Below are 144179 nucleotides of genomic sequence, written 5' to 3' on the forward strand. Positions count from 1 at the left end.
AAATTTAAGTCTGACATTTTAAACTTTACTAAAAATAAAATCACTAGTTTATTAAATTAGTTGTCAAATAGCCTGTTACTCTGTGTAGTAAGATGTGCTTCTCATTGTGATGTGACAAAGCTTTATCTAAACTGATGGCATGTGTAACAGATAATGTGATTCTGTCTCACTACCTGAGAAATTTCCCTGCTTGCATTGGTCCATATTCAGGAATTTAGCTTTCTTTTTTTTTTTAAATTTTAACAGTAGAGGCTATAACTGGTAACTTTATTCCATTAGCTTTACTGAAATTGAGAGTGTTCATGGCTTAGAAGTTGAGTGGTATATAAGCCGAATCAAAATAACTTGCAACAACAGATTTGGGGGTGAAAAAGAGGAGGAGAAGCTATTCAGTCTCACTGGCTTCTGCTCCTTAAGTCATTAGTGTTAACAGCATCAGATGACAGTACCCAAATGATTTCTTAAAGTTTGGGATGCTGCTGTCCAAGAAGATACACATAATAGCTTCTCAGGGCAGTAGATAACTGTCAATAAGGCCAGACTGCAAAAATATTCAGAATTAACCAGGTACTGTATCTTAGATGGGGTACCACTGCAGGACACTCACTGGTTTGGTTAAGTTTTAGAGAAGCATCAAGTAACTTTAATGATGCATCATCATTTGTTTTGCAGCATGAAAGGCAGTCTAGAATTTACATAAGCAATTACATCTTGATGTATTTATGAGATGTAATTGTGCTGCTTTTGCCTGGGTAGTAAGTAGATGGCAAAAAAAATGCTCCTAGATCCTTCCTGTAAAATGCTTCAAAGTGAATGATTTTTAATATATTTTCTTTAAACAGGCTGCTTCTATAGAACATATGACAAGCTGTTCATATAGTGTCAGCTGTTCTATTCTTGTTGTTTGGCAATACTGAATAAACCACTAAAATGCAAACTGCTTCTGTGCCAAATGAAAAACTGCTTTTCAGAACTGATGGAGTATGAATGTCCTTAATTGGCTACTAGTCACCAACATGGCATTAATGTAGAATTTTCCAACTTAAACTTTGTCTTTCCCTTGAGGGCAAATTATGAATCGAAGCATTTATTAAGCTCTCAAGTAATTTAAAAAGAAAAAGCAAGCCACTTTTAAATTGACAATTTGTTCAAGTCCTAATAGCAGTTACATTGATATAGAAGTGTAGCTGGAAGATACAAGATTTAAATGTTAAAATGGAGAAGAAATTCTTCCCAGTGCCTTAGTTTGGCAACCCTGATGTAGGCTCTGTCTTCACTAACAATTTTTGAGCCAGGCTCATTAAATAAATCTACAAATTGCTATTTGCAGTGATACAAATTGGCTCTTCTGTCACACAGCATCCTCTAGTTGTTTGTTTATACTGGTGCAAATTTCTGTAGCAGATAAGCTTTTCTGGCTGCTTTTCATAGTAACAATTCATTCTTGACACTGGTGTTTTTTGTTTACTTAGTGAATTTGAGTACCATGTATGAAAAGGACAAGAAGAAAATAGTGGGATATTTTAGCACAGTTGAATGTGGCTGACAGTGTATCTAGTATCTGTCTTTGAATGCTGTTAGTTCAATATCCCTTTGCTGCAGTGGAGCATGGAAAGGAATATTGACCACCAATGACATAAAACAGTTAACTAGAGATTCATTAGGCTGCTCTGACTCACAGTGAAGAAATTTGTAATGACTTTCCCACAATCCTACTGTTAATTAAAAAAAAATTTTTTTTAAAGGCAGAAGTGCAGCCTATGTGATTCTCAAAGCATCTAGAGAATCGCCCTTAAGGGGTGATCAATAACCATTCAGGAGAAAGAACTTTGGGGGCCATGATGACAGACAGCCTTGTACCTTGTACCAGGCATTTCTTAAAAAACAACTTCACGCTGTAGATCGCCATTTAATGTTTGTAGTAGTTTTATGTGACATTTTAATTTTACTTTATGAAACCATTTCATTGTTGAACTGCAGAGAGGGATGCATGCTTTCCTGGCCTGGTGACTGACAGCTGGCGAGCAGATTGATGTGCCATTTCAAATGCTGACATTTACAACAAAGACCTCTTGCTAACCATTTATTAGATCCCAGAAGATAAAACAGGCTTGTGTTCAGTTCGTATATACCATTGATATTATCTACTTCAAGCCTTATCTCTACTGCCTCAAAACTGTAAATTTGGATTAGAAAACTGAATAAACACTGACTTAAGGAAAATAAATGTGGGGGTTTTGCCATCTTCTGTTTCTGTGCCTATATGTAGTGATATTTTCTTCTCTTCGCAGCTGTAAGGACAAGAAGCCTTCAATTTTGTGCATCTAAAATACTGAACGTGCAATAAAGCAGAAACTAGGATCAAAGTAATACAACAAATCTTACACAAGTCAGTCATCTGTTTTTTGCTTGACAGATTATTTCTGGGCTAGTGTCTAAGCAGAATGATTGCAGAGAACATACACCTACAGACACAGGACTAGGAGGGGGAGGCAATTTAATGCTTTGATTTGGAGGCCTTGATTCTTTTTTAAGGGAGGAATGGGATGAAGTAAATAAATGTACTCCTAGATATAGCTTAATATCAGTTAAGAGAAGAAAACTGCTGGTTAGATACATGTCATTATCTTTGTCTTTTTCATCAGCATACTTCTTCACTGACGTGAGAAAGTGAGAAATTTTCAGTATGATTTCCTAAAGAAGAGATACTTACAGAATTGTTCTGCCAGTCCTCTCCAGCAACATTTGATGCTATTTGCAAACAGTAAGCAATGACATCAGTGATCTCAAAGCTGCTGCAATTCTAGAGGTAAGTGGTGGCAGACAAGGAGAGACAGAGCCATGGAAGTGCCTCTGCGGTGGCACGTGGCCTCTCTAGGTGTGATGCTTACACACCTGCCTGCTGGTGGGTCTGAATGCAAGTCCACGTGGCATCTGCTGCATTTCACGCATTGAACCACTGATAACTGGAGGTAGCAGGAGGGTGCTGGGGAAAAGCACCTAACTAGAAGCTCAGGAAGCTGTCAGGAGTTGTGGATGTTACAAAGGGGACAGAGAGAGGCTGTACGCAGGTGGACCTGGGAGAGAACTAAAGGTGATGTAGAGGAGGAGTGCCAGAGACAGAAGAGCACTGACAAGTCTATTGAGGGGTGTAGGTGAATATGGTGGGAGGAACCTGGAGGTCCTGTGTGTAGTGGCTGAGGACTGGGGTAAATCCTCTAGCAGTGGGAGAGCTCTATGGGACAAAGGGGGTGACAGCACTGTAGCATAATTGAGGATTTGGAGAGGAGGTTACAAGCTGGAGAATGCAAAGGATGCAGAATAGAGACCTGTAGGAGACTGGCTTTCATTAGTTCCACTGCTTAAAGAACAGCTCTTCTTGCAAATTTGTTGATTATTTTCAGTTAGCAAATGTTATCTCTGTAATGCCATTTTATATGGAAAATACCATGAAATGTAAATGTAATTTATGTTCTCAACAACCCAATGTCCTCTTTCTTCTGAAATGATGCATCTCATCACAGCTGAAGTGCGCTGTACTGTCAGGTCAGGAGGTCAGTGCTTGTAGTCCACCTCATTTCTTCAATGGGTATAAAGAAGCACATACAGTCTGATCCTTTTCACCAGCTGAGAATAGGGGGCCATGTGTGTAGCCATCTGACCCTCATGCAATGTTTCTATTTTTTATTAAATGCACTAATCCTATCTGATTTCTTTGCTGGATGATGGTTTGCAGTATTGTAATCAGGACTTTCTTTTGATGACATCAAGATAAATCTTAGCTCTGCAGAGTCCCAAGTTTGTTTTTATATTTCCAAGTCTCTGAAATAAACTATATAACCTAAGATCTCTTTAAAAGTACTAAGGCTGGCCAACTGAATTATGTAATTATGCAAAGGTAGTGGCTGCTGTTAGGCTAACTGATTGTGTTTGAATACAGTGATTATGTCTTGTGATTGCAAGGAAGCGTGACTGAGGCCATGTGCAGTCTGCGAAGTATGAGCCAATAAACTGCTTTGGCCAGAAGTGCTATTATCTGAAATATGTAAGAGAAGTGGAAGATGAAGCTATAAAAGAAATAAGATACATAAATGCCGTATTAATCGTAAGTGCTTGGACATATGTTGTCTGTCTAACATAGCACGTTCACAAAGTGCCTGTTGTGACTGGAATTTTACAGGGTCTGTCCCAAGTTGTATTTGTGCAGCACGGTGAATAGCTGCATTTGCAATGAATAAGAAGAATGTAAAAAATGTTTAATAGTGTTTTATTGCAGATTTAGAATGAGAAATGACCTGCAAGCCTGCAGAGTAGTGTTAGACAAAAATATTTTAAATAGTTGTGCCTAGAAAACATAGCTATTCAAATACAATGTGTGCTGTCTACCAGAAGATGGTGCCCTAAAACACACTCAATAATTTCAGTTTTTAAAAGCTGGGATCAATTCCAAATGAGTATTTTTAAAAACCTGTCAGAGCAAGGTGATTTGCAAACATATCACTCAAGTCCAAATACATATTAATATCCAAACTTCATATTCCAAAAAGCTTGCTTATTCTTAAAGTTATCACAATACAGATTAACATGTAGGACATGGACAAGCAAAACAAAGCAATACAAGCAACAATACTGCTACCACTTCAAAGAAAATAAAAACTTCAGTTCCCCTCCCAAAATAAAAACATTCCTCAGCATATTTTTTCTGTTTTTTACAAGTTTTTTTTGTTTATTTGTTATTTAATCAGGCTTAAAATAGATCAGAGGAAGCATAAACATTACATTATTCACCAAGAAACTGATCCGTTTTAAATCTGGAAATCAGAGCAGTAAATCCCTGAGTAATAAGTCTTATTTACCTTGTGGACTTCAAGGTACAATTTCACTGTTTTCTTGATATTGAAGACAAGGAGGGAAATTGCAAAAAATCAGGGAGCATCCAATTCTATAAGCAAGCCTGTGGAGCAGCTTCAAATTGTTAAATTGATGAAGCGAGACAAAGAACTCCCTCCTGCATTGTGTTAGTAAAACCACGTCTGATATAACATATGCTACAAGAAGTCAGTGGGATTTTTGCCGTTGTCTTCAATAGGGGTAAAGTTTCACTGATGAATTCTTACATTTACAGATTCTCTGCTTTGTTGGTAATAAACTGCTTGCAATTCAGGGAGGCAAAATCCCCAGCAGACCATCAGGTCTCACTGCCCGTTGGCTTGCGCAGCATTTCCTTGAAGGCATTGGCAATTAGAAGAAACAGGAGTGCACTGCCTGGGAGGCCCAGCCAGCTGATATTCACAGATCAATAACTCCACCTGGCTTTTTTGCTCCCTTTAGGTCTTAGACAAAGGGGTTTATTTAACAGAAGCAGCTGGCTTTCCTCAATATCTGATTTACTGATATAACTTAAAATCAGGCACAAGGATTACCACACCAGATTAAGAAATGAAGTTCGGCTTTTATAATACTCTATGACAGCTCTTGTGCTCCTAGTTGTGCAAGTGTGAGTCTTTTGGCAAGATATACATTTTAATGCTGGTTGTTAATATTAAGCAAATACATTTTTTAAAAGTGGGGAGAAAAACATCAGGATTGTCAGTCAGTAATTGACCAGTACTTTGGAGTTTCTTGTACATAACAGTAAGGAGAATGATGAAGCTACTGATTACAGAAACAGCAGCTTTCACTCTGCACTTTCTGTTTGCACGGCCCAGCGCATATGGTCCTCTACGAGAAATGCAGCAGTGCTCGAGTGTGCTGTGTACCACTGCAAATGTATTTATTTCACCCATGTGGGCTACATCTGTGGCCATAGTGTGGATAAATGTTATGTTCGCTATGTGTATGACAGAAGCACAATTTACTGGTGAAGAGCAGGTCTGTAGTATTGCCCCTGCAGCAGGGCTGAGACGGGAACACTGTGCAGGCATAGTCCGGCCCAGGGCTGCAACACGCTTGACTGGGCCTGGCTTTGAGGATTTACTGACTGAGCACAAGCTTTCAACAGTAAAAGTGATTTTGATCATTTGATCCACATTGCTTACTAAAAAGAGCTGTTTCCTTAGATTCACGAGATTCTCTTGGTCCCCAGTGTGTTTTTCCCATGAGTTCATACTCAACAAAGCATGTGCTCTAAAGACTCAACCTACCCAGAGGTTTACTGCAGAAACTCGCTACCTGCTGGCAGCAGAGAGAGCACAGAACTGTGCTGCCCCAAAAGGCGGAACAAGGGCAGATTTGTGGCTCAGAGGGACAGAGCTACAGAAGGACAAGCTCTTGCTGTAGCTTATGCTTCTGACTTCACGCAGCATCAGCTCTGCTCAAAGTGCTTCCTTGCATGAGCACAGAGGCACAGCCCTCCAGATATGTCCTACCCACTGACAGATTGCTAGAAAGTAATCTAATGTTGTAAAGTTGGTGGTGTGGGGGGTTTTTTAAATCAAAAACTTAAAATAGAGTAAATCAATTTTTTCTTTACACGTGCTCTGATGGATCAAGTTCCCAGGTTGTCCATGAGCCGCTCCTAGTTTCTCAGGAAGACGACTATAAAAATTGGCAGTAAGTAGTTCAACGCCCATAACAGGATAGATCATCCCAGTACAGGCCCCAGGAACGACTGAAGGAGCTCTGCGCTGATACGCTTGCACCATACCCTACTGTTCCACAAGTACTAAGCTGCAGAAGCACATGGTAGCAGCTTGTTCAGGAGATCAGCAAAATATGTAATGAGAGATGTGAACATAGAGTAGAAAAGAGCACTTGACCTCCAAGACTGGTTGTATTTGCACGCGTGTGTTCACACTGACAGTGTACTACCTCTGCCATGCCTAAGAGACTTGATTTTCTGGTCTTGCTCTGCACATCTACATGGTTTGTTGGATATTTTTTCTTTTTTTTACTTGCCACCCCTGCACACACAAACATGTTGCCAATCAATTGCCCTCCACAGCAGGGAACATTTTTGAGTACACCGTTGCCTTTAATGTTTAATTAGGTATGATAACAGGTTAAAATGTTCTTGGCGGGCAGAGTGCCTACAGCTCAAACTTGCAACCTATTTCTCTCGTCAGAGGGTGCTCAGCACCCAGCAGTGTAAGGACACACCCCAGGTACCTATCATTGGGGTTTTGTAAGCATTTTTGCCATCAACACAAATGACTGCCAGAGATTTGCAGTTTAGCTGTAAAAAAAATCACATGCAGGCTACAGTTTTGTGTTGGAGGGCTCAGGAAGCAGCCATTTCAGGGCTGTTTTCTGACAGCCTTTTTGCGCGTGTACAGATGTAAACGGCAAGCAGTGCTGAGTCTGAATCAACAGATTGCTGAATCAACAGATGAAGCTCTTGCAAAGTTACACTGACAGCAGCGTGCTTTCTTAAACTCGTGTCAATTCATAGATTGCTTTAAGCCACAATATGCTTATCATATGTCTCAGTACTGCCTTTTTGTTGATAAATAACTGCAAATAATTATCAGCCTCCGTGCTGATGCACAGGTCCCTTCAGCAGAGTCACCTGGCCGGTTCAGGGGATTTCGCACAGGTGTGAGTCACTTGCAGCGGCGGGGCTGAGCCCGTAAGCCCCGGCCGCCGCAGCCGCCCCGTTCCCGCGGCGGGACGAGCCCGCGGGTCCCGCCGGAAAGTTCCAGCCGGGGCGCGGGCGGCGGAGGGGAGCGGGAACGCGGCCGCGCAGCGCGGGGCAGGGCGCTGGGTGCGCGGCGCTGGGTGCGCGGGGCAGGGCGCTGGGTGCGCGGGGCAGGGCGCTGGGTGCGCGGGGCCCCCGGCTTCCCGCCCGCGGGGCGCGGTGACAGCCCGGCCGCCTCCCGCTCCGCGGCGAGGAGCGGTACCGCCCGCCCCGCGCAGGGCTGGGCGAGCGCCGGCCCGGGAGGAGAGCGGGCGGTGCAGAAGGGAGCTGCCGGCCCCGCCGCCGAGCAGCGCCGCGGCCGCCCTCTCCCTGACTGACTCGGTGAAAATCATTGTTTGGCTCCGGCATTAACTACATTCCAGCGGGACGCAGCGCCCAGTCTCCTTCCTCGCATTCCTGCCCCACACAAAAGAGTCCCTCCCTCCCTCGCCGCGCCCCGCGCTCCGCTCGCCGCACCGCAGAGCCCCTCCGGGCCGGCCGCCGCCTTCGCCCCCCGCCCGGGGGTGCGGGCCGGGCTGCGGCCCCGCCGCGGGGCGGCCGGCCGGGGGCGGCGGGGGCAGGGAGCCGCCGAGCGCAAATTCCTCCGCGCAGCGCGCCATTGACTGGACCGAGCAACTTATTTAAGGCTGGAAAGTGACACAGGGGTTCCTCGTCTGTGCTCGCCGCGCTCCGCCGGGCGGCCCGGGCACGCCGAGCTGAGCGCCGCGGCGCGGGGATGCCGCCGAGGTGACTGCCGGCTCGCCTGCCGCTGCTGAGGAGCCCGCCGGAGAACCAGCTGCGTCCCGCCGCTGCCCCGCCAGGACCGCGGGAAGGGGCTTTCCTTTGAGGTGGTTTTTTGGGGCTTTTTTTTTGGCCTTTTTTTTTTTCCCGGCTCTTTTTTTTTTTTTTTTTTTTCTCCCTATTGTGGGCTGTGCTTTTGCAGAGGGTTCGCCGTCCCTCCCCCGGCCCGCGCCGCCGGGCTCCGGCCGAGCATGGAGAAGTACGAGGAGGACATGGCACTGAAGGCCACCAAGTTCATGGAGGATCTGTCCCTCTACGAGCCCTGCCTGGAGGGTTCGTACAGCCGGGGCGGCCGACGGGACCTGCCGCTGCACCCCGACCTGGAGGAGACTAAGCGGGTCATCGCCGCCCACATGACGGCGGAGCAGCGGGGCCGGAAGATGAACGGTACCGCCGCGCCGCCGCCCGCCGAAGCCTTCCCCGCCGCCGCCCCCTGCGGCAAAGCCTACCCGCCCGCCGCGCCGGCCGCCCCGCTCCGCGCCGCCAACGGCCGCGCCGCCGCCGAGCCGCCTCCGGCCGCGGGGCCGCCGTGCTGCGAGGAGGGGCTGTGCACCCGCTCCGAGGTGGCGCTGCCCTGCTACAGCGGCTTCGCCGACAAGGGCAAGCGGTACTCGGCCGAGGGCTACCGCTACGCCGCGGGCAGCGCCTACGAGGGCGGCTACGTGGCCAAGGGTGGGGGGCGAGCGCCGGACGGCAAATACGGTGCCGCCAGTCCGCGGGCCAGCCTGGCCGCCTCCTCGCCGGGCCCCGTCGCCGAGCACGGCAAGTTCTCCAGCCCGCGCTCCAGCCTGGGCGGCGCGGCCGCGCTGCCCTACGAGAAGTTCTCCAGCCCCCGCTCCAGCCTGGTGGTGCCCGGCCAGGAGAAGTACGGCAGCCCCCGCGCCAGCCTGGTGCAGTACGACGGCGCCGCCCTCAGCCCCCGCTCCAGCTACGCCAGCACGGCCAGCGACACCAGCAAGCACTCCAGCCCCCGTGCCAGCCTCACCAGCTACGACGGCGGCGGCAGCAAGCCCAGCAGCAACCGCACCAGCGGCATCAGCATGGGCTACGACCAGCGCCACGCCAGCCCCCGCTCCAGCACCGCCAGCCAGTACTCCTGCACCACCAGCCCCCGCTCCAGCTACTCGGACTCCAGGTACGGCCCGCCGGGCAGCGCCGAGCCCGAGGGGGCGGGCGGCGCCGGGCTCGCCCTGGCCAGCCCCCGCTCCAGCCTCTGCGGCCCCGAGGGCCGCGGCGCGGCCGGCGCCGCCGTTGTCAGCCCCCGCTCCAGCATCTCCAGCCAGAGTTCGCGGAGCTCCCGCGGCTCCATGAGCGCCTACCCCGAGCTGCAGCTGCCCTCGCCCCGCTCCTCCCTGCTGGGGCCCGGCCTGCAGGACGACGGCGCCGTGCCCGAGCTGGGGGACGTCTACCACAAGATCCATGCCCAGTCCCCGCCGCGGCACGACCAGCAGCACCCGGCCGCAGCCTCCGAGGCGGCGCCCCCGTACCCCTACAGTCCGACCAAAGGCTCCGCTTCGGCTCCCAAGTTCAAGCTCCCCTACCAGGTGACGCCGAGCCGGGAGAGCGGCCCCAGCCAGGCGGAGAGGCGGCTGGAGGCGCTGACGCTGGAGCTGGAGAAGGAGCTGGAGATGCACATGAAGAAGGAATACTTCGGTGAGTGAGCCGCCGGGTGGAGTGCGGGCGGCCGCGGGGCTGGAGGGGGTGAGCGGCTGAAGGGTGGCAGTGTGCGGGGCCTGCCTGGAGCCGCGGGGGTTTGGCTCTGGAGAAGGCGTGCGTGTGATGCCCAGGGCTGCTCTGGACCAGGTACCTGCTGAAGTCCCATGTTGTCACAAATGCTGTCAGAAGTGCGTGCACCATAGGTCATTCCTGGTGTTTGATCTCTCCCTTACCAGGTTTGTCAGGATGTGGGGTGTTTCCCCTTCCACGTGTGGAGAAGGGAGAATGGGAGGCTTGTGTGAGGTGTTACAGAAGCTCTTCGTGCTGTTGGGGCTTACAGTGAGACTCATTTGCCTCCTTTTATCTTGGGATGTTGAAGCTTCGCTGATATAACCTCCAGCATCCCTGAGGCTGTGGCATTTGCAATCATGCTCCTAGGCCAGCTACGGTAACTTTTATAGATGACGAGTGTGACTGGTGAAGCAATTTTTAGTGCCTTGTTCAAGAAAATCTTTGTGCTAGTTCAGAGTGCCTGTTGGAGCCCGGCATTGTTTCTGCCCTGCGAGGCCTCGCAGGGTCGGCTCAGCATGCACAGCTGGCGAGGATCGGTGTTGTCCGTGGGACGAGAGTGGAGTTTGGTGGGGAGGAGAACCCTCTGTCCTTGCTGAGGCAAAATCAGGCTGTTGGTCATCTCCTGAATTTTTGTTTCTTCTTGATAGAACAAAGTAATTTCTTGAAATGAGTAAATGCATTTTGTAGTCTTGCTAGTTAGGATTAAGCTCCCTTGTCTGTCTTTTCTTGTACTGGGTGGAAAAGGCCAAAACGCCTTTGAAAGATGACCCTTGAGTGTGCAAATGCTGCCCTGTTTCTCCTGTGCTGGGAGCTGCAGGTGAGCCTGGTGACTGCCGGACCTGGGCAGCCCTTGGGAGCAGTTTGTCCCCTGTCTGAACGGGGGATGAGGGCTCTCAGGAGTGTAGGAGCTCTTGGCAGAGGATGAAGAGGCCTGGGAAGATGAGGGGCTGAGGATGAGCCAGCCCTGTCTGTGGCCTTTGAGGGGACAGTTATCTCTGAGCCTTTGTGTGCTGCCTGAGCGTGGGGGAGAGGGGCTCCTTGGCTGTGTGTGATTTCTGACCAACACGAGCGTTGCTGAGGATGGAGGCATGCATTACCTTGGTTGCTAATTTAAATACGAGGATCCAGACGACTCGTGGCACAGCATTAGTGTACTCTGCACAGAAGGGAGGAGTTGCGGGGCTCCTTGCAAGTGTCTGAGAGATGCTTGTAGTGAGACAGACCTGGCTGGATCAGCAGAGGTAGCTGAGCAAGCAGTACTCTGTCCTACCAGGAAAATCTTTCTGTGAACTGCAGCAGCATCGTTTCTACAAGCTCTGGTGCCAGGCAAAGGAAGCTGAATGCAGTGCTTCCTGCCTCCCTGCATCCCGTGTGGGGCTGATAAGCTGGTGATCATCCGCTGCATCTTTTGTGACGTCTGGCACCTGGCATGGTGGTACTCACCCTCACCGGCTGAGTGACTTCAGTAACGATTCACTTCTGAGTATGTGTAGAAGCTGGATGAGAGGGTTCATTAACACACTAACTGCAGGAAATGTTGTCTTCAAAATTTCTGTGGTTATACAGTGAGAGACTGAGAAATAATATGTATTCAGAGTAAGAAACAATTTATAGCTGTACTGAGCCTCTCAGAGGGGTTTCCAGTGGCCAGGGAAGCTGGGTATGCGGTCAGGGACTCCAGGAGAAGCCCTGGGGAATCTGTTGTGTGTTTTTCTTATAAATAAGAATTCACCTCTTGCTAGTGTTACTACTTGCAGGTATATTCTGTAGCAACATGTTGCAGCATGACCTAAACCTTGGCGGAGGCATCCTGTGTAGGATCGGCAGTCAACTTGCACCTTTATGCCTAGAGACTGTATGTACCAGCTGCTCTATAGGTATTTGTTGTAGCAGCACAAAGCAGCACTGCTGTGACTTGCATCCTGGAAGCAGATGAAACCCAGAAAACTGGGGTGCTTTAAAAGAGAAAGTTGATTTCTGTGAGTTGTTGGGGTTTTGATAAATCCTAGTGGGCTTGATCCTGCGCTTCTGGTTCATATTACCCATGAGGGTGAATGCTGAGCTTTGGCGGAGCAAAAATGCATGAGGGGTTGACAGGTATGACTGCGGGCTGATAGGTCAGAGACAAGGGGAGTGAGAACAGAATGAGGAGAAGCTTGCTATTTAGTTTGACTTAGAGTGTTAAACAACATTAATAAAGGGAAGCAAGGAGAAAGGTATTGATTTGCGTAGCAGCTCGCACATGCTACAGCTGAAATCTTTGCTTACACGTTCACTCTCTTAGCGCAGGTGTCTAGCATGCTCCAAAGGCAGTTGTGGGGTGTTCTGTGGTGCTCGTGGAGAACAGAAGTGTTGAACCAGTAGTCTAACAAGGTAGAGGGAACAGAGAAGATGGCTTAATGTTCCTTAATTAGATGAGCTCAATTGTCCAATGAGTAAATGTTTATATCAGGACACTGTTAATTTTACTGTCTTATGTGCCCTCCTTGCTGCCTCACCTCCCCCTCCTCCCTGAAAGAAAAAAAAGAATGAGCAGTGTTATTTTGAAACTGAGATCAAGTGGCCAAGCAGTCCTGTTTGGGGGCAGAACAACGCTACCCTGCCTTCATTCCGTTTGTGGGTCAGCTGGTCTCAGTGTTCCCCTAAGCACACTGGTGCTGGCGGTTGCTGGCTGCTGTCCCACAGCTCACTGCTCTGCTTCAGGAGGAGCCTGCAGCCTGGGGCAGATACAGATGATAAAGGACATGTACAGGGTTGAGCACTGGAGAGGCACTGGGGGAGCCAAGCGGTGTGCAGCCTGGCAGGTCCAGGGCCCTGACAGCCATCTCTGCCCAGGCTGGTATGAACGGTTCTGAGCAGCGCTGTGCTGGGGAGCTTTGCTGCCTCACCCTCTCCTTCCTCCCCTTTCTTCTGGCAGGCTTCAGTGCATCTGTAGAGAGAATGAAAACGCCCTTCCGCAGTTGGTTTAGTCTGACTGAAGACAACAGTGCCGCAAAAGGAGCGCTCTGCATCTGCCCTACCCCCAGCTGCACAGCTGAGGTAGCACCCTGCCACTTCCAAGTGCTCCCGCCAGCACGTTGCAGCCACATGTGTTCACTGATCTTACAGAAAACGAAGCCTGCAGAGAAGGAAGGGGAAAGGAAGGGTTGTTTTGGGTTGGATTGTTGAGCTGCTCCAGTTCATTCCTGTTGATGAGCTGGCTGGAGCTGACCCAAGGGAGAGGTTGCAGACTGAGGGCTCCAGCAGGCTGAGACTGTTCCTTTGGTGGCAGCCTGCAGCTGGATTGGGTAAAGCTGTGAGATTTCATCCCTTGTAGTTGCTTCCTGTGCAACCCCTGCCCAAACTGCTTCATCCTCAACCTTCTGAGACCCCCGTCTGTCCTCTGTCAAAGTATTGACAGTTTAGTAAACGTGCTTGGTTTTGTGGTAGATGCTGAGAAGAGAGGTAGTAAAAAAAAAAAAAAAAGTACTTTAACTAACTCTCATAACTTCTCAGCTGAGCATTTGCATGTGATGAGGTGAATTGTCAAAGCTGTGTTTCAGGGGTGTTTTAAATTGAATGTGCATCCTGAGGTGTTAACAGGACATTTGTGGGTGTTGGAAAGTCATCGGCCCAGGTGCTGGCTTAAATTCTATTTACTTTGCAGAATTCTCCAGTCTGATGTCTCAGTGTTGAAAAAGTTTAAGAAGAAAAATGTATTTTGGCATGCGCATCCAAGTCAAAGCAGTCCTTGTGGGACTGACTGCAAACCTATGGCTTGTTATCTGCCGGGCAGGGAAATGTCATCGTGTTGAACAGTCATGCTGATTCGCTGTTCTTTTTGAACAAGATCTCGCTGTATGTCCTGTGGCTCTGCTGGTTTGTTGTCAGAAGTGGAAGGAGAGTTGACGGAGCGGCGCAGGCAGCAGTCGCGCGTTCCCGGCAGCCCCTGCTGTGCGTCAGCCGCTGCCCAACAAGGGCTGTCTGCTCATCTTGGTCATGGTGGTGGGATCCGGTGCAAGAAGTGACTTAATTGTCTCACCTTCTTGAACTAGAGAGGATGTGGAAAAGGTTCCGTGAGACTAGGGAGGTGAGGGGAGCAGGAGTTGTTCCAGCTTGTGCAAAGTCTAGAGAGAGACAAGCAAGCTGGCAGCCTTGCAGGCTTCCTTTGATGCCCCTGTGCAGTGCCGTGTGTGAAGGTTAGTATACTTTTCCTCATCTCTGCACGTCACATGTCTTCCCCACCCGTTGCTGCCACCTCAATCCTGTAGCTCTCGCATCCGATATGCAGAATACAGCAAGTTCGTACCACGTGCAGTACTGCTCAGTGAGAAACGACCAGTCCTGTCGCAGTGAGTTGTCACCTTTCTTGTCTTCCACAGACACCTTTGTCTGACCCCTCTCCACCCTGAGGAAAACAGCCCCTTTGTTGGTACCCTGTCAGAACTTTACCAAGCGAAACAGGAGTTGATTGGTGTCTCAGAATGACATTCTTACCCTAGCAAGTAGGCTTAACTTTTGAGAGCTCCTGGATCTTTCCAGAAAGCCACACAGTAGTACCAGCTCACAGTTTTTGGGGCTCCACCAAGAAATGCTGCTGATAACATCCTGTTGAAAAGCCTTTGACCTGGTAGGTAGGTGAAGGGAAGAAATAGATCCCTAGGCCCATCTGGGCCCTTTCTGCCCTTTATGTACATAGTCATCCATGAAAATCTGTTTCTTTGCATTGAGAAATCCTGCTGGCATTGCAGGATTGGCTTTTAGGTCCTGCAATGTGCTTGTGAGTTGGGAGTTGTATGCTCATGTTTGTGTGTGCAAGTCGATGTGACAGAAGGGGGTAAATACAAATGAGGTCAAAATTAAGACAGATAATAGTGTTAAGTCCCTTGAAGCTGCATTGCTTAAAGATGAAATTTGAAAATCTGAATTAAATTTAGGTGAGTTTGCAGTTGGCGACCAAAACACCTGAGATATTTGTTGAGGTGTCTTCTGTCTTACGATTTCCTAAAGCTTTCATTGTGAAACATTAGGTCTTTCCTATTTCCATCAAAATAGAGGTAACGGTCAATATATCATGTTGGTTTTGGAAATAAGCAAAGATTCATCGTCTGGGAATTACTTTTGTATTTCTCTTTATCTGGGCCTAATAATCCACTTGGCTTTACGTAGCTGAGATCCTTCAGCTTTTTCAGTCACGGCTGTCCTGTGTGAAAAAGTATTAATTTTCCATGAGCCTTTAATAGGCAAACGTCTAAATAGAAATCAACTTACATGGTGTGGTGTCTTGAAGCATTCAAACAGGCCATGTACTTCAGAGTTTGGTTTTGCTAATCTCCCAATTACAGCTGGAAAATACATTGCTGAAGCCGATTTGAGTGGTCAGGCTTTTTTAGCTGAAATGCAAGAAAGCCCTCAAAAATGGGGTGAGGACAGAGGGAGGTGCTTGTTCACTGGGGAAGGTACGAGAAGAGCTGCAGTGGGAGATGCTGGGGTACGCGTTAGTTCGCAGCATCTGGTTGCTCGCAGCTGCCCCAAGCCTGCCCTGCTCTCACTGATCCCGCACTGAGACCGCAGGCAGCTGTTGCGTAAAGGGGACGGTGAATGGTGCTGCCGCCTGTGCCTGGGTGCGTGAGAGAGAGGAGAGGGGAAGAGAGTGAATGAGGGACTGAATGAGCGGAGAAAATAATGGTAAATAGTGGTAGGGAAACCCTGGAGCTGGAGGCTTGTCCAAAGGCAGGAAGGTGAGGGGAGAGAATGTAGAAAGAATTCAAGACAACAAAGAAAATGCAAAAAATAAGTGTGATAATGCAAGTCAACAAAGCTTAAAAAGTCTTTTAAAAGTTTGTGGGGTTTTTTTGTCTGTGATATGAAATGTCCTACGAAGGATGTGGGAGTGGTCCTAGATGGTTTTTGCAGTCTCTGCTAGCCATGTACGTCTTGCGAGTCTCCCTGAAGTTGGGGAGTGATAAACCATGTCACATGTAATAACAGGAGGAGAGAGATGTAGAAAATGTGTTTATATTTTTTGAAGTACTAGATGCATGCAACATGTACAATTAACATTAAATTGAAATTTGGGCAACTGTAACTTGCACAGAAGCATGTTACAAATGAGGACAACTGCTTTCTTACCTTCAGTTGCAGGAAACTTGACTGTGAACAGGGATATTATTTGATGGAGAATGTGTTTTGCTTGTTTTTGTTGTTTGTGCTTTTACTCTTGTGTTCTCTCTGAATTATTATAAAAGCACTGCATGCAGAGGGGGGATGGTGACTTCCGAAAACCGCCACGTTTTATTAGGGCTACAATAGTTGAGATTTCCAATGCAGAGGTCTGGTTGTATCGTATAGAGTTGGCGTAGACATACGCCCTGCTGTGGTATAGTAACTCCTGGTTTAATTTTTACCCTTTCCTGCCACCCTATGGTTTGGGAAACATACCTGTGTGCGTACCCCTGTGAATGTTGTACCCGGTTGCTTTTGAGCCACAGGATGATGCAGCAATGTGCCAAGAGGGAGGGAAGGGATGAGCCACCCAGCTCCAGGGGTCTGAAGTAAAAGGGATCATTTACATGCAAAATGTGCGCAGAGAGGAAGTTTCTTTTTACCTGTTTCAAAGGGTCTGTATCCTTGTGGAAATGGTATTGGTTTGCAAGGGTTGAGTGGAGCCCTGTGTTGCAGTTTGGTCTGGAGCGTGCTGTGCCGCTGGTGATCGTGGCTGCCGTGTGAAACACTGGGCAATTCATTAGATCTACTTGGTTTTTAGGACTCTGTCACAAGCTCTAAGCCAGGTCTGTATTGCGTTCCTCAAGAAAGAGGCTCTTGAATTCCCAGGAGTAACATCAGCTTTTAAATACATCCTTCTCCCTGTGCCCACCCCCATGCCACACACCCCCCAAAAAACCAAACCACAAGCACACACGCAAAACAACCCACAAAAAACCAACAGTTGGTACACCCTCCTAGGGGGGTCAGGGAGGCATCCTAAGCAAGGTTCAAAGTAAAAAGTTGTGCTCTAGCAGAACTTAACTTGTATTGGCTGCTGTTTACCTAGCCTCTGTGCTTGATCTTCCACAAAGGTTTATGTGTGCAAACTTCCCAGTTTGCTGTTAAGTCACACACTGGAAATTTGTACATGATGGTTTGTGAATTGGAAGTAAATAATTTAATGGATTCTGTGGCTGCTGCATTTTGCAGAGTAGAAATGTGGCTGTTGTGAAGGAACAGGTAACTGTCAAAGTAGCTGTAGTTACAATGTGATTGAAGTCGAAGGTTCTTTGTGGAAAAACTCCTGAAGTTCTATCATTTTTACCATTTAAAATGTATAAATGATACAACTTATTGTGCTCCTTCTGATGGCTTGGTGGCAGCAACAAAGATACAGGTCTAGGCTGAAATCCTTCATATCCATGCTTAATAAATGAAGATGTAAATGTCTCTGTTACAGCCATGTGGATGTTAGATGCTTAGAAAGCCTTCTCAAAACAAGAGAATTTGCCAAATACTAAAATGATTGTAAAATCAAGAAAAAAATCCACCACATTTTTCAGATGTTTGAAAGGGTCGTTCACCAGTGGAAAGAAAATAAAACAGCAGTGATAAGCCGAACAGTTTTACTAGAACGAAAAAGTTTTGCAGAAAGTTACCAAGCTCTGGGCTTGGCCTCCTACCTACATGACATGTCCCAAAAGCCATCACAGGACAGCTCTTCACAGCACGTTGGTTGTTACAGCCTGGGGTTCTCTTCGGCAGCACCTGCAGCCCCACAGCATTGGAGCGTTTGTCCACGACCCAGCTCGGGTGCTGGTGGGGAGTGAAATCCTGCGGTGCCATCCAGCAGCAGCTGCCTGCCAGCTGGGTGCTTGGGCTCGGTCCTTCTCGGGGTGAAGGTGTCGGGATCCCGCGGGTCAAGAGAGGTTCTCCTTCCCCTCTGCTCTGCCCTGGTGAGACCGCGTCTGGAATATTGTGTCCAGTTCTGGGCCTCTCAGCTCCAGAAGGACAGGGAACTGCTGGAGAGAGTCCAGCGCAGGGCCATGAAGATGATGGAGTGGAGCATCTCCTGTGTGAGGAAAGGCTGAGGGAGCTGGGTCCCTTTAGCTTGGAGGAGGCTGAGGGCTGACCTCATTGATGTTTATAAATATGTAAAGGGTGAGTGTCACGAGGATGGAGCCAGGCTCTTCACAGTGACAACCAATGACAGGGCAAGGGGTAATGGGTTCAAGCTGGAACACAAGAGGTTCCACTTAAATCTGAGAAGAAACTTCTTCACAGTGAGGGTGCCAGAGCCTGGCCCAGGCTGCCCAGGGAGGTTGTGGAGTCTCCTTCTCTGCAGACATTCAAACCCGCCTGGACGCCTTCCTGTGTAACCTCATCTGGGTGTTCCTGCTCTGGCAGGGGGATTGGACTGGATGAGCTTTCGAGGTCCCTTCCAATCGCTAACAGTCTGTGATTCTGTGATTCCGCTCTGCTGGGGCAGAGGAGGTGCAGCCCTTCCTATGGGGTCTCAAAGGCCGTGCTGTGTCTCGCAGCCTGACAAACTGGAGCGGTTCTGCTGTCTGCACGAGTTGTGTCCAGAACAATTTCATATTCTGTGACTGGAGAAACTAGATGTCTCTTTGAACATAATGTGATGTTTGGGGTTGGCTGGTTTGTTTGTTTTTTAATGCCCATCCTGGACTGTCTCCTCTATGGCAGGGCTGGGAATATGTGATGTAAAGCAAAACTGTGAAGCAGCAAAAAGGAAGAAATGCAGGAATGTGCATGGTGTCTGTAAGTTTTATTACAAGCTCAAAAAGACTCATTTTGGAGGGCTGAGTTTAACTGCCTGAGAGGTTCAAGTCCTGACAGGACAGAGGTACTTGGGGCTGTGATGTGGCATTGCTTGGAGATGCTCCAGGGGTGCGAGGGCTCCCGCGGCTGGAAGCAGGATTCTTGTTGGCTTATTTGGGATCAGGACCAGTCTTCAGCTCTTAACAAAATTAGCAGATGTGCTGATGATCGACTAATATATGTGAGTGTTTGGCTGGGGTGTTTTTTTTCCTTCTCTCTCCACTGTGCCCATGTGGATGCTCTCTCTAGAAGTAGATTTTTTCCCTTTTTTTCTACACTGGAGCAGATATTTCTCTTGTGTGGTATATGTTATCTCTTTCTATTAACCTCACTGTGTTGTTTACTCTCCCTGTCAGCATAGTTTTGTTTGTTACTGTGTTGTGAGACAGAGGAGCACAAGAAAACATGCAAGCAAGTCGTGTATCTCTTCCAGCTGGAGTATTTCACATTGTCTGAAACTTCATTCCTTGTTTTTTGGAGCAGTTTTACTGAATCTTTAATGTCGCATTCATGCGTTCCAGCAAACTTTTAAGAAAAAGCCTATGACTCATCAAGGAAAAACCCCAGCACCATGGAGCACAAACACTCATTTAATGCTCAGCTGAGAACTACTGTGCATATAGAACATGTAAGGGCTTACAGAGGGGGGCTCAGCTTGGCGTAAGGATTTATTGCTAGTGACACCTATTTCCAAATTTGAGATCCTGGAAAAATTCCTCTCAGCAGGTTTTGCACAAAAACTCGAAGGCAGTTTGGTTTAAGCCTCTGTGGTGCTGGCGTTGTGCCGGTGCATGTGTGCCGCCGACGCGTGTGTGCCGACAAGTGCAGCTCAGCTGTCATGCAGTGTGGCTGGGAGCCCTGACCCTTCCTGCTGCTGAGAGAAGGGGGCAACAGGAGCAGCTACTGCGTGACTTGGAAGAAGGAACGGGTTGGCTTGATGTGGTTGGTGCTGCCCGTCGGGGTTGGGCGGTGTGGGGTCTGCTGATGGGTGCCACGCGCTGCCTGCATGCTGGATGTGTGCTTAGAGTTTTGCTCATGCTGAGTTTTTGTGAGCTGAGGTATCTAACAGAGAACTGAGTTTCTCCAGGTGCCAGGGATGAGGAGTCAAATGACTTTGAAGAGGGATGTGATTGAGTTGGAATAACAACATAAATACTTAAGGCTAGATTTGGGGGGAGGTGGTTAATTCTTGAGTCTTTAATTGCGGACAGCAGCACTGAGATGCGTCTAGCTTGCTATGAGGGTTAATGCATGTATTTGTGAATATTGGGTTAAATGCAGGCTAGGCAGTATGCAAACGTAAAGAATATGAGTACCACATATTGTTATGAAATAGCAGGGAATGGATCAAATGGACAATGAAAAGGCATTTAATAGGTTATGGAAGGCCGTCTCTGGCTAAATACTGTTGCTTTTTTAAAAATTTGGCTGAACAAGGCTCATTTCAGTTCAGAACATTCGTATTTTTTGTGAGAAGTAGATGGCTATTGTGGAAGAACTGTTGGGGACTCTCTGATGTTTTCCTGGCCATCCAAACGTTTATTTAATTGGTGAACTGTTTCACTTGCGACACCGCAGAACTTCTGGAAAGTGAAAACGAGATTTTCTCCCTTTTAATGTGGACACTTGAAAAAAATCAGAAAATTTCAAAGTTAAAGAGAAATGAAAAGCCATTTCTAAATACAGTTTGACAGCTTTGCATATTTAGATGCCCCAGCTCACTTGGATCTTATTTCCTGTGGTCCATGGAGACTCTGTGGCCTCTCCCAGGGAAATACCCTTTTGTTCTGCTGATTGTGGCATAAACCTTTCTGTGTACGCACTGCAGGGAACTGGGATCCCATGAGTACAGCTCCTGGGCTGGAAGTTGGGTGGTTCTGCTGCACTTTGTTCATCTCCTTCAATGCCACCTCTGTGCTGGCAGTCCCAGCCTCTGCAGGGTAAGGCCAGTCCTGAACGCAAGTCCTTGGCTGGGTCAGTGTGGTGTTGAACTTGAAACACAAGGACATGCAACTGTTTGTGTATGTCCCAAATTTAAGTGCTAGTAATTTGAGGTTCGTTTTTGTCGTGGGCTTTGCATGTGCAAAACTGCAGCAGGCATGCAGGGTCTAGTTGATTTGAAACCTTTGTTAGAAAGGGATTTCTAACAAGATGGGGAGAAACATGATTTTTTTTTTTTTTTTTTTACTGTAATAAATCAAGTGCTGACCTGACAGAATTGCCATAGCTGAGTTCTCTGCTGCTGTGGCTTCAATCTGTTTTCCTGGCCCTGCAGATACGACATTGCCTTCAGGAGTCTTAGAGTAGGATTTTGGTTTTGTGTTCTTTGTTCCTTGTATGAAATTACTACTAAATCCATTTGTTTGGGCTGATGTTGGATGATTGGAAAAGAATAATTGGGGGGAATGGTTCTGAGCAAGGGGATAGTGAATAGACTTTGCCAGTTATTCATGGTTTCCTTTCTTCAAAGAAGTGTGCTAACCCAGCCATGTGCTGCTGTCTGCCCTGCCTTTTCTTGTCATTGACATGAAACACAGCAGAATTGGACCTGTGGTCTCTGTGGACTGTCTCACCTGTCACTCTTGTTTCTACCTCTCCATAACTAGCTTAGTTCGTAGAGAGTGTTGAATTTTTTTTAAAAAAAAAGTAGAAGCAAAAGATATTGGAGCCCAACATCAGCTGAGACAGAGCAGCTGTTTATACCAGGTGGTGGAAAGAGCTGTAATTGGTAAAATGTTGGATCTCTTGATGTTTCTTTCTGTGTTGTGGCAGTTTCCATACTGTTAACCTTGAGCATCCGGATTCTCAGGCATAGGTGGGGGAAACAGGTAATTTGTCAGGGGACAAGGCAGAAGTTTTGATGGATGGCTAATAACTGTTGCAGCTCTTTTTTTGCCAAGCAGTTATATGAAAATTCTCTGCAGTTGGTGGGTTGCCCATTTTTAATTAAACCCATGTTTCCCAAATCTAAACACTCAATAGAAAACAGAGCTGCACAACAATCAAGTGTATTAGAGTCCAGGTTTTGAGCTGGTTTGAGAAATAAGCATGTAATTTTCTGAAGTGTAGGTCAGTAGCTGGTCTTCTTAGAAAGTGTGTTGGCTTGTTGTATGTGTTCCTGGGCAGAGCGAGGCCGAGCCTTTCTGGTGCAGCCCTGTGAGGCAGCAGTGGCTCATGGCAAGCGATGCACTTGCTCTGCTGGAGAACCCCTGTGGCTCAGGTGCAGACCTTAGTGGCTTAACTCAGGAGAAAAGAACCTCAAGACACCTCAGAATAAAATCCATATAAGGTATTAACTAATTAAAGTTTTGTTTAGAAAATGGAACACTTATCTGATAAATCCAGACCTCCCTCATTCATGACAGTTCTGGTTAGGTCATGGGGGCATGTTTGACTTGTTGCTGATGGCTTGGAGTCATCTCTAGTTGTTTTTATTACACCACAGAGATCTGGGCGTGAGTAAATTCCACATCTATGTTTTACCCTTGTTGTGTTTCTCTGCCTGAGCTGCCCAGCTCTCTCGGCACCTCCCTGGACATGTTCACCATGGAGCTGTCAGTTATATGGCTGCTTTGTGCTTTGGCTGTAAAAGCAATGTATGGTTTGTCTGGGAACTTGGTATCTTGACAGACACTAATTTCTTTCAAATTGTGATGTGAATAGCAAAGAGCAGGTGGAGTTAATGATGTGAAAGAGGGCTGTAATGTTCTGTGAAGTCTTACTGACCTCTTTCAGCTTGTACAAAGCCAGCTATGGGCACTGAGTTCCCAGGTTGCTCAGCTTGCTTGCAGGAGATGGGTTTGTGGAAGATGAGTGTGAATTCTGGGAAGGGTCCCTGTTGCAGAAGCTGAGATCCCACCATCTCAGGGCCCTGAAGTGTCTGTGTGATGAGACTGGATCCAGAGATGGAACCTGACTTTTCCGTGCATGTGATTTCGGCAGGTTAGGGTAGAGGTTGTGTCCAGAAGTGGAGTTCTGCATCCTCTGCTTTTCCTCTCCTTGTCACCTCCTACCCAGAACAGAAGTCACAGGTATGAAGGCTTAAACCTGGAGCTGCTGTACCGAGCAGAGGAACAGGTCTGGGCATGGGTGATGTGTGTGACACCTGTTGCCTCTGATCTGCAGGTGGTTATAGCGAGCACCCTGATGCTGTGTGTGCTGTGAATGAAATGCTGGCGGCTTTGGGTACTGTTGCCACTTCCTTCCTTTGGCCTTTTTTGCAGCAAAATAGGTATTAATACACAGCACCTATTAATGTTTTTTTTTCCCCGAAATTTCGGCAGCCATCAGCCATTGTCTCAGATGCTGGTTTACAAACAATTAAGAAAAAGCTTGCTGTTTTGCTTGACCTGGAAGGAGAATCTCCCAGTCTTACCTGTGTGTGTTGTTTTTGAGGGAGGCATTCCCATGCAAGGTTGGCGAGAGCGGCTGCGTCAGGAGGTGTTGCCCAGTCTTGGAGAGTGATGCAGGGCTTCCTGGCAGCCGCGCAAGCAACATGTGCAAAGCCAGGCCACTGCCCAGTTCAGAGAGAGGGGAAAAAATCAAATCCACAGCAGGTTTAGGCTTGGAGCTTTGAACGCAGCACAGGGCAGATGCAAGGCAAGGTTTGCCCTTTGCTGTAGTTTCTGGCAGAATGGAGGTGTGGCAATTCAGTCACCAAATCCCACCTTGCCATAGAGCTTCAGAGAGCCCTTGTGCCATGGGCTGGAAGGACTCAGGAGTGCCACACCATGCTTGTGTAGAAAAAAAACCCAACCAACCAAACAAAACCCAACCAACCAAAACCACCACAGAAAATCCCCCTGACCTATTAGGAAAAGGGGAAAAGAGAAGGAGTAGCTTGGGTTAGGCTGAAGCAGCCTTGCATGCTGTGTAGGAACAAACTGATGTTACTCTTCTGGGAAGAGGCTCTCAGCCCATGTTCCACACCTGGGAGGAATTCAGGCCAGTGAAGAACAAGCCCAGAAAGAGGTGATCCCCAGAGGCTGATTTGCATTTATTCACAAAGAAAATACTTTGAAGATGCTCCAAGTGCAGACTTGCAAATCAGCTTCCTGGTGTGCCAAGTGTGTGAAGCTCTGCCCTTCCCTGCGCCTCGGCTCCCCACCTCGCAGGGCTTTGCCTGGCGCCCCTGGGGGGCCAGCAGGAGCAGCCCGGACCCGGCTGGCCACAGCGCTGACCTGGCTCTGGCTGGGCTCCCCGTCTTGCTTGTGTCCATCTAATTTTTATTTCTGCAGCTCATGAAAGGGAAACAAATCAAACCAAAACAAACCACACACACACACAACCAAAACGAACAAAATCAAACACAAACACCCTAGCTCCCAAGATTAAGCCCAAATCTTGGACCCCTTTGTGGGTAGAACTTCCTTTGAAGTTACTGGGTGTAATTATTGCAAGGTCAGAGAAAAGGGTGCATTGAGGGTCTGGGCGAGGCACTTTCTTTTTTCTGACAAAGTACCCCATGAATAATGAGTATTGGCTTAGAGCTTTTTTTTTTTTCCCCGAATAGGTTGGTCCACACAGTGTGCCTGCGTGGGGAATTTCTGACCCCGCTCTGCAGGTGGGACGACCAGCCGAGGGGCTGCTGAAGGCAGCTGTGCCTGGGTTGGAGCAGAGCGGGGGACTCGCGGACCTGCCTGCCCTGTGCACCAGCTGTGCTGTGTGTTGTGATGGGGGGGCATTCAGCGTGGAGCTGAATCCCACCCCGTGGAACGCACAAACGTTAGCTGGCCCTGAAGCCACAGATATCAGGGTAACAAGTGATGTAAGAATTTTTCCCTTTTATATCCAAATGTTGCTTCCTCCAACTCTTCCAGCCCGTGTGGTTGGATGAGGATAATGTGCAGCAGCACTTCCCAATAGTCAAAGTTCTTCTCTTCTGATCTTTTGGGTGGAGATTGTTCCTGTCTTAACTGCTGTCCCCTCTCAATCCACAAATACGAGGCCTGTACAGGCTTGTGCAAAGACCTTGGCTTCTGCAAGGAGGTAGCTGCTCTGGTCCCTCAGGGTTGCTACAAATTTTGGTGTGATATTTAAAAGGAGGGAGGAAGAGGCATGCAGCGGTGGGGAACGGCTCTTCAGAGGGTGGGTCACTCTGGGAGTGCCCGCTGTGACTGAGCAGCTCACCAGCAGGTGCGTTTGGGGAGCTTTAAATTAACATTCCTAACCAACGTGGAAAATGTGAAAGAGAACTTTGATTCCAAAAAGGAGGGGGGGGGCTGCTGAGAGCTCTGGCAACTGTGGCAATATTTGCTTGAATTTTTGAGAAATGTTATTTCACCTTTATTATGAAGCTTATGCCTGTGCATTTGCCCATGTCTCCCCCCCGCCCCCATTTTCTAGGCTTTGCCATATCAAGGCATTGTTTGTTGGTCAAGAACTGCCAGCACCAGGACTGAGCTGGAAGTGGCTGTAAAACCACTTTGGCTTTATTTTGAGCTTTTTCATTTTCAGCACAGGAACAAATTATAGGGGCACTGTGGGGGAATGTTAGGTTGTAAGTTTTATTTTCCTTATATGTGTTTTAAATTGAATTAGGGCTACAACTAAACTACACTGAGATTGATGGGAGTCTTCCTTCCTCAAAGGACAAGAACTACACACCCAGGTGGCAATGGTTTGTAAAAACATCTCCCTAAACAGTAGACATTCCTGTTGTAAAGACAGATCAGCAGTGGGGGCCTGGGTATGCTGGTGGTGCGGGCTCAGTTCTGCACATATCATTTGCTCCTGTAATGCTACTGTTTGGAAAAAAAACCTAGTTACTAGCCAGAAAAAGTATGAATAAGCCTGTGAACAAATTTTTGTTTGAGTTTTTTGGACTGTGCAGCCTGCAGTTTTTCACCGAGGAGCTGACTTAAGAGAACAGAGTCAGTGTTGTCTTGGGATCTAAATTTAGAGTAAGACTGACTCCAAGGTCAAGTGTGGCCATTTCCTAACAAATAACTGCATATTTGTTTTTGTCCTGCAGCTCAAGGCCAGGACACTAACTTTTAAGCCTGGGGTGGGAAAAAGGTGAGGTTATTCTGTTCTGTGCAGGCTGGAGTGTAGATCTGAACAGAGAACAGTCCACATGCTTGATCCTAAATAGAAATTAAATGTTTCAAGCGCTCTTCTGTCAAATTGCTCCAGGATCAGGTCTTTGAGAAATAGTAGCAAGTAGTGCACTGGGCCCTTGTACAGGGGAAGAAGAGGCTGGGGGACACCCAGTATTTCAGGTCTGAGCTGAAGGTCCTTCTGCTGTCAACAGATGCTTGAATGTTACCTGCTTCATCAGGTGAAGGACTGAGATACCTGCCAGGATTTAAACCCAGTACTGTAGAGGAGTGCAGCTTTTTTTCTAGGTAAGATGAAAGTTGCTTGGCTAACTCTTACGTGATATCACAGATCTTTACAGCATGTCCATTGGTTCAAGGAAACGTAAGGAAAAGGATACATGCTCATACTGTGTTTTCCCTGCCAGAGCCATTCCTGTCAGCCTGAGTCATTGGCACCACTGCAAGATAGAAGCTGTGGCTCCCATCAAATCAAAACCAACAGGGAACAACCATTTGTACTGATCATTTAGTTTTTCTTGCTTTGGTTGAAGAGACATCTCTCTCTTTCTGGCTATGGTTGAAGACAACCAGAGAAGACGTTTTGTGACTGGTACTGGTTTGAAACAGAATCTGTTTTAATTGAGGATAAACAATGGTTCCTTCTCTGAAATGAATAAATAGCTCCTCTCCAGAAATGATAAAATCTTTCGTTTCTCAAAGGCACCAGTGGGAGAAGCAAGGGATGTGTAGGCACCCATTCAGTACCAACTCTCTACTTCACTGTTAACCTTACAGAGGCAGCACAGTAGAGATTCTTCATCAATTTAGTAAAAGCCACCCTTATTTCCATGGATATAATTACAGAAGAGGCTGGATTCATCTGGAAACAAAGACTCTAGTAATTAAAAAAAAAAAGGCAAAAATAAACACTACCCCCACAAAAAAAAACCCCAAACCAAAACAAACTAACAAAACCCACCACTAATTTTCTTAGCTAGTTTTCAAAAGAGAAGTTTGGGTTGTGTGGTGTTTGTTTTTTGGTGGTTTTTGTTTGTTTTCAAAGGCAATATTTACAAACTTATTTCTTAGTGGATACAGTGAAAGGAGAGATTCCAAAAAGGCTTTGCTGCAGTTAAGGGAATGGTTTCATTGGGTTGTGCTGCAGTGATTTAGCACGCAAGAAGGATAATACCAACTGACTGATTTACCCGCTGATCCTGAATGTTTTGATTAGAGGTCAGAGTCAGAAATGCATTTGTTCTTATTTGGAAGTTTAAAGAGAATCCACTGGGGAGTTGAGTCTCTAAGTAGGAACTGGATGTGTAAATACTCACAGGTAGCTCTTTACTTACGCATGTCACTTTGTTGTGAATTTAGGGAAAACTTTACTTGAAAACTGAAGTTCAGTCTCTACTAGTACTTACAATAGGGGAGAGCATTCCTGTAGACTGTCCTGACTTAGGATATCGCATATATAAATTCTGTACCTTTCGGACTTAAAGCATGTATAAAGTAGCTAAGAAGAAGAGAAAAGGGGTCCAGGAGAGCTGGTTGGTTTTTCAAGTATTACTGTCTCTAAGCTCGGGAATGGTCCATCCTGACATGCAGGAGGCCTGCATGGATGAGCAAGGAACTCCTAAGGAAGAAATTAAAAGGAAATGTGGGATGCGTAAGAGGTGGAAGCAGGGACAGGTGACCTGGGAGGAATAGAAAAACATTATCTGAGCACGTGTGGTTGGGATCAGGAAGAGCCAAGGCTTGCCTGGAGCTGAATCTGGTGAGAGATATAAAGATTGAGAAGTGCTTCGGCAGATGTGTGAGCAAAGGATGACTAGGAGCAACAAGGCTACTGGGCTGGCCTGTGATGAAAAGCTTGGTGAATAAGGACAGAGCAGTGGATAATGTTGATCTCAGGTTTAGCAGGGCTTTTGATACTGTTGCCCATAACATCCTTCGAGACAAACTGATGAAGTGCAGACTAGATAAGTGGCCTGTGAGATGGACTGAAAACTGGTTGAGCTGCCGAACTCAGAGTTGTGACCAGCAGGACGAGACTAAGTTGGAGGCTGGTCAGCAGTGTGCCCTTGTGGCAGAGAGAGCCAACGGCATCTTGAGCTGGTGCTCAGGCCCAGCCATCTTGGATCATGGGAATGCTGAGGTTGAACGTGTGCTCTGGGTGTCTGCTGGGGAGCTGGGTGCCCACGTGCTCTGTCCGGGCATTGCACACCCCCCAGTTTGTCTGCAAGAGCTGTGTCTAAATGGGACCGCGGGGCCTGGAGGGTTGGGAGTGGGTCATGTCGTCTTCTGGTGTGGGTAGGTCTTAGGTTGCAGAGGCGCTGGCACCCGGTGCCCAGACACAAGGTCCCGCTGCTGTGATCTGAGCCTGTGGGGCAGCTCAGCTCTCATCTGGTCTTCTCAGTAGCAGCGCCTCTGGTGCCCACTTCTCAGGTAGACCTTCTGAAACTTAAAAGGCCACAAACACCTACTGCATAGGTTATAATCAGATGTGAATTATCTTTTATTGCTTTTGTCATGATCCTAATCTGAACCACTGCTTTTAGTAGTAGGGAAAATATTTACCACTGCTGTACATGGGGTTTCCACTGGGCTCTGTAATGAGGGATGAACAGACAGCATGGTTGAGGTGGAAAGGGTTACCTCTCGATCACTCCTCTGTGTTTTGCTGAGTATTTTAATTAAAACCAGATAGAGGAAAATTCTTCACAGTTTCCAGTTTTTAGTGATTTTTACCTGCTGTTGAAAATTGCATCAAGACATAACACTGAAGGGATGATGTAAAGAGGAATGAATGCTCCTTTTAGCTGCTATGAATAGAGGCTTCTCATATCAGTTAAGTGTTGACTTTATAATTATGAGAAGATTACACATTTCTGTTATTTTTCAGCTGGTCTTCTAAGATGTAAATTAACTAACATTTCATCCCTTTGTGTAACCTTTCGAAATGGAGAAGGGAGGTTTGGCTGTTAAATTGCATAAGGTCACATTTATTTGGAGGTGTTTACTGTACTAGCAAAATGTAAAATTACCTTCCTAACCTTTCAGTCTCTTCTATCTGCTCACTCTTTGGTTTTGCAGTTCTTTTCTTTTTGTTGCCTGCAGAAAGATTTTTAATGAATAATTGTCCTGGAGGTGTTTGCTTCACAACTGTACTTTAGATGCGTTTTTCTAAGTGTTGCTAAAAATTCAGCCATGATTTTTGCTGTCTGATGACTGTGTGTGGTGGAACTGAGTTACACACTCAGTGAGTGATGTTCAGGTGATGGGATGCTCGAGGGGGTAGTGGGAACTCAGGAACAGAAGAGCATCTTGCCTCTTGTTCATCACTTCCACTTGAGTCTGGCATCCAGCTCTACAGGTAATAGTCCATGTTCCCAAATTTGGCTTAAAAAGAGAAAGCCTTGCCATCTTGGCTTGGAGATGGTGAGCAGGGTGAATGCGAAGAAGGCACCTAGTGATAGTTCTGGGAGCAGGTCTGCCGTGATGTGTGGTTTTGTCCTGCAGCACTGAGGGCCGGTTGGCAGCTGCTGGCGTCTCTTCTGTGAAGAGAAGACTTGTTGCCAGCACTATCACTCACAGTGATTGTTTTGAAGGATAAATCCTTTCTCCCCTCAAGCAAATAGCGTTCGACATTAGCAATTGACGCCAAAGTGTATTTCACTGTTTGCATCTCAGTGCCAAGTGCTATTGCAGGACACATGTTCTTTAATAGGAGTGGCTTAGCACTTCAGTTAAGTGATTGCAGGTTTCTCTGTAGAGGTTATGGGCCAAGGGTTTGGCTGCAGGTGCAGTGGGCAGGTTGTGAAGAGAGCAGTTGATGCCAAACCTCCATTATGGTTGAGGTTTGCCTTTATTGCCAGGTCCTTTCCGAGATAACTCCCTGATCAGCATCTTCTGGTTTTTTTCCTCTTCAGAGGAGCCAGGTACTTCTACCCCTGGTCCATCCGTAAGAATGTGAAAAGTGGGTAGCAAAAACCCAAGTGCGTTTCTAGGCATGCAGTCTGCTAGCTCTGGATGATGGTTTATCACTAGCTGGCAATCAGTGCATAACTGAGAGCGTAAGCAGAGTCAGCGCATACTTCTTAGTTGAGTGCTATGACCTTGCCTGTTGCACGCTGTTTTCATCTGAAAAAACTAGCTCTACTCTTTTTCTAGTTTTCTGACATTTTATACCTACTTTGCTCCCATTTTGTGTCAAGATGAGTGAGACAGTCAGGGACGAAGCAGAGAAGAGGAATGGTCCCAAGTGTGATATTTGTGGACTTCTGGATCATTCATGGATACTAATTGGATGTGGATCAAGTGCATGTTCACATTTCTGTCATATTCACCAGACATACCACATTACCCTGGAGTTCCCGCCAGCTGCTGCAGAGCAGTGTTACCTGATCCAGAACTGACAACACCTGATCCAGCAAAATGTCAAAGCAGTGCAGACAGATGATACCAACCTAGCAGAAGTCCTGCCAATACGGAGTTAACCATCAGTACTTTACACTATGGGGCATCTTTTTATACGGTACTAAGGGCTGTAAAGCTGGATTTACTCAGTTGTTGGAACATGGCCTCATCTGCTGCAGTGCTGCTGCCCGCCTCAGTGGAAGGGTCGCTACTGATTAAAGGGGGATCTACCCACTCCAGCTGGTCTGAGCAGTGCTGGCTGGACACAGCTGCCTTGGGGAGCAAGTCATTGAAGGAAGAAATGCAGCTCAGGTCCTTTTGTGGTGATGCAAAGCTAAGAGTTATCCCGTAGTCAGATTCTTGCCTGCAACAATTCTTACAAAAGCCTGAAACAGCCACCATTTCTCTGCCTTAGGTCTGCAGCAGAGAGCAGCTGAACGCATGGGACAACCCAGTTCTGTAGAAGCCTCATTTTGCTGTGGAAGTTGGCAGCATGTTGATTTTCTGATTTTTACTTTTTTTTGCTCACCCCTCCCACTCCCCAGGGTTGGACCCATAGGAAGGAATTGAGCCTACATATCTAGCATGTAGTGTTACTGTTTCCCGGAGGTGGAGGAGGCAAAATTAGAATGTCCTGTTTACATGTCATTAGTGCTATATTTGACCAGCTCTCCCAAGGGTTTTCAACTTGCTAGATCAGGACAGGCTTTTCTTACGGTCTTCCTGCCCTGCTGGAGGGAGGAGTGTGGCTGTTTGCACCAGCACTGGGCACCTCCCTGGACTGGGCCTTACAGCTGCAGAGCGGGCTGGGATTGTCACTGTAGTCCAGGCAGGGAAAGTGAGCTTTGCCAGGATAGGTATTAGGTTGGTGCAAAAGTAATTGCAGTTTTGGATTGTGAATTTTAAATAATTATAACTAGGCTCAAATACATCTTTATTAATCAAAATAGGAACCATTACAATCAACACATTTTTGCCAAGTTTGTTTATTTCCGTAGTGTAAAATCCATGCTTTGGGATTTGACGAACTCTTGGAAAGCATTTTCTGCATCCTGCTGGTTGTGGAAGCATTTTCCCTGCAAAAATTTGTCAAGATGCTTGAAGAAGTAAGTGGTAGTTGGTTGGCAAGAGATCAGGTGAATGTGATGGATGAGGCAAGACTTCGTAGCTCAATTCATTCAACTTTGGAAGCGTTGGTTGTGTGACGTGCCGTCAGGTGTTGTCATGAAGAAGAATTGGGCCTTTTCTGTTGACCAATGCCAGCTGCAGGTGTTGCAGTTTTCAGTGCATCTCACTGATTTGCTGAGCAGACTTCTCAGATGGAATGGTTTTGTTGGGATTCAGAAAGCTGGAGTGGATGAGACCAGCAGCAGATCACCAAACAGTGACTGTGACCTTTTTTTGGAGCAATTTTGGCTTTGGGAAGTGTTTTGGAGGTTCTCGGTCCAACCGCTGAGCTGATAGTCACCGGTTGTCATATACAATCCACTTTTCATCGCACGTCAAAATCCGATTAAGAAATGGTTTGTTGTTGTTGTATAGAATAAGAGAAGACAACACTTCAAAATTACTGGTTCTGATTTTCATTCAACTCATGAGGAGCTTTTTCACATTTCTAATTTGCTTCAAATTCTGAATGACCATAGAACGGTCAACGTTGAGTTCTTCGGCAACTTCTTGTGTAGTTGAAAGAGGATCGGCTTCGATGATTGCTCTCAGTTGGTCATTGTCAACTTCCAGTGGCAACCACTACGCTCCTCATCTTCAAGGCTCTCCCCTCCTTTGTGAAACTTCTTGAACCACTGCTGCCCTGTATGTTCATTAGCAGTTCCTGGACCAAATGCATTGCTGATGTTGCGAGTTGTCTGCTGCTATACAACCCATTTTGAACTTGAATAAGAAAATCCCTTGGATTTGCGTTTTGTCTAACATCATTTCCATAGTTTAAAATAAATGTGAAATAAGCAGCAAGTAATAAGTCAGTAGCAAAAAAAGCAAAGTGAGAAAAGCACATTAAAATGATGTATAACATAACCACATTTATTTAATAATGTATTCCAATGGCAAATTTCAACAGTGTGAAAACTGCAATTCCTTTTGCACCAATGAAATACTTTAGAACTAAGATCTTTCCTTACAGGAAGGTATATCCCTCCTCCCCATGTTCTCAAAGCATCCTCGAGTAACCTGATTTGCAGTGACAGGAAAAAAAAAATTATTCGGAGGGTTGAGGTGACAAAGGTTTTTAAGTCATTCCCAGCTTTCCTTAAGCGAAATAGCTTTGTATCCTTTTGAAAATAGCTTGGTATCATGCCTACCTACATGCACGTTTTTGTTTTAGGCAAACCTATTTGTACTTTGGGAAATGATGAAGAACCTCCATGCGGCAGGTGAGAACTAGTGAGCCAGTGTGGGCAGCACCTCTGCGGGGCTGCTGGGGACGTGTGGCACTTGGGTGCTGCTGGTGGAAGGAGCTGCTGAACTGATGGCCAAGCATGGTTACGTCATGCCGTGCCTTTTCCAGACTGTCATGCTCCTTCTGGAAATAGACCGTTATCTAAGAAAATATAAAAGTGCACCTGGAAACTTTTAGACTAGTCTCCCTGTTTAATCATGAGCCCATTTCAAATATGTCAAGGAAGGCAGCTGTAATATATGACCTTTTTCTGCCGTATATTAGAGTGATGACTCATACATGCACTGTCAGGAGAATGTAATGAAAAGTCTCTCCAACTTGATGTCTGTGCAGCTGATGTTGTCAAGTCTGACGTGCTGTGGAGTTTGGGGTATCTGAGCTCCATTGTTTTTGCTTTTAGTATCGCTCGTTACCTCATTGCAGATTTTTCTAAACTGAAGTATTTAAATGGATTCTGTCTTTGCCATGTCATCTCAGAAGGGTTAGCCGTCTTTTTCTCTGAAGACCACAGAGGTGCCAGTGGTTCTCATTTCATATAGAAAAGAGCCAAGATACAGACAAACTAAATGCTTTGCTAAAGAAAAATGAAGTCAAAACTGGGAAAAGAGGCTGGTACAGTATAGTCGTTTGCTGGTTCTGTACAGTGATTGCTGTAATTTATAGAGGAAAATCTGCGATGTGTAGATATACTATTATTAATGTACAGTATTAGCACAAAAGAAAGGCGATGAAAATACAAGCTTTAAATATTTCATTTATTGTTCATTTACTGTAATAAAACTGTCTTGATGTCTATAAACCTGCTACTGGAAACAGCTTAAATAAAACTTGCAGGTCAGAATCTGGACTTGCTATTGTGCCACAGTAAATTTAAAGCAATGGTGTGGACAAGCGTCTCATCCCAGAGCTCAGATGGTCTCCAGCTAAATGAACTTGTAGAAATTAAAGCGCTGGTGGAAATTACAGTATCCATGTTCATTAAAAACCAAATGTGTTTATGTGTGAGTGCATTTGCAACCTTTTTTTTTTTTTTTGAGAAATTTCTATCACCATCTGTGAACTGCCACTTCTGTTGCCCACTCTATTGGGATATTTGGTGTGAAGGTCCACCCTATTCCTAAATCAGTATGAACACACAGCTGGACTGAATGCCCCTGGTGTTCGACACCAGCTTCTCAACAAGAAATTTGCCCAGAAGCATGGGGAAGCTTCGGATGTTGGTGTTAGATCTTTCTAGACTGAAGCTGAGACCTGCAGGAGCATCACTCGTGCTGTGTGAGGCTCGCCTGGTGACCCTGGATGTGGTGGTGTGTTGTCCTCTGCCAATGGTTGTACAAGCTCAAGTTTGTGCTGGCCTTAACCTGTCTTCACTTGATTGCTACTGCCACTGTGCTAGAAGTTTTAGGCTCCTCAAATAGGCTGAATTATACATGTGATCACGCTCATTATGTTCCTGGCAAGACAAGCGTGGTTTGAGCTGAAAGGCCTTGTTGACCCAGTCCCTTTGGGCTGTAGGAGGATGCGTGTCCACAGTGAGACGCTCAGATGTTGAGCGGTGGGGCAGGGAAGGAGCTTTGTAGACACACTTTTCCCTCCAAGTCATTCATTCCCAGTGGTGCTCTCTTTCACACCCACCCCAAGCCGTATGTGTCCCTTTGCTTTGATAATCCCAGTAATCACAAGGTGCAGGGTTTTTCAAAAAGATGGACCCAATTTCAAAGAAACAGATTTCAAATTGGGTCCATCTTTTTGAAACATCCTGTACTTTTAGAACCAGGATTTTCTACTGTCGTCCTTTTGGTCAGTAATTCAGTTGCTAAAGTTATTTGCAAGTCCCCTTGTGCTGTGTTTGTCAACTTGAGCATGAAGCTTGAGCAGTCAGCTGAGTTCCGAATCACAGACAAAGCAACCTAAAGTGGTGCAGACCATAGAGCAGCCACGAGAACTACTCAAGTCTTCCAGTTCATTGCCTCGGTAGCAAAAGATCTTTCTATAAATGCCAAGTGAGAATTATGAATCATCCTGGAGCTGCCATGCACTAAATCAAGCAGCAGAGAAATGAATGAATATTTGTAAACCAAGTGTCAGTGTAACTAAAACACTGTGCAGAACAATAGTCCTGTGATATGCCTTGTGCTGTTGGGAGGCTCCGTGGCAGAGTCGGAGATCCACACAAAGAGAAGTTCCGCAGAGGCACGCTGGCTGCGGCTGGGGCAGGGTGAACTCTGGGCAGATAGTGTCAGTAGTTTCATGGTTCAGAGCAGTAATTTCACATACTGTATGAAGCAATAAGCATTTGCTATGCTAGCTTCAGGCTTTCACTGTGCAACTGGGTGGATCTGCTTTAACAGTAACAAAAGCCTTTTAGTTTCCAGTAGCTGCTAATCAGAGCTGATACTGGCTCCAGTGACATCTCCTACTCCTCAGTGCTGACCTGGAGCTGCCATGGTTTAAGTCACCAGCACAGACGTGCCCTGGGCTCCTATCTGCTAAAGTATGAACTCTGGGAGAGTGATGTTTGAGAGTTGTTTCCACAACCTTCTGTGTTCCCAAATTCTCACCTGTCTCCTCATTTGAAACTCTGACAAGTTTCTGACAGAACAGTGTATGTATTTACTGAAGCAAGTTGGTATATGCTGAGGCCAAACCCTGCTGACCTGCTGGAAGTGCTGATCCCTCAGGCAGGTAAAGCTCAGCACCAGTGTCCTGATCAGCACTGTCATTCCTGGAACTGGTCTCAGTGCCTCCCTTTGTGGCCATGATCTCTCCCAGCAACTCCTACATGAGCCACAGCCTTGTTAAGCAATAAGCACAGTGGAGGTAGTGAAAGGAGCTGGAGTTGGACCCTGGAACTTGCTTCTACAAAGCTTCCACTGAATCTGAACTTCACCAGATTTGTAACCACACATAAACTAATCTCAAACTTTGCTTTTTCTGAGTAAGTTCTACACGCACATCCCTCCTGCTCCAAGCCTATGTGTTGAGTAAAGCCTCATGTAGGAGGTACTGAAGTGATGGAGATCCTTTTAAGGCAGCGGAATCCTATCTTAAGGGCCTAGGTAGTTTATTGGTGGAGTTTTTTTACCTTCTTTGTTTAAGGAGGAAAGCAAGGTTGGGGACAATCTTGGTGAGGCTTAACAATGACAGCAAGAAGCTTCATCATCCACAGCCTGCTTCTTGTCTTGCTTTGCTTAAGCTGTGATTTGTGTTAGGTGCTGTGGCTCATCTTCCTCCAGTTTAACCTACTCCAGCCTCCAGCGTGGTCACCGTGGCGAGTGCACGGGTATTTGCAAGCCAGAGCTGTGTTACTGGATGGGATCAGGTCCCTCCTGGCTGTGGGATGTTGCATTGCCAAGTGTGGATGGGCTCTGGCTTGGGATGGGAGCTTGAAATATTTGCTTGAGCGTTTCTCACTTATTTTAGTCTGTCCTTTTAAACCTTAATTCAAGTTGTGGTGTCTTCTGGTCTTCCTAGGGGGAGAGGGCAGTGCTGGTAGCTTACCCAGACAGCCCCTCCATCGTTCCTATCACAAGACGTCTTAGGCCAGGTCTTCATGCAATTGTTGCATTGCTGCTGAGCATGTCCAGGATATACTTTTTTTTTTTTTATAACTTCTAGAAACCAGACTGTATTTTATGTTGGGTATTCAAGCCTTGGTACATTTGCCAGGCGTCTGCCAGGTGCCAAAGCCCTCCAGCGAGAGCTACCTGTGGTGGTGAGGGCTGGGAGGGTTTCCAGGCTGCCTCCCTCCCCCTGCCCGGCTGTGGGGAGAGGACCTGCCCCGCACCCCGTTGTAGGTGCCTCGTTTCTGCTGTCTGCCTCTGAGAGATGACGTGTGTGTCGGAAGATCCCTCCTCCTGCGGCTGTTGGAGGGGAGGGAGCATTCTTCTTGCCTGAAGTCACCTCTCAGCATCCCAGCTGCCGCAGTCCAGGACGTCTGCACAGTAGCTGCCATCAGCTCGGGCAGGTCCTGCTGCGGCAGTGACAGGGCTGCCTGGGCTCAGGGCAGCTCTCGTGCTTCACTGTTTACCCAGCTTCTCAGCAGAGTATTTTTTTAAAGGTAGTAGCAACACCCTATGTAAAACTAGCCCACGTGGGAATACCTCCCGTGGCCAATGGCACCCGCAGGTGTCTGGAGCAGCCCCTCCACAGCCCTCCTGCTCCTGCAGTGGCATCTATTGCTGCAATTCGATTTCTTGAGCTGATCTAAGGCTTTCCTCCTCCTTTGTTCTTCCTGCTCCATGGCTGTAGGTTTTCCTTTCCCTGCACCTTGCCTAGGCCACAGGTGTGAAAAGGCTTGTTGGGGACTTAAGCAGAGATGATCTTTTCCAGTCCAAGAGAGGAACAGGGGATTTTGTAGTAGCCAAGTGTGATGTTCATCCACCCTTTTCCCAGCACTGCAGCATGAGCAGAACTGCAGAGGCAGGGAGGGAGTAATCTGTGCCATGTGTTAGTTGTTAATTTTAGCTTTACCATAACTCTTGACGACAGGGCTTGGTTGTTTCCTACTGTAGGCAACATGTAGCAGTTATCCTGGAGATACGGTGTGGCTGCAAGACAGTAAAGCTGCAGCTCATCCCTAAGCTGTGCACAGTCGAGGCGTGCAATAGCCAAATTCTCCCTCCGACTCACACAGCTCCTGCGAACTGAAGTTGAGAGGCCGTATGGTACCATTTTTCTTGGCATTTGTACTAAACCCTTGACTTGAGGTTAAGTGAGGATGGCATTAGGCACAGGCTGAGTTCCACATCTATCTGAGAACAAAGCTTGGCCAAAAGGTGGTTATATATGTGCCATTAGATGTACTGCATTTAAACTTTGCCTATTGCTTTTTTTGCAATTCTGAGTACCTGGTGAAGTCTGTATAAGTACTAGCCTATACTGGCATCATCAAAAGAGCATCCTAGAATTTGATGTACAGGTCCCAAACCGCACTTTTTCTAAGGCCTAGGCTGCTACAGGGAACTCTTACAAGTAAATTATAGCAGGCAAAACAAAAATCCTATAGCTTTAATATCTTTTCTAGGTTGTTATTGACACCTTTGCTTGTTATAATGCATTGCTTTCCATCTCCTGCATCTGCAGCAAAAGTCGACTATGTCAGAAAATACCTATCTTATTTTTACCTGGTGCTGATACTGGTATTTTGCTAATGCATGAGTTACTTAGAGAGCATTGTGTTTCTGATGGCTGTGTTGCCGTGCAGTGCTGGAGGCTTGCCTGGTTGCATCCCGAGATGTTCTTCTGACTGACACGGTAAAGCTCGGTGAAGCAGACAGGTGAAAGGTACGGGGAGCACTGACGATGTGCTGTAGCCAACTCCAGCCGGGGAGTCTCTGGGAGCTCCTTCTCTTTCTAGTGTTGTTTTTGTTGATGGTCTTTTGCTGTGGTCCACAGAGTATGTTTGTTCAGTCTCTGATGTTTGGTTAAACACTGCGTGAGGGTGCAAACATCTCTTGACTGCAGCGAAGGAATGCTGTGATGCTGTGTTCTGCTCAGCCAACCTTTATGCAAACTTTGAGTATATGCAACATCTTATAACAGCTAAAGAGAGACACCAGACCTGTAGGAGGGCTGATGACCTGAGTGGAAATAAAACAGCTGATGTGTTAAAGAACTGGAGGCACAGTTGGGTGCTTAGAATAGAGGTGTCAGGAGGGGCAAGGAATCACATAAAGGCTGCAACAGTTGATCTGAAGTCATGTCAAGTGAAGTGTCAGAAATGCGACATGCTTGCTCTGTAACAGAATGTTCTTCATAGGCGGTGTAACAAGCTTTGGAATTAAATTGGAGGGGAAAAAAAAAAAAGTGCTGTAGCTATTATGTCAAGTCTTTCACAAGCTTGCAGTGTGCAGTCTGGGCTGTGGCTGGTGGAAAATCAGACCTGAACAGCCATGTAATCAGTGCTTTTCCTTGGCAGTTATGAGCTCACACTATACTCACACCACAGCTGCATATGTATTTTCCAAAATACACTTTTGAAATTATACATGCACTTTTTTTAGTATGGTAATCATTTCTGTGGTCATTCATTCCTGGAGTTAATTAGTAGTGTCTTAGAGAAAATGAGTTAACAAACTGACAGCTGCTCATAACTAATCACTTGCTGGAGAGGCCAGTGTAAATTTAACATCCACAATAAATCCTTCGTTTGCTTATGATGGTTCAGTGGAGCATTGGCAAAGAAATGAGGCAATAACTTCATTTATCAAAGCAGTTCATGGCTGTAGTAGATTTACGTCTGAGAGCTCATAGACAGAAATGCCAGAGGATTATGGACTCTGGATTTCTGCTCCTCTTTGAGTGATACTAAGTGTAAATAGGAAAAGGTAGATCTCACAGTCATACAGGTTATCAATAGCTGCCAGTCCCCAGTACACATTCAGCATGAAAAGCTGAGCAGGAAGGGTGCAGGTAACTGAAACATCATGGCAAGACCTGATGCTGAAGTAACAGGTGGCTCATTTCTGGCGTGACCCCCTGTTCCCTGCTGGGTGTGCGCCCCCGCTGCCCCAGGGCCGGCGGGACCGGGGTTATTGCGGAGCTTGTGGTGTGTGGTGGGGCAGGGAGCAGGTCTGCGGGTGCTGCGCTGCTGGGAGCAGGTCCCGCGGCTGCTGGCAGACGGGATGCCTTTTCCAATCAGTGTCCACAGTAATCAATAGCCATCTTTGAGCAGCAGTTAACTATTAACTCATGGCAAATAGCAGAACTTTTTTGTAACCTTCGGTTACAAATAAATAAATAGACATAACAGCCTTGGATAAGGCAACAAATATTCTGAAATTCCCATTTCCTATACCAGAGCTGAGCGAGCCTGAGGACCAGCATTTTCTCAATACTTTGTTTGCAATGAACCGATTGAGCTAGCTGGCAGCTAGTTGCTAGCACAGGTTTAGCTTGGGACATTGTTACCTGGTAATATTAAAGTTATAGATCATGTTTCAAGAAGATGGACCCAATTTGAAATCGCTGTATCTCTGCAATTGGGTCAATCTCTTTGAAACACGCTCTAGTTCCTGCTTCACTGGAATGCTGTACTCATGTTTAGGATTTTTTTTCAATCTATTATTAATGGTTTTCTTGTTTTTTAAAATTATTGTTCCATTTTGGAAAATGTGCTCATGGTCCAAAATGGCAACATTGTGCCAGAATGTTGAACTAGTTGAATGAAAGGCTCATCTCTCTTCGTGATTTGAACTGAAGGAGTTAAAAGGTAGAAACACCAAGAAACCCATGATTTATGAAAGGTCTTTCCATATTTGAATATTAATAGCATAGGAAGATTTTTTCCTCAAATATAATATTTTTTTAACTTGACGGAATCCCATTTAAACTGATCACACTACACAGCCCGTGCAGGTGGCTGTATTACTGCTGCACTGAACTGAAACAGTTTGGTTTCAGAAATGATGTTTAAAATGTGTCTTGGATAGCTGGGGATGGGCAGAGGTATTTGTGGGCGTCACGGTGCCGGTGGCTGTTTCCTGGCTGAGAAGCTGGGTGCCGGGGTGCTGCTCTCCTGCCAGGCTTACTCATCTCTGTACATGTACCTGCCAGGGACAAACAGCCCTTCTGTCCCCATGGCGTGGCAGCTTAGGCCAGTTCATATACCGGGAGTGAATAAAAGCAAACCCCATGGAAACCGAACTGAGACACCAAGCGCTTTGTTAGCCTAACTTTGTTCGTTCTGCTATTAAAGTTTCTACTAGTTCATAATACGCTAATTTCCCCCCACAAGCAGTCCGCATTTATATTTTCTGTGTGTTTGTGTGTATAAAATGTTCACAGCACAGTGGGGGAGAATTCGGGATGATTAAAGCTCAGTTTTGTAGTTCTTGAGTTCCTAGACCCTTAAGTATATTAGCAGTTTTGTTGATGCTAATGATTAATGCTAAGCTCGTGCGTGCATTTGTAGAAACAGGGCCTCAAACAGCACATGGAGCACATCAGCTTCATTATAGAGCTGCATGAGGCAAAGATCTCAATTTTTATTTTATGCTGTAGTGTTTTAAAAATTATGCAACCTTGTCTTGAGATGTACCATCCTGCTACAATCTAATAGAGACTAACGGACATCTCAGAAAAACTTAGTCGATGGTCCTGAGCAAGTGACAGAACGGCATAGGTTCTCCAGCATTTAATTTCCTCTTTGTGGGGATATGGAAGCAAAGTGATTCTTGAATTATCCCCCTGCCCTGGTTTGAAAAGAGGGATTGTACATAGATAGGAATAAATGCATAGGCAGAAGACTCTTAAAGCTATAACTACGAGGGAAAAGCTTTTTAAAACCAAAGAAAACAACACCCCAAAAACCCCTGTGTGTGGAGCTTGTTGAAATCATGACCTTTCCTGTGAGGCTGCGTGCCTGGAGCTCACCACTGACTTTGCCAGCGCTACACTGGAGCTTTGTACTTGGGTCTCATGCAGACGTCATGGAGTCATCCCCGGCATCACCAAGAGCTCGCTCGATCAGCGAAGGTGAATTTATCACCCCACTGAAGCAAAACTGCCAGCCACAGTTTTTGCCCTTAGACCATAAGGAAGGTAGACACCTTGCTCTCCTGTTTTGTAAGGTGCCAGGTTATGTTTTTGAGGTTACATACTACTGTTCGTGGAAAGTTAAACAATTATTAAACGTGACCGACAGACCCGTTTTCCTGGTACTGCGTGGCTGTTGACGTTGCATTGCTGGAGAGGGGCAAAGAGAAGTCTTTTGGTTTTGGAATGAGCTGGTGTTTTATTGCCGATTATTGAATGTATTATGGTAGAGCACCTAGTCATGAAAGTCGCACTGAATTACTGGCGGGGCGAATGGAGTTATTTCTAGGGAGTGTGCAGATTTTCTGTCCCCTCTCGCTGCATTTGCCTCCTTTGGATTTCTGTGTTTAGCCGGACTCAGTCTCCATGCATTGAAACACCAGCAGAGGCTTTCTTTCCCCCATCCTTTTATTTTGGGTTAATTTCTGTGCATTTGTTTCACTCAAGTCACCTGTTACTGTTTTGTGTACTTGAATCTATTCAGGGTGAGGAGTTCATCGATTTTGGGCCTGATGGGGGTATCATGAGTCTTGTGACTCAACAGCCTGGAGCTGTTTCTAGGGGCTGCGGAGGATTCTAACTTCCATTCTCTTTCTGCTTTGTAGGTATTTGTATAAAATGTGGAAAAGGTGTCTATGGAGCAAGCCAGGCTTGCCAAGCAATGGGTAACCTCTATCATACCAACTGCTTCACGTGCTGCTCTTGTGGTAAGTCAGATCTACCATAGCCTTACTAAGTGGCTTCTTTTTGTAATATATATTACTTTATCAATCAGTGTACAAAGTGAGGCTTAATCTTGCCTGCTTCCTGAGGCAAAATGCCCATGCAAGACTCCAGCTTCAAAAGTTGTTTTTTATTTGCCATCTGTAAGTGTTCAATGGTGTTTTCTCTAAGCATCATCCCAGAAAAGTAGTATTTGGTTGTTTTAAGGGCTGCATTTACAAAATGGCTTCAACCTGGCTGTTATAAGCACTACATACTTTAAATCACTCGTGTTTATGGAACTGTAATATGTGTTTATCATTTTTACAGAAAAACAATAAAATTTGTGCAGCCAAAACCATATTTTCCCTCACTTTCTGTTTGCAAATGCAACTCAAGCATGTATACTTGTCATTTCTATAGATACCTAATGCTCAAAAATTTTCTGTTATGTTTGAGTGTGATAAGAACAAATAGAAACTGTGTGTTGAAACACCTTAAGCTGTTGCAATATTTTATTTTTTAAAGGAAAACTTGGAGATAAATCACTGTCTCCTCCTTGTTCTCAGGACCTTTTCAGGTTTCTCTTCTAATCCGAACACATCTGAAAGTATTGCATTCTATTCAGGGCTTTGCCACGGGAAACAGGACTTGGAAAATTCAGGGCAACACTTTCAGAAGTGTTTGCTTTAAGTCAAGCATTGTGAAGTTTAGTTGGAAACTTTCTCACTGTCTTGTCAGAAACTGCTGAGAGCTCACAAATTCCCACCAAGTTCAAGGGAAGTATGAGAGCTCAATTTTCAGGAGTCAGGTAATTTTTCTTGATATGCCCACACAATTATTTCCATTCCTAATATATGAAAATATTTGCCTGGATGTTGAAGATCTTGTTGTTATACATTTACACAGCAAAATATTTACTCTGAACAGCACATGCCGAGCACGAATTGTTTATAATAAGGATTAGAAAAAGAGCAAAAGATTATTGGTATAGAACTAAAGACATTGATAATGAAAAGACCATTGTAAAGTTGACTTGTGAAAGAAGTGTTGTCTTTTCTCCTGAGATTTGTCCAGATAAATATTGGTTTAAAGAAACCTAGAACCTGAATGTGGAATTTAGTGACCTTTATAAATGACTCTGGACCATGACCAGGTTCTGGAATAAACTTGTCTCAAACCTTCAGGGATGATTCTTGACTTTGCTCAAGTCTGACAGGGAATGAGTAGCTGTTTTGTTGGCTCATGAAGTGAACAGCATCCTGCTTAACACAGGATTACAAAATGTGATATTGGATAATATCTATCCGCTCATTGCCAACATTAACCTAACCTAATTGCATGGGTGAATTCCAGCTTCCTCTCTGGGGCAGGCGTGGGTTTTTTAAGTAGTCAGGATATGCGTTTGTTACCGCAGGGGTCTGTACACAGGTCACTCTGTTCCTTAGAAGAATGTATAAGGGCCGAGGAGTGTATTTTAACAGCAAAATACAAACACAACGTAATTCTTCAAAAGCACAACAAGCTTTTCTGACTGTCCTGGTGAGGCGTGTGTGGCCAGTGTATATCTACTGTAGGGCAACTTGAGACATGTCTGTTCAGAGCGTAGTTTTTCCCCACCGCACAGTGCCAGCGGAATTTAGTGATTCAGATGGTTTTCCGTGAGTCACGCACATGCACGAGGAAACGGTGCTCCAGGTTGTCTTAGCCCCTCGCTGTACTGCACATGGGCTGCAGGGCCCAGCTATCCCCCACCAGGATGTTTTGCAAGAAGGGCTTGGGTTCCTTCTGTCTGCAACCTCTGATACAATCCCGTTGAAAAGGGAATGTGTGTGGACTTATTTTAGGCATTGAAAAGGTGGATGTGTTGCTGATGTGGCAGGAGTGCCTGAGCGTGGGTAGAAAAACTTGATCAAAGCTTAAGTTCAGCTACATGTGAGCAGAGCTTTTCACCTCCACCCAGCTCCGGAATAGTATCAAAATGAGCATAGCTGAAAAGGGGGTGTTGCATTAATTCTTTGGTTTCTCACTTTATTTGAGACTGAGCAGTCTTTGGGAAAACCAGAGTGATTCAGGACGGGGCCAGTAGATGCAGACCTTGGGAATGGGGTGTGTGAGTTACCTATGGGAACTGCATCCTGGACTGTGCTTCTGAAAAGGCCTTACAGTACATCTCGTACCATCAACCACATGCAAACTTCTCATAGTGCTGCAGTTCATGAACAGGGAGTTCATTTTGCCTTGAGTGTGACATTGGTGGGACCCAGGTGAGAATTCTGCACTCTAGTTTCGGTGCCCACCCCTAAAGAGATGAGGAAAAACTAGACAGGGCCCAGAAGGAGTTACACAGATGATTAAAGGCAGCAGAAAATGGGAGAGCCTAGTGTAATTTGAGTAGCAGAAATGATGGGAGGGGCATGTGGCTGGAGCTCGTAAATACTTTTACTAAAAAACAGCATTAGAAAGTGTTCTCATACTTACTAGAGACAAACACAAGAGAGATCTTTTCTACAGGCTGAAATTACACAATTCAAATAGGAAATCAAAGACAGTTTTTGTACAATGAGGATGATTAACTGCTGGAATGAAATAGCAAGAGAAGTGGCAGATTCTCTATTTTTGTTTTCAAATTAAGACCAAATGTCTCTTTGGAAAGTGTTTTAAGTTGAGCCAAACTTTTAGATTCAATATGTAGGTAACCGGGTGAACCTTTGTTAGGCAAGAGGTCACAACACACAGACTAATGCTCCTTCTGAGCCTTTGACAGGAGAGCAGAGAAGTGTGTTAGTATGCTCTGCCTACAGCGGTTCCTATGCACTAGTTCCTATGTAGACTTTAAAATCTGAGAGGGAGTAGGAGTGCAAGCTTGCCCTTCTTTTTTACTCTTTTTTTTCCAAATAACAAGAATGATCCAAACTCTCCTCCAGCAGTTATCAGTCTTATTTTCAGTATAACAGATCTAGAAAGTAGAAGGCTGTAACCAAAGAATAAAAATTCTGTACCTGAAGACATTTGATTAAGATAAGGGCCCAATACTTAAACAGTTACAATTAAAAAATAAAAGAAATATATATATTTCAAATCCTTGGGAAAAGTTGTGGTTTGGAGACCACTCAGGCTGAAATGTGATAGTGAGTGGAGACAAGTGCAGTTACGCAGAGAAGCGGCAAGAGACCCTCAATAGGAAATTCTGCCTCAGTCGGAGTCCTTTCTTAGGCACTTCTTTGAGTTCAACTTTGGTTTCAGCGCAAAGTGCCATCGGTCAGGGTGCCCTGGTTGAAAAGGGCAAAACGGGCCATCCTGCGCCTTCCAGGGGTGCACAGTGCTTATGCCGGTGCTGTCTTTTTTGAGCCCCACCATTGCACATCACACCATTGCGGGAGAGTTTGTGTTGCTTGTAATTGAGAGGAAAACATAAAATATGCTCACAGATGCAGGCACCTCTGTGAAGTTAATAAACAGGAGACTTTCATCCCCTTTAGATGTTTTGGTAAAATGCTCAGATGGTAAATCTCTTCACTGTATTCCTAGGTTCTGGCAATTTTGGGATAAAACTCAGTAACATGTTGATTCAGAGTTGCACAGGATCTCCTCAAAAAAAGGAAATCTCACCAGTGAGCTGAGGTCAAAAGAAGAATGGAAAGGAAAAGTAAATGACCTAAGAGGCACCTTTCATGTGCTGCATTTCTGCCTCTTAAATGTGTTTAGTGGGCTTTAGTCGAGCCTCGCTCCTGTAACTGAGCAAGTTCAGCATCTCAGAACTTTGTCAGTTAATTTTTGTTATGTCTCTGTGTAAACCCTGATTGCTTTCTGCAAAAAGCCGTGCTCTTCAGTTAGCTTTACTTCATAGGTTAGATAGTTCTCTTCAGGTAATGTAAAAGCTAAAGTGATCTGATTTCCCTGAGATCAAGTAGTTCAATGTAGATCTTTATCCACAATCTCTTAGAGAAAACAACTGAAGCTTGTTAGGATGGTTTTTAAATGTAGATTCAAATCCTCTCTCAGCCTTAACACCAGTGGAACCTCTTTTAGGCCTTGATTCAGCAAAACACTCAGACATGTGCTTCAATATATTATATGACTCATATGTGAGCATGCTTTGCTGAATCTTAAATAACAGAGATGAATTCAAGCAACTACATACACTGTCCCTTCTGTTAAGTGTAAAATTTTAGTTTTGGCAGGAGTTCAGTGGCAGATTTTGCTTGTGGAAGACAAGAGCTGAAAAATGTCTGCCTGAAAAGCTCATAATCTAATTCCTCTTAGTAGTATTTCAGAGCATGTCAGGATTTCTTGAAGAATAGTTGCAATAATGCCAGATCGCTTGTGTGCTCTAAGTGCAGATGATCAGCTGCAGGAATTAATGGACTCTATTTGATACTCATTACAGAAGATAACTTATCAGGTCCCTCCAGTTTGCAGATCATAATGCCACACAGCATCTTTTCAGGCTGAAAATTTTAATCCAGCGGCAATAATTGTAGAAACTGCAGTAAGATAAATCTTTACAGTGAGGAATATCGGTCTGGTATTTGTTACTCTGAGGGTGTAGGAGATGGGCAGGGAATGAACTTTGCAGAGCTAAGGATTTAAATCTCCCTATTGTCAAAGCTGAGACGTATTTCACCATAAAAACCAGGAACACGTTCTGCTCTCTTACATGAAGGCAAATGTTTGAGCATGCCATTCGTCTTTAATTTGCACTTTTGCCACTGGTTTTAAGGCACAGGAAATCACTGCAAGATCAATCAGAAGCCTAAAGCAAACTGTATAATCCCAGAGGTATGCGGCACATTTCTTACCTGGTAGCTATTGATCAGACTGGAGCACTCATGGGGGTTTCATACAGCAGTTTAATTTTAAGGGACAGCTCATAAAGGCATTGCAGTTCAGTTGATTACTGGCACTGCTGCTGCCTCAGCGCTGGCCTTTGTCCAGACTTTACAAGCTCGTTGCTACAAGCCTCTAAGAGAAGGATAAGGATCACAGCGAGGGCTGACAGCACTGCCGTTTTGAAAGGCCCAAGTGGGACAAGTGTAGCAGTAGGTATTGTTACCCTGGAGGTATAAAGAGCAGTTCTGAATTAGCCCGTGCCCTCCAGCTGATGTGCAAGGGGAATTGGTTCATGGTTGTGGATGCAAGCTGCCTTTTCACTCCTATCGGGTCTCAGAGACAACAGGTCCCTTCTGACCGAAGCCGCTCAGTGCTGCTGGATGTAGATGTCTATTAATAGGAGATCACTCATGTCCCGACTTGTAGGGAGAGGTTCCTTGTGACACTGGAAATGGGCTTTTGTGTATTTGCTGCCCCGGGTTGAACCTTTGTTTGCACTTGGTGGTAGTGAGGCACAGAACATCTTAAGGGAGCTGTGTCCCTTCAATGTGTATTTATCAGCAGTTGGTGAGTTTTTAAAATAGCCACATTCCCAGTGGAAGGTTCATTTTCAATTCATATTTGTTATGTCCCCACAGCATATTTATAAGTTTGGCGTGAGTCATTGCATCCAAATTGCACACTGCCAGTACTTGCTCCGTTTCCTTAAATTAAATTCTCTGTGAATGTGATTTTCACGTAGAAGAAAACCAAAATCAGTGTCAAATCTATAAGCCCTACACTGTGTGTCCACCAGTGTTAGAGTTGTTAATCACGGTGGTACAAATACGTGTGTGGATGTCAGTGCCTTCTAACTCTGCAGTGCCTCGTGGCTGGCTTAGGTGACGCCGCTGCAGGTTCGGTATCTGTTCACCTGGCTGCCGTGGCCTCACGTGGCGATTCTGAGCACCCAGCAAGCACAACCAGAACACTGCAGGCAGGGGAGCTAATGAGTACTGCTGCAAGGGAGTGAAAGTCTGCTGGTTTGCTAATGTCCTTGCACACTTTTCCCTGCCATTTTCTAACCACATACTGTTGGACCGGAGCAGACTGGAATTTTGGGATTTTTGGTCTGTAGCCCTGCCAGAGCCGTTGGCTAATACCTGGTGCTCAGGGGAAGACGAGCCAGCGGGTGATTCAGCGCTGTGCATGTGGGAACATTCCTCCCCGACCCCCGTGGCCTGGAGCGTGAGAGCTGCATGCCCTCAGCTTGCATAACCGCAGTTGTTACTCATCCCCGACTCAGACCCCGCATTCGGATTGAATTCACGGCCACCTGAGTGTTTGGTGGTTTCCGGGCCGCAACTGGAGCTGGCGGTGGGTCCTGACGCACTGCGTGTGGGGCAGTTACTTTGAGGTGTGATTCACAGGAAAAGCCAAGCGCTTTGGAGAGGTGAGAGCTTGGTTAGGGAAAAGGACTGAAGGATCTGCTGTACATGCTGTTAAGGCTGCGGTTTGTGTAGACGTGTAACTGAGATAACTTTCTGCGTTGCTGCTGGAGTGCAGAATTCTGCCTGAGTCATCCTGCGTCTTTGGGATAAGTTACAGCCCGTGCTTAGCCCCACGCTTTCCGTTTTAACACCTATCAAGGCAGATAGTTAGAAGTTATTTCAGGTATGTCTGCAACTGCAGTTCCAGACAAACCCATTAATGCAAAATTCACGGAAAGGGAGGTGCTTGCTTTAAAAAGAGGCAGCCAGATGGTAGAGATGACAGCTGGCTTCAGATGCTTTGGGTTCACCTTGCGCAAGACTGAACCATGAATGAGTCTCAGCAAAGGAATGTAATCTTGTCTTCTGGTAATTAAAAGTCAGACTCGGATACCAGCGCCTCTAAGAGCCTAAGTACCTTCAGGTACCAATTGGTTGAAAAATGTTTCCTTTATCTTGATCCATGGTTAGTCTGATAGTATTCCAGGCTTTAGAAAAACAAAAAAGGATGGGATGGGAAAAGGGTAATTGTAAATGTTTGAAATGGGACTGACACAGGGAACTCTCCTTTATTTATAATGAAGTTAGCAGGTTTTTATATTTTAGGAAGTGTTTAGTAGTTTCTCTGCATTGTGCTCTGGTCCAGCAGGGCACTGATCTGTGTATTTGACTTCAGATAAACAGAACAGTCCATGGACTGTGTCCCTTCTACAGACGATACTGGTGGGTGCTATGTCGTTAAAGGTTTTCAGTTCTGTGACTGCTTTAAATTAAGTTCGTTCAACTGTAGCAGAGGACCTGTTTTTTAAGGCCTGGGCCTTACTTCCATGGGGACATCTCAGATGCTTGAAGATGCATGTGCTTAAAGTTTCTCTGATTTTGGGGGGTGGGGGGGTCTTAATACAGAGTACCCATCTTTTCTGAGGGCTGCTATTGCAGCTACTGTTGAGATAATAGGTCTGGAGGCTGACCCCCAGGAAAAGGTAGTTTGAATAGGTAGCCAGCCGACAGAGAAACAGAAAACATTCCATTCCCTATTTCTGATCATCAGAGGGTGTGCAATGACTACTTGGCTGGTGGTTTGTCTCTGTCTCCTTGTTTCCTTGAAAGGTAGTAATTGTGTTCTGCTATTATTTATTCCAGCATAAAATGCATGGCTTTTGATCGTTATTTTAATTGGTGGGGGTTGCCTGGCAACTGATGATGGAAACTTTCCTCTGTGTTGATTGACTGACCATAGATTTATTCCTCTCACAATATTTTTGAATTCATAATGTGGAACCAGTCATTGACAGCACCCGTGACCCTTTCAGGGGTTGGAAAACATATAAAGTACAAAAAATATACTCTAATTATCAAGGTTGCTGCCTCTGTTTTTTATTTGTCTGTAAAAACCAGAGAGAACCTAATCACTTCCTTGCATGGTTTTGTGTGTTTGGAATGCCACCTATTGTTTAGTGTAACAAGATTTGCTAAAATTTCCCCGTTTCCTTATCAGCATCTATTATCTGCAGGTCTTGATTTTCTTAGTCTGAAACCCACATGTCTTGTGTGACTTTTTTTCATCTTTCTCTTCTACTCTTTTTTCCTCCTCTTTCTTGCGTTTCCCGCTGCCCATTTAAAATGTTTTCTTGGAACACATCTCAAGTTTCTCCAAGAGAAAAGATTCCCTTGGGCTGCTGTTGAGTTCATCTCTCAAAGGGGAAGAAATCCAGATAGTCCAGAACAGAGCGCAGGCAAGTCACTGGCGTTATCAACAGATGTTTCTGTTTCCTATTTCCAGGTTCTGTAATTTTTAAGTATTATCTAAAAACAAAGGAAAAAACAGGTGGAAGGAAAAAAGTGAAGAAGAAAATGAGTGAAAGGACATACACATGGTTGGCTTCCAGTAATTTTAATTATCTAAGTTTCTGCTATATGTTGTCCCTAAATATTTTTCAAAGTGCCTAGTCAATGCTCTAGTGACGTCCTTGATCATGTACTTACCTGAAAACCAGACCCCAGAATGCCACAGCTCTCTGAAATAATTTCTAATTTAATATAGTTCATCATCACTTCTTCAGCAATAAATCAGCTCTATCTCCACATGTGCCAGTTTTGTCCTTCATCACTTCAGTGCTCAGTAAATTGGTGCTTTATACCACAACCAACCAATAATTTCTTTTCCGGTGCATATCTCAGTGAGTTCGGTCCTCACACACAAACCTGTCCATGTACACAATCATGTCCATGGTCATGTGTTTAGCCTTCCCTCTAAATTACGTCAACTGGATACTCTCCTAGAATTTGACTGGATCTCCATCTTTGCTTTGTCCTGCCCTTTGGACATGTGGATCTCGCCATTACTGCTCTGGGCTGACCCAGAGTGTGGTCTGTGGGCCACCACTACCTGATTCTTTTCCTGGTGTGCTGGAAGGATTGAGCTTCAGTTTTTGCTCTGATGCATCTTCCGTGAAGAAGAGAAGGCCAGCTTTCCATCTCCCTTGACTTTTTCTTCTTCCTTCTTTCTGCCTATGTTTGCTCTGGCATGTGCCTGCTCTACTACCGAAGAATTCAGACTTTATTGTTATTTCTGTGTGGGCATCTTTTGTTCTTCATTTCAAAGGAGCACAATGGATTTCTTTAGTAAACATCTTAACTGCATGTCAGTACCTTTTTCTCCAGAAAATAGTGAGCTTGCCCCCTTGCCCTTGGCGCTGTTTAAAATTTTGGTATACCCTGGTCATTCCCCGTTTTGACTCGTTATGCATATCTTAGGCTTTTCCTGGCTCCCCGAATTCCCAGGGTCTAAAGGCTCCAGCCTGCTGGCAGGTCATCATCCCCTCACCAAGGAGGCAAGATGGAAACTTCAGTCTGTCCTTCCTCACCAGAAAACCTCCTTTTCCAAACTCCCCGTGTACTTCTACAACTGACAGGTTTTCTGTTCTTATACCTGTTTTCCTGCTGTCTCCAGTCTTGGTCTTCTCGCTGTCCCTTCCCTGGTGAGGCTCTGCAGGGACAGGACCTCTCCTCGCCTTTCCCCGCTTGCCACGCCACTCACCCAGCTCTCGCTCCTGCCCTGCAAGTGCTGCCCAACGAGGACAGGAGCTCTGGGCAGAGGACATGGTGTGAAGTGGAAGTCTGGTTTTGCTGCTTCTTTTACTTTCATCCTCATGCGCTGTCTAATAAAAAGACTCTCTTGCTTTGCACCTCATCTATGCCTCCTACCCAGGCTAGGTTACTAACTCATCCTTAAAAATAATTATTGTTTACTGCCTGTTTCAAGAGAAGGACATCTGTATGGCCTGAAAACTCGTTGATGTGTCACACCAGAAAGCAGCCTGGGGTTTATCTTATAAATTAATTTTACAGATAAAAGGCTTCCACTGTCACTCTTTACCTTAAGGATGCTTTTACTTCTGCAATCCTAGAAGAGCTGTTTCCCATAAAAGTCTTGCCATAAAAGATCTTTTGTTGGTAAAGTTTGTCTTCACATTTATAAAATAAACAGTGGCAGCAGACGTTGACATTCTGTCTTTCAGGCTTTCTTCTGGCAGAGGGTCTTGGCAAATGACAGAGAAAAAAATTCTTAGCTGAGAGGATTGATGGGTTGGTGGTCACGAAGGGGTAAATCGGTCCTGTGAGTTGGAGGAAGGGGTTTTACTCGCTATGGGCTTACTTGTCATCTTGGGTAGATCATTTTGCCTGTCTGGCCTTGCCTATGTGGAGATAATTCTTTTCACTGACCTCACATGTGTGGTACTGTGCTGATATAATTAATATTTTGAAATTGTTTGGAGATCCTGAGGTTGAAGTCCTGGAGAAGCGAGAAGTTGTATAAATTATTAAATAATTATTGTTTTATCACAAATAGACGTGTTTGCTGGAGGAAACACTTGCAGTGTCTGGCAGCCAAGCCATACAGCTGCTGCAGCATGCTACTGAAAATAATTACTTGCTCAAATAATGCATATTTACAGTTTATGGAGGAGCATTTTGAGGATTATGTATCATTAAATAGACTAATGTAAGATTTAAAGAAGCCTGCTTTCCCAGCACCGCTCCCCAGAGCCCTTAGTGCCTGGGCCACGTGAATAACGTTCCCATTCCTCTGTCCAAGCCCAACGTTGTGTTTTTAATTTATTTTAAGTATCCAAGGAATGCTGTCTCCAGTATTCAGAGGGCTCTAAATCGGATGTGAGACACAAATGCACCAGAGAAGCTTATCAGAGAAACAGGCTTGGCATGAAGCCTACATAAACAACCATAAATTTTTTCTCATTTAAATGATGGGACTCGGGAGGATTGGCCGATTATAGCTGTGGTGGGCTGTCCTTAGGCACTAAGGAAAGTGCTTTGCTGACCTCTGGTATTTGACATGAGCTGAATGTTTTGCTTTCTTATGAACTTACTGTTATACAGTGACCAGCTTGATTCTGGTAAATTGACTTCTACAGGTCACTTTCCACAGTTATTTGGCAGCAGTGGATGTTTTCTCTTACCCTGGACTTCTCAGGAAATTTTAGCTTGGTTTTGACCCAGGTAGGGAAGAGCTCTTGCTACCAACCAATCTTCTCTGCCTCTCTCCCTCAAAACACAGCACAGGAAGAAACTTAGTAAATTTGATCTTAGCCAGAAAGCATTTTTTCCCCTTTCAATAAATATCTCATTTCCTGAAAATCCCGCCTTTGACCAGAACTTCTACTGGGACTTTTTAGATTTATCATCACTCATGGCCAAATCCAGTTTCAGTTAGTGTCAAAGTTTTCTTGACTTCATGGGGAGCGGCATGAGCTCCTGGCTGGGCAGCAGGAGCCTCTTCCCTCTGCTGGTATAAAAAGCAGGTAATTTTGCAATATAGCTTTGATTATGAACACTGTTCCAGAAATAGCAAGAAATTGTTTTATGGTTTCACTGAGAAACTCCTAATATTTTACCAGCATGAAACCTATATGTGGGTCTCCTGCATTGCACTGACACAAATAAAAACAGGAAATCTTCATGCTTGCAAACTTGGTCCCACAGTCTTGAATTAGGTACAGTAAATACTTTCTAAAAACAAACCTGAAGCAAAACCCCACCGTGGCCTCCCCGATGGCCGATGTCCAGTCCGTATTCAGTATTCCTCCATTTATAGGATTATTGGCTCCATTTGGCAGTTCACCGGACCAGTATCTGATTGAGCGCAGGCAGCGCACTTTGGCAGCCAGCAGAGATAATGTGATACGCTGGAGTGTTGGTGCGTGTCTGGAAATCGGTGCTGGGCTGCAGAGGATGAAAGCAGCCTGGCTGGGGCTGGTACCCGATACGCAGATGCTCTGTGCTGTCCCTTAAACAATCGCCTTCTCTTGATGATCCACCCTCCCGTGAGAGCTCACCAGCTCTCCTGGCTCAACATTCAAATAAATTATTGAGAAATATTTTCTTGAAGTGGTAGAGAAAGCAGGAGTGTAATAACTTCAGGCGTAGTCCTGTGTTCCTTGCCGGCCCCAAATGTCCAAGCAGGCTCAGGGCATGCAAGGAGTGAGGAGAGGTTCTTTTGGGGAACAGCACTGAGCACTTGCTGAACACTTGGTCCCCTCATTCCTCTTCCCATGGGTGTTTAGTACTTGAGGACAGGTATATGTCCTGCGATTCTGAGCCAGAATAACCTCCCACCATCATTTTGGGGTAGTGGGGGCTCAGGTGCTTCAGCATTTCACCAACAACATTGTTGTTCCTGGGTGATGGAATGACCACCCTGCAAGCTGAAGTGGCACAGCCTCCATGCCGTGTCCCACAAAGCCGAGCGATAGGCAGAGATGTGGGTCAGTATGTTTGCATTTAAGTTTTAGTTTGTGCGTGACATGACTAGAGGGCTATGGAAGCCTGCTGGAGTCAGTACCTGTTGCTTACACTCTCGAAGCATCTTCTGCTGAGTGGTTTTGCCAAACGCTCCTGTCACCTTCTGCAATCTGAGGAGCGCTGCGGCACAGGAGGGTGTAGGGGAGGCTGTCGACAGTTGTGGCCTCTGAGATGGTGTTCAAACCCCAGGGTAAACTCAGTTCTTCGTGAGGTTACTGGAGCCTTGCAAAGTCATTCCCAAAGTCCCCTGTGAGTGCTTGCTGCCTTGTGGTGTTAGGGGCAGGCTCGCAAAAACAGGTTTCAGGTCGCACAGGTACCCTCCCTTTCCTCTGCCCGTTTGTCCCATGGAGTGCAGGTGGCACAGAGCTATCGGGTGCTTGCCGAGGGATTCCCTTGCTCCTTTGTGCGCTGTCCCGCTCCTTTCTGTCTTCACAAGCTCCCTTTACAGATGCAAAAATCCCTGTATTCTTTCCCTTTCCTCTTCAGGGACCCTTATAATAACCTTGTCCTCACCTCCCTATGTGCTGTCTCTGCTTCCAGCCCTGCTCCCTGCTCGCCATGCCTCCTCAGGCTGGCTTCTTCCTCCTCCTCTCCTCCAGCTCCCAACCTGATTTTTCTTGCCTAAAACCGCCAAGCCTTGACTCTTTGTTTGCCACGCTCCTGTGAACTTGCACTGCATTTGGAATAGTAGTAATAAAAGTGAATGATGAGCCAGGCAAGAAACAGGCAAAGAAGTGGAGGAGAGAAACTTTTAAAGTATCTCCTGTAAGAAGAAACAGAATCAGCAGTGGCTGCTGGCTTCTGACAGCACAGCCAGCTCAGCTGGTGTGGGTGCCCGTGTGCATGCAGAATACAGCTGCTCTTTAATTGTACCTGTGCAGAGTGAAAGGCATCTGATTTAATGCATATTGAAAAGCAGGAATGGGTTTAGCAATAATTTTTGATTACTGGCTGCTGTGTCTCTATGGCTGTCTATCAATGTTTTAAAACACAAGTGTGGTATGTCCTAACATTAAATTGGATATAGTCATAGAACCTCAGTCACTTAACTCAACTGGCTCCCTGGGTGCTGTACACTGTCGTTCTTCCAACTGTGTTCTCTGCAAAACTTTTCCTGGAAATAATGCAAGTAACTTGAGTGAGTCAGTAGATTATCGACTTTAGGAACCACAGCAGTGTAAATTCAGACCTATGGAAACAATTTGCTGAATCAGTATTAACAGTCCAGTGTTCTCTCAAGCAGCAGTCTCCAAAGTGGGGTGCACACACCCCAGAGGGTGCTCAAGATGATCCATTAGGGTGAGGGAAGAAAATACTTCAGTAGTAGATTTATCTAATTTATAAATAAATATGCATGTATTGGGGTGCGTGCTCAAACATTTTTACTGATAGGAGAGCACAGTCAAAAAAGTGCAGAAACTGCTGTTCTAGAGGAAGAAAGCCTAAAGAATACATAGCCACCAGGAATTGCTTTGCTGTTTCGACAAGTTATTTGACAAAGGAGAAATGTATATGTCTGGGGAAATGAGGGTGGAAATCATCTACTTAAACTTTTAAGAATGCATGTAGGTGAGAGCCAGACATTGTGTTTTCTGAGACTTGACTTTGAACAGATGTTATTTTTTTATTACCCCCATTAAATTCTAGTAGCAAATCATCCCTGTTGTTACAACTGTTCTTTTTCAGTCTATGCTGCATGAGGTTGGTTCAAGTGAAGTGGCCAGCAGCAAGTATCTCAGAACTACTGTGGTGTTTAGATGATGATGGTGAAGATAATTTGGTGTTACACATAGAGATGGCACAGCATGGATGCTGGCAGATGCAAACGTACAGTACCTGCACATTGAAACCTCAAGGAGGTTCCAGTTAAATATGTGCAAAGGGGAAGGTTGTTCTTTATCAGTGAAGTTCTACAGCTGATTCTGTGCCATTTTGAATGATTAACTTTGGGGTTTACAGCAGCCAATGCACTTGGTGTTTGTGGTTTGCTGTATAGCTGCTTTTTTGTATTTGCTGTATAGCTGCTTTTCCACTTAGCCCAAATGTTGGCTAGTGAACAGGATGTGTGAAAACAGAAAACAAAATCAAAAGAAGGAATAACCAAGTTTGAGATGAGCCTGGCTGAAGGCAGAGCTTTTCGCTGTCTTGGTCACCACTGGCTGCAGTGGCGAGCTGATGCCTCGCGCTGGGTAGGGAAGAGAGGAAGGAAGTGGATTTAGTGGAAAATTGATTGCATCTACTTGGGTTCTTTCCAGCTGAATCCTGAGTTAACTACATTCAGCCTGAACTAATTGTTGGGGAGAATTGGCTGAAATCTCACATACTTCTTAAAAGGAAAGCTAAGCATAAAAGGAACAATATCCTTATTGTACCTGAGTGCAAAAAGGAGTGTACTGTCAGGACTCTTACCTATTCAGCTCTCTCTTGAAAGCTGCTTGTGGTTTTAGTTCTACTGTGACCTAGTGCAGGAAGCTGTGGTCAGTCCACCACAAAACATCAAGGACAGTCCATTTTGGGTGGCTGATTTCTGATTATGTTTCTAATTGGCTGAGCAAGCCCCATTTCATTTCAGTAATTCAGTACGATTACAGTTTTTCAGTTTTATTTTATTTACAGCAAAGTATACTGCTGACACTGGGATGCTGACGCATACAATGCTACTGGGAGGAAGAAAGTAAACCGTTCCTGTGCAAATCCATTCTTGTTTTTCTGAGGCAACGCAGAAGATAGTTGAGGGAAATTGCTCATCTCCCTTGAGGCTCTCTTGCATGTTGCCACAGGATTGGGCTGTGTCCACTCCTTTTGCTGAACACGCTTTTATGAATAAAATATTAGGAGAGAAGGTGATGCTGCAGTTCACTCTGTGCAGAGATGACATTCAGCGGTTGATCTTGCCTTTCCAGCTCTTGATCAGATCTCTGATCATCTGCTTCAGAGCCAGGCTAAGCTATGATTTTTAGTTGAGGCTGTACTTGAATGAAGAAGAGAATAATGACTTGCAAGAAAGAACCTGGCAGCAATGGCGAGGGGTCTGCAGTGCCCTCAGTTCAACAAGTTTATAACTTTTGCTAGTTAAGTTTATCAGGTGAGGTCTCTGGTAGGTTCTTGCCCTGTCCTGAATGATGTCCAGATGGCAGTAGGGACCAAACTTTTCACTTCTTTTTTTTTTTTTTTTTTTTTCCTTCCTCCCTCCTTTCTGTTTTACTGGAATACAGTGACTTCTGGGTGTATTCCCATAGTAGTTATCTCCTGTGTGTATGACAGCCTCGTGAAGGCTGCTCATGAACTTCAGGCAGTATGGAACTCGGTGGCTTGGTCATGTTTCCTGCAGGGAGCTCACCCACAGAGTGTGAACTTTTTGAGTCAGAGGTTATCTGTTCCACCTACACGTGTCCACTTCATGTTGTACAAAGAGGACCTGAGCAGAATCTCAAAAAGCTGCTAGATAAAAATACCTGTTGTTCTGCTGATCTGTATCCTGTTCATTTCCAGGTGCAGTTGAAGACCCAGGTTTCAGGCTTCGGCTTACAAAGCTCTTCCCTAATCTAGTGGTGATGGCTGTAGAGGCTGCTTTGCTCTTTAGGATGCAACAGAAGCTTGAGATCAGCAGAGGTTTAAAACAAGAGGGAGCGCTTCATACAATGCATAATGAAATTGTGGAACTTGCCATAGGGACAGTGTGGAGGCCAAAACTATAAATGATCTCATAGAGGAATTAGACAAATTAAAGAAGGATTGGTCCAGCGAGGCCATTAAACATAATAGTTATGATGCAACCCACGGCGCAGGAAAGCCTTAAGTGCTGGCTGCTGGAAGCTGAGAGGTTATTCTTGGGAACACAGCAGCCTGTGTGAGCTCCGTTTCTAATGCTCTTTCCCATTGAGCTTCCAGTCTTGGCCAGAGCCGGAGACAGGACACGGCCCTAGATGGATCCTTGTTGCCGCCAGTATGGTGGTTCTTACTGGAGCCTGATGAAAACCACCCAGCATGTGGCACGGGCAGCAGCCAGCAAGGCTGCTCGGAAAGGTTTTGTCCTGCGGAGTCAGGGCGACTTGGGCTGGAATAGGCTGCAGTGTGGGGGGGGATTTATTTTGCCATAGAATGGGCCCGGCACTGGGGCCCTGGGGTAGTGTGATAAGACAAGTACTCTTTTAAATCCTGGCTTACAGGCAGCAGCTGGAAAAGTCTAATTCTTTGCTGATAACAAGCAGGGTCTGTGATGGAACCATGAAAGCTTCCCACAGTGGAAGCTACCTTGGGGGAAGAGCTATATCCCCATCCCTCCCAGCTTGCTGAGTGGTGGGGAGGCCTCTCATGGTTTTTACCCAGTGGTCTGTGTTGCTTTGCCATTGTTCTTCACTTTTTTTTGAATTTGAAAACCCAACCCTGAAAAAAAAAATCTTAAGTGCATTTGGAGCTTTATTACTTGTCTCTGTTAGTGTGTCTGCTTGCTAGCTTATTAAGAAAAATATTTTAAGATATATGTTAAAATATAGGCCCAAAATAGCTATTAGATCAATGCAGGCTGTGGTATTTCTGTTTTTAAATACATGCTTGGCTTATGTTTTTACAAACTCCTTTTCAATATAAGTTCTTCTGTTGGAAGTCCATGGAAATAATTTATGCTTTAACCCTGAAATTGATGGGTGGTAGGGGATAGAATAAATACATAAGTGGGAGAGAAAGGAAACATCTGCCAATTTTAACTTTTGCAAATTATATGGAAGCTTGAAAGTATCTGCGAAGTTTGTGACACGGTCTGCACAGGAACAGTTTGCCTGAGTACCAGAGGTCAGAGATCTTCTTGTTCCTGCAGCATTAAGTAACCTTTTGGTTAAATAACCTGACCGAAGAGCAGGAGGAGAGAGAAAGGATGTGAGAATTCCACACTAGAGTAAACATGGCACAGAGATTATGGATACCCTGCCAAGAAAGGTGGGGTTTTCCAGCAAGGTAACAAAAGATATTAGCTATCTGTCTACACAGTCCTGCTGGAGACTGACAGTTTAAGTCATGCAGTTAGGTTGGGGCAGAAATGTTCCCTCCACGTCCTCTCCACCCAGCCTGGGGCTTTCTGGCTTTCGTGCTGGAGAATGATGCAGAGTGGTCAGAGCAAGATACGTTGCCTGTCTCAGTGCAGAAATGCAAGTTTTTTTCGCAGCAAAGGCATACTTTCTGGATAGAAAGATCTTTCCTTCAGTGCAATAGCTGACATGAGGCAAAATCCTAGGGAAGATAATGAAGTTTTTCATTTTGACATCATGGCATGTTAAGGTAAACTGCCAAGGAGAATCGAGAGTTTACTCTGAGCTGCAAGCATGTCAAAATTATAAACTGCCTTGTTTTCATGTTTCTTACCACACATTAGTGAGTGCATAGCAAAGACGGACTTTTTTGCTGGCAAAGATAGTACCTTGGGGCAGGCCTGGAGCTTGTGTAAGTTGTGACGAATTCAGCGGTGCTGTCACGATTCACGGCAGCTGCAAATTAGCTCAGGACAGTGGTGCGTGGCGGGAGGTGTGCGGTGCCAGCACGTCCGTGTGGCAGGGGCCGGCACCCTGCTGGAGACGTGGCCCAGGACAGCGAGCAGTGCAGGGCCTGCACAACAGCCCAGAAATGGACATGATAACTGTATTATACGAGAGTGTGCTTTTGTGAGGCTCCAAGGGAGAGCAACGGTAATCGGGAGGAAGAACAGTTAACGGCCATCTGCCTCTCCAGGACAGGTCAGCCAGAGATGGAGAATGGGAATGAATACTGACTTTGTAGCCATAGTTAATTTGCACTGAAAAGCTCTTTTTCGGTGTACAAATATGAATTAGTATAGGAACTTAAACTATGGAGGAATTTTCAATTTAGATTTTAAAAATAATTTGGTTTAAATTATAATTTAAATTATATTTTAAAAAAATTTGTGCTTTCCCTGCATTGATAGTTTTAAAAAGTAAATCTCCTGGCCTCTTAAGTTTTCATTCATATCTTGCTATGTCTGCCTACCCGATGATAATATTTGATTAGAATTTGTTCACAGACTCTGAATACTCTTTCCTGAAAGAATCTATGTAAAGAGAGAAAACAATACACATCCTGTACTCCACCTTCATAGGCCTCTAGCATACGATGCCACCTTTTGTTTGCAAGAGTTTAAATTTCAAATAAAATCCCAGCATTCTTTTGAAAAAAAGGAAAGGGCCTCTCCCCTGCTTAGATTGTCAAATCCCAGACTAGCCCGGAATTGAATAGGCCAAGTCAGTGACCTCAGGCAGAAAGAATGTTGGTTATTTACGTAGGGCTTCTGCTATTTTAGCAGCAAACCTTTTCTTCTGAAAGGACAATGTATACTGTTTTGTGTTTATGGCCAAGTAAAAAGCTTGTACATTTGAGATTTGCATGGTAATAGCCTCGTAACTCAATATACAGCATCCTCAAAAATAGCAGTGCAAGGCTCTGTTTTGTCTTAGCTGGTGCAGGTCTTTTAGAGGCTTTTACAAAAGTTCTCTGAAAAACCATCCTAAAGATTCAGCTGCTTCTATGTTTGCTTTGGTGGCTTTTTTTTTTCTTTCCCCAGAGGTTTTTTGTGTGTGTGTGTGGTGGGTTTGGGGTTTTTTTGTGTATGTTTTTTTTTGTTTCATTTCGGTGTTGGTTTGGTTTGGTTTGTTTTTTCCCCAAAACCTAAAATTACACTGGATTTCTTTATGAGCCATCACACCAATGCTCAAAATATTTTGATGCATCTCAAGCTAAGCTCTGCCTGCAGCTTGAAACCACGAAAGTGTGTGTGTGTAATTCACAGACGGAGCATTTTTCCTGAAATAATGGAAGATCTTTACAGGCATTCTGGCCTGGTGGATGAGCCTGCAATTCCAAATGGTTTTTAAAGTGTGCCTTTCTCAATAGATCGTAACCATGAGGAGCTATTGTGTGAGTAGAGCACACATTTAGGATCCAATCCTGCATTCCTTAAAGTCAATGGGAGTCTGAGCGTGAAAGGAATGCAGGATTGGGTCCTGAAACAGGGGAGCAAAATTGTGTGCCAGATTGCTTTGAAAAGAAGAATACATCACATCCACAGTAGCCACTTTTTAGTGTTTCAGATTTCAAACGGCTGGAGTCTGTGAAAAGTGGCTTCTGCCAACATGCAGTATCTTCTATTCAAAGGAATTTGGCATTGATTTTTTTTTTTTTTTTTCTATCTTAAAAACCCTGAAAGCCCTAGAAATTCACCCCTCCTTTCACAAAGCCTGAGCAGCTGAGCATTGTGAGGAGGGGACGAGGCAGTGTCGGTGGGGGATGGAGGTTTCTGGGCGCCCAGGGGCTGGGGCTGCAGCACCATCCTCCTCGCCCTCCTCACCCTCCTCCTCCTCGGAGCCCCTTCTGCCACCCAGGCCCTGCGCTGCCCCAGCACCCGCCACAGAGGCTGCAGCTCCAACGCAGGACCCCGTCACGAAGAGGTTGTGCTCGCGTTGCTCGGTGGCTTTGTGCCAGCTCCCTCTAGGAGATGAAGGAGAAAAATTTAATTAACAGTTATTCAGGGACTAAGGCAGCCTCGGTGCTTCCCACTCTCGAGTGGGTGGGAGTGACAGAAACCTCGTGTAAAGAAAATCTCCGCGCAGATTTGCAGCCATAAGTCAGAGGGAGGGATGGAGAACTGCAGGCCCAAACTCACATGTGAGTAACGGAGAAATGGCAACGAAGAAAAAGTATTGCAAGCTTTTGTTTCTTTTGGCGCATCTTTAATTCCTGGCCAGATGAACCTCCGCTACAAGTGAAAGAAAACATCTCCTGGGTGAAACTCTGCATCAGTTTTATTTTGAGATGACTGGGTAGAGGAGGTAGCAGAGGTGGGTTGTTATTACTTAGTATTTTCAATGATTTGTTCCATGTTCATAAAACTTAGTATTTCTCTTGAAGTTTCAGCTCCCGGGATCACCTGGCAACTGAAAGGTTTAGCTTCCACTTTTCAGAAATAGTAGTTGTCCAGCCTGGGGGTTTGCAGAGAACAGATGGGGTTCTGGATGTTTCATTTCCCCTTCAGCTTTTGCATTGCGTTGGTCCCAGTCTCTCCGTCGATAGAACGTGTACTTGGAGAGCACACGGGCACTCTTCAGAGGGCGGCTCGCTCCTCGCACAGTAAGAAAAGCTGCAGCATCCGTGCCAGAGTTCAGGTTAAGGCTGGGGACGGTGGTTCCCATCGTGGTGCCCCGTGCTGCCGTGACGGTGGCCGCAGGCCCTACGGGAGATGGCCTGGGTACCAGCTGCCCCCGCACAGGCTTGGCCATGGGCCACATGGTGGCACGTGGGGTGTACAAGCGTGTTTGGGTGCTGCGTGCATTCGGGAGTGTGGGCAGCCCACGGATGGCCACTGCAGACCGGCTCTGATCAGAGCAGCCCCAGACCTGTGCCAGGGGCTTTTGCAAAACAAAATTACCAGGTTTGGCCTGGTAAAGTTTATGTTTCTGTTGAGCAGCAATGGAGAATGTGGCCGCGGGCGGGCGGCAGGCACTTGGATACGTTTACTCAGCCCAGGCCACCTTGTGTCTGGATCCACTCGTACAGGGCTTTGGGGCGATACATGGCAATTTTCCTTCCTTATTATGGTAGCTGGAAAATACTTGAGCAAATCTTGTTGCATATTAATCCTGCATGTATGTTGGCATGTCGCTTTAGTCTCACTACTTTGAGAGACGGTCACTTGAGGTGCTAACATGAGACTGGTAACGATGCTGGTGTCACATCAGTCACTGCAGAGATGGCGTCTGAAGCAGTTAACAAGCAATTAGGTCCATGTTTAGCATTGCCGTCTAAAACAGGGACAGTTCTGTGGTCATTCAGGCATGAAGAGCCAGGGGCTGCCATGCTCAGAAAGCTGTGCGAGTCGTGGACCAAAGCTTCCCGAGCGCAGAGATTCTCACCGAGTGTCCCGTTCAGCCTTAGAACTGACAATTCATAAAATGAGAAGAGGAAGAAATCCCAGTGAAAGAAGCAACGTGATATGCATTTCTCCCTGTTAAAGAAGGATGCTGCGCATTTGTATTGCTGCTATGAGACAAACCAGGAGCGTGTGGTGCCGCTTCCCAGCAGGAACAGCGTGCGGCCGTGCCAAGGGCTTGAGCAAGCCCCCAAAGCAGGGCAGACAGAGCCATCCCGCCTGGTCCTGCTGTTGCCTGCACCTCTCGCTGCCTGCGCCTCTCGCTGCCTGCGCCTCTCGCTGCCTGCGCCTCTCGCTGCCTGCGCCTCTCTCGCTGCCTGCGCCTCTCGCTGCCTGCGCCTCTCGCTGCCTGCGCCTCTCGCTGCCTGCGCCTCTCGCTGCCTGCGCCTCTCTCGCTGCCTGCGCCTCTCGCTGCCTGCGCCTCTCGCTGCCTGCGCCTCGCTCGCTGCCTGCGCCTCTCGCTGCCTGCGCCTCTCGCTGCCTGCGCCTCTCTCGCTGCCTGCGCCTCTCGCTGCCTGCGCCTCTCGCTGCCTGCGCCTCTCGCTGCCTGCGCCTCTCGCTGCCTGCACCTCTCTCGCTGCCTGCGCCTCTCGCTGCCTGCGCCTCTCGCTGCCTGCGCCTCTCGCTGCCTGCGCCTCTCGCTGCCTGCACCTCTCTCGCTGCCTGCGCCTCTCGCTGCCTGCGCCTCTCGCTGCCTGCGCCTCTCGCTGCCTGCGCCGCTCGCTGCCTGCGCCTCTCGCTGCCTGCGCCTCTCGCTGCCTGCGCCTCTCTCGCTGCCTGCACCTCTCGCTGCCTGCGCCTCTCGCTGCCTGCGCCGCTCGCTGCCTGCGCCTCTCACTGCCTGCGCGGGGGCTCCTGGAGGGCCCGTTCCCCATGGGAGAAGCAGCAGCAGAGCCGAGGTCTGTGCTTGTGTGTGGTCAGACCTACCCAGGCATGTCCCCAGCCAACAGGAATAGCAGGTACTTTAATAATACTCTGTGGGAATAGCTTGGGCTGCGCAGGCTTTTAATTATCTCTGATTTAACGAATTTCTTATCTTTAGCAGTGATACCTACAGCTGAACTGTTCAATTGCACCGCATACGGGGACATTTTAATTACATTTTCTTACTAAAATACAGTCCTGTTGTTGCACACAGCTGTAATTTTAGAAATAACAAGGACATTATTAGTCATCTCACACTTTATTCCGTCTAGCGCTGAAACTTTCCCACATGAAGTTATGAGAAGGGGCACATATATCACGAGATATCACAAGAGAGATCGTGATGGTGAGGAGGTATGCTGGTGTATTTTTCTCAGCGTGCTGGTAGTCTCAGGGACGCGCCAGGCGTTATCTGAGAGGCGAGGCTGGGGCTGCAGCATTCCCATTATGTCAGAGGGGAGCTGTTTGTTTTTAAGTAGCGTCAGACACTGAGACAATGCAGGCTTCTATCATGAACTTGCTTACACTACAATGCTAGTAAATCATGATTATTGCCCAACAGTTGGGTGTTTTTAATCATCAAAGTACTTAAAATATTATAATAATGCTTGGCACTTTTCAACTTCAAAGCACGGTGCAAACAGTAATTAGGTCTAATAGCCATGCTGTGACAGTGAGACACTGCTCTCTCCTGTCTTACAAAGGTGAGGGGGTGGCAGACCCCCGGTGGGGTTGCGTCATCCCATGTGAGACTGGAGAAATGCCACTGAAGGCTGAGACTTGATAAACTCACCTCCCTTTAGGCAGATACCCACTGCCGGCAGGGAGGGCTCTGAAGATGCTTTCCGGGCTAGTGCGGATGGGGCAGGACATTTTCAGTGCTCTTTCGGAGCACCTCCTCAAGACGTAAAGCCCGGTCTGAGTCACATTTTGTTCCATGAGGGCCTGGAGCAGCTTTTGAAACAGCATTGGAAAAAGTTTTGCCCCATCTTGGCTTCCTGGTTGGTGTGCTTTCACCAAGCAGTGAAGTGTTGTGGAGACCGGAGAGAATAATTGTGGACAGCGTGTGTCAACTGTGGGTCATTTTGCCTTTTACAAGTCAAATTTTTTGAGTTGAGTCCTTTTGCTAAAGCAACAGCTCTCCTGTTCCGTCCTTTTAGTTTGCAAAACGTAGGGGAGAAAAACTGTGCAGGAAGTAATTGCTAGACACATTTAAATACCAGAGATTCACACACTGGTTAAATGTGAAAACTGATATTAAAAACCTAGAGCTGATTCTTATTTTATATATCTTTTAAAGTTCCAGAAGCCTGCTTTCTTTTGGATGTTTGTCATGTTGGTTGCAAACACCAGTTGTGATCGTTCCTTGCGATCGGCGCAATTTCTAACTTGCATTTTATTAACTTCTAGAATATCTGCATGAAACTTTGCGCTCTTTGCTGAAGCATTTGTGAGGTCTCTGCCTCCCACCGGAGGTGATGGAACCCCCTTAACCCTGGTGCTTGCTACCCCTCAGATGTGTGAGTGCCAGTCAAGAAATGTAAAAACCACTTGCAACAAGCATCAGTTGTCACTGCGGGCATATAAGCTTTATTTTCTACAGTAAGACAAGGCTCTAAAGAGCACTCAGGGAGAAAAGCGCTTCCCTGTGAAAGCTGGTGTTAGTGCGTGTGGGTGCAGGCTGGGCGGCTTCTGCCCCGTCCCGTGGTCCCCCCGAGTTCCCGGCTGACCTGCTGCTCCTCCGGCCGGGTGTGAAACCGCGTCTGTGCCTCGCTGCTGTTGAAAACTGGTCTGGCAGGGCGGACGTGCCAAGGTGGGTATCCAGCAGGAGGAGGAAAGGAGCACGGTGTTTGTGAAAGCCCGTACTGGTGAACTCTGTGCTAGGCTGCTCATTATAACTTAACTGCTCATTGTTATTATAATGAGCTATCAGCAAGTTGCATCAAGTTTTGTCAGAAACTCTTGACTTTTTTTGTTTCCCTATTATGAAAGCAAATAGTAACCCAGGCTTGGCTATACTCAGTCATTCAAAGAAAAGCCAGGCAGCAGGTTCTGCTGCCAGTGGGCAGGATGATATTACCTTGTCTAGCTGGCCAGGCGCTTGACTCAGCTGGCTGAAGCAGCGTTTGTTTTTTTTTAACTTGTAATCTCTGCCTGATTGACGAGAATAGGTTACAGCTACACAGGACAGGCTGGTGCTGTGCAGGCCCCCGAGTTACTCCAGGACCTCAAGATGCGAAACCGCCTTGTCCAGCACATGGAGCTGGGGGCAGGTACCCGACCTTGAGGTGTTTGAGGTACCAACCTGCATCTCCTTGGGCTTTCTCCCTCCTGGGCTGCAACTGCCCGTACCTTCCTCTTGATTGCAAGTTGCCCAGGCACTTGCAGAGTTTGGTGTTTGACCGTGTTCAATGCTGTCATTAAGCAAACTCTTCTGGAGGGCAAATAGAATGGATGTTCTTGCCTTTATATCTAAAATGCAGTATGTACAAGGCAATATAGTGCAGCCACGGCTGTTTGTATGATAACTTGCTGTTTCTTGTTTATGAGATAATTATTGTATGATCCTTGAATGAAATTCTTCTAAGGTAAAAGGCCTATCTTATTAATTATTGCTAATAATAGTAATTATCATGTGAGCAAGCTGCTTGCCTGCTTTATGAGTTTAGGCAAGTCGGTTCCCTGTTAGGTAACTTGTTTTTTACAGCTGTAAAATGGGGAAAATAGTATTTTTCCTGACTTTGAAAGGCGTTGCTGTGTGAGCGCCATGTAGAACAGAGCTGTTTTTACGCCGTGGCTGTGTGGAAGGGCAGGCCCGCGGTCTGCGCTCGGCGGCGGGGCGTGCAGAGCGCGCCGTGAGCGCGGGCAGGGGCTCACAAGTTGGGCAGTGGCTGAGATGGCAGCTCGCAGCTCTGCTGGGGTGGGGTGAGGTTGTTTCGTGTTGCAGGGCAATCGGCCACCAAACGCATCTGATAAGCATCTTCGAGAGCCAGTCCAAAACATCGGGTTTGCCTCGTTTGCTCTGGGTTGTAGGCTTCCCACTCCTTCCCGGTCTGGGAGAGCTCTGACTCCATGGGCTTCTTCCAGTAATGCTGTGCTAAGGAAACGAAAGGAGTGGGATTAGGGACATTTCTGTCAACCTGAGCACTTCCAGGCTCGGCACACTGGGATACAAAGCAGGCTGTACGGGTCCTTGAGCACCTTCTGCAGTGCCGCGGGAGATGCTGATGCCTCCACAAATTAGGGCGTTCCTTTCCTGCAGAGATCCTTCCAGCGATGGAGTTCAGGATTTGTCCCTAATTATCTCTGCTGCTTCTAACCGTAATGGGGGTGTGCTGAGGGTGATGGCCAGGGCTTCTCCACCTGAAGCAAACACTCCGGCTCTGCACCAGCAGTGTCTGTGTGAGCAAGGTGGAAGTGCTGCATCAGCACGTCCAAGGCAAGTCCCTGTCCTGAGTGCAGCCACTTCATTTCCACCCCATCTAACAACAGGCTGGGTCTGGAAGAGCCAACATGTCCTTTAAAAAGCCATTATGGCTTCTTTCCTTTTCTTCCCACCCTTCCATTTACTCTTCCTTTACCTTTCACTGGAGAGGTTTACAAACAGCTTGGGTAAGCAGGAGGGAAGAGCTAAAGGTGGTTGCTTCTGCAGCAGTCAAGAGAGGCCCCGTGACCCCCTCATTGCCGTCCCAGCCCCGTGCTTTGTTTCGGTGATGTGTAGGATGGACCAGTTTTACCGACGAGTTTACCTCGGAGGAGAGGAGCAGGCTCAGCGTGTTGCCCACAGCACCAGGTCCCCACCAGAGCCACCAGGCGTCTAGAAAGACAAACAAGAGCTGACTCCGCCTACCAGCAGTATGGAGACAGCAGCCTGTGAGATCGACAGCCCAAGAATGTGCACACAAAAGAAGCATTTCCCTCGGCCACGACAGTAAAACCGCCAGACAACCACATGCAGCATGTGATTTCCCAAAAGCATCAGCCCAGACCCCAACTTCTTTGTGCCACACACTTTCCCAGGATCGGATCGCAGTGGCAACGTGTAAAAGGCACTTTCAAGCACTGAAAATTAATCATATTTTCCTCAACTTTGTTTATGGAAACTGTGGAGAGCACTCCTGCCCATCTGTGCTTGGCCAGCTGGCTCAGCCCGCCGGCCCTCAGAGTCAAACCCTCCGCAAAGATCTGCCGTGTTTATGGTGGAGCTGCTACTCTGCCTCGCTGAGAGATGCCCAGGCTTGTTCTGCGGAGTGAAAGCTTTGGCAGTGACCTGGCAGGGGTGGCCTGTTGACCTGTAGATGCAGAGCCTCTTGCCCCCCCTTGCTCTGCGTGGCTGCTAACGCAGCCGGTACGCAGCCCCTCGTAGGCACCGTGCCTCCTGCTTGCCAAGGCTGCAAATGGCTTGCGGGGGCACCCGAACGTTTGGGGGCTTTGGCCGGTGGGACCCTGGCACAGCCTGGGAGTGAGTCAGGATGAGCGTGGTTTCCCTTCTCCCTCTCTGCTTTTACACGGGCAAAATGGTGTTGCTTCCAATGGAGCGGCTCTGGTGTAAGACTGATCTGCCGTATCTGAAAACTGGTTGGGCTCAGTGGTTTCTGAATTCCTGGTTTTAATCCTTTGTGTTGGGACTCTCTGGAGTCTACTGTGCATTTCTTAGCAGTAAAAGGAGCCATCAGTTAACGATGATCACAGGCTCTGTCAGTAGAGTTCCGCAAGCAGTAATGAAATGGCAAATGTTCAAACTTGAAAATGAAATCTCTTGTTTTCAGTGTGATTTTCCTGCCCTTCTGTCCATCATGTGTGCCTTGTACCGCTCCAGTATTGCAGGCAGCTGTGGGGGTAGCTGCTGTAGCATTGATCCGTGTATTAATATTTTTAAACGTGACAGGAACATCTATATGCAGTATCCCTTGCTTGGTCCTTTGGAGACAAACACATCGCAGATGTTGATTGCAGGGGATGTATGCCTGCTGGGATTTCATCTGCTAAGAAAATTTTCCCAATTTGCAAATGAGCGTTTCCCCCCCGAATAATAATTTTGGGGCTTAGATTTCAAATTTTCGGGAACTGGTTTCAGCTGGGTTCCTGCACTTAGAAGTAAATTTTAGTTGATAAGGAATTTGTTAAGGCAGAGCCTAACCCTCACCCGTGTCTCTGGATGGATCCTCCGGAGAGGAGAGGAGCCAGGGGTGGGCCACGCGGACGGGCGCAGCGGGGCGGGCTTCTCACTTTGCATCCCGAGCGACTGGGTTTGGGGACGGAGCACAAAATTCTGACAGTTCCGTATTTTAACAGGGAGAAGACTACGAGGAAAAGCGTTCTACAATGTCAATGGCAAGGTGTACTGTGAAGAAGACTTCCTAGTAAGTAAGATTTCAGGCATTTTCAAATTGTTTTTAAACCAAATTGTTCTTTTATATTGGCTTGTTTGCTTTGAGAAGCCATTTAGTCATTTGGGGCCTCCTGCCAGTGCTGGAATTGGGAAGCATTTACCACTAACTCTCCATACAGGCAGGATCAGGCCCTTGGTTTGAAGTGGTGGCTCTGAAACCAAATACATAACTGTCCATAAGCCGTCACAAAGTGTAAATTATGAGAATAAACACTGGAGCTGCTCAAGCCTGGGACTTGAATCGCAGCCACAAAGCCTCGCCTGCCAAGCTGGAGCTCAAAGTCAAACATCTGGGGAATACCAATCATAACAAGAGGGGAGACGTTTTTGACTGGAGCGCGTCATCGCTGTGCACAATGTTGCTTTGTTGTAGGCTCAGTTTTAATCACTGCTTTGCTCGGAGTGATGTGGAGCCGCATTGTGATTAGCTAAAAACTGTTAGCCACGGAGGAGCAACTAATTTTCTCTCTATGCACCCAGAGCTTTTATAAATGCTTTACTTTAATAGAGACTGAGTCATGAAAAGAAAAATGAAGCTTGTTGCTGAGCCATGTTGTTCCAAAAATAAAATATTTGTGCAGTTAAGGGTAAGGATTGTGCAGTACACAGAGAATTATTTGATAAGTGGCAGACCATTTATAATTAAGATTAAGAGGATGGCGTGCCCGGGAATTGAAATTAGAGAGGAATGATATGTTTTTTAGCTTAGAGGATGATGAATTGGAGAATCAACACGTTGAATTTATACCACCTTTATTTATTGATACACCATTAGTTTAGAAGCTTGAGTCTCCCAGAATGACTTTCCATTTCTAATGAATAGATGGCCATGCTTTTGGCAAAGGAATTATTCAAAGGATATTCCACAACAAAAATGCAACTGGCAGTTCAGAGTGTGCAAATGCGTTTCTCATCAATCTAATCCATAAAAATAATGGAAATTCCTAAAATATAAGCCATATTTACCTTCATGTGTTACACCTTTACTCAGCCTACCACAGCTGGAGCCTGTTGAAAAGAACAAATTGTGTTTTGTGCAGAAAGTAAGTTTCTTGCTATAATTGAGATGTGTTACTGTTTTGCTTGCATTTTGGAGAGAAAAATCATGTTTTCTCCCATGCTTTTTTCGGCTCTTTCTTTCCTGTGTTACCTCAGAAGCACAGGGAGAAAGGAGAAGAGGTGGAATGTGAGGCGGAGGGGCTCAAACCTTTGAGGATTTTATTTTGAACTGTGTTGGAATGTACTTTCCCAACGATCAAAACCTTTCATCCAGACTTTATGACATGATTGTTGTTATTAGCTTGTAATTTCAGCCTAAACACGAGAATTGTAATTGTAAACGTAAAAATCTCAATCTTTTGGAGAACATTCAGTTTTTGGGGAGGGGGAACCTCTTTAGTTCTTAGGCATGTTCTGTACTAGGCTTTCCCAAGAAAACTGAGGTTAAGGACCTGAAAGGAATAAACAAGTTAGGGAACTGTTGGGACATTTCAGGCACAGGTTTAAAAGCCCAAAACTCCCACAAGTGTGTCTAAGCACATTCCTAGAAAGACAGGAGAGAAGCAGATGAATGGACTCACTGCTGCATAAGTCAGCAAAAGAAATCAAATTCTGATGTTGGCCCTCCCAGTGTTAAGCCAGCTGCTTCTCAGAAAGAGGTTTCATCTTCTCTGAGCTTCCCCTGAGCACACATCATTGCAAGAATAATAGGAATTGTCTTGTTTCCCTAGTAAAATAAAGTCTATTTTAGACTTCTGTGGATAGAGAAAGCCTGAAGCTTTTCTCAAAGTCAGAGGAAAAGGCTGCAGAGTAGCAATTTAAAAGGAAGTGATTTTAACTCCTTCATATTCCCAGGTCTTGCTCCTAACCACTTGAAAAACCCAATCCTCTCTAAAAAGAGGTGTTCTCAGTTCGAAGCAGAGCGCCAAATGCTTTTTGTGTATAACTGCGAATTTCAGTCTATACTGTAGCTCCAAATCTCAGTTCAGTTTTTATGTCTGGATTCCCTGCTGACAGTACGGTAGTGGGATGTTAGGGGAGTTAAAGACTGGGGGCAGGGTGTAAAAAAAAAAAAAAAAAAAAAAAAAAAAAAAAAAAAAAATTTTTTTTTTAATTGCTTGAGGGTGAGTGAGGCTGATCTTGCACTCTGTCCTCCGACCACGACCATGCAAGCTTTGCAGGCCGAGAAGAGAGCGCCAGCAGAGCTATAGGAGCTGCTGTGCCTTACAGCAGACTGTGGAGTCCCACAGCCCTGAACCCACAGGTTTCAGGGAGATGTGCCTGCTCCCTCCTGTCCCATTGCAGCTGTGAGCACACACTCCTGCCTTCACCATTCTTGCACTGGCAGACTTGTCTTTTAGGGAAGAATGGATATTATTATTGGTTTCTTCTTATTGTAACTATTATAAATGTTTAACGTCCTATATATGTCAGCATTTTAGTTCTTCCGCAATGCCGCTGTGTTCTGTGTCAGAACGGAGCAGCCTCCAGAGCTGTAGTTGATGGCTCATACCTGTCTCTTTAACTCCCACTCACACAAGACAGATCAGCTCTTTCTCTCTATTAAAGGTGATAACGGATTTCTCTGCAATATTATGGGTGGTCCTTGAAGCCAAGACCTTGCGAAAAGCCATTATTTGGTCCCTATAAATATTGTGTTTTAAGAGCAGGGCTCGCCCTCCTTGGCTGAACCGTCCCTGTGAGGTTCAGCAGAGGGCTGGTCCCGGCTCCGGGATGTGTCGCTTCCACCCCAGGGCAGGTGCACTTCAGCGATTAAATGCTGTGTTGGTCACATTTTTTAAGAGAGCTCAGTTGTCACTTAAAGCATAGCAATTGCCAGAGAGTTTTGGCTACCAAGTTGTTTCAAAAAAATTGGTCTGTGAAAGTGTGACATGAGGAGCTGCTAGCATCAGGCAGTCAAAAACTGGCCCTTTCTTTGAAAAGCGCCTTTGATTTCTGGACAAGAAGTGTTAGAGAAATGTAGATGTTATCATTCATTATGAGCAATTTCCACTGTGCAGCCATAAAGCTATCCAAAGTGCAGAGACACCCATCAAAACCTTTGGCAATAGCCGCAAGGTACATTCTTCTAGCAAATAGTTTTCCCACATGTTTGCTCTTACTGAGGGCACAGATTATCTTTCTCAGAATCAGGCGGCTTATTTTCCTCCTCCTTTCCAGGGAAGAAGTGCTAGAAGTTTTTAGACCCACTCGTGGAATTGTAGGTGGGGAAGGGAGGCCACATGCCGCAGTCGTCCTCGTGAGAATGGGGCTGATCTTCTGTGTGTGGGGCTGGGAATGGATGGGTGAGGGATGGTAAACCCTTACCACCTGGAGGACGTGGCATATGTCTTCCTTCATGCTTAAACCCAAACCATATTGGATAAATGTAATGAATGAATCAGATTAAAAAAAAAAAATCCAGAGTTAACTCCGCTTGTGCCTAAGCATGGCGTAGAGATTGCCTAATCTGTGCAATTTCCAGTCGGAGCACTTCAGTAGCGATAAGGCATGTTACTGAGTGTAAGGAGTAAAAAGAACAAAACCAAACCCCCAGACTTTTCACTGCTTTGCTTCAGCTCCAGCGAAAATCCAGTTATTATTTTTCATGCCACCTTAAGGTACCAAGTCCAGCAATATCCAAGTCTTGCCTCAGCCCTATTAAAATAGTTATTTCATGAAAGGAAATAAAACAAATGACAGTTTAATCCTTCCCTGAAAGCTCTTAGGACACAGATAGCTAACTAGCCATAACAGGGACACTGTTCCTGGTGAAGTGAACAAAAAATAAATGCCTTACTGTATAATAAATAATCCCAGGCAGATGTTCTTGTTCCATTTTGCTGATATATTGCTGCATAATCATGGGTGAAGGAAAAATAGCTCAATAATTTTAATTTGTCTTTCCTTTTCAATGCTTAAATATCATGTAAAGAAATCTAAAAGAAATTACTGTTTTTCTTGGCGAAAAAACCTAAAAATGTCACCAAAGCAGACGAGAATCTTAGATGTATTATCTCTCTTTTGTTTTTCTTTTTTTTCTTTTTGATAGACTTTTTCTCTTGAGGTAATGAATGTTATTGAGTAAGGGTCCAGCAGGGGTTAAGAAATGAGAGAATTTCCCTCCAGGGAAGAGATGAGAGGGAAAATGAACCTCGTGACAGATGTTACTTACATTGCTTAATGCACTACTGGAAGACACTGGGATGCTCTGGAAATAACCTGTTACAGACACCACAAGCTGCAGTGCATAGCATTAAGGTCATCCAAAACTTCCCCTTTTAAAAGTATCTCTTTACCGTCTTATAACTTTGCCAAATTTAATCATTTAGGCTGAACTTCTTCACGCCGGGTTTTTGCCTCTGGCTAACTTCGCTGTCGTTAGTTGTTGAAAGTTTCATCTAAAGCCGTTCATCTACTTCAGTGAGTAAGACTGGAGGAGGAGCTGTCACTTTGCCCATAAATCCTCGAAGAGGCTCCAAAACTTCATTTTGCACATGCCAACCGTACAGAGAGGCTTAGCGCATCGGAAGCCTCCAGGAGGCCTTTGGGTGTCCGGTTGTGCCCTGGCCAGCCCCGAGGGTGCCCAGCTCGCATGGGGTTGGGTGCTGGTGCCGCGGGGGCTCCCTCCCGCGGGGCAGCTGGGGCTGAGGCTGTGGCGGGAGGGCAGGCAGCCCGTGGCCCAGCACGGCGAGCCGCCTCTCCAGCCTTCCTTTGCCTCCATCCAGCCTGCTGGGGTTTCTGATCCTTCTCTCCCCCACACCAGTGACTGGTACCTGCTCAGGACACCACCCTCCCTGCTCCACAACTGGCCAGTGCAACACAAAAGCTGGCTGCAGAGAACACACAGGGCCTTGTCTGGAAACCTCCCAGCGATGTTAAAAATGTGAGAGGATCAGTGTGTGCAGGAGTGGTAGGGAGGTGACAAATGCAAATGATCAGCCTTTGGTGGGGGAAAGGGGTAGGATATCAACAGAGGGCTAGCTGGGTGATCAGTGTTCAGGAGAGCAGGGCTTGCACCTTCATCTGCTGCAGCACCGAGCACAACCAGATCCTTACCCTAATGCGGGCCCCTGGGCATGGCTGCAATGTGGATATTAATATGATCAAGGCTGTTCTTTTCAGTTTGTGTACATGCTGTTTTCCGAGCCTGGCAGTGTGGGAAATGGCCCTTCCCACTTGCTTGGGCCCTAGGAAGATAGTTTTTATTTAGGGTAATGGAAGCTGCTGTCAGCTGGAGTCAGATGTTTAATCTTCCATCTCAGCGAGTATAAATGTTTGGAGATCCCCCTTGGGAGGGGTGAGCACTGGGACTAGAGCATTAGTCAGAGAGCCTGTTGCTGCTAAGCAAGACTCTCTCAGAAAAAAAACAGGCTCAGTTGAAAAGGTAGATGATTAAAGTTGCAGCTTGTGTCCATTTCATATCTAATGAGAATCACAGAGCAAATGGAGTTCTAGGTAACTGTGAGGATGTTGTATTTAGGAGACTTGCTATTAAAACACAAACCCCCATCGGAGAACAGACAGACATTGATGTTTATTGACATGTTTAATAGAGTAATGGAATCAAAGCTTGGAAAGGGATTTGCTGCAATAGTCTGTGAGCATCTTCAAGGTGCTGATGGCTGTAGGTTGGGACAGGAGGTGCTTTCAAGTTCCAGAGACATCAGGAATGCCAAACGTTGCTGTGCTCCCAAATACTGTTACTGAAAACAAAGGCAAACAGATTATAGCACGTTACTGTAATCCGTGCATGAGGGAGTAACGTTCATGTTGTTACTTGTGTGTGTGTGTCTCGCTCTGGCCCTACCCTGCCAAAAAAATTTGAATGCTTTCCTTCCTTAGTTTTTGCTAAGTTTGTGGTATGCCAGTGGTCCTGGTTTTATTTTATAAACGAAATTGACAGTAATGATGATTAATTGGGGTATTCTGAATTGAAGTGTTGCATCAAACCTACAGATGGTCTTAAAATTAAAATTGCAAAATAGTGAAGGATAGGCAAATATCATTTGATCTCTGCACTTCGGACTTCAGTGTGAATCAGCGTGAAGAGTGTGCAGAGCTGGCAGTTTGGGTTCATTTCTCATTGCAACACAGCACTGTAGTGCTGGATCCTGTACCAAGAAGTTACAAGTCCATTGAAGCTGGTGGCAGAAGTCCCATTGACTTCAGAGAGGTCTGGATTTTCTCCCAGGAGTTTACCTCAGGGGACAAATTTTTAGAGTTGGGGCCCATATAAAAATGTTGGCACCAGGGCTGAGAAACTAAGAGTGAATGCTACAAACGGTGCATGACATGGTAAACTGTAGATCTGCTTATGGAGGGAAATCGGTGTTTTGAAACAGGAGACCAACTGGAGTCCAGAAAAATCCCTCAAGTTCGTGAAAGAGCAATACACAGGCAGTACCTGGATCCAGGTGATAATGTAGATAAACGTAATGTGATGAAATGTCAATGTGTGGGTAAGATCTGTATTCACTAAAAGGATGCTCAGAATTTCCTGAATGGGGTTATGGATTGTTAAATGGGTCCCAGGAATCATTCTCTGGGCCATGACAAAATCAACAAGGAAAGCAAAGATGGGGGTTTTTTCTGAGATATACCACTATGGACTAGCTTTTGCAACTATCCTGTACTTTACATTTGCTAGTGGAATGTTTTGAAGAGCGTGTTACAAAGTCCACTTGGTTTCATACCAGATATTTACTCCCCTATTTCCTCTTCAGATGGTGATCCAAAAAGTGAGATTATCCCATTTTTCTTACTATTACATTGAAAAGCAACTTACAATAACTGAAGCACACTTAAAAAAAACTAGAGCTCATTCTAATTATGTGTAACTCATGCCAAACACTTGTAAGCAGACAGCATTAATTTTTTTCTATAAGCGAGTTAGAAAAAAAAAGTGAGGAAATGGTATGTTTCCATTTGTGTAGTAAACGTTGGTATTAGTTGCTGTTATGTTTTGAATTGAAACCTTTCAACAACTGTTTTGAATAAAATCCAGTTGTTGGGTTTTGTTTGTTTTTTTCCAGGAAAATGTATTCTAATGCAGATAGTTTCTTTTGCGGTGTACATAGTAGATGGTAGCAGTTGCAATTAATAACCCATAGCAGGAGTATAGCATTGTGCAATATGAAGTGCTGCACAATGTGAATCAAGTTAATAGATTTTGGGCTGTATGATAGGATGCAGGGTTAAAGTTGTTGCTTCAGGCTTTTTTCTTGATCATTGTCACTGCAAGGCTTCTGCAGGAGTTTGTTTAAGGAAGATCTAGGTAAGAAAGTAATTACTGGCTCTTAATTAATCAGACAGAAAGCAGCTTTGGTGAGTGCTCACCCGCAGCTTTCCGTAGGCTCTCTAGGAAGTAAACGGCTGTTCCCTTTGCAAAGGCTGTGACATGCCTGACTGCTGAGGCAGCGTCAGCTACCAGCTGAATGCCTGGTTTGCGGCAGTTTTGTGCAGGGCCAGACCAACCGTTACCTCTGTGCAGAACACGAAGTCCCTCCATGCCCTACCCATGTCCTTCAAACATGACCCAGTGGAACCGCAGGAGGATAAGCTGCTGCAGTAGAGCCTCCTCACAGGCAGCAGGAGAGGGCGAAGCAACGGGGTCTATGAATGGATTTCAGTGACATGAAGAGTAAAGTTCTGGACTATTTTCCTTTAATTTAATCTCTCCCACCTGCTATGAGGCTCCCGTATCTTTGAGCCTGAGAAGGCCCCGTTTTGTTCAGTTCAGTTTAATCACTGCATTTAAATATGTGTGTAAAAAACCAACAACAACAAAACCCCATCTGCATGAAACCAAATTTGATATTCTCTCCCTCTCTTAATGTGATCCCATGAATTTCTTGCATTGTTGTGTCCCATGTACTAAGGATCTCATGCAGAGAGCAAACAATAAAGCAGCGAGAAGACAGATGCTCTGCTAATGGGAAACCAGGGAGAAGAGAGTCTGTGAGGGATTACAGGCAGCCTGGGGTTGGAATACATTATTAGCATAGCACCCAATTCAGAAATTAGTTTTCAGAATTAAATGCCTGAAGAATTTTGGCAAAAACTCCTGATCATCCCTCTCAAAACCCTGAAAGCATAAAAGAGTAGGAATCTCAAGTCTAGGCTGAGCAATCCTTTTCAGTGACTTTGCAGTGCTGTAACAGCGAATTGTAGTTTTTACGGCTTCATACCATTACCGGGGCAGCGACTGCCACACCTACTGAAATGTAACCCGCTCGATCTGCTTGCACAAACCTTTAGCAGGTTTTGAACATCCTCATCAAAGAAGAAAATGGGCCTGAATGAGATTCCAGCGCCTGTTTCCAGGAGGAGGGTTTTGTTTTGTTGAGTGCATAACAGCAGGGAAGTGCATCAGCCTCTCCTTGGGCACGGTTAGGCATGCGAAGGAGAAGCAGCAACGTGTCTTTTCAAAGAGCTGACATTGCCTAAGGTAGAAACTTTGGGTCTTGAAGCCTTTTTCAGGCATGCTATTTTCTGAATGTTTTTGCTTTTGAAAATCATGATGAGAACATCAAACTTTAAAAGACCCTGGGTAGACAACGAAGACTGGTTACAGTCGGAGAGCAAACAGGAGAAATTGTTTCTCATAGTACTTGGTGGGATTATCCTCCATGCATAATTGTTCATTATATGCTCAAAATTCATTGTTAATTTCTTTGGGATATGTTGCATGTTAGACAGAAGAGTTATAAGCCCCAAGATTATCACAGGAGGACACTAACAGGCCTAAATATTCAAGACAGAAGGGGACTTGTTTTCCTCTTCCATTGAAACGAAGACTCTTGGACAGAATCATTAGAGATTTTTTTTGGTCATTTGATAATCAAAGTATAGTGGACAGCAAACAAAAGTTCAGCCAGCCAAGTCTTCTACTTTATTTTTACTCTTCTAACATATTTAACATATTTCTCAAGGTTTATTTAGTTTCCCAGAGTCTTATTTTACATAAGTATCATTTGGGAGCTTGATTACAAAGTCTTGACGCATGCACATAAAGTGAGATTTTATTATCTGGGAGAGAAGTCAAAGACAAGGTAAATATGGGGAAAAAACAGTTGGGGCCAAACTAAGAAACCAGGAAAAGTAATATATCAGCTCTTCAACATGCTCTTGTTTTCTTTTCATCCTGGTAACTAGCATCTTATTTCTAAGTCACAGAAGTGAGAGTGAAGGGTAACACTTAACTTTCAGCTTTGAATTTCAGAGCTGTTCTTTTCATATCAACTTCTTTCAATGTTTTTATATATGTTTAATGACCATCTCTAATGAATATTTGGGAAAGTTGACAATTACGTTTCTTATTTGTCCTGAGCACAGACTGTCTGTAGACTTCTGAACATTTCTGTCTAGTTTGGTCTGCAGTTACATCATCTTACTGGTCTGCCAACAAAATTTTTTTAAAAAAAAAAAAAAGAAAGAAAAATCGGCACATGTGAAAGCCTTATAGAGGAAGGGTAGAATTGAGCCCAGTACTGCTTACATCACAACTGGAATTGTATGTATAAAATCCCCTGTGTATAGGAAGCACACCTGTGATTTGGCGTCTCCACCAGGGTCTTGCCCATCAGCCCATATTACTTCACTGTTACACCTCAGTACTTTTCACGTCTCCAGATTGTGAGGGAGGGCTGGCATGCACAAAAGCTCTTTTCCCTCTTCCAACTGTGTCAGTAATAAAAGAGGCTACAAGTCTGTAGAGCATAGCCTTGTCTTCTGCTGCAGTTCCCTAGTTCCCAAGCTCTGGGGGACCAGTGCTGCTTCCAGCCAAGAGCCGCGCTGGGAACCCACCATCGGGGAGGCTCTTGGGTGTGCTGAGAGATAATAAAGAGGCCATTCTGCCTTGTCTGCGGTCTGGAGCAAGTCACGACTTCTCTCTCATTGCACGCACAAGATTTGTGACGGTTAATAATAAGTGCTTCAAAGACAGGGTTTGCCGATTTTAATTATTATTTTAAGACTTTGTTTGTAAGCTCTGCTTCTAAAATCGAAAACTTAGCACAACAGCTCTGTTTAAACTCTCCAAGTTAAGAACAAACACCGCAAAGCAGAAGTTGGCAGGTGAGCTATGAAAATGTAGAAAAATTAACTTCTTGTTTACCTTTAAACAGCGGTGTCCACAGTGCTACTGTCGTGTAGGAAACGGTGCTGCTGCAACCTGAGGCTGTTATTCTTTTCCAGTCCAAATAGATTTAAAGCACAAGCAGAACCGAATCCAAACCCCTGATCTCACCAAATCAGGTCTTCAGTTTGTGTGGGATCAATGCTGTGATCAGAAAAGAGAGCAGTGACAAAGGACAGCTCCCCAAGCCCATGAAATACTTTATCACTGCAATTAGGCTTCCTGCCATTTTGCAGCTCTTAATTCAGTAATCCAGTTCTGGATATGTTTGACAAGTAACAATTCTCTTGTTAAAAACAAATCATGGTTTTAATTTAATAGGGTTAGTCATATAAAGAATGGGTTTGTGTCAGCAAAACCTTTCTTTCTGACAAACATTGTAATTTATCACAATCTAGTTAGCAATAAACGACATTAATCTGACCACTATACCATTCTGTTCCTGGGGAATAATTTTTCCTGTTAATCAATAGCTGCGTAAATGCTGCTTTGCATTCCTTATCAAATGACAGCCAGATGGTACTGGTAAATTCATTCCAGCAGGATTTTAGAATTAGCCGGGTTTGTACTGTTGTTAATCCTCTGCTGTCTGCACCACTAGGACCTGCCCACCTGTTTCCAGTAACCCTCGAGTTCGCACCCTTAGGAAATAGTCTAGCCAGATGGTTACTCAGATACAGCGCAGCCAAGAAACATCCCGAGCAGAAGAAGAAAAAGGCAAAAAAAAGCAGTATCTTGCAGATACAGCCAGCTAGGACTGCTGCCTCTGTATTTGTTCCTCAACAGCCTGGTCTCTTCTGATGAAGTTTCAAAGTTTCTTAAGATTGCATGAGCTGTGTTCCTTAGTGTGTTGTAAATTTGGGGCTGTGACAGCTGCTATACCATCACTTATTGACCGCCTGGGCCCGTCAAAGTGTCTGCAAGACCCTGTCCTTCATAATCACTTTGCGGCATAGCAACAATAATTTTGTCTCCAACCTGTTGATCTGAAATAACATGTAATCCCCTCATACTAATAAAAAAAGGAAAACATATAGCAGCTCTAGACTGGGAGCCACTGGCTTTTGAAGTGAGGGGACAGTTAATCCCCACTAAATCAAGGGGGAATGAAGCAAGCGGTAAGCTCTGTTGCACTGAGGATGCATTAGGTGCCTGAGCCAATTAACCTGTGCTCTGGGAGAAGAGTCCAGTTTACACTTATCCTCCCCACTCCTGTCTTTTCTCTTGTGCAACTGAAGTACATTTCAGGTGAGCTTTGCTACAACCTTAATTGCTGCAATGCGCATCACTGTGCAGCACCATACGAATAACGGGCACCCAGTCCCTCTGGCAGAAAGGGTGCACACACAGCACTTGGCTCATGGGACTGCAGTGGGTGAGGGTGAAGTTCGGCCACTGCAAATACCAGTTTCAAAATTGCATGGCTGGAGTTCTTCAGGCAAATGCCTCTTGCCCGTAGGGTAGTTGTTTGGTAGGTCAGTCGTCTGGCCTGATAACCTTGATGTTCTTTGTATATCTCTCAATACAGGGCTAAAGACAGACTTCGGCATGTGAAACAGCGTCCGCTTTGGGGGCGCAAGTACAAAGTTAAGGTGGAAAGCGCTCAGGCAGGGAACACAGAGCTTTGGTCCCAAATGGGCAAAGTAGCTCCTGGCTGCCGTGCCCCCGGCATCGAACCCGAGAGGGCTCTGCCGCCAGCCCTGCCCAGCCTCCCGCATCCCCCGCGGCTGCAGCGTGGGCAGATGGCTGGGGTTTGTACCAGCTTTCTGGGGTACCTTACTGTTACCCACATTGTGCAGGGAGCCCAAGCTCCTGCAACTGGACTTGTAGATTCTTCCCTGGATAAAAAGCTTGGTATCTACAAGGCAGCTAAATCCTCCTTGGGCCTGTCTTCATTTTTCTGGCCTGTATATAGCACTGAGTGAAATGTAGGTCCAAAATCTGAGGTCAGTAAGAGTCTGGTCACTAATTTGAGCAGGAGTTGGGAGGTAAGTCCTGTACTGTTTACTTCCCCAACAGCAACAACCAAAAGAATGAATTCAAGCTAATTCCAGCATATCAAATGCAAACTTGCCAAATAGGCTTCAAAAATAAAAGTCAAATTTAAAATAATACGATTGCATTGGAAATCTCAATTGAAGTCTTGTGGTGGATCAGAAGGCCAAGCTGCTATCTGAGCATGCTGCAAGAGCAGAGAGAAGGCTTTTTTGCGTCACCATCTCCCAAACCTCTCGTATAGTTTGCTATCATATACAGCACAGGCTGGAAAATAACACAGCATTCACTTAAAAGGTATTTCTTCAGTGAGAGGAGTGGCTACTAATAATCCTTTCTTTTCTGTCATTTGAACAGTATTCAGGTTTTCAGCAAACAGCGGACAAGTGCTTTGTTTGTGGACACCTCATAATGGAAATGGTAAGAGACCTAAATTGCTAACCACGGGGTGGCTTGCTCGGCACGCACTTTGGGCAGTGCACCGTGAGATGTTGTGCTTTTTCCCTAGTCAGACTATCATTGCATCTTCACCACTGTCAAGGTAATTTTTGAAACTGAGGCAGTAAATAAACAAAAATACCTTCATGCTCTATTACTATTAAGTATGGTGAAGTGAAGTGGGCTTCTTTTCTTATGAGATCATGGGAGGCTGTTTTTCTACTGCATGTCATTAAAAAATAAATAAATAAATTTAATACTAAGGAGAAATTACAGCCCAGCTTTGTATGGGAACATAGTAAAGGAAAACAGAGGCTGAACTCTGTAGGACAGTAGAATGGCAAGAGTGAATGTTAAGTGAATGGTAGCGGCTGGAGAGGACAGGGACGTTATCAGTAGTCCTGAGGTTTGTTGCCCGCTCTGTGACTTGCATCATTTATCTTCTGCCGCTTGTTCCATGTCAGTTAAAATGCATTATTGCTGCCGGGATTTGTAGGGAGCCGGTAGTCAGAGTTACTTCTATAATAAAAAAATCCAAGGACTACAGGTTGGGCCAGATACTGCTGGTGTCGTTTCAGTGGGCGACAGTAGGAGGAGTTTAGTCTCTTCTTCCTAAGCGGAAATTCCCAAACAAAATTAAGTGGCTTGCACATCATGTAGTATCTATCTATTTTCCTCTTGCTTTAAAATGTACATGAACCTCAGTATGCCTAATAGAAGTAGGTGTTGCGTTGCAACCACGGAGGTTCGGTAGGAGCTGGAACAGAGGCTTCACTAATGAGGATTCTGGCTCGTATCCTGGCACCACTGGTTGGACAAGGATATCGTTTATTTTAGCCCAAGAGCAAATTTCTAGAGTTGTATCATGCCGGGAGGGGGAGGGGCATCCTGACTCGCGTGCTTCGAGCTGGCCCTAATTGCAGAATCCCAGGCAAGAGTCCATCGCGTCTCGGTGGGGCAGCTCAGTCGCTGGAAGCTTGGCAAGTGCTCATCTGCCTTTCTGCCATCAGCAAGTGTGCTCTGACAGAAGGAAGCAGCTCTGGGAGCTCCAGGAATTGAGCAGTCTGCTTTGGCTCGTTGCTCCGTGTCCCTGCCCGGGAGCCCACACAACAAAGGTGCCGGGAGCCGCAGCCCCGCGGGCCGGGGCGCAGCTGAGGCTGTTGGAGGCTGAGGGTGCAGCCGAACAGGGAGCTGCTCCATGCACAGGGCCGGCTGCACAACCACGCCACGCTGACAGCGGGACGGGATCTGTTCTGTAGCAGCGTAGCCAAGGCTGTATCAGGCCTTTCCCTGAACCTCCTAAAATGCGATAGGGAACGTCAGTGTGGGAAAAGCCTGGGCAGGTGGATAGGTCTGTATCCAAACACACGGATGCAGATGGAATTTTAACAGAAATCAATGGGCCCCTATGACTGAGTGATAACCAGTCGGTAGCTGTGGTGCAGTAAGATCCTTAATAAAGGGATAGCTATTTATTTGCTTATTTTGTTATTTTACTTCTTAAGTTTGAGTAATGACTGGTTTGGATTCTGTCTGTCACAGCCCGTTAAGTTTGGTGAGTTAACTCTGTATCCCAGTAACTTGCTGGAGCAGATTTTCCAAGAAGTGTCTCTGAAGTAGTTTTTAATTTCTTCTGGCAGTATTGGCCCTGCAGAGCTAAGACCGATGGGCGTTAGCCTGATTTTCGCAGTTCTCTCTATTTATTGGGAGCCTACTGAAACCCACTGAAATAAGCAAGTTGATTGTTTTAAGAGGACCCTTGCTGACAGATCTGCAGAGTGGTAATTTCATCCTGAAGTGCTTTTCCCACTGTTATTATTAAGAATCAGACGCAGCAGTGTATGAGGGGGATCTCATGTAATCATGCATCCACTTAGTTTGCCGTTTGCCTCTTAAGATCTTACAAGCCCTTGGAAAGTCATACCATCCTGGCTGCTTCCGCTGCGTGGTGTGTAACGAGTGTTTGGATGGAGTCCCCTTCACCGTGGATGTGGAGAACAATATTTACTGTGTCAAAGATTACCATACGTAAGTACGCCAATCCATTGCATGCTTGGAAAAATCATAGTGGTTAAATTATTGATACAGTTATAAGCCTTGTAGCAGATAAAAAGGGTCATTCCTGTTTGCTCAAGTCCCTCAAATGCTGCTCTCATGGGTTGCATTTGTTTTAAAGTTACATTAAAGGTCACATAATGGGCCCAGTGAGGTTGAAAATCAAGTTATGTCAGAGGAGGTACTTCTCTGGTGGCTGTTTCTCCACTTCTTTCAGGACTTTCAATGTTAATTAGACTAATTCTGCAAGCAATGGTAGGTTCTGCTGGCTGTTTCTAAGAGTCGCAGTTCTGGTAGTGCACGACACTGGCGAGTGTAAGTTCGCTTAACCTAAACTGCACAGTAGACATGTAATTAGCAGCTAGTGTTAGAATGACTTAGCCTCACTTGACGAAAAGTTTTGTGGTTTAAGTGATTGCTTTTGTACTCCTTTGTGCTCCTGCTCAAAAGCAACATTAATGTTCTTAGCTCCAGTCAACCAGTAACTGTGAACTCAACCCAATTGGTACCAAGTTGACCGTGTCACAAGAACAGAGTAAATTTTGGCCCAGTGATTGTCGTTAAATGTAGCTGTGGATAATAAGACCAGTTGATACATTTGGGTTAAGTAGATCAGCCCCTCTCCTACTTAGCATTGTTATGTCTTCCTCACATCAGATGATGAGAGTCCCTAAGTTAGGAGCTGCTTTGCAGTCAAAGCAGCAAGTCCCTGGAAGAGTTTGAATGGCTTTATGAGTAACGGAAGGTAGGAGAAAGCACACGTGGGCAGAGGGCTGGATTCATTAGGCTAGAGGTCAGGAAGACCTAAGCAATAAAGCTCTTCTAGATCTCCTCTTTCCTGAATATCATCAAATATTTAGGGGTGTTTCAAATCCTATGGATCTGTATTCTGCTAAAAAACAAGGCATGGCTAGAATAGATCTCTTGGTTTCACTTTTTGAAGAAGTTTTAAATGTGATTTGAATGCTTTCTTCTTGCACCCTAGGGTTTTTGCACCAAAATGCGCTTCCTGTAACCAGCCAATCCTACCAGCACAGGTACGTGTTAACATGCATTGACTCTTTAGAGAAAACAGCTGTTCTAAAAACACATTAGGTGCTTTTCCTCCCTCTTCCAGAATCTATACTATGTCAGATACTATATTAAATACAGTTCGGCAGTAATGTCACTCCCAAACATTCCCAGGGGTTATAATAGTCATGCTACTTATGCAGCATAGTACTTTGTATCTTTGGGGTGCTTTCCAGGTCTTAATTATGCTGTTATAAATCTCATTTAATTGAAAACCCTGACTGGGACTCCAAGAACAACCCAAGAAGTAAAGCCCTGTTTATTTTTAGAATCTCCCATTAGCTCAAGTAGCAATTTTGCTTGTCTGCTGCATTTGCATTTCTGATGTGGATCTGTTAATATGGCCAGACTTGAAAAGACATCTGAGGGTTACCCTGACCCTGTGAGGAGGTCACATAGTCTGTTGTCGTGGGGTGGCAATGAAATGGAAGTGCTTAAAGAGGTGGAAAAGGCAGCAGCAAAGTTGGCTAAAAGGGAAGCCAGGTGAATGACCTGCCTGCAACCACAGCATATCCTGACAGTATAGTTAGCACCAGAAGACTTCTGCATAAAGACATCCCTATTCTGCCTGCCCGCAGTGGTGCTCCCCCATGCTCTGGTGGGTACAGGACCCTCTGAGTTCCCATTGCCGAGGTCACTGACCAGCTCATGTGTAAGCAAGAGCCTCAGCATCTCCCTCCTTTTCCTTTTGGCGTGTGTAAAGAGCCACAGCTTGCATCCTATGAGCCGCTGTGCCCCAGTGAAGCCTGTGGCTAGAGCCTCTCGGCATGCCCACCTGCATCACTGCGCGTTACTCTCTGTCGTTATGATTTCTGTTAAATGGCCAGTTCTCACGTAGTTAAAAGCCTTATGAAGGCTGAGCCAGAACTGCTTGTCCTGGTGATGGAACCTGAGGAGAAAACCCCTAAGTAAATTTCACTGAATTTGCGTCTTACAAAATGACTTTTAACAAAAAAAAAAAAAAAAAGGCAAGCAGTCCTACTGCTGACTCATGATGGTTAGCAGCATAGACTCCACGTTCTTTCCCATGGAGGTTTCTTAGGTTAGTTCAAGTCTAGCAGTGCAGGTACTAACTTGCCCACAGCTTTTCTCAGACATGGTTTACGTCATATCTGATGCTCTAACCACACCTGGAACTGGAAACAATGCAAGGCAACAAATTTAATGAGCGCTGTCTTCAGAGGCTTCAGAATGGATCGGGGAAAGAGTTGGTGAGGTAACAAGCAGGGTATGGTCTGCTGTGACAGGCCTGGGACACAGCCAGGAGTTACACAACTTCACTGCATCCACCCTCACGCTGAGGCTTTGGCCTGTGCACCTCATTACCTGCCAAACTAGTATGTGAATCCCTATGGGGTACATACAGTGACGTGCAAAATCGCTGTGCAGCAGATGGTTTGAGGGGAGTACAAGTCCTGGAAAACTCAGGCAAGGATGTCTACAAGGAAGGGTTACCCAATCACCAGGTTGTAGGTTTTGGCTGGTAATTCATTCAGATCCTGGGTGCCCTTGGAAAATTATTTCATTTCAAGACTAATTTGTCCCTTGAGGATGAAGTTTTGGCTACACTTCCCAGATGACCTCTACAGCTTAACTATGTGAGACACCCACGCTGCTGCTAAACAGCAAAACCAGCCGTGCAGTGCTGTGCGCGGGGGACAAGAGCCTCGGCGGTCACAGAGCTCTGCTCTGCAGAGGAAGAGGGGATCTCGCAGGGAAACGGCTCTCCAAAGTGGTAGGCTGGGCACTGAAAGAAGACAGGGAAAACACCACTCAGCAGCCCGCTCTTACCCTCTCTCTGCTTCCCCAACAGGGCTCCGAGGAGACCATTCGGGTGGTGTCAATGGACAAAGACTACCATGTGGAGTGCTATCACTGCGAGGTAGGCACCGGGCACCATGCCCGCCCCACAGCAAGGCTTTGTCACAGCTTGCAGCCTCTGGCGCCCCAGGGTGCACGGGCTGCTCTCACAGGCCTGGGCAGGTGGGTTCTGCCCCTCGGCTCCTGGAGGGAGGCGCAGGGGCGTGTGCTAGCTGGGCTGCAAGTGCTGCTCCCATCTCCTGTATGAAGTTAAGTTTCTTTTTTCCCCAATGTATTAATTTCAAAAGCTGGGTTCAGTTGTTTGAGTTGAATTTTCTCAATACATCTAGATTGGGAGAGAACTGAGAATAGGGGCTGGTTCTGTTTTTCCTGTTCTCTGGATACAGCTTGTATGGCTCTGATCTGAGGAGACTTAAACTCATATTGCCTGTGCAGGGAAGGACCCTCATTCCAACACGAATGCTTCTCTAGGGCATCTGTGTTTTTTCCATGCTGAATGAATACTGGTTCTTTACTAGAAAAGAGACAGGGATACCACTGACTTTCTGTCACTTTTTTGGGAGTAGTTTCTTTTTGTGCAGAACATTTAAAAGTTTATTGAGACAGATCAAGTTGTGGGATTAGTGCTCTTGCTTTGGAGGGGAGAGCTGAGTTCAGTCCTAGCTCTGCATCTGGGAGCATGAAGCGGAAAAAAAACTCTAATTTGGGATCAACCTAAAACTTCCCTTTTGCTGTACGTTTGGCACGCTGATGTAACATGCAAATGTCCACATAGACCCTAACTGTGCTACCTAACTGTCTTGGCACCAGAGGCAAAAATGCAGCAATACTAGATTCCATGCACTTCTGTACAAAAGAGGTTTTACAAAGAGACTTCCAGTTGAGGGAGAAAATAACAAAATTCAGGGCATCTTGAAATGTATATGAACCTAAATGTAAGAAAGACCCCATGCACTCAGCTGTCTCCTTCCAACAGAGACACCTGATAGTGCATCCTTCTCTATCAATTTTTAAAGAGAAATTGGCACAGGAAATGGCAGCATTTTGGAGAGCTGTACTTCCCTCCTCCTTCTTCCCCCAGCTCCTGCTTTGTGCAGGCTTCACCTAAGATGACAGCTCCCTCCCCTTCTCTCGCAGGCTATTGACTTTATATTAGAATGTCCCAATGGGGGTTTATTTTCAGTTTTGTTTCATTATTCATTTCCCCATTCTCCTTCCAGTTTGAGGCAAATCAAGCTGCCTCCACATCTGCCCAGAACTGCAGACTGCATTTATGTACAGAAATCAGGGGTGAGCCATTTATTAACAGGGGTGGGTTACTGCCTAAAGGTGTCCAATCGAGCTTTCAAACTGTAGGCCCTGGGTCACTGCTGTCTCCAAATCCTGCTAGAACAGTTTGTGTCGGTATTTTGAAGTAATCACGTGGAGATTTTTGCAAAGGCTATAATAATTTATGCAGCCACTTCTGAAATGATGTTAATGTCATCATCGCCTGGTGGCCATGCAAAGTCAGTTGTCAGTTTGGAAATGTTGCTGCTTTTCTGTATCATCTCTTTCTTGTGCAACCACTTCTGCTGAGAAGTTTAACCCAGTTTACAGATGAATAGATCCCCTTTCTAAAACTGAAATGCACAGAGAAGGCAGGCTTTCTCATTGCAGAAGAGGAATACAATTATTGGAGAGGGAAAAAGGTATGAACACTTGGCACATCTGTAGGGTATCTGAAATTGTTAAATTCTAATGAGGAACTGAATTTTAAATCTTACATAAAGGACTATGAAGTTATTACATAGCATACAGTAACAGAAAACTACCTTGGCAGAAACTTTGATTAACGCCTCCCTAAACTAACACTCCACTTTTAAACCTTACTTTAAAACCCATTTTTCATTCTTATTTCAGTGTTGTAAAATTTAAGGATTTTAACTTGAGCTATGAAAGCTGAAAAATTGTACTTTGTGTCCAATTAAAAACTGCATCAGTTTTTAATACTAAAATGACCTATATGCCCAACATATTCATTGTTTTTTTTCCTTTCTCTTAAGTGTGCAGATGTGTACTCAGAACCTCTGGTTTGTCAGAACTGGTCACAGTAACAATTTTTCAGTATTTAACATACTTGAAATATCAAATCCAAGCACAAAACTGCCATGACTTTCAAATGTCATCAAAATTACAATGCTGACAACTGAGAACCAGGATTGTCTCTGTTGCAGTGTACATCACAGTCAGCAGGCAGGATCACTGTTTGTTGCTTTCATTTCTGTTCCTTTACTCTTGTTCACCCTTGTCGTCCCTGTAGTTAAATGCCAAACATACTCCCACTAAAGATGGACCATTGGCCTTGAAGTCTTTAGTTTTTTTATTTCCAGATTAGAGAAAGTTCAGCCCTGCTTCAGAAGAAAGACACGCGTCATCTTCCCCTCTTCCCCACTCCTCATTCTCTACTTATGCTCCCCCATTTCTTGCTTGCTGCCTTGTTGCAGAATTAGCTCCTTCTCTGTTCTAAGCTCTTCCAGGTTGTATGTGTCAGGGTCAGTCCTTGGTCTGTTTTTGTCTGATTTGCATCAACATTTATTAGATGAAGAAGAGACTGGAATGAGAAATAATGGGAGCAAAGCATTGGGTGCTACTATAGGCTGTCCTGTTCGACTTCAGTGATGTCGTTTTGCTCAATATGAGATAGTCAGGGCCCACCTACCAAAACCTTTGGAGGTTGCCATCTGTGGAGGCGTAGGAGGGAGCTCTCAGGGTTATGTAGGATAGATCAACATTGTTATGAGATGACTTACCTGTATGAATCACTAATCTGGGATGTCTGTGTTTCTTCTAGGATTGTGGCTTACAGCTCAATGACGAGGAAGGCCATCGGTGCTATCCGTTGGAGGGCCACTTGCTCTGCCACGGCTGTCATATCAGGCGCCTTAATATTAAACTGCCATCACATCCACCTCCAAGCTATCCAATGCACGTCACAGAACTCTGAGAGACATTTCCATGACCAATAAGCCGTTTGAAAGAGAAGACAGAAATCTAAAATGACTTTCCTGTTCCTTTAAAGATGAGATTCCAGTAATAACAGTCTAAACCAGCTATTTATTTTTTAAATCAGAGGTGAGGGGGTCCTTTTCTGATCTTGTATATATGCATTCTTTTATCTAGATATTTTCACTGAGACACCGTCTACTTGAACAAATAATTCACCACTAAACTGTAACTGTAAATGGCAGCATTTCTAAAAACAATGGTACAAAGGGCTGTTCCTACTCCCAACTCAGTTTCCTTCAGTCTAGATTTTGCCCAGGTAAGGAGTATAGAATTACTTTCCACAAGTTAGCACCTTATCATACTGCAGCAAGCATGATAAGATAAATGCTAGCATTTTAGCTAGTTTTGTTGAATTCTGGTCTTAGAGAATACAGTGTCACATTATTTTAAAACTTAGATTCCCAGAAGTAGTGGATAGGAAGCAAATAAAGTGTTTTTAGCAACAACAGATTTCAGCACGGGTTAAAGCAGCGTCAGGCCAGTTTTCCACACTACAAGGTTCCACAGTCATCCAAAGACTATTTAGCTTGTTAGAGAAGTGTGGCAAGCGTCTCCTATAAAAACCACATTACAGAGGAATATATCCAAAAGATTGGCACATGCAGGGTCACAACAGTTGAAGAAAGTTACAGACCTCTCTAATTGCTTGCTATGTACAAAGGTAGACATGGTATCAAAATGCATTCACATCAACTTGATGATTTGGCACTTAACTAAAGAATTCACCTTTTAAACCTGTTTTTTGTTTAATAGGGTTAGCAGCAGCCCCTTTCTATGCAAAGGTACACTTGTCTTTATACTACTTCTTTTACACAAGACTTCATTTGTTACCAACTGCTTTATGATTGTATGTTGATACATTATTAAAAGAGGAGTGGGACGGTGGCTTTTGGATTATCTTTTCAGCTTTGTGTTCTTTTCTAGATGTACTTTTGAACTGATTATGGTGATTGTCTTCATTGGAAAACAAGTACAGTTTAGCAGAAATAATAATTTAGAGAGTCAGACCATTGAAACATTGGTATTTTATAACAAGTATTAGATGTACATAGAATGTACACACTTTCATATTTTGCATAAGCTTTTACAGTAACCTCAGAGCTCTGGGGAAATATGTGTCTTCCATATAGGAAGTTAGATGAATCTTTTTTATGGTTTGTTTTCTACCATGTGTTGATGATTTACATGCAAATCACACATCTGTATGTTTAAAAAATTCTTGCATTCTCATGAGAATTGATCCAGCCTTCCTGAATTTATATTTTAAATAAATCCATCATTGCTGTCTTTAAGTGTATCCAAAATTACAATGAAATAAAACTCTTCTGCTCCAGAGGAAGTGGAAATACCAGACCAGATTCTCCACATGTATAAACTGGAACATTTCCATGCCAGTTCTCAGCACGTTGAGAATCCATTCTGATCCATTCGGAAATGATCCCATGTTAAATTCAGCACGCGGACTGATGAAATTACTTATTTGGCAACACTATTGCAGTTTAGTTTCTCATGCTCTATTGATTTTTAGAAAGGCCTTTGTGGTGCTCTTGAAAAGTACAAAGAGCATCCAATAGACACTAATTCCAAAGTGGAATAAGTAACTCCCTTAACATAACTTTTTGAAAGTCTGGAATTCCCTTTTTGGGGGAGGAGGGGGGCAGGAAAAATTCTGTGAACTTTTTTTTTTCTGTTAGTAAGGAACAAAAGGTATGTTTCCTGAACTTTTGCCAAACTTCCATTGGCCTAGATTAACCTGTCCTACTGAATGCTCTTTGGCAAGTCAGAAGCTCCTTTAAAAAGTCACTTCCTAATTAATATATATATATCAGTTTATAACTAACATATTTAATGTGATAGTAGCCATGTTTAGAAGGAATTACAGTGCAACTAGTGCCCTGTTCCTACAGTGTGACCGAAGAGGCCTGGCCTGCAAAAGAGAGGCCACTGGGTGCACGCACACTTTCTGCCTTTGCAGACATGACCTCTGTGTCCGCAGGCCCCGGCCCAGCCTCAGCAGGCAGGGGATGCACATGTGCCTCTTGCCCAAACAGCAGACACTAGAAAAGAGGGGAGGGGGAAAAAAAAGTCTTAAATTGGATTGTATGACCAGGTCAATTCCTTAAGGTTATTACAAATATGGAAGATACCAGAGCTTCAGGATAAACTTTTAGCATCAACTGCAATGTAATACTTTTTTATTTAAGGAAGCTGCTTTGGACCACATTTAGCTTTGAGGCATTTTTACTTGCTTATCTTTAAAATATATATTAAGGAAACCAGATTAAGAAAGCAATCATTTAAACACCCAGAGAAGGTTTGGGTCTGTTCCTGTGAGCAACTCACCCCCTACCAGCACTGGCTGTACTGGAAAAATGCTTTGCTTTACCAGTATAGAAGCAAAACCTTCAAAAATCACAGTGGCCCGAGATGGTGGTGACTCTGGGGTTCAGCCCTGTCTCCTGCCAGTGCCTCCCTTAGCACTTTGCCTCCTTCAGTGGCAAGTTTGAGTTTCCACTCCAACATACTTCTCAAGGGGCAGCATGCTATCCAACGTGTACATACCACACCTTTTCTTCTTTTCTGAAAACGATCATACTGTAGAACACAGTAATATTTTAGTTTCATTTCACATATTAATTTATCAGTCTCTTGTAGTTCTACTCAGTTCCAATGTGTTAAATATCATCATGGGAAAAAAATACTGAAAGGTAATATTTCAATAGAGAATTAGCAATTTGTATAAAACCAGAAAGCAGCAGCTGTTATTCCAGTATTTTCTATAGACAGGTGCATTCCATTAGTGTATAATGAAGTACAGCCTTGTTTTGCCAGCATTTAGTACAAAAACTGGAGCTAGAGTAAAATTTGCCAGGTTGTGGGTTTTTTGTTTTTGTTTTCAATCAAAGAGAAAAACAAAAGCAAATCTAAAGCAATGATGTGCTGTACTCTTTAGTGCTAGTGACAGTTTCTGCACTTTTTACCTCCTTTCTGGGGAATCATGTAAATGAGAAAGCTTCTTTTAATGCTTTTCTTAAGGAATATTATTATGTTAAATCAGTTCAACAGAGATGTAAACTTTCTGGATTTCATTTTATGATGTGATTGTTCTTCAGAAGCCTTTGCTGTACTTTCAGAATATTTCTGTAAAACTACAACAACTTGTTCTCATTTGCATCAGGACTACACCTTTCCATTTGGGTAAGGAACCTCACACAGTCCCTACAGCACAAAGCTGGCGCAGGCAATTCAGAGCCCCTCGCACACTGGAGGACACGTTCCAAAGAAAGGACTAAAATGATAATTTGAAAACAAAACAAAAGAACACAGATAATTGAGCTTTCAAAGAGGGTTTGTTTGAGTTGCTTTCCTTTTCCTTTCACTTGTGTGCACGCGTGTGTGTGTGTATATGTTTTGTAAGGTGGAGCTTCAAAAGGAAAACATGGTTAGAGGAGCTCTTTAAGACCAGAAATTCCAGAGTAGTTAAGTAAACCAAAGCTCTAAAGGAGACAAAAGCTGCTTTCTTGTGTTTCAAGAAAAGTTTAAAAGTTTGTGATTCATTCTGTAACTAATGCCGTAACTAGAGTATATAATTTGACTTAAATTAAGTTTTCATTTAAGAAATATTTTCATTTTCTTTAAAAGAATATAGTTTTCTTCCAAGAACTTGGACCAACGTTGATTTTTATTTTGTAGGAAATATATAAATTCCCAGTTTGTATATCATGTAACTAGTTTACATGCTGAAAATATACATTAGTTTAACTATTTTTGTGTATATATCCTTGTAAAACCTTTCAATGTGCTTCTGTCTTTTAGTCTTTAGAATTACTTGTGGTTTTGTGTTTCAGTGTTTGATTCCCTTGATTGTTGAAGAAAAAAAATTGGGAAATGTAGATTTATTTATCTAAAGAAGAAGCTACTTGCTATCATTCTAAGTTATTTAATATTAAAGTCAGAAGTTTCATTTAACCTTAGATGCTATAATCTGCTTTTTTCAATAAAGACATTTTGTAGTTATCTTTGATTTTGTAGTTTGTTGCATATAAGTATTGTATTTTTTTAAATCTAGATGGGCACTACATTTTCAGGAGACCTTTGCATTGCCTACAGAAATGCCTGATATTAATTGATTGCAGCTGCATTCATGAAAGATTTTGGTCCTCCAGTGCAAGTGTTACTAATTAAGGTCTAAAATATGCCTACAGCTAATGTTTTGCAGCTGCACTTAGAAAAGAATTTAGCCACTCTGGCTATTTTTAATTAAGCTTTAACCAGTCTGGCTAGTTCACATGTAGGACAGTCAGTCCTGAGGATCACTTCCTTTTCAAGACTCCCATTATTTTTGGAGTGTTCCAGAAGACAAGTATTTGCCTGGGCTATGAACTTGCAAAGCTTGAAGAACTGGGATCTTGGTTTGGGGAATTTTCTCAATTTTCTTGCTAAGTCACAATAATTCAGAAACCATGACCAGAGCTGACAGGACTGAAAAGATGCTTTTGTATATATTTTACCTTTTTGAAGCTCTTTGCTACTTTCTTGTCTTCAGCTTCACGGCACAGATGGGAGCTTGGTCACATTTACCTTCCGCACACCGTGGTCCTGCAAGAGCAGCTATGTCTGTCAGGCAAAAGGTTCATCAGCGCTGGTATCTTGTCTCCGTGGCCAAAAGTGGATGCCTGCGGAAAGAGTACAAGAACCAGTTTATTCCTGTTTTCTTCATATTTCCTCATATTCAGTGGGTTTCCTTTCCATTAAGCTGGCCAGCCTGCTCTTTCCTCCAGTGACCTGCAGAAGCCAAATACTCACAAGCTGCTACGTTGATGTGGTGCCATCCTCTCCTCCAAAGAGGCCGGCTCTGCAGCTCTGCCAGCCTGGCTTTGCAAAGTACAACTGATTTCACATTTGGAATGCAACTTACTGGTGATGTTCCCACAATGGCTATTTCAGTAATTTTTTCTCTTCTGCACAGTCCGAATGGCAAGAGTTACAAATGCTACAGTTGTTTTAGGGACATGGTCTGCACTTCTGTGCTTTGACACAGATGGACCACACTACTGTAGGGCCTTCACACACATGCTATTTTTCTCACTCCCCTAATTTTTAAAAATTCATTGAAAATGAGCAATTCATGCCCTCCTTGAAGAAAAAAAGGCACAAAGACTGGCCAGTTCAACTCATTTTGAACAGTGCCCCACCATGTGGGTGACACAAGTGTAGTCAAATAAAACCTAGGACATAATGCAGCAAGAATTTATACCAACCCATAACCAGCCTTGTTGAACAAACTGCTTAAAAACATTAACTGCTGCCCCTCGTGGGCCTCCTTGCAGGAAGCACATACTGGGAAATGAACATACATTCACTGCAGGATGGTGTGAGTCAGGAGGCAGCTCCCAGAGGGGAGCACTGCAGGAGTCTCCAGTGTCATAGGGCTCCCTTGACACCGCGGCCGAGTCACAGGGCGGTGTATAACAGGAAGCTGTGGCATGGCATGCGGTTGCTAAATCTGGCATGGAGATTATTCGGGAGGGCTTTGCTAGCCCTGCTCTTCACCTTACCAGCTGTCCCCAAGTCTGCACCCTCCACCTTGCAGCTATTGAACAGAACAAGGATTTTTCCAAGTCATCCCAGGGCTGAACCAGAGACACTTGGCTACTGCTGGGAACCATCAGGAATATGTAAAAAGAGGCTGGTGAGGCTGCCTTCAGCTCACATACCCTTTGTTCGGCTTTTAGACCTCCTAATTCATAGAGTCATAGAGTAAGTGAGGTTGGACAAGACTTCAAGAGGCCATCTGGTGCAACACCACACCACCAACACACACACTGCAAGCAAAGTATATATATTTGTGCGTGTATATATATATATATATATATATATATATATAAAAAGTCTTATATATATATATGTAATACCTTAAATGTTCCCTTGGGTGTGTCATTGGGAAAGCTGCAATTGGAATCTCGCTCCTACCAGTACAGCATTTCTTAATTGGCCCAGTCTGACAGTGACAAAGCTGCTCAGTGTTCACATTCGGCGTTGCAGGCTCTGAGACACGGGCTGGCTGGCTGACAGACGCCCGTGCCTTTAACTTCACAGTAGCAAAGAGGAAGAAAAGGTGGCAGAGCCTGGCAAATGTAGAAAGGCAGAGAACCAGGGTCCTGCTGAAAACAATGCAAACGACTTCAGATCAAGTGTGAGTGCTGCCCTTTGCAATCTTACTGGACTGGCATAGTTTTTTGCAAAGGCAACATCAGTGTTTGGTTTTGGGTTTTTTTTGTTAAAACATCCTTATTTCAGTCACCAATTTTTGTACATTAAACATTGGAGCATAACAACAGACACCTTTACTTGTCAGATCTATTTAAAAGCAAGGGACAGTAGTCTGCAATTACAGCCCCTCCCATCCGAGAGCTCAGACCTCATTACTCTGAATGCGGTTCACAGCAACATCTGCCTGCGGGCTTCTTCCTGCTTGCGGGGCCACTTGCAATCTGTGATTTCATCCAGCTTTAAAAAGCACTGAATTTAGCTGAATTTGCCAGACTATGATCCCAATTGGTGCTACAACCTCATGGTTGGGGTTCACTTACAGGTAAGAAACTTTGAAGGTAAGAAACTTTGGAACTACTAAGCAAGGTCTGGAAATAGTGAACAAGAGCTGGATGTCAAGCAGGACACATCAGTCTTCTCTGGATGCCTAAGCTGGACATGAAAGTGCCACCCATTGAGCAGATGGCATTGGTTTGTGGAATAAATTGCAGGTCATCCCCCAATCACTATAGCTGTGCTCATCAGCAGCTGAATTACATATTTTAAGAGCCATGGAGTTAACCACAATTTTTGATAAAACTCCAGAAGACCAGAAATATTTTCTTCCTGTTCAAAATTAATTTAAGATTCTATCCTAGTACTCAGTGCAGTTCTCACCGTCTCTTCACTCAGCATTGAGATGGCAGAAATAAGTTGCCATACTGTTTATTAGGAGCACATAATAAGAAGGAGCACATTTCTGCTGGACCTGCCTTTTCCCTGTGCTGTCAACTTCTGTCCCATCAGAAGAAAATACACTACATTAGATTGCATGAATCACTGGGCTTACACACACAGCACAGAATAAGTACAAACTGAAAACTGTACAAAAAGTAAGAAACTGTGCGGAGAACTAGGGTTGCCAGAAGTGATAAAATAAGTATCTATCCAGTAACACATTTAAAAACAAATTCTTAAGTGTTTGTGTCACAGCTGAAAACTCCACATTTGTATGTACATGTCTGGGAAGTCATCACCTCGAAGAACAAGTACTGCTTTGGTTAGTTACAGTAATTCAAGTGGTAAAAAGGATTAGCAAAAAAACCCCCCTGTTCATTAAAAATTTGGCACATTTAAACTGTTGCAGGAATGTTAAAGCCAACTGATCAGTTAATTACTGGCTGCTGTGGTGAGGCAAATCAAAGCCAGAGGCACCCCTCAGCGCTTCCTTTCCAGTAAGGAAACAGTGACATGCGCAGTTCCCAACTGGTGTAAATGGGTTTTGCACAGCTAAAACCACGGAAGCTTTCCCAGTTCACGCTAAATGAGAACATCTCATGGCCTCTGTGGATGGGGCGTTAGGACAGGAAAGAAATTTATTGCATCAAGCTGTGTCTTTTACCACCTAAATCCTGCAGCTGAAAGCTTCGTGAGTCAAAAACGACAAGCTCACCAGAGGGGAAATAAAGCAGCAATAAATTCTGCTCTGTGAGGGTCAGTTATTGTGTGGCTCTGGTCTCACCTAAGTGCCTTTACCTAAAGTTCGCAAAGGTCACACACTGTGTGTAAGGATGGATGCCATGACAGAGCAGGGAAGAAAACGAAACCAGCCTGTGTGGCAGGCTGCACTGCCGGGGAGAGAACAACACGCCTCACCTGTGACCCCTGCAAGCCAGAGGTTTAACTGCACTTACCTCTGCCAGGGGACGTGGCTCCCAGAAATTTCTTTCCACAGAGCTTCTTCAAAGCAGTGAGCAAAGAAAGGACACTGGTGTCCAGCTGCAGGACCTGCTGACGTCTTCCAGAAGGACAGTGGTGACACACTCCTCCACATCGGGCTGTGCCTGGGCTCGCTGGGGAGCTGGGCCTTCTTCTCACTCCTCCTTCCTATACCAGAAAAGGAAAAGAAAAAGAAAAAGCATCACAGCTTTCTGCACCGTTCACTTTTCTGTTCCTCATGAGGGCATTTCCCAGCAAGGGAAAAGGGGCAGACTGCAGCCTGCCAGGGCCAGGGCTGCGGCACCTCGGCACAGGCTGGTGGCATTGGGCACCCCGTCACACCTGAATCCCTTTGATCAAAATGGCAAGTCTGGCTCCAACAATCCTCATGGTCACTTTAAACACATCCTATGGCTTCTAGCAATGTCTTATCATTTGGAATAGATAATATTCCCAATCCATAAAAGCTATACCTACGGTTTATTTGGCTCGTTGTTTTATCGCCTCAATACACCACACTTGACGGTAAAAGTGACAGACATTCAGCTGTAGTAAGATCTGCCTTCAGTTGGCTATAAACATTATTTCATTCTCCATTTAAAAAAAAAAATGGTAAGTTTTTGTTAAGTAACTTACTTTTCTTGCAAGCACCTGGTAGCCACGCTCTTACTCAGCACATTTTCCAAGCTCTGGATCAAAAACATATTTTTTTAAAAGCCAGAAAGAGCTGTTTTAAAAAAGAATAAATTTACTGTCAGTTAATACATAATTGACCAATTATTTTCCAGAAGCCCCATCAGAATTGGAAAAAAAAAATTATAAATATGTCTATATGAAAGAGCCTATGAATGCCTCTGAAATGGAGCAGAAGTGCTTAAAGAATGGGCCATTGCATCTTCCAAACTGAATCAAAAATGAAGGGAAATGGAGCAAAGTTTTCTTAAAATACTTCTTTCTTTATTCTGCAACATACAGCAGAAAATCCGCTAAATCAAGAGCTCTGGCAGCCACCAGACAATGCTTTGATAAAGCATGCTGGATTTCATGATATAATTTAACTTTTTTTTTTTTTTCATTAATCACAGTATCTTCAAAGCTGAAATATTTTCCTTTGACAATATGAACCTAGGCACCTACTGCACTGCAGTCAGTAATGCCCATATCACCTTTCCCAAAAATTTTATGGCGTTATTATTTGCATCCGAGGTCCAAGGATTTCCTGCAGCAGGAATTTGCTTGCAGGCTTAGCAGGCACGGTCAGGGAGTGCAAGGCAGGCGATACTGAAGACTGCTGATTTTCCTTGAGCTGGATCCTCAGTTGCAGCCTTGGATATAAATACATAGCCCAAAAGACAGTAGCCCTGACAAGAAGATGCTGCAGAGACACAGCAATGCTTCCAGATTAAGCACGAGTGAAGAGGTGAGCAGGACGGTATGTAACGTACCAGCTGCCACCCCTGCTTGCAGAGAACAGCAAAGTGAGCTGGTAGCTCTTGTTGTGGGGCAAGAGCAGTCTCTTGATGCTTCATCCAAAATCTCTGCAGTGCTACTATACCTGCACCTGGTCCTTCGTGTCTGCTCATGGATGTGGCGAAGGTTTTGCTTGTCCTAGTAGCACCTCCCACCTCAAAAAAAACCCAAACCCACATAACTTACTCTCTACACTATACACAATATAAATAAATAATAAATCCACATGTAGAGGTGGAAGGAGGCTGAAGGGCTGTTCTGTGCAAAGATCACATTTTAGAGGAAACCAGGTCACATGACATTCAGTGGCAATGGATTACAGAGTATTTTAAACATATCCCAGGATTATTCTTTGGAGTCAGGTGATAACAGCCCTTGCATGTACATAAGCACATTTCCTCGCACTATGTGGCAGTGCACATCATTCCTTACTCCCTTTCCAGCTGAAGTTTACTAAACATCCTATTTTACCAGCAAGGAAGTTCTGCAGTCCGAGTCGCAGCGATGTGCTCAGGGCCAGGCAGCAGAGGTGGCAGGAGCGGGACCCATGAGCTCTGCCCGCTGCAGCCACAGTGGGGCACGGGCCAGGGCCAGGCTGTGCCTAAAGATGGGGTTCAAACTCCTGCGCTGCTCTGGGTGACTGGTTTAGATACCGCCCCACAGCCTGCTGACAACAAAGCACAGGCTTGTGAGCACAGCAAGAGGCACCCTCCTGGGTTTTGTCATGTTCGGGTCTCAGGGGACAAAAAAGTTGCAGTATGTTGAACTAAAAGAAAGAAGGCCAAAAGGCGGGAGAGCCAGAGGTGACGCGGCCAGTGGTTCCGTTTGAGGAGCAGCCAGCCACTGGTCAGCCTCCTGCATGCTACCACGTGCACCAACTTTGAAGGACATGGGAATGTCACCAGAGGACCTTTTCCAGTGGAAATATCAAAGTGATTTCAAAACAGGCAGCCCTGAGGAGTGTACTCCACCTTCCCCAGTGCCTCCTGGAGCGCATGGCAGAGCCGGCTACCAAGCAAGCGTTAGAAAGGCAGGAGCGGCACCACCAGTCCTGCTCCTCCTCTTCCAAAATGGCTGTTTTTAGCTACAGCTGGCACATCAACCCCCCCACGCTGTGTAACCCCAAGAGGCCCGACAACACCTCTGCCTGGAGGAGATCAGCAATTCTTATCTGGGAGGCCATGGAGGAAATCCCTCCTCTCACGCCTGCTGCTGTGAATTGCAGTGAACTCCATCAAGTTCTACCACAGCAAGTCCAGGTTCAGCTGTGTAACTATCTCAATTTTTTTTTTTTTGTAGCAGAAGCTTCTGGAAGTCACTAAAAATAAGTTTGTTTGGGTTCTTAAACCTAACCAAAACACATTTGTGTCGTCTTTCAAGATGGCACTTCCCCCTTGTCCCCACTTGACAACCAGTTTTTCAGTCATTAAGAATGCTCTGCATGCACAGAAATATCTCGGGTTATTTTTCCCATAATCAAAAGAAAACAAATCCCAGAGCAGCTCTGGCAGGCGGCTTCCGCCCAGCACCATGGCCCCCCAGAGACTCATCATGCTTGGCTGCTGCCGTCAGAGGGCAAATGGGAAAGTTTGCTTTCAATATAAAATTAGACATTGAAACAAATTGGCTTTTTTCTCGCCACCCCCCCAAAAGAAAAAAGAACCGCAAACTCTTGCCCAAGTACTTTGCCATTAAACATATTCCGAGACAGTAATTCAGATGTTTTTGAGTGCCTTAGATTGTATAAGCCAGCGCTGATGTTCTCTTCCCGCTCCCCTCCCGCTGTATTCGCTGCACTGCTGAGCTCCGCGCACGGCGCGTCCCTTCTGCCAGCGCCCAGATCCCCTCTGCATCGCCCGCTTCTCCTCATCTGCTTCCTCCTCTAAGGCCCTTCCTGATTGTAAAGGACTGGCATTTAGGAGGAACGGCAAAGTTATTTACCTCATTATCCTCCTTTAAATCCTTCCCTAATACCCCCATCTGTTGTGGTACCTAAATGAATTCGAGCTGGTTAACACACTATGACTACCACCTGTACCCATCTATCCGGTCTTAAATTCGGATACTAAGTTTCTGAGGGCAAAAACCTGGTTTTTAATTACAAGGAAGACATTCTTGCAACTCTACAACTACAAGTTTACAAGTAAACACCAACAAATATTTCAGTATTGCCAAAATCTTCTTTGCCTTATCTAACAGGAGTTCTGCTGTATGAAGTATGTCTATGTCTAGCACTGAAAGCTGTCCTTACAAAAAACCAAATAAACAAACAAAAAACCAAACCAAAACAAAACCCTATCACAGCCATCCTTAGAAGTACCATTCCTGCAGTGGGTTACTTTGCTAAGTGTAAACTAAAGAGATTTTGTAAGCAGTTCACAATAATTTACTCAGTCTTTTGCTTTCCCTGTCCATTATAGATAACATTGGCTACCATCAAGAATCGTTGACAAAAACTTCTGAAATGCTTTGCATTGTTGTGATGAGGACCTTAGCAAGAGACCACTGTCACACTCTTAGCCTTGGGTCTACAAGGTCAGATGAGTCACTGCAGCGTCTCCTTTTCACGTCTGATCAAGTGCATGAAAACCTGGGGACAAATGCTCCTGCACATTACTCTTATGTCCTGGGGATCTTCATTCAAGAGTATTCGGAGAAAGCAAACCTGAAACAAGGCTACAAAGGGACGTCACCTAAAAATTTAAATAGTTACAAAAAACATCTGGGGGCCTACACCAAACTTTTGCTATCCACATACAGCACCCAGCATAATGGAGACCTAGCATATTATTGAGCCCCTAGACTTTACGATTTAACGAACATACTCATTTCAGCAGATCTGCTAATTCGTTATATATCCGACCTTTGTATTTACAGCAGCTTTGAGCACCCAAAGATCTTTAAACCTCAGCTAAGTCTCTTCCCTTAGAAATACATATCATCATACTGGATATGCCACCACAAGAATGCAAAATAAATGTTTTGTGTCACTGCATTTTTCAGTGTAGAGTTGCATGAACTACACTCCAGAGAGCTCTGGAAAAGACAAAAACTACAGTAGCTCCAATCAGTAGAAAACATTCACGAGGTGAAGCTCAAACACATAAAGGATCCCAGTTGTGAAAGGTTCTTTCACTTCTATTAACTGCAAAGAAATAATCAGAGGCACTACTGACTATTGCTAAACCCCCACTGCATCAGGCTTTATACATGTAGTGGCACAAGACACTACAACAGGATTTTGTAGTCCCTTTTAAGCTGAAACCTAGTTCTTGGTCTTGTTCTTCGCTAGTGAGAGGGGTGTCCTGGGCACAGAAACACACAGACACTAGATCATGGCAATGAGCAAGGAGAGAAGACAGTACTGCAAGGGAGGAGGAAAACAACTCCCTGCCTTTCCTTCAGAGACAAATTGCTTCTAAGGGCCGGGCTTCATGAAGAAAGACAACAGCTGAGCACAGCTCTTGAGGTGGTTCTTTGGCCTTGGCAAAGCCACTCGGCCTGGGGGGAGGCACAGCCAGGTCTTAGGACATCTTAATTCTCTCCAAGCTTGGTCCATCAGCAAGTCATTCAGCAAAGTGTAGCGCAGCTCCACACCCATCGGGGAATTTGAGGATCATCAGAAGTCAGGGACCTACCAACCACACTGTGTCCCCTGGTGGTGTGGACACTCTCTGCCCAACCATCCTCATGTCTCAAGTGGCCTCCAAGTACCATGAGCAGTTGGAAAGGTCAGAACCAGACATTACACACATAGACTTTCCCTTTAATGCTCAAATCCAAGCCTCTAAGAGCAAAAGCAGCAGCAGCAACACCAGCCAACAGCAGCAGTCACAGTCCAGTCACCAGAGTCACTTCTGTGGTGGGCTCTATCCCACCTGGGCTCCACAGAGATGAAGGTGTCTGCAGCCAGGGACAAGCTTATAAAAATAAAATGGCTTTATTCTTTGATTTTCTAAGGTTTTTTTAATCATATTGAAGAAGAGGTGAGTAAAGGCAGACGCTTTTCCATTTGAGAATGGTCCATTCCCCAGCTTTTAAAACATTTGTGTACAGGATACTGCAGAACTCCATACAGCCACCTAGTGCTACAAAAATCACATCTCCACTTCTGTGCCTGTCCTCTGCAGTCCCAGAAGTGTATGTGAAACCAAGTGTCGCGCAAGGAGGAACCAAAGCCAAGTCTCTGCAAAAGTCAAGACCGCTCACTTCCAGTTATGGGCAGCAGCAAGTCTGAGAACAAAACGGCCGATGAACTGTGCACACAGGAAACATGACCTTATCCCAATAAAGAAGACTGACAGACATCCCACAAAAGACACAGCTACTGACTGTGGATTCTCCAGGTTGTTATCTGTGCTGCTGGGCTAAACTGAGTAGGAAGTAGATCTGCATATTTTCAAGGGTACTCCAGCTGCCCGCCCCACTGCCGGCCTTCCAAACACATTGCTATCTTCTCTTCCTAACATGGAACTACCAAGATTCTCTTCAATCAAATCCTTCTCATTTCTCAGCAATTCCTTGCCATGATAGGACCGAGACTGCCTGTCCTTGTATCTAATCATGACCATAAAAAGTGTAGCATGTTCCTTCCAAGTCACTTGCTCCTACCTTCACACCACCTCCTCCCATGTGGTGGCAGAGGCAATCGTGCAGCTGTGCAGTGGAGCAGATCAGCGAACCAAACGGGATTAAAATTAATGAAGAAAGAAGGAAAAACAGAAAGAAAGAAAAGGTTTGCATTTAGCCAGATCAGTTACGTGGTTCCTGTTCACCGTATAAGTGAACGGATGCTCATGCCAGCAGGAGATGGGGGCCAGCACCAGTGCAAGGTGGTGGCCTGATGTATTCAGCAAACTACAGCCCGTGTCCTCATCTCTGTCCCCACTGTGGCCAGAAACAGCCACCAGGAGTCTGGAATATGCCCCGCAAAGCCTCCATCAGGGCATGACACTGATTAAAACAGGTTAGCTACTTAATACCTTTCTTTAAAGTCATTGTTCTTCTGGAAGATGGCAGAGCTAAGCCCACTAAGGAAGCATGCCGTTTGGAAGGCAGCTTGAAATATCCAACTTTTTTTTCCCCCCCTTGGAATTCTAAAATATTTTGCCATGCAACCAGCTAACCAGGTCTTTGAGGGACAGAGTTTCTTGTTCTCTTGCTTATAAGGGAAACTTGAAACAAATTAAAATTATTCTGGCCTTGTACTAAAGGTCAGCATTGTGGGGAAAGATGACTTGTTCGGAATTCAGTCAGGAAGTTTAACACAAATAATCCAGCTTGAAGTTCTGTGAGAACAAGTTCCAGCCAAAAAAAAAAAAAAAAGGGCTGATAGAACTAATTTAAGTACTAAACCTCTCCTTTCTGAACATTTTTTTCCATTGATAAATCCAGAGGCTTTTAAAGCTGCCACGTGAACAAGTATTTAGATGAAGTGTGAAAGAGATGCTGTTGGTACCTTCCCAGATAAAACCATGCTTTTATTAGGAGACTTAAGCAGGAAAGAGCAGGGGAAGGAACAGAAGGTATTGTTGTAAATTGCTGTAAAGACGGACTGCACTGGAGTGTCACCATTATTTGTTGTAAAGTATTAGGCTGCCTCAAACTCTTTTAGCAAACTGTTCTGCCTCAGAAAAGGGAGAACAGCTGATAAAACTCAACAGCTTACTTACAAATAAATAACTAATTCTTTGTTAGTAAAGAAATACCTTGCAGGAGTACACATGCCTTCTCTATCTGTAAAGCAACATTTGCCTCTCTGAAGCTACACCACGAATTACATTTGGAAGTGTTCACAAATTAGAGAAAGCCCAGAAAGACTTCAAGAGATTCTATTCTTTCTAGAAACAAGTATTAAAAACCAGATATTAGAATTAGTAAAAGAGCAAGTAGATACTCTACCTTCATGTCACTGCCAGCCTTGAAAGGATGACTTCAAAAAGAATTAGAGAGAAAGCATTTATGGTTTAGATAATATATATGTGTTTACGTATATGAAAATACCCATGTACAAGTATTTTTTTTAATAAAATCCATAGGGACACAATGGGTCTGGAGTTCCCTCCCCAAAATTCCGGAAACGAGAAGAATGCAAGCTATCAGTTCCTCACAGGTTTACACCTCTATGGTTGGTCTGACTGAAGCCAGTAGGGCTACAAAAGCATCTGCATCCAAACGTTTAAATCCGGACTTGGCCAGTGTGGTTTTGTTTCTCTTGCTGGTGAAAAGCTGTTACCAAGAAATGAGGCTTTCGATCCCCTCTTGTCATTACAGAGCATTCAGTTCCACTGGTAAGTGGCTGTTCACATTAAACAAGTTGTACTTGAGACTAGAGAAACATCAAAAACAACCAACCTGCAATGTTCCTGTAACAGTCAAATAATACAAGTGCAGGGTGCCATGGTCAGTGATGACACCGTCCTGCAGACAGAAAGAGCCATGGATGAACTAAGAAGTCTACATAGTACTTAAAAAAAATTCAGTGCATTTCCAGAGCTGGTGAGCTAGAATAATAATCAATTCACTTTAAAAATACACTAGTAAGCTTTACATTCAGTTTCTGTACCTGAATCTAATAGGACCGGCTGCCAAGTACTAGTAATAAAAAAGCCTTCATGACTTATGGACAAACATTTTGAGAATTTTGCAGGAAGAGTTGCTGTGGCCTACATTTCACCAGCAAACATGTGCTTGGTAAGCACTAGTGCAGTGTTTTTAACACAATTCAACACTCCGGTCTTTCCAAAGAGGTTTCTGCTGTGTTACCTGCACACCCAGCTTCATCCCATCCAACCCTGCACGATCGTGACTCGCTGCTGCCCTCTTTATTCCAGTATCGGCTCCAGTGCACGATAAATTCAGCAGCGCCAGAAATCTTTCTCACACTCGGTGACTGAGTCTCCATTGCTTTAATATTTGTCCTCTGTTCTCAGCAAAAATAACCTGGAGAAAGTTACACTTCATTCAGAAAAAAAAATATATCCCTGTAGTCCGAGGAGGGGGGAAAACACAACAAAAAGCACAAATGACTCAATGAGTGGTCCCTTCCAATGAGCAATGTGATGTTTTGCCACCCAAGATGTTATAATCAGACCACTAAACTGTGGCCGTTTCCTTTCATCTCTAATGAAGCACCAGCAAATGGAAAATATATCTACAGCCTCTCTCCTTTCGTGTGTCTCTGGGAGGCAGGTGCAGGCTTGAGTGAGGTTCACAACATGGATTCAGATGTGACCGGTTTGTGAATTCCCAGGCAGCTATCTGGAGGAAGCTTATCGCTGCCAAAAATGTGCATGTTAGAACATCGCTGAATGTCATCTGTGCTTACAGCAACAGTTGCGCTTCATTCAGTTCCTCAAAAGAAAGGATCAGAAGGACATCAGAGAAACATTAAATGTTATGGTGTTTAAACAAAAGTGCCAGCACCAGTGCTCTCACTCCAGCTGGTTAGCAGAGAGGGACACCTACAAGTGCTCTTCCAAGGCAACTGCTACATTTTGCTAATGTATTTTGAACAGTTATTTCAGTGGGAAAACCCCCAAACCTCAGTTTCCTAGATTATAACACGTTATATAATAAAGTATAACCACAAGCAATCCAGCTCTGCCTTGAATAGGCAAGACATTTTAAAACTGGCTTTTGAAAGGTTAGTTCTCCCATACCATGTAAAGCACCAGTTTTGTATTAGTGATATGGAACTATGAATTTAAACCATGGTCAACTTATTTTTCACCAGTTGACTTGCTCGGAATGGTTTCTTTTTCAGTTTGTCTTGTTTCTCAAACCAGCAAAAATGAAAGGATTCACTCAAGTGTCATTTTTAATGCTGAACATTAAAGACAAATGTTCCTTTTGCCCAAACCCAAAAAAGTTTCTACAACTCTGCTCTTCACTTGTAATAAAAGAGTCAGACAGTCTAGTATTTATTCTGTTTCATAATTTAGTCTACACAATGTACTGAAAAATAAGAAACAGCAATGCTAACCCAAAGAGTAAAATTCATCCCAAATCTTTGTTTATACATGTAATGTCAGCAAAGCCCCTTGGCATGACTGTAGCACAGCAGCAGCCCCATTTTATGCTCTGAAGGAAGAAAAGCTTTTCCAACAAACCTGTTAAACTTCAGCCCAATTTACTAATAAGAATATCTGTATGTTTTCTTATTCTATGCTTGTGTATAATATCCATGAAACAGAGAAATGTATTATCAGATATTATTTAAAGGGTACCTTGTCACTGAAAGACAATGATAGTGAATCAGATGCAGCACAGTATTTTGGGTTTCCCCCCAAACCCTCTTTGTCCAAAAAAGAATATCGGGTAGATTCCTAAAGTATTGGCTTATCTGTAAGCCTATGAATCATGCCCTAAGCAACCAGAACAACCATTTCCAAGCACCAAAGCCTGAGAGCCATCTTCTGAGCAGCAGAGAGGTGGGAAAGGCGATGGTGTTCAGCAACAGCAGGCAGTCAGGAGGCTTGGAGTTTGTAATTTATAACTCATTACATCTAAAAGATAGTCCCACAGCAGAATACAGGGAAACAAGCAGAGTCCTGAATTAACACACATATACTTTGATCACAATACCCTTTGTATTTTTTCAAACCCTCCCTGTTCACCGAAGAAGGGTGAAGCTCCCCGTACGACCAGCAGTGAGCAGCTCTGTGCAGCACCATCTCCTTCCCATTCCTGCTGCCTCCAATGAAACAACAACGTGACAGCAGTGACACAGAACAGCTGCCCCCAGAAAGTTTACTTTCCTGGGCCTGCAAGAGCCTACCATCCCCGACTCCCTGCACAATGTCACATCTACCTTTCATGCTGCTCAGGGCTTTTAAAAGCCTCCAGAGCAGCAGTGGATGGCATGCAAGGGAGAAAACAGTAGACCTCCTACCTCCAGACTACTTTTGCAGTTTCGAGGGTATTTTTTGCCATCTTGGAGGACTAAAATAGATCAGGAGGTCTGTCTCTCCCACCACCCCAATTACTAACAAAGATTCTTCTTGACTGTGAATGCTTCGTAGGGCTCGTGAGGAGTAGTAAACAAATAAATAAATAAACAAAGCCAAAGAAACCCACCCCCCCCCATTAATTTTTCTGCTCTAGCCTCAAGTTCTGAAATGATACAAGGAAGGGAAAAGGAAATTGAATGTATACGTAGAGGACTATCTAGATACAGCATAAATGCTTGAAAATGTAAGCCATGGGAATACTGACTGGATGCTGAAGAAGCCAGTTGCATGTAAAAAGATTTTAGTTGCTAAGTTAGACTTCAGACAAGGTTTTAAGAGCTTCGAGAACTTGTGCTCAGGTGTGTGCCTACTTTATTGGTTACCACTTTGCCACGCACACTTGAGCCAAATCAAACAGCCTTGCAGTAGCCATAAACACATTTCTCCAAAAGAGAGGGACCAAGCTCACTTATGACAGACACCTGGTGTGAAGGAAGCTTCCTTGCACATTCTTCCCCACGAGTGAGGTGAGGCACTGGAACGGGCTGCCCAGAGAAGCTGTGGATGCCCCATCCTGAGAGTGTTCAAGGCCAGGCTGGATGGGGATTTGAGCAACTTGGTCTAGAGGAAGGTGTCCCTGCCCACAACAAGGGGGTTGGAACTAGATGACCTTTAAGGTCCCTTCCAACCCAAACCATTCTGATTCCATCCAGGAAAGCCTCTCTCTCCACACAAAAACCTTTGCTGACTTGAACTATGTATCTACTGTTTTCTTGCTTTCCTTGCAGGACAGCAGTATGATAATTTTGCCAAAACAGCAAAACCTTATATTCTCTACTGTGACTTTTTGGAAATGGGACATTTCTGGTAATCCAGAAGAACACTCTGGTTACATCTTGGAAAAAAACGAGTCTCCCATGTCTCTCACCTAGTTGTTTCTAAGGCTGCAGGAACAGAGTGTATGCACACATCACTGTTCACTGTGCGGTAATTGTTGGTGTGCCCCTATCACAAGATAACTCAGTACCCCAGGATTGAGTGGAAAAGGCTGGAGACAAAATGGAAAGGTACAATCAGTAATTTTCAAATACATGCATGCCTTGTTTTGGTTGTTTTTTTTTTTTTTTTCTGCATTCTTGACCTTCTGAAGTCTCACTCAATAAATTGAAACTAAGGCAGATGTTTTTATTGAGTTAAAAAAAAAAAAAAGACTATAAAAGAATCTAGGAGAAGTCACAAAGACAAAGATATTCTGTTCGTGCATCAAGGCATCACTTGGCAAGCATTTGAAGTGGGTAAATAATTTTTGAGCAGAAGCATCACCACTAATTTCAACTACGTGAATAGCTTCTTGCAGAAGCTAAGCCTTTATATTTCCCAGCGTAAAAGCAAAGACTTGCTGGAATCCAGACAGCAATAAAGTTGTTGTGTCTATAGATTTATTCAGGTAACATTAAACACATGCCTCTCACTAACAAAGAAAACACAGGTAACTTTTCTCTCCTTCTCTGGAGACGTTCAAAACCTGCCTGGACGCCTTCCTGTGTAACCTCATCTAGGTGTTCCTGCTCCGGCAGGGGGATTGGACTGGATGAGCTTTCGAGGTCCCTTCCAATCCCTAACATTCTGTGATTCTGTGATTAACTTAGTGTTATCATCAGCAGAGAACCGACTCTTTCAGATACAGCATCATTTGTAATTATGCAAGCACTCATCATAAGAAGCTGAACAGCCTATGACCATGATCACACGGTTACACTGGGAAAGAGAATCTATGCACGAAATTTACACACAGAACCCAAAAAGCATTGCAGCTCTACAAGGAAGCATGTAAAATTTATATTCTCGAAGAAATTAAATAGATGAGGTAATAGCAATTCTTAGGAAGGAGCTAAGTATTAAATGAAGAACAGTAACAGCTCTTTCTCTTAGCAGAAAAACCTCACATAATGGTGCAGGACACTTTGACAAGGCCTGCACACACACTGAAAAGACTCCTCTGCAATCTTAGTGTGGCTACATACAAGCCAACAGCAAACCTCAGAGCTGAAGAGTCAACAAAATGACCAAAAAAAATGAGAACTGCATTTTGAAACTTGAGCCCGTCTCTAATTCTGTGCAGAACAAATTTCTGAAGTTGAGATTTCCAAAATTAGTAAGGCTCAAAGTGCAAAGAGACATTTGTTTCCAAGTATTTTTTTGAATACCACGGATGTCTGGCCTGCTGACATAGTTTAAAGTTTTGAAGGCAGACAGTGTCATACACAAGAGTGGGTTCCTGTCAGCTGAACGGAGAGCTCATTTGTGCAGCGCTGCCTGAAGAGTGGGTGCAAGGTCAATACTTAACACTTCTGCTCCTGCCTTGTCGCACTGTCTGTCTTTGAGCAATTTGCTTAATCCTCAGAAAGCCATCCACAGAGCTGAAAGAGCAGTATCTATCTCCCAGTGGTATCACAAGAAATAATTTGTTGACATCTGTAAGCTGTTTTGACTCTGTGGTGATGGACACCAGAGAAAAATTTAGAAACAGATGTCTATGCAGAAGGAGAAAAAAACAACTGTGAATGTGTAAACATGAAATATTTAGTACTTACATAAATCCAGCTCTAGCAGAGAACTTCTACTTAGTAAATATAACTAAAGGATAGTTTCTGAATGAATTAAACTACAATACAAGGTTTATGTGATTTTTCCTTACAGAAATCAAACACAAAGACTATACTTTCCATGATAGTATCTCCAGCAATGCTCATGAGATAACCAAGAGGATGTTTTGCAGTGGACATTTCTTCCCTCCTAAGAACATAGATGAGGTCAAAAGAAGACAGTCAAGTTGACGTAAGGACTGCACTTCAGCAAGCAAACTTTGTGTAAAGATTAACCAAGGTCAAGATCTTCTTCCCCTCTAGCAAAGACCCTCACATACCATGTGTGAGAATCACACAGCTGATACTCAATAAGGAAGGATTTCTGGTATAAATCAATAAAATTGGAATATTGTCAGCAAATGTTAGAAGTGAGACTTACAATTAGTTTCTGTATATGACAAAGCCTTGATCTGGGTTTCCACAGGACCACTGGCCTTAGACACCAGTATATTCCTGCTGCTCCATTCCTAAATGTTAGGATTCAGAGAGCCGTGCCTCACTGAAGTCAAATGACACCACAATAACCTGCAAACTCACTCTTCAACATCAGCAAAAAATAATGTTGCTTCACTTAAAATCCTAATCAAGATCTGAAAACTGGCTGGGTAACATGCATTTACTCCAACTTCCAAGGGAGGTACAATTTAAAAGCATTACAAGTCACTCATCTCAGTGAACCAAAAAATATGCAAATAATAAGAGTGCCTGGGGCAAGCACTACTGAGCTGCTTATCTGGGACAGTTTTTAGTTATGGTTAGTCATTGGTACATTCTTGTTATCATCTCACACTACTTTTTACCTCAATTAAGGACAGCTGACCAAGTCTCACAAGGCATAGTTGAGACATATCACAAGGTTTCCTACAGTACAAAATTTGTTGCTATTATTGAATGTCTATTTTCCTTAGTGTTTAATTCTTGCCCTTTCATAGCTTCAGGTTCACTCTTTTGGAAACCAGTCTGCTCAGTAATCCAAATCTCACTTTTTTTCCCCAAAATGACAGCAAAGCAGAACAAAATCTCTTCCTTGACGTTTCCAGTGGTGGAGACTGGAAGGAACACAAGGCTTGCAGGAGAGAAGCACACTTATACAGAGAGAGAGATGATAAAAAGTGACTCCGTCTAGAAGCTCCCAAGGAGCATCTGACCACTGTTCACTCCAGAGAGATCACGCCCAAAGAACATAGCAGCTCCAGATCTAATGTGTAGTTTGACTCAGTCCTAACCAGAACAGATCAAGGACAACAAACCTCTTCTGTGGCTATTATAAAGATCTGTATCTTGTACTCCTTTTTAAAATTTTTCCCTAATACCACACAGCACAAGGTACAGAAGTCCTACAAAGCATTGGCATTTTGGCACAGTTCCTCTCAGCAAAGAGGAATGGCCATCAAAACACACAAAAGAGTAGATGTTGGGGATTTCACTGGGATGTGGGACTCATCTTGCCAGACTGCAGTGACCTGGAGTGAAAAACTTTGCTTTGTTTCAGATATAGCAGGTACTTGTTTTCTCATGTCCCAAGTGCAAGCAATCTTTATTCTCCCAGTGCTTCCTTCCTGTCTCGCTTGTCCCGGAGATGTTCCCATAAAGTGATGCATTTCGATTACATCTCGTTCAGCCTCAAATAGTCTGACAATTCCTAATCTCAGCATTTATCTTCTCTCCTTACTCCCTGTGTTCATACCACTTCAAATTGTCCTGTGTGAAAAGTTATTGTCTTGGATACAAAAGTGCAGAGCAGAGTATTTATAATACTTAGGAGACCAGCAAATTTGTGTGTAACCCTTAGAGGGTCAGACCTCTCAGAGATGAAATTCATCTCCAAGGTGAGAGCAGGCCACTGGCCATGGACTGCTTTGATAAATGAGAAATCAACAGCAGGAGCAGGCAATTGCAATGAAGGGCTCTATCATCCCCATTCAAAACAAACCAACCAACCCCAAACCCGCTTAAACACCTTGTGTTCGTACGACCTCAAGGTGCGAGACAAATAAACTGCTCTTCCAGAGGTGAGAACACTCATGTGCAAGGAGGAAAGAAGCAGCTATGTCCTTGCTGACATTTGGGGCACAACACAGGATTGTCCTTCCTGGTCAGGGGTTTTAACGACAAAAATCCACCTGAGTAACTCCAAAGTGAAAAACAGACCCAGAGCTTTCAGCAAAGCATTAGAGAGTCCTCAAAAACATGAAATATATTCCTCACTCAGTGCAATAAGAACACGGTCATCTTTCTAAAAAGTTGGCTGAATTTATCAAAGACTTTCCTAGGATCACAGGTAAACATATTTTCACAAGTTAAAGTCTGTGTTTTCCTTCAGAACGACTGACTTTTGTGCTAGTTATGCCCCATTCTAAAATTAGAGGGAAAAAAGTGATAAAAAAGGCTGATCCAGAGAAAAGGAAAAGCATAGAGAAACATCCCAGTAATTATTTTATTGCTCTCACATCTTAGAGTATTTTTACTAGCCTTTCTGGTACAGGTCTTAAAGAGGTTTTTTTTCCAGACCTCAGGACATGCAATGTCCCCACTGCACTCTCTAGACAAGAACTGCACTCAAATTGCTAGGAAACCTCAGCCAGTGACATTTTCTTGGTGTTCTGGGGAACAGGCAGATCAGTCTCTCCCTTTGGAAGGGAATATCCACATCCAAAACAATACACTGGTAGCTGGGAATCATACATACTTCTTAAGGCTTTCTAAGTGACACATCGAAATAGGTAATACAACACAGAGGAGTGATTTAGAGATTGCTGGATTCAGCTGTAGCAGATATTCCCAAATTGCACAGGAAGATTGAGCTGCATGGCAAAGCGTGACGGGGTTAGGTCTAAGACGTCAGGGGAAATAGGTGACATTTCAGGTGCCTCCAGCCAGTGGCTGTGCCGAGGTGAGCAGAACAGGACGCTTCATCCAGAATATAGGTGATATGAGGAAGGTGGAAAAGAAAAGAAACGGGAGACAGTGCTCAGTATGATACTGGGGATCACATCACTGTGGATGTAGATGGCAGAGTATCACAGCCTGCCCTGTCCCAAAAGTAAGCACTTGGGACAGTTTTCAAATAAGGCCAAGTAAGTGGGACATTTTTCAACAAAAGACCCTCTTCATCTAGGAAATGAAACAGGGGAAGACTTTATTGTTCTCTCTAAAGGTCAGACCGAACCATCCATCTTTGGAGAAGCACCGTGAGTTTATTCCATTTTTTACGAGGGCCACATGCTGCCGAATCGATGGAACAGAGAAGCCCTGTTCCTGAGCTATGTGGCTCGGGCTGCTGAGAACAGCACACCACACCTATGCTCTTCTGGCTGTGAAATGCATCAGCTTGGATGGGAGGAGATGTTCCTGTGACGCTTCATTCTCCTGGCATGCTGCACATGGAATTAACAACAACAGAAGGAGTGGGACATTTCTCTGTGGTTTACAAAACAAACAGGAAAAAAAACCCAAAACCAAACCCCCACCACAAAGACATCTATGACTAATATGATATTGTGAAAAAATAAAATCACACAAACACTGTTTCCATGACAAGGTTTATATATAGCAAGATGGTAAACAAGAAGAGCTGCTGTGTTCAAAGTGTATCACACTGATTGTGGAAAGACAGCTTTAGTTTACAGTATCATGATATAAATGAAACCTGTGTCTAGCCATACAGAAGCATTACTGGCAATCTGCGGTTCACATTTATCTCTGTCTTCAAGAGGCTAGTTCAAACCAAAAAGTGTATGATACCTGATATTCATCTTTATAATCACTGAAGGTGATGAAGGGTTTTGAATGCTGAGAGTTCTCGGGATCAAAGTCACTTGAGGGAGCTGGGAGAGAAACATCAGAGAACTCCCTGCCTCCTCCTCCTCACATGTTTTCCACACACCAGAGCTAATAATCACTGGAAAGCAGATTTTAAGGCAAGTGTTCATACACTAGGGGTTACAACAACAGGTGTGACCATGGAGGGCCTATTGGAGGTGAATAGGAATTCAGTTTAATCTGATATTTGTTGCTAATATTTGTGCATATGCTAAATTACAGCTCAAATAATAGAATTACAGTCACAAGTTTGAGACTTTCTTGAGAAGACAATGATGGCACCATTCCTGTTTGGTACGAGGTGTGACTTCAGCATTCAGAACTCATAATGTGTCCAATGAAACAAACAAAATGCTCACTCAAAACTCACCACAAACGTACAGACATTAGTCACTACATCCTAATGCACTGAAAAAAACCCCAAACATCAACCATTGCCATCTAAAAAAAAAACCAGCATAACAATGCACAAAAAAAGAAAGCACATTAAAGTATTTGCTATTAATTATCTACAGTGGATGTAAAAAGATTCATCTGAACCTAGCAGGTAACATTACTCATGTCTGCATGACTGTAACAAAAAGAAGGATAAGGTTATCTGGAAGCTATCTATAGATACCAAAGATTTACCAGGAAAGCAACATGATAGTTTCTATAATTCATAGTTATCTTGTTGGATTTGGGGGGTGGGGGAGCTTGGAGGGCGAGAAGTCAAAAGAGATCATGTTACTTTTCAGCTCTAGTTGGATGGTAGCAGACTACTTCAAACAGTAATGAAAAAGGGGACTTCCATGCACCTTGCAGGATTTGTGAACAGCTGGGCCCAAATATGGTTCCTTATGCAAATAGGTACTTGAGCATGTAAATCCGCACTTAAACAAAAACATCTCACTGTGTACAAACATTTTCCCCTTAAAATTGCTAATTTCTTAAGTTAAAATCTGCTCCCATTGAAACCCAGGGCACAATTTCTTTTGACTTGAGAGGACGCAAGAGTAGAAACCCAACCTCTGCAAAAATATTCTCAAGGTTACTTGGGGCTCGGTGTTCATGTGTGGGGATTTTTTTGGTTTTTTTTTTAAACACACGCCAATTTAAAAAAACAACGAAACAAACGCCACACAAACACAACAGACTTACATATGGGACTGCTCATCAACTTGAAGATCATTCAGCAATTGGAATGGATTTATGGAAAGTTATTTCTACAATCTTTTCTCAACACAAGGTCAGTAAAACTTTCACAAGCAGTTATTTCCTGTAGACTGCACTCAGGCTGACACTGCTGATGGCACCCAAAGGCCCCAGGAGTTTTGTCTATAGATTTAGAAAACTGAGAGTCCGTTGCATTTGGGCTGCATTCACATTTTCATTCCAAAGGACAGCAATTTTTCTGCTTCCATAAGGAGTTTGACAGAATTCTGGTGTGTCAAACATACTGAAGCCCAAGAAGATAAAACCTATTTATTAGTCACAGCTAGCTTTGGTTAAGCTCCACACACTGATACCAACTTATTTTTTCCATTTCTTTTCTTACAATTTTTCAATCAACCAACATGGTTTTATTGGTGACTAAAAAGCATCCAGGAAAAGCGATCCATAAAACACAACAATGCAGTACGTTTCCCGTGGCTACTCAAGCTATCAAAAGGTTAGTTCACGTCTGTAGGCAGTGAAATCATAGCACCATTATCATTGCCTTGTGGGAGCAATAATTCTGGGTGGTCTGTAACACTACAACTCCTGGCCTCCTGGATAGTATGACGACGTTGTCAAGAAGAGCCTATCTAGGAGTGTAACTAGGCTGAGGCTTTTTGACCTCATAGATAAATAGGTTTTGTTGACAGCTGTTCTATTATTTTTCAGATTAGCTTAGACTTTCATTTGGCTCATTCTCCTCCATGGGGGTGTGGAAAGAGAGAGGTCTTGAGATATCCGATAAATGTTTATCCAGCTGCAGTAGCTTGATTCTTAAAGTATAACTGTCAACATCTCTGCTCCCTCATGCAAATCTAAATTTGTAAACAATCCTAATAATTCCTCCTTGCTGTTGTTCATTTTAGTTTTACATTCCTGACTGAACAGCTACACTACTTGTAGCAAGGAGGGCAATGCTAGTCAATCCAGTACTGACTGCGGTGGAAAAAAAATGTACTAAAACCCTGAGCTCCCAGAACAGACTGTTCAATGCTAATTTTAAATCTTAAAAAACAGTTCCAGTCTGACATCAGAGTGGGGTATTTTCTTCATATTCTTAAATAATCAAGAACAACAGCGCTGTTTAAAAAATAAAAAATAAAAAAAAATTGATTCAGTTCCCATTCCCTTGTGTAAATAGCCTTAGAACATTCATCTTTTTTTTTTTAAACCATGTAAACAGAATTGCACTTTGCAGGCATTTTCCTACCACCATAATTCATAAAATAAAGTTTCTTTACGTAATTTGTCCAGAGTTTGTTTTTCCCAGCTATACCATGTTGAAGCAGAGGGCCAGTAAGTCTACTTAAAAAGGCCATCCACTCAGTTCTCTATATCATGAGCAAACTGAATGGTATTTTTCCTTTTTGATTACAAAAAAAACCCAAACAAATATCTTGGAGGACATGATACACTGTCACTGAAGATATTTCACTCCAGCCAGAGTAAAGAGCTCTTTACAGCATTTCTGTAGTTTCGGCAAAGGCCTGATATTGCAAGTATTTATGCACAGGCTTAATGGGGAATAGCTTTGAAGAAATTAATGAGCCTCATGATCTGCCAAGGCCAGTCTTGCACATAAACATTTGTAGCACAAGGAACTAATAGCCTAAAAATTATAGAGACAATTCTGTTTAAATGTAACTTTTAAAAGTTCTTGTTAAGATGTTAAGACAAATAGTTCTTTGAGCAGCAAAATAAAGTATTATTTCTCATAGATTTTATGTCTCAAGATTGAAGTCCTCAGAGGATTTTCTAATGAATACTGTTTTTCCCTCAGAAAAAGTCAAAGTTCCTTTCCACTTTCTCCCCAACTATTTTCACATCACTTTAAGAACAACCAAATTTGGTTAGAAGTTGGCCAGAAGTTCAGAAGTTATATGGGAACTGATAAAGCAATGGCATAAACCCTGTTTATGGAATGATTGTCTAGCAGAAGACTTCTGCCATGGAAGTCTGAAAAACAAACAAACAAACAAAAAACCACAACACCTATGCCAGACCCACAGTCGTAAAAGATGTGTCTAGTTGGTATATATTGAACTAGCGGATTATATGCTAAAAAGAATATGTAAGCACAGGGAGTCAGTCAAGACTGGAGTCTGCATTCCCTAACTAGTGATTTGACACAGCCTTTATATTACTTCCTAAACACAAAAGTTGAACAATGCCTTTCCTCACCCTCGTTCAGCTTGCCAGCAACTGAAACGTTGCCGTATACAACCGCATAGCTTTGATATTACTCCGTATTTCATGTGGAATCTGCATTCAGACGAGCATTTGAATGAAGAGCTCTGCTGCATGTCAGGCTGCCTGCAGTTCCTGGTGGTAGGCAGAAACCTGAAATCTAGATCCTTGCCTTCATTTTTCCCCACTATTTCTTTCTCTTTTTCGAGATGTGCACATGTGGCAGTTTTATTAATTTAACTCTTCCCTCTCCCTGGCCCCTTATCATCATAGCCCAGAACCTTCCACATCTGGTCTGGAGAAAACAGTTTGGCTGCCAAGTAGTCCCCATTGCTACCTCTAGAGCCCTGGAGGTCCCACACCCTCAGGTGGCTTCTCATACCTCATCCCATCATAGGCACAATGATATCTTATGGCCACAAGTTGTTCTGCGTGTTGGTATTCCCCAGATTTGCCATCTGACTAAAACTGCACAATCTTAGTAAATATGATATTCACAAAGATGCTGGGATTAGCACGCATCACTACTGAGGGTCACATCTCTTTCCCTCGTAAATGTCTAAGGACCTACTGTGCACCAGGCACCGAAACTCGGACCGGACACACGAAGCTGAGGAATTCAAAATAGGTCTTCGGGAAGCAGAGGAGGGGTATTACATCCTCCTTCTGGACTCAATGAGCTGTCCATCATTCAGTGATATTAATAGTGGAAGATGATGTGCAAAACAGTCACCTAAACCTACCAGGTAACATTACGCATGCCTGCATGACTTTAACAAGGACAGCAGACGTGTCTGAGGGTCAGTTTTGGCACACACAGATACTGCCCTTGTGGTCTGACCCCCTTTCCATTTGCAGAACATGAAGTGCCATGAAGCAGCTGCCAAAGGACTCCACAGGAGAGGAAGGGATGGTGTTACGGAGATTACAGCTCTACAATTCCAAAACTTTCAGAAAAGAACCTGAAGCTGACCTGTTTACTCATACAAAACTGGACCATCCATTCTGCCAAGTAGTATTTTAATCTCTCCTTCTTGTACCAAATTTCCTTATTGTTGGCACAAATATGAAAAGAAATTGAAATTAGTTCTACAGTGTGAAGCTTTCAAATGATTGTGTTTTGTTGCATCCTCATACTCTGTTGATCAGGCCAAATTTTCTGGCAGTATTTGTCACTTTTAATCTGGCAAAACTCACTCATGGCACTCCATTTAAGTCATTTTCATAAGAACTGATCTGTGATGCGTACAACACTGGCTTTGGCTGTACTTTGTAAATGCAGAGTAGCACATGCAGCTTTATAAACAGGCATTAAAAAAGGCAGTCTTGAAACACAGATTAAAGACATCATCATTTTCAGACCCACTTCAGCAAGGATTAGGTGTCATCTTTATAGCTCATCACTCATATTTCCTGAGCAGCAATATCTTCAAAGAATTCCATCAAGGCAGCAAGCCATGATCTCCACTTCCTGATGCCGCGTCAGCCTGCTGTAATCAAGTCAGGCTTTTCTGGGTAGTCTTCCATTTGATCTCTGAAAAAATGACTTCTAGGACTTTCCCGCCAACAGACGTCAATCTCAGTGGGCTGGCGCACACGGGAGCTTCCCTGGGAGTTATGGCAAAGGCGGTGCGCCAGCACACGCGAGGTTGCATGTGGCTGATTGGAAGTGAACCTCCTTGGCAAGACACTTCCCAAAGATGCCTCGTTCCCCTTCTTCCTCTTGGGCAGGGGTGGACATTGTCCAAATACCAAAAGGAAGAAAGGGTTCAGCCCCTGCCTCATGTGACTTAGAGCATGTGCCCAGCACCCAGCAGGGTTAATGAAATGAGTGGGGAACAGCAGCAAGATAATAAATCTTTATGAGCTTGAACGTGTGTCCTGGTCTGCATCCCATTAGTGACTACTTGTTTTAAAAACATAAATAACATATCTCAGTGACACCTGGACACCAGCCAGTCCTCATTTTCCAAGAGGCTGATTCCTTAGTCAACCAAATATTCATATATGAAAGAGAAATACAATATAAGGCTGTAGATCTTTTGGAAAATTCATCCCAGTTTCCAAAAATAATTCTTGGAATCATAGAACAGTTTGGGTTGGAAGGGGATGTTTACAAGGTCATCTAGTCCAACCCCCCTGCCATGAGCAGGCACATCTTCACCCAGATCAGGTCGCTCAGAGCCTCGTTCAGCCTGGCCTTGAATGTCTCCAGGGATGGGGCATCTATCACCATTCTGGGTAGCCTGGGCCAGTGTTTCACCAACCTCATAATGACAAAATTATTCCTTATATCCACTCTACCCTCTTTTAGATTAAAACTCTTATACACCTTGTCCTACTGCAACAGGCCCTACTAAAAAGTCTGTCCTCATCTTTCTTATAAGCTTCCTTTAAGTACCAAAAGGCCACAGTAAGGTCTCCCTTGGGCCTTCTCTAAGCCTTCTTAGAAGGGAGATGTTTTTTTAAAAAATATCTTTATTGTGCTTATCAATGCAGCCACACAAAATTTCAGTTTCTATTTAAAAAAAAAAAAAATCTTTATGGTTGTTTTCAGTAGGAAACAAAAACAAATAATATTTTCAAAGTTCCTACAAACTGGAAGCTCTGGCTAAAAATTTGGGATTTCAGTGCTACATTAGGTTTCTCTTGTAATACAGCATCACTGGTACACCATAACATGTATGATACTACCATAGTGCAAATTATTTTTCTTTTTAGGTGCTAAGGTCTACTCTGCCCTGGTGAGACCGCATCTGGAATATTGTGTGCAGTTCTGGGCCTCTCAGTTCCAGAAGGACAGGGAACTGCTGGAGAGAGTCCAGCGCAGAGCCACAATGATGATGAAGGGAGTGGAGCATCTCCCATGTGAGGAAAGGCTGAGGGAGCTGGGTCTCTTTAGCTTGGAGGAGACTGAGGGGTGACCTCATTAACATTTATATATATGCAAAGGGTGAGTGTGACGAGGATGGAGCCAGGCTCTTCTCAGTAACAACCAATGATAAGACAAGGGGCAATGCGTGCAAACTGGAACATAGGAGGTTCCACTTAAATATGAGAAGAAACTTCTTCATGATGAGGATGACAGAGCCTGGAACAGGCTGCCCAGGGGGGTTGTGGAGTCTCCTTCTCTGGAGACATTCAAACCCACCTGGACACCTTCCTGTGTAACCTCACCTGGGTGTTCCTGCTCCGGCGTGGGGATTGGACTGGATGATCTTTCGAGGTCTCTTCCAATCCCTAACAGTCTGTGATTCTGTAATATTTTTATGTTGTTAAATACTGAATTTAAACTTTAACTTGCCAGATATACTTGGGACTCATTTTGATTTGTTTACATTTGTACTAATGTTTATTTAAAATAGCTGTGAAGTCCTTTGCATTGGGACAGAATCTGATATAACATATTGCTATGCATTCTTCCTAAGAAGTAATATAAAAGTATGTTCAATAACAAGAAAGAGACCTTTAAAACTGAGGTATTTTGAATAATAATTAGTGTTTCTAAAGTTACATTCTTCTGAAGTAAAAGATGATTTATTTTCCTGGAAAGTTTTGCTAATGTATATGGGGGGGGTGGATTCTATTAAGAAATAATTACAGAATTCAAGATTTCTGAAAACGTTTTCCTTTTTAGGAATTGGTAAGTCAGCTAAATCTCATCTTTTAAATTAGTAAATTTGTAGTGTCAGAGATGGACAAAGATCCCTTAACATCAGTGAGAATACTTGATCTGCGCACAGATGAATTCCCCACTTTCAATTATTTTTCAAGTTCTGATTATTTTTGAAAGCTTGTGAGCCACCAAGTTAGCCTTCCCCATTCTGCATCATGAAGAGACAACGTTACGGCCATACATTACCCTCATTCTTCATTACAGCCATTTAACACAGAAAAGATCATGCTGTTCTACTTCAGAGACAAAGGTCCAGCCTTAGCCTATGTTGCTGTGTTCTATGATGCAACTAAAACCACTCCATTTTCTGCAGGAAATGAAGAACCAGTATGGCTAGTATCAGCTCCAGTTGCTTCTGACTCCTTAGACAACCAGGCACCCTTCTGCCAAACGAGTCAAGGCAGGTGGATTCAAGCTAACGCCAGAGCAAGGCTCGAACTGCTCTGCTCCACAGCGAGGGCACTGACCTACTCCTGCCTCCCGCTTCTGTCCCAGGAGGGTGTAACGCACAGGTTCTGGTTAACTTGAAAACTTGCCAGGCAGTAGTTGTTCAGCCTGATCAAGGAACGCAGTACATCAGAGGGCAACGGGCAAACCGGAACATCTATTTATTGAATTAAGCCACAAAACAAAGGAGATTTTGTTCGCTTGCCTAATGGGAAGTTTCAAACTGGCCTCAAGACTGAGCTATTTAAAAAACAGTTCTCTGGATTTCAAATAATTCAAACGAGATGATTCATACAGTAGGAAGAAAACTATTTAAGTGCCATCAGCTCTTTTCCCTCCTTCACTCTGCCTGCAGAGAATTAAAGAAGTGGAAAAGAGAGATGAAGAGGACAGGAAGAGTCAGAGTACAGTATGACTATAGATTTCTTTTACCTAAGTTCTTACAGAACAATTTCACCACAATGCTCCTGTCATACTTGCCAAGAAACAAAGAAAAACTGCATGGCTGTGTTTGTCCCGGGAAAAAAGAAAAAAAAAAAACCGCAACACAAAACCCACCACACACCGCCAATGCTTCTCTTGCCCTACAAAGTTTTGCCCTTATACCTTCCCTTGCCTTTATTTTCATTATAAACTTTGTCTCCCTGCAATGTCTGAGGTTTCTTTTTAATCTTTCAATTACTGCCCAACATCCATTGTCTCAACTCTCTACATTTCTCCTGCTTTACATGCAACCCATGTCCTGCAAGCATGCAAGGAGGCCAAATACCAGTCATCTTGGCACAAGCTAGTACTTTACACCTATTCACAAAGGAAAAACATTCCTCTTTTCTTAAGCAAAAAGGAAAAATAAAAAGAGAGGGGAGCAGAGCTCCTCCAAGTACTCATAGCAAAGTTATGAAGTAATGTTTACACTCACCCTTTCCAAAACATGTCTGGTCCTTTAATAATGACCTGTCAAAGCTGAAAATCAAGAGAAGCCTCCAATACAGTGACTCTATGATTATTAATTATTATGCATAAAGTAGTTATTTGCTTACATCCTGTAACTGTCTCCATCATGCTAGCTGCTCTACATCCTCGGAACAAGAGGGTTTCCACAGGCAAGGTACAGCCCAGTGCGGGACAAGGGCAGCACCCAGGCTGGCCCAATGTCCACAGCCATGAGTGTGGCACAGGAGCACCTGAGAGGCTCTCAAAGCCCTCCCAAAGTTTAGTCCCAGATTCAAACCCCAGAGTTGCCAGGGAAAGAGCAGAGGAGTCAGCAGAGAGCTCCAAAGCAGCCTTGGAGCAAGGGTCTCCAACAGGGAAGGTCAGATGGGCAAGAGCGGCTCTGGGCCAGCTGGAAGGGGTGACGCCAAGCGGACAGCAGGAGCAGCATTTATTTGGCATAGGTATCAGCTAATAACTGAGGTTGAGACCCTCCAACCTGGACTGTGGCTGTTGGCTCCAGACATCCTCCTTCAGACACCGACCCGAACAGCACAGGTCCCACGGCTGCCCTGGCCAGCGGGCAGATCCAGAAAGGGGCTGGAAAGCCCAGTCCGGGAAGCAGCACTGCCTGGGGGAGCACAGGGCAGCTCTGCCAGGCTTCATGCCATGGGGAATTTTTTCTCCTCTATCTTACTTTGCCAAAGAAACTACTGTGAGCAACAAGCCCGAGTCACAGCAGAGGAAGGTCTTTGACCCAAAGCATGAGAGATTTTACCATCAAAGTACCCTTTTATTTCAGAGTTACTTCTTATGAAAGAATTCGTTACCTGCTATCAAATAATGAGCTGTATTTAGGGGATAATAAACACCATGCTATTCCTCAAGGTTTAACAGATTATTTTTGAACTTACACCATATTTTCATTACTATCTTAATATTTTATTATGCTCTTTAAAAACTTCGCACACGTGAAGCTGGTTAAGGCCTCCTGTGGGCACAGGCAGCATTAGCTCATTGACTTGCACAGCTGAGGATGATGTGCTCTAGGCATGGTGGAAAGCAACCCATTAAGTGCAAAATTTCTCAGTCTGGAAACCTGCAGTAGAAATATTTCCAGTACCTATTTGTCCTTTTTCAGCTCTGAATTTTCAAGACACTAAGTCAACAAAAATAGTAATATATTATATAGTCTCCTTCCCTTAGATCATAAGACAGATCCAGCCTCTTGTCCAAAGAATTTGCCGCGTGATCATCAATCATATACATTGTTTTTGGTTTTTAACATCACCAAAACACACAACAGTTACCATTTCGACATAAAGCACCATCCGTAAACACAGATCAGTAAAATGTAATGTTTTTATGATCAAAATTATACCTCATCAGAATAATTCCTCTTCACATATTTCCACAAATCCATCCTCCAAAGCAAACTTTCCATTCTCGTGGACACCCAGACCAAAAGAACATCAATTTATTCTCAACAGAGGGGGAAAAAACCCCAACAAAACAAAAACCCACACACACACAAACAAAAACATACCTGGGAGCAGCAAGACCTCTGCCCAGGGAGGCGAGCTGGGAGCCAGGGGGGCAGCAAGGCAGGCAAGGACCTCACAAGCAAGCACCACAGTCCCACAGTCTCTGAGCAAGCAGAGCAGGTCCGGTGGCATTAACCAGGGTCAGCCACAGTCCTGCACTCACCAGACAAGTTTGTGGTGATTAAGCAGGTCCCAGGTCAAGCCAGGAAGCCAAGGCAAGGTCAGGGTCAGCAAGGCACACAGCCAGGTACAGACACACCAGGCAACTGAGCTTAGACGTGACTCCTGAACAAAGGGAGAAAGCCCTCAACAAGCCCTCCAACAGCTTTTTTTTCTTCACACGAGCCTGATCCCAGGTTACACAGCTGCCCCATATCAGAGCTGGCCTTGATCATAGCCGGGGGGTGAGGCAGAGGTTGCAGACCCTGCTGCCACACTCAACACCTGACATCCACCTCCTGGAGCAGGGGACCAAGCCCATAGCTGCACAGCCCATTATCGCTACAACTGTGCTTCTCAAACAAACTTCTTCTGTATTACGTAGACTGTCAGTACGAAAATTTATTAAGCAGGATAGTTTTTCATTTGTATTGCATATCTACTGGCTGATTTTTTGAAAGCATTGAGACTAATGCAACAAATATGAATGTGAGTTTATCAGTTACACTGAATGGATTGCACTGAAGGATTCTTATCTGTGTATTTTAAGTTAGGTATATGCTCATATTAATGGCAAATTTGTGAAAGCAAGAATTAGGCTAATTGATGTTCATGGGTATTGTGGGTGAATATAAATAGGATTAGCTGTTCACATTTAAAAAATAAAGACAGCATTAATATTTAAAGGTGAAAGGTATATGCTTCATATCAGCCTGATTTTAAAAAAACCCCTAACACCGTAGCTCACCTAGGCAAAATTCAATTGTATTCCCCTGTATAGTAGCTATTTGCAAGGGCTTATGTTCCACAAATACATTACAGTATCTGAGAAAGCCTGTGGTTACATGTTTGACTTTTTTGAAAAGCACAGTCATGTTCTCAAACATCTCCTAGAAGAAAAGCAACCTCGAGAACAAGCCAGGTTTTGTTCTTGCATCAGGGTAACTTGGGCAGAGGAAGATGTCGCCTCCAGGCCAGCACTGGCTGAGCATGGCTGCCAGAGAGCAAAGCGATGTTCAGGTGATGCAAACCAGCCAGAACGAGGGTGCAGGCACCTGCCTGGTGTCTCCATTTGCCCTTGGCAGCAAATAGAAATTTGAAACACACTAGTTGGAAGAGATTTCTGCCTACTCTTGTTTTCTGGTATTGAAGGAGGGTTTTTGTTCAAAGACTTTGTTCAAACCTGACATTTCTGCAAAACTGTACGTGGCTGTGGTCCTGAAAAGCAAGAGTTTAAAAGGTTAAAAGAAGAGATTCTTTGCCAACTGGGATTTATTGTTATGTGTTAACTGAATAGTTATTATAAATGATACAAATGACCATATACAGAGTACACTACTCCAGGAGAGAGATCAGTTTTGCAAAGTCAGGCAGACATCTGTAGACCTCCTTCAAACTATTCTTTCCTTAAAGCTTTTGTACTACCACTACCTCCTTAACAGCTCTGTGTTATTAAACTGAAAGTCAGTTGAGCACAATAAAGTTGTGAATTTAAAATATGCAGTGGATGTCATGTGTCACAGTCACAACAGCTTATTAGCTGACAGTCAAAAACCTCTCCTGGCTCAGCCTTTCCTCAGGACAAACTGGGGAGTCTTAAATTCTCCCATTGCTACATCTTGCAGTTGCAGCTTTCCTGCAGGCGGTGCAGAGGACGAGAGATTGGCACAAGAGGCTGTGCCAGCCCTTCTGCCCTGAACCCACCACTCACATTCATGTTTCCTCCTCCTTCTTACATGAGCACACCTGGGCCAGGGTTTGCTCTTTTCCAAAATGCTCACATTGGCCTCAGTCATTGCCCTACTCGTAACGCATGTGTTATGTTGTTTAACTACAGCCCCTCTGTCAGTAAAAGTTTTGGGGTTTTTGATTGTGCATGTGAACTAAGGAGCCCACCAAGATTTTAAGGACAAAATCTGTCCAGTTACTTAAGACAATTTTGACAGACCTCAAGTAGTGGAGATGCACATTATTTCTCAAACTAAGCTTTTATAATTATAGCTAGCCAGATAAAGATCACAGAGAAAGCCTTCCTGCTCTGTCTGCGCTGTGAGGTGTCAAGTTCACCTCTGCACGTGTACAGCACAAACTTTGAAGCAAGCACTCATGAAATACCTCTTCCCCAAACAAGACCTATTCCTGCAGTTTGCACATAGAGGTACAATGGACAAAACATCTAACAATACATGCAGTTTATCCTGAGTAAAAAAAACCAAAAGTTTGTTTGGTTTTAAATCAACCTACCTTGTATTGATTTACAGGCAAAACAGTCTCTACCAGCAAGTGTTTTGTTAATACAGTTATGTCTGCAGTCTGACCTTTTCTTGCACAGAGCCTGACTTGCCAACAATAAAAGCCTTCTACAATCACCATTGCAGGGGGAGAACTCCAATTCAATTTAGTAGTATAGAAGTTCACATTCTTAAATCATATGATTCAGTATACAAAGCTGACTGTATTTTAAAACGCTACAGAATTCTACAGGCCAAAAATAGAAAGCTAAAATGGTCACATCTGAAATTCTTTATGTTGATGTATGGTCACTCTCCCACTGACAAACATTTACCATCAATGTCTGCTGTGTCAAGAACTGGCAGACTGAAGAAAAAAACAAAAACCAAAACAAAACAAAAAAAACAAAAAACCAAACCAAACCAAAAAACCACAGACCAACAACAATGACAAAACCACTCTAGCCCAAAGATGAAGACTTACAAGAATGAATATTTAGTATATAGGCTTTATTTGCCATTTTACTCCCAAGAAAGATTTCTAGTACAAACAAGTCAGGATATACAGATTGCTGCACCATGTTATACTTTAAAGAGTACTTGTCAACTCGTTAAGGAACAGGGAGGGGTTAATTTATTTTTTAGAAACAACAGTCATTTTATTCTAGTACAACAGCCTTTGAAAGATAATGATTATGTGATTGTTAATAAAAAGCCTTGGTTCAAGGAATACAGCAAAGATGATTTTATGAAAACAAAGGTATACCAGGTTCATAAACAACACCCTGCTGCTTCTACAAGTTAATGCTGTAGCAAGGCTGGATGACACTTGTCATTTTTTCTCAAATCTATTTCCCTGTGTGTTTGGGGAAAGAAAACCATTGGAAAAAGCATTAATAACACAGCCAAACACATATTCGCATTGTAACCATAAAACAACTATTGTAAGAAATATTACGCTTTTGTCCTCCCCAAAGTCTAAATCAAACTGATTTTTGGAAGAACTTTGTCTTGTGCTTCCAGGTACTGCATATACAAACACAATTTAAAAAAAAATATCCATAGGTTCTTACCAGATATTAAGTATATATTGTCAACAGATGGTTTTGGTAAAGCCTGACAGTCTCTACACACAGCACTTATACGCTCAGTACCAGCCTAGTTCCTAATATGTTTTTATTTTTAACATACGAATGCCCTTTGATATGCATTTTGTACACAGGGAAGAAGATGGCTAAATAAGACATTCAAAGCCACAGGGACAGCGCTCCCACATTCCAGCCAACACTGTAACCACCCTGCTGGCCTCCTTTTCCACATGGGAACACTCCAGCACTGTTGTCACCACAGTTTATTATAACTAGTCCACCTGTCACTACCAACCTCACAGGGCATGATTTCTAACCAGTCAGTGTGAATTATCTTTTCCATCAAAGCTGCACGTCCAGAACTCACTCATATTAAAACATCCATCCTGATGTATTTGCTCTGCTGTAAGTCCTTTAATGAAGACCAGCTCACTCCTTGGTACAGCAGAGCCCCCCGGCATCCTCCGAGAAGGACTGTAAAATGAGTTTTCCAGAGCGGCTCCCAACAAGCGAGACAAAGCTACTGATAAGCCCTTACACAACAATTAGTGAGAACTCGCCTGTGGTAGAGAACTCCAGGCTGGCCTGACTTCACTGTGAAATACCTACGTGCGATGTACAGGAAACACCCATGTGCGATGTATAGCCATCGTAAGGGGCATGCACCTTGATGCTGCAGTTTTCTCAAGCACTTCTGAAGATGTAGTCTGTTTAACTCTTTCTATAGAGAGATAAGTTTCTTTAGAGCTCCCTCTATTGTAAAACAGAAGAAAAAAATTCTCAGAACAATTTACCCAAGGACTGAGCATTTTTATATAGCAGAAGACAACACATTATAAGAAATGTAAATGTAAGAGTTAAATTATCTCAGGAGTTAGCAACCACAAGGGAATATGTAACTTATTTTTTTCTTTGAAGAGAGAGATATGAAGCTCTGGGCATGGGTTTGTTTGTTTTTTAATTTTAAGTTTAGAAAATTGCAGCAGGCAACTCAAAGACACTTCAGTAGCTGTTTGACCTACTCTCTTTCCACAATTTTCCAAAAAATCCTTTTCTGAGTGGCAAACTCTGACCATACTGGGATAAGCACAGCTTTGGTATTCCATTCATTTTTTGTAGGTCACAGTACGGATTAATATGACCCCATGTTTGACTTAGGTGGCCAATTCAAATTAACAATTTGCGTGAAATGTTAGCGAAGTCCTGAGAATGCTACAAGTGTGAGCAATGAGCGTGTTGAAGTGGACCGAGTAAGCCAAACCAGAAAAACATGATGAAGTTTGGGTTGTGATAGTAACTGATGTGACATTTTAAAAGGACCACAAGATACCAAATTCTTTACTAAACGCAACAGAACAGAGATATCACTTGGAACGTGAAAGTAGCTAGACCATACCCAGCAGAAGAGCATAAAACGTCAACTAGATTGGAAGAGATTTACTGTGTAATATACATTGATTCATAATACTTTTAGCTTTGGAGGTTTGAACTTTTTTTAAAAAGTAATTTTATGTGGATTTACGCCATACATGGAGACTGACCGTTTTTCTTGCTCAAGCCTGCTTTCTGTGTCAGTATGTTTAAGTCCTGCAAGCATGTAAGGGAACCTAGTTCAGCTGTGCTCAGCTCTTGTTTCTCTCTCTGCTCATCAGGTAGGCTTCCCTGCCAAGGAGAGCGTTGCACCTACCCCATCCCAAACACTGCCTTCCACACATTTTCTCTTCAGAAAAAAAGGAAGACTGAGAGTATCACCACCTTTCCTATGAGTGGGACAAGGGACAGGGACACTTCCAATTTACAGTTGTTAAATTAGAAGCTTCTGCCTCATATCTTTTCCCAGGAGGAAAAAAAAAAAAAAAAAGGCTTTCTCTTCATCCAAAAGCTTTCCAGAACAGCCAAGGTCTGGCAACAGCTCTTACCCCATTCCCCAGCCAGGCACACACACAGACTGAACACCACCATTTACCCATACAAAACTTCAGGTTAGCTATTGCAGCTGAATTTAATGTCTGGTGAACTGTTGTAGCTGTTATCACTCAGAATTATGATGGTAAAAGGAGGAACTGAGTGATACTATCACTTACTACAGCTTCATGGCCACAGCAAAAAAAATGTGAAGGCATGACAGAGAACCTCGGTGCTGTACCATCCGTTTCCGTAACGCACAGGGACACTGCACTTAAGATTTGAGTCCTGCTAGCACAATCCTAAAGGGCTATCTGGTTTGGGTGTTCTCACGCACACTTCATCACTGTTCACGGATCACTTTTTCTTTCACTCTCCACCATAAGCTCAGGGTTCAAACAGTTCTCAGTCATTCACTCAAACTTTTCATTTGCTGACTGGAGATCATTAGTCCAGACCCACTCTTGCTCTGGGAAGTGCTGGGGGCAGAGCCCCGAGAACTGGGGAAATGGGCTGCTGGGACCACACGTGAACTGTCCGAAAGAAAAAGTAAAGGACAAAATAGAAGTGGTTTCTATTTCTCCAAAAAGGGTGACTCTGGAGATTACAGTGACTGCTCGAGCTCCCTGAGCTTCCTGTGGTGGCCTGAGAGGCTGCGAGTGCCTGTCTCACAGTGGTGCATCGCCACGGCCGCCCTACAAGCCAGCGAGAGCAAACAGAAACCCTCATCGTCCCCGTGGGGCCAAATTTGACTGGAAAAGCAGCATTAACATTGCTGGTATCCCCAGGGTAATGCCAGCGTGTTTTTAACAGGAAAATAATTAGCACATCAGAGTGCACAGTGCAAATTAGCATTCAGGTGCAGCTTGGTTTTAAATAGGAATCCAGAAACATTATATAGCAAGAGTCACATCTCCAAATCCCACCCCACTTAAGTTATAGGGATATTTGCAAGGGTGTAAACAAGCTGGCCAAATCTTTACTCCCAAAGCAGTTCACACATCAGGATCCACCTGAAATTTTGGTGCTGCTGCATCACTGCGACCGACGTATTTCAGTGCACCTCCGTAAACTCAGGTGAAAGACACAGGAAAGGAGGCGAATGCAAACATTGTGGCCAGGGTTGAGATTTTTTTTCTCTTTGCCTTGGAAGAGACACAAATAGCTGAAGGCTGAAGGTCAGTGTTGCCCCCCAGCAAGTCTTTGTAATAATAGAGAGCAACCTCCAGGTCTGCAGGTGATAAGCTATCGTTTTTCAGAAATATTTTGTATACCTCCTGCTGAGGTTTTCTGGCATTCAAGGGACAGGTCAATATTTGGTATTTTCGCTGCGCTTGAGGTGCTATTGTTCTTTGTATCTGAAAACAGAGTAACTGTTCGGATGTTTATAAAGGTAACCAAGGCAGCATCAGAAGGAATGCGAACAAGAAAGAAACTAAAATATATTATAGCAAGTTAAAAAAAAAAAAAAAAAAAAGAAAGAAGTCTTCAAACTCAGTTTAGTCTAAAGGGTTCTACCAAATTAAAGAAACAATACAGTATTTCTTGGGCAACACATAGAACAACTGTCAAGTGGCCGCAACTAGAGGCACCTTCTTCCCTTAGTGAAATCATGTCTAAAAATTTGACTACTTAAGTGAAGCCAAAACAAAGGCCATAAATAAGCTGGGTTTTTTATGTATTCAGTCAGCATTATTATAATGGTGGTTTTATGAATTAAAGAACAAGTGTATTAGTAAGGCTTATGTATTTCCCATGTTATACCTAATGGACTTTGGGAACCTCTCTTGTTTTTGAATGAATTAAGACTAAGCCAGGTTACATATCTGCATGTATGAGGTATGTTTAGGTGGAGTAGAGAGAAGGACCAACCACGCTTATCTGTGAGATCAGAAAATCAAAATAATTGCCTGCTCTACAGGACTAAGTAAATTGCTTAATCGTTTACTTTCTAAAATGTCTGCGTTGCCTGAAGAAATTTCAGAGCCAGAATCAGCTTTTGTAGATTATCTGTTTTGGTCTGCCTTTAACCACTCCGCACCAGGCTGCACCACTCCAGAGTAAGCAGCTGAAAATGGAGATCAGGTATTTCTGTGGTGCAGCTCTCCTTATTTAAAGGGAACATACCCAAACCTGGCTCCTCTGATATACATACCCAGTGCTAATAACAACAAAGAGCCACTTACCTTACAAATTTCAAGTCCACCTTTTCAGTTGGGCCTGTGTCTCAGGAAATCCTATCTCTCTGCTGCCCAGAACCTCTTCCCTTACCTGCTACCTTCTCTTTCCCTGCTGTGCACACTCACCCACACGGCTGCAGCTCAGCATCCCAAATCCTTCCACACTTCCCAGCACTCTCAGAGAAATTCTCCAGCAACTCCCCAGCTTGACTTCGGCTCGCCCCATTGCCTCCAGCTCCCTAGTGCTTTCTGCTTTCATTCTAGAAAGGGCTTTTCATGTATTTTTCTGCTTGCTGTGAAAGAAAGCATTTAGCCTACTCATCAGCTTTAACAACGCCTATGGTTTCCCACATATCAAACAGCTGTGGCTGCCGTAGTCATCAGCACACAAAGATAGAATTAAATTTAATGGAAAAAAATGGGATTCAGAAGTGTCTGTAGGCTGACTGCCCCATCACCATTTGCTACATGCCCTCCGTAAGCACTCAAAATCAAACTTTCGCCATAGATGCATGTTTTTGTTTGCTGCTGTACTAGGAAAAGAAAACACCTACCTGCCAGCCTCTTCGGGCTCTTTGTTATCATACTCCATACTACATTTGTTCATTTGTTGTTGGCAAAAGCACCCACGTTTTCATTAATGTAAAGTCAAAAGCCACATTGTTGGGGGGGAAAAAAAAAAAGAGAAAAGAAAACCACACACACTAAAAAACAAGACAAGCAAGGGGTTCTGCATATCCCAGGCCAGTTATTGAACTACCCTGTACTGTCCAGGCTTTCTGCAGACCAAAATAACATCAAACATGTTTCTGCTTCTTTACTAATGTGTAGTCGCTACAGCAACAATGGTATCACCTTGTCAGTCAGCAGCCACCACTCAGCCTCACAGTTTCACATGGCATCCATAACAATCTGGACTTGGCTTTAGTCAGCAGTAGCTTAAGTTGTTTTAGAGATGTGGCAGGACTACATATAAAATATAACAATACACAGAAATGGTTACAGGCCTCAGATCTGAGGACTATGATGAGCATGTAACTGTACAGGTCAGCCTTCAGTCTCAGGATCCACTTTAGCTCAGTCTCCTGTCTCCCATGCATCCTGTTCATTGCAGAACAGCAGGAATGAGGCTAAAACCTCAGTTCTGAAGAGCACAGACTTCAATAGATAGTGAACAGAGAAGGTAATATGTCCATTTTTAGGTACTGCCCACACTGCAACACTATTGCATCACCTCACCCTTTTTTCCATCCATTTTCAGCCTGTAACACATGGAAACACAAGGTAAAACAAGATATAAAGGGACTAAATGGCGTGTCGCAGGCTGCAGCAGAGCAGTAACCCAATCTGGTCACACTGCAGCCTCCTAAATCCTAAGGTTTCTAGGGCTTCCTGGCCTTGACCTTGTGCCTGACATTAAGAGCTGCTCTTCTTTACAGTGAGTCTGTGAATAGTCCAGAATAAGTCATAGAATCATTTTGGTTGGAAAAGGCCTTTAAGATCAACCATTAACCTAACACTGCTAAGTCCAAAACTGGAGGCCATAACTCTGTCCATTATGTGGTGATCTGCAGGGAAAGCGAGAATCAACCTTCGCACCACCTGAAACACTATGGCCAAAATAACTTAATCCTCAGGTCACTAAGTGGGAGCACTGAACAAAAGCAGAGATTATCCATTCCTGCTGCATATTCTGTTGGTGTAAACCCTGGAAAAATGACCATGGTTCTGATATATTTAATTCAAGAAGGAAATTTTTTAAAAAGAAGATTCAGAAAATAGTTACGAGACAATGTCGAGTACTATTACAAGCAACCAAGGAAAGGCTGATGGAAGCTGATCTGCTTCGTTCATTCTTCTCTGATTTGTATGTGCTGTTTTAATCTTCAGGAAATTGTGTTTGTTGCACCATATTTTTACTGTATTCCTGTTGTCCAAAATAGGCTAGGAAACGGTATATGTTTCTCCCTTTTACATATAACTTGAATTTTTAGGACTTGTGATGGAAGATGGAAAATTGATGCCTTTTCCTTGAAGTAGCAAACATTAGGTATAGCCAGGGTAATCATGCTCTTTATGGTATTAAACATCTTTGACTCACAGGCTTAGGCAAAGTTAGGAAAGCTTTTAATTCAGATCAGATTGTTAAGGAACATGACAATAATTGTTTGGCCTTCTTGTGTACTGTAGTGCATAGTTTGCTTTTCAGATAACCTGGGAATGTCACTTAACAAGTTCCACGTTAATACAAGGATCCAAGGGCAAAATGAAGCTCTTACTTGCTCCAGATATCTTCCAGTGGGACATGGCACTTTGCAGCTTTTGATCTTTTACATAAGATTAATAGTTCTGAGTTTGTTGTAGGGTGTGTTTTGCAACCTGTGGTTTGTGCAACCATGTGGAGTGGGTGTTGTGGATACCATTCTGGACTTTCCAGACTATGTCACTATGACAGTGGCAGCAGGCAAGGCTTGATGAAAAGGTGATTCCTTTTAATCTTATGGTCCTACCTACATGAGCAGTACAGAATTGTGACGTTCACTGTCATAGCAAGTCCTTCAGAGGTTTTGAGCAAGCTGTCTAATTTCACTCCTATATTTCTGCATCCAGTCAGGTCAGGAGAAAATAGAGCTCCTTTATTCCACAACAGAGTGGGATCAGCTAACGCTAGTAATGCTCCTGACAATGGTATATGTTGGTTAGTGAAGATACAGGCAAATAATTTGATTCTTATAAAGGGAGTTCCCTTTGCAGCACTGTGAGAAACACAAAGAAATCCTGTTTTGACTAGTTAATTGAGCAAACATTCCATTCTGCCCTAAAATATGCTTGCTATGCTTTTTTAGATTTTTTTTTTTTTTTGGAACTGTATCACCCCTTAGCATGTTCGTGTCTCCACCAGTCTGAAGAACAACTGTCTGTTCCAGCCCCTGGGGCTCACCTGCTGCTCCCCGACTCCTGTCAGGTTGGATTTCTTTAAAGAGTGTGCCAGTTGCAGCAAATAGTTTCATGCACTGGGAAAGGGAAGACTATTATTTACCACCAGATTGGTTGTGCTGTCTACTCCCCCACCAAGCTTCTACCTCTGTTGACTGCTCTCTGCAGTGCCATTTACAGCATGCTGTCAGCCCTGCTTCTGCTTGCCCACCTCTCCCAGAAATGCTGGCTGAGTGCTTTTCCACCAGGTGCTGCTTCAGCTGTGCCAGACTGCCCTTCTGCCCTCCTGCACACAAAATCCAAGTCTCTCCCACCACTGGCAAAAATCCTCAGTCATCTTCCCTCATCTCTCTGATGCTCTAATTTCTGCCCCTCTCCTGGATGTGCTTTTGGCATTACATGCAAGCCCCCTTCCCTGGCTCCCCGGCCTGGCCCCTCAGCCTGCTGTCCCCATGCCGTGCCACCCATGCCTGCATTCCTGCACCCTCCCCGAAGGACTGCAGCCCAACAGAGATGCCAGGCCTGGACCGCATCACCACGCTCTCTCCGTTTTCTGTACTGTACCCTTGGCGTGTTTTCAGCCTGATGCAAAGCTCATTCAACCAACAGAAAGAGCTGCTTTGACTTCAATGGATTTTAAATGAAGACTTTAGACTATGTTTCCACAGCAGCACAGAAATAACAACGATGTTGTGTAGAGATACCCAAGCCAGCCTTGAACTAATTAGGTTGGATCCCAATAACCATCTAATCATAGAAACAGGGAGCTCAGTACTGGGTAATTTACCCTAATGAGACTGTACTGTAAGCTTGTCAAAGGAGAAAGCCTGTGTTTGCTTTAGTCCAGTTCCAATTTAACATCATACGGCCATTGCTTTTTAAGAAACACCTACTACTATTTAAAATCAAACTGACACATGTCAAGATAATCTCTCCTATCATAGTAACGCAGCTATACAGAACAACTGTCTAAAACATTCAGTGTCTCGTGGTCTCTCATCTGCCTTCTGCACACTAAGCAAACATAACATGTACCTACAAAAGCAATGTTTTACAAACAGACAGGAAAAGCAGAGTACAAGAAAATATGTGATTTATCTATCAGCCTATTAGGAGGAAAAAAAAAAAGGCAATGAAACCTTTGCTCCACAGTACACACAGAGCTATACTTTTCCTCGTAAAAAAATGTAAATCTTGTCAAGTATTATTTTATCCTTCCAACATGCACGAACAAGATACAGGACTCTCCAGCCAGAAGCATAGGTATTCCCTTGGAAACCAGAGGTAATCACACCTGCAGGCTTCAGACACAGGAAAACTCTATAAATTCCACGTAAGAAGAAAAGCATGTTGAACAGACAAATACAGGGTGTTTCCTATATTTCAGCATGTACTCCAAATTCCAGTTATGCAAAACCTACAGGTTAGGCTTCACTTCAAAATGTCATTTTCAATCTTACATTTGCATATAATTTTCTGATTTTTTTTTCCGCATTCTGATGTAAGGACAACTTTGATTCTGTTTTAAGTCCATATACAGGCATCATTGCCACATTCATTCTGCCAAAGTTGTCTGAAACAAGCAGCCTCGTTTCTGAAAGGAGACGCCTGACTTCTTATAGCGCTTTGCATTCAGCAGCCACCACTGAAGCCAAAGGTGTCTCCATACTCTTGAAAACCAGCCAACGTAAGCAGCAGCCTAAACATGGATTTGGGAGTCTAACTTTGCGTTTCCAGTTTTGAAAGGTGTGATCTGACTTTGCTAAGTACTCCTTAAACCAAATGTCATGTATTCACCACAAATGCCTTCATTCCCAAAAGCAAAGCAGAAGAGGAACGTGCAACATTAGAGGAATGTATATGAGCATGTTCCATGTGATACTGTCAGGCCTGAGAAGATTAACAGCTATCCTCTGAAATAGCAGGCTGTGGGCAAAGGCAAACACAAGTATCAGTGTGCTAGCAGAAGCTGGAGGGGTCTGGGCTTGTGTTACCTTGTTTGATTTTGTTACCCAAAACCCATTGGTGCCTTCCCAAAATTGCTTCCTTTCCTTCAAGGCAAAGTCAACGGAAAGCTCTGAACTGAGAATATTTGTGAGCTTTAGGAAAAGTTAGTTAAGCCTCTAGTCAGGCTGTAAACAAGTTCACTCTTGTCCCCTCCAAAAAAAGTGGAGCTTGAAGCAACTACTAGTTAAAACACCATCCCTTTGGAATTCCTCCCTTTCCCCAAGGTGAGACCTGTCACTGGTTGCTGGTGGTTTTGGAGTTCCTGCTCCTCATTAACTACAGCCTTTGTGATGAGCAAGAGCCAAAACTTAGGAAATGCAGAAAAAAGGGTGTGCTGAAGAAAAGTCTGCTAAATCCCAAACATTTCTCCAAACGTATGCTTTTCCATTCTCACTGTCATGCAGAAAATGGCTCCTATGTGGGACTGTGGCCAGCCTGGGACAGCAGCTGTATGACACCAAGGCAGCAGGACCTTATGGACCGTGGCACTGATTTGCCCAAACCATTGTGTACACAAAGAAATGCATTTAAACTAATGGGCTCTATGCCAACCCAAAATTCCATCTTTATGGGTGAGATTGCAGGATCAAGAACATGAAAACCAAGTCTTACTGTTGTTACTGTTGGTGTTCTTGCTACAGTGACAGGCTTAGTAAAATTAGATTAAGTTACATAGCACAGCTTGACAAGAAATACAATTGGGAAGGACAGAAATTGCATGCATTTAATAGTTTCCTTCTGTAGAAATATAACATCTGCTTCAAAACAGAGAATATGAGTCATCTCCATTGCCAACATTAAAACAGTAATATCTATTGTCCTTGTAAAGCCTTCATTTATACCAGTGACATTACTACACTGTTTTAAGTCTAGAGTTAATACCGGGGCTTAAATGTACTTCGAACTATATCGACACTTGAAGATAAACACCTGATTGAGAGAGAAAAGGCAAGATGATGAAAGCAGCAATCGCACAGCATGCCTCCAGACTGAGTTCAAACTGCAGGGAAAAAATAAAATACAGCCAATCCCCCTGAAATGTTTGACAAAGTGGGTCTCCCCCACCTCTGGCTTGCAATTTTGTTCATTACCCAACACTGTTTCAGTCCTAGACACCATGACATACTGTTAAACAAAGGCTACATCATAAAGCTTGCTGTACATAGTTAATTTTAAATGCCTCTCAGCTTTTTCCCCCCCACAAACTACCTTAGGTGACAAATTTCACCTTGAAATGGAAACCAATAACAACACTTATCCAGTCATTCCTTCAGCTTCATATGTGATTTGGACCAAAAAATCATCATTTACTATGATGAAGATATTTTTCGATAACTAGAGGTAGCAGGTGCTGAATGTGGTTATTGTAGAATGAATGCTCAACAGTTTCAGAAGTCATCACAAAACCTACATAGAGACATGATAGTCATATACCACTGGTTGAGGCACATTTATCATAGAATAGTTTGGGTTGGAAGGGACCTTCAAAGCTCATCTAGTCCAAGCCCCCTGCCATGAGCAGGGACATCTTCACCCAGATCAGGTTGCTCAGAGCCCCATCCAGCCTGGCCTTGAATGTCTCCAGGGATGGGGCATCTACCACCTCTCTGGGCAATCTGGGCCAGTGTCTCACCACTCTCATTGTACAAAAATTCTTCCTCATGTCCAGCCTGAACCTTCCCTCTCTTAGTTTAAAACCATCACCCCTTGTCCTATTGCAACAGGTCCTACTAAAAAGTCTGTCCCCATCTTTCTTGTAAGCCACTTTAGGTATTGAAAGGTCGCACTAAGGTCTCCCCAGAGCATTCTCTTCTCAGGGCTAAACAACCCCAACCCTCTCAGCCTGCCCTCACAGCAGAAGTGTTCCAGCCCATTGATCATTTTTGTGGCCTCCTCTGCACTCTATCCAACAGGTCCATGTCTTTCCTCTGCTAAGGATTCCACATCTGGATGCAGTACTGCAGGTGGGGCCTCACCACTATACAAGGTATTGGTGCCCTGCCACAAGCTACGTGTAAACCTTAAGCTTTACTAAGTCCTGTTTTCCTTGAAAGCCCTGTGGATTCTCAGATCCAAAGTTTCTCATTAATTACTGTTCAAAATTTCCTTCCAGCAGAAGGGACCAAGGAAGTGAGGAAGAGGGATCCTGGCACTGCAGAACCAGGACTTATTATCCAGCATTACCACTCAGAGGACACAGGCTGCTCCTCCTGCTGCTCCACTCCCATCCGCTCATCTCCCTCCACACGGGATAACCTTACATTTCCCTTTGTTGATGTATTAATCGACAATTGAACTGCTGTATCTGTGCTTGGATCATAATTATTTGTTCTTAGTATGCTACCACTGCAGCCCCACATCTAATGAACCACAAAAAGATCCATTAAAGCTTCAAGCAGGGAATAAATCAAACATCCCAAAGTTATTCAGTCTCAGCTTGATGCTCCCTGTCATTTTTCAACCTTTTCTTAATGCTTTCTACTTTATATTAGAACACTTAGCATTTCAGAACTCTGAAAAATCCCAAGCTATCCTTCAAGACTCTTCATTTTATTAATATATTAAGGACACTATTAACATGCTTTGGTTCAAAAGGAAATGAGTGCCCTGTTAAATTTAAAACCACATGAAACCTAAAGGGAAGCAAAAAGTCCAAAGTAAAGCATCTGGGACTAGACTGCAAAGCTATTTAGGTACCAGACTCCTGCTGATTTAGGAACCAACATACCTTGTCGACTAAAGTTGATTTATGATTCCCTCAGGGAATTCTGCATTTCATCACTGAATGTTCTGTTACCATAACACTTTGTCAACATCCTCAATCCCCACTTTGCACCTCTCCTTGAATTGTTAATCTTCATTTTGCAAAGTCCATTAAAGGACTCTCCTTTTCTTCTACTTCCTTTCATACCGTTTGACTGTGCTGAGTACCTTGAATTTCTGCTACATTCCAGTACTATCATATTCCTGCAAAGCCTGTAGGTTTATGGCATTGTATATACTAAAAGATTACACAAAGTTAACTACATCAATTTACAGCTCCATATTTTCGTATTTCAGACATGACTTATTTCCTGCATTTCTATAATCCAGGAACTTCTGCCCAGCTAGACACATTAGTATCCTTACAACGTCAGCAGGATTTAGACATTTCTGTCCACTATCAAGATCCTCACAATCCCTATTTTTCTGCTACCCGATCACTACTCATTTTTCCAATCAGTATCTGCCTTTCTCCAATTACTGTATTTTATTATAGAAGAACAGCTCCATGCAATGTCTAACATTTAAGCAAAAATCCAGTGTTTTAACTAGACAGATAAATCTCAAAAAGAATGATCTGCCACTTCTAAATGTGAAAGCTTAAGAGAAGTGTATCAGGGCATATTTCCCAACTGAAGCCAAGTCTAATGAGGGAGTTAACAGGGACTACGTGGTTAGAGGCAGGTGTCTCCAGAAGATGTGCTGCTACAGTGGCCACAAAGAAGCACTTTGAGTATTGAGGAGGCTTCAGCCTTTTTTCTACGCGAATGTTGTCTATTTCTGACTTAGAAGTAATTTTAATTAAAGCCTACCAATCATGAAAAGTAACAGACTGGCAGGAGCCAGGAGGCTCCATGGAATGTGACCAAATACAGAAAATGAGACAATGTTCAAAATCGAACCAGGTTATCTTCTTCCCATATGCCATTCACAGCCGTTGGCTTAATAGTGCTGCACCCCCAGGGTTATCTCTCCCAAAACTGAATCCTGACTGCATCGTGAAGTGATCCTGACTGCATCCAGAACAGGAGTCCTTCATACAATCTGCCACGTGGCTTTTAATCAGGAACCCTAGATAGTGCCTTTGCACTAGCAGCCAACAGCAGTGCAGTATGTGAAGTTTTGGCTTGGAGCCACATGCACCAGGAGAGAGAAGCTCTGCTCAGCCACAGCACAGGCAGTGAAAAGGAACGCTTTTTCCCACTGTTGCTGTTTCTAACATCCCTTTGAGGTTCACAAACTTTCCTCAGTTTCCTAAATGCAAACTAACCTTCTCTTCCAATTTCTTCTACTTTGCCCCAGTAAGTTTAGGTAACTGTATTTTACTTAATAGTTTCCCTTGGTTTTGTAGAGTCATCACTCATTTATATAACTGACTGCAAGACAAAAATAACAAAATACAATAAAATATATTTTTCTAATGAAATATGATTACCACCTCATGGTAGTAATAAGCAAGGGGCTAAGCACAGCTCTTTCTGTTAAGGCCACGCCAAAGCCCGCTATTTTGATTTAACGTGACTGGACAAATATTAGTAACATATAACATTTCTAACCAGAGTGCCATTCTGCATTAGGGCAGCAGAAACAGCCAGTGCTGAAGGAAGAACAGCTTTTGTACTCCTGTAGAGCAGAAAGGTAATATTAGTAACCCGTTTTGTTTGTGGAACAAACCAAGTATTGTTTCTTTGGGCTCAATCCTGCACCTTTGGCTGAAAACATCCTTTCAGAAAGAGGAAGTTTCCTGCTAATGGAGACAAAGTCACACAAACCTCTCAAGCATTTGTTTGTTTTCTTCATCTGTGAAGAAACAAGGTGAGATCAAGCTTCGTGCAACTACACAATCACCTATCATCTAGTAAAGAAATTGGCTTGTTTTCCTGTGACTGTTCTCAAGTTATCTTCTAGCTACATAAAGCAGAAAGGTGATTCATTATTAGAAGAAAGAGGTATTTTGTAAAGCACTTTCTGATATGTGTGCCAGGATGCCAAAGACCACCATGCATCCACCACAACCTACATGCCAAAGAGCACAAGGAGGCCAGTGAGTCTGTTCCAGTTGGCATTGTCACTCTAATCTCTCAGGAAAATAAATTCTATCCAATTAGCAGCCCTATACCAAAAAACCTGCATCCAAACTGAGGGGGTTACATTAATTTCATTGTACTGGTTTAATTACAGTGGTACAATCTGTGAGCACACAAGGCTTCAGTATATATAAAGAAAAGACAGTGGGGTAAGAATTTAATTCCCTTGAAGTCAGCAAAATGACACTGGTGGTGATTGAGGCCCAGTGCCTCTGATAACTAATATTGCCGTGGCTGAATCTCCTTGCAGATCAATTAATCACCTCCATACCCTGCTGGTGTGTTTCAAATTTTATTTTTATTTCAAAATCAAAGCTAAATAACTAGAAAAATCATGTGGCTGAGCCAAACTGTGACTTTATGGGTTTTAATTTTTGAGATTAAAGCAAAGTACAAAGACACACCCAGTCAGCAAAGTCTGGAGACAATAAGATGTAAAGCAATCCTCCTCCTGACCTCACATTAACACAGAAATCACCCTACAGCATGCAAGTGTCAGCCAACAACGGCACCTACTTATTTCCTGTCAGCTTGTCCCTTTGATCTAACCTGATCCTTCTTCACTTTATTAAAAACGTTCTAATCTTTTGTCTTTGATCTCCTTGTAGGATTCTTCAAAGAGCTTCAAATTAGCAAACATGCAAACAACAAAAAAATGTACTCGGTATCTGTATCTGCAAGAAACAATGATGTAGGGAGCTGTTTCCTTCCTCAACACACAAGTTTAATGAGGGGCAGCATTTTAAAGCCAAAAGATGCCAGAGTTATCTGTTGTTTATTGGCATTAGGGTGGATGACAGAGTCCAAGCTTTTTTACTGGGGGGTGGTTTGCTCTGAAGGTGTAACAAGGCAGCCCAGCAGGGGTAGCAAAAAAGCCATGTGCATACTTCATTCAGCATGCCAGATGAAAGGATTATGTCACATTCAAGAGCAACAAAGAACTCTGTTTAAGTTTGTACCAGGCTGGAACTGCAGGGCAGCCGTTAAAGACCACCAAGGTTTTAAATAAAACCGGACACTTTTAAGTTCCCTCCAGCTTTCCTTGCGGTAAATCCACCCAATATGAAGGGAATGTATCTCCCAGGAGGAAGATCTCTGAGGCTTTAAAGAGGAAAACAAGTTTAACGTATTTTTACGTATGTAAAACTCATACATATATTTTAGATATGTATCTTTATATGCTCTTTTTTCTTATTAAAGGTACCGTCAAATTTAAGGACACCACCATATAAATTTTGTTCCATCTTAGACTTATTCGATGTTAAAACAAACATGTTTAGCAAGGAAGAACACTGCTCTAGGACTTCTTCCACCATGTCAAATAGCTAGCATAATTCCTTTCCTAAAACTTGAATTTAGGCCCAAAGGTACACATGTTCAAAATAAAATTGGTGCTTTTTATTGTTGAATACTACCCACCTCTGAAAAGAGTTGTGAAACAAGTTTAGAAAGACTGTATAGGCTACACTGTAAGTTCCTTGCACGTGCATCTGCCTCTCAGCACAGACTCATTTTTAACTCTCATTCCATGGACAAGTAGATCTGTCGCCAGGCTGAAATAATCAAAAATAACTTTGCCAAATAATCCAGGTCACCCAAATCCCCTCACGATAGCAGTTAGTAACCCAAGGCGCAAACCAACGTCTACTGAAGTCAATGAGATTTTTCACTGGTCTGTGAAGTCCTAGTTATACACTGAGACACAACAAGTCTTTTCAGTAAAACCTCAATCCTGTGAAAATATAACTAAGCAGGATTTGACCCAAGCTGGTACACATGTACCTTGGCCAGCAGTCCTGATACCACGCTCCATACTTCTAAGATTAAAATGGATGAAGTCTCCATGCCCATTCTTTTTTTGCTTCTTTGTTATCCTAAAATCTACTGTGATTACAGGCAGCAGGTAGACATCCTAAGAATTAAGCATCACTTAAGCATCAGGTCATTAAAACTCTTCCAAATCAGAACAGTGTAAT

At 44.1% G+C, this 144179-nt stretch overlaps 1 protein-coding gene across 1 annotated transcript; it reads left to right on the top strand.

Annotated features, from left to right (window-relative positions):
- The first annotated feature begins 8316 nt into the window (after nt 1-8316).
- On the top strand, nt 8317-93707 carry WTIP (WT1 interacting protein). The gene is made up of 8 exons (XM_065641107.1): nt 8317-10069; nt 41971-42072; nt 69341-69408; nt 81928-81990; nt 83906-84036; nt 85049-85100; nt 86948-87016; nt 89789-93707. The coding sequence occupies exons 1-8, from the start codon at nt 8608-8610 to the stop codon at nt 89939-89941; spliced, it is 2100 nt and encodes a 699-aa protein (XP_065497179.1). The 5' UTR covers nt 8317-8607; the 3' UTR covers nt 89942-93707.
- Nucleotides 93708-144179: the final 50472 nt, after the last annotated feature.

The sequence above is a fragment of the Caloenas nicobarica genome, chromosome 9, assembly GCF_036013445.1.
Source record: "Caloenas nicobarica isolate bCalNic1 chromosome 9, bCalNic1.hap1, whole genome shotgun sequence".
NCBI classification, from domain to species: domain Eukaryota; kingdom Metazoa; phylum Chordata; class Aves; order Columbiformes; family Columbidae; genus Caloenas; species Caloenas nicobarica.

What these genes read in the sequence shown, in the direction of transcription:
- WTIP (XM_065641107.1), top strand. Translation starts at nt 8,608, where the DNA reads ATGGAGAAGTACGAGGAGGACATGGCACTGAAGGCCACCAAGTTCATG. An exon ending in ACTGTGAAGAAGACTTCCTA is followed by an intron (nt 69,409 to 81,927) that starts GTAAGTAAGATT and finishes TCATTTGAACAG; the next exon opens with TATTCAGGTTTTCAGCAAAC. An exon ending in GACACCTCATAATGGAAATG is followed by an intron (nt 81,991 to 83,905) that starts GTAAGAGACCTA and finishes TTGCCTCTTAAG; the next exon opens with ATCTTACAAGCCCTTGGAAA.